Raw genomic sequence first — 126,194 nt, forward strand, 5'->3', positions numbered from 1 at the left:
GGAACCCAGGCCATCTTAAGGAACCCCCCCCCTCCAAAGCCCTTCTGCTGCTGGGCGAAAGCCCTGATTGCATTCAAGCAGGAGGCATCTTTTCTCTTCCCTTGGCATTGCTGCGGTCTTTCCATTTCCAAGGCCAGCCTGCCATCCATTGAGGACCTGTACACTGCACGAGTCAAAAAGAGGGCCATGAAAAGATTTACAGACCCTTCGCATCCTGGACATAAATTGTTTCAACTCCTATCCTCAAAAAGACGCTATAGAGCACTGCACACGAAGACAACTCACTCTGCTAAACAAATAATTCCTTCATCACTGTCAAGCTATTTACTAAGGTTGCATTTCTATTATCGTGTTTCCCCGAAAATAAGACAGGGTTTTATTTTCTTTTGATCCCTGAAATAAGCACTTGGCTTTATTTTCGGGGAGGTCTTATTATTTTTGAGGTGCAGGAGGCAGCAAGCGTGGTCACCTCATGGCTGCTGCTGTTGCAATATTTTCAGGGAGACCTTATTTTCGGGGGAGGACTTATTTTAGCGCATGCGCTCAAAAGCCCGATTGGGCTTATTATCTGAAGATCTTATTTTTGGGGAAACAGGGTACTATTAGTCTTCTCATCATTTCTTTTTTCTTTTTCTTTTTTTTTGAGTCTCCTATTGCAATTTATTTGATGAATTTCAGGTATATTTTTCACAGTATTGAAATATAGAAGAATATGAAACAAATCTCAAATACATAGAATAATTACATTGGCAAAATTATTTGTATACAGTAACTTAGTACAGATATAATCAACAACAATCCCATCTTCAACAAATTTAAGTGATATTGTCTGAAGTTTCCCCACAACAATTTCTGAGTGATAACATTTCTACAAATGAATATTGATAGAATGCAAACACTGCATCCAGTCTTCATAGCCCCCAACATAGCAAAAGAGCCGTGAGCACAGGAAGACTCTTAGTCTTCTCATCATTTCTATCACCCATCTTCTCCCACTTATGACCGCAGGACTGTAACTTTGTTGCTTGTATCCTTATGATTTATATTGATATTATTTCCTGATTACTTATTTGTACCCTGTGACTATCATTAAGTGTTGTACCTTAGGATTCATGATGAATGTATCTTGTCTTTTTATGTACACTGAGAGCTCATGAACCAAAGATAAATTCCTTATATGTTCCATCACACTTGGCCAATTAGAAATTCTATTCTATATTCTATTCTATTCTAATTTCATTTATTTCATTTCTATTCTATTCTTTTACTCTTCTCTATTCCTAATCCTAACCCTATTCTATTCTATGAAATCTCTTGCACTTTTCCCAAAGGGAGCTCTTCTCAATCCAGGCACACAGACAGATGCCTCAACAAAGGACGACCGCCTTCCTCCCCTCCAATCGGGGGTGCCAAAGCAGCCGCCCAGAAGAGGCAGCCCATCCCCGCCAGCAACCCACCCACCCGCTCCTTCCTTTCCCGTGGCAGGGACGAAGCCAGACAGGCGCCCATCCAGCATCCCGGAGTTGGCTGGCCACATTCAAGAGCCGAAGATCCTCCCGGCTCGGGAGCTTTGCAGCAGCCCAGCCCCGTCCCGCCTCCCCCGAGGCTGCGGGGACCCCTCATAAAACCCGTCCCGACGGCCCCGGTGCGGCAGCCACCATCGCCCGGCTCGAGTCCCGCAGGCTGCAAGCCAGCGCCTTGGCCCGCCCCTCCTGGAGCGCGCGCCCCCGCGCGCGGGGCGTGGCCGGCCTGGCGAGCTGGGGGGGCGTGGCCGGCCAAGGGAGCCGCGCGCGCGGGGCGTAGCCAGCGGCCTGAGGCGTCGCGGGCCGCCGGTCACGTGACGCGCCGCCATTTTGTCTGGCGCGGGCGCGGGCCTCTGAGGTGAGGAGGCAGCGGCGGCGCCGCCGACAGGCCGGACGGGGCGGAGGTCTGGCCGGCCGGGAGCCGCGTCGACGTCGTTGCCCGCGAGAGAAAAGCGAGAGAGAAGGCGAGAGGAGGCCGGAGGGAAGCGGACAGGACCGCTCCTGGGCTCAGCCTGGGCTGCACGGCAGCTGGGCCGGGCTTGGCGGCGCTCCGCCCCGCGGCCTGCCTGCCGCCGCCGCTCCTCCTCCTGCTGCTGCCGCCGCTGCCCTGCGCCGTCGGGGAAAGTCCGCCGCCGCTGAGGGGCCGCCGGAGCCGAGCTGGGAAGGGAACGCTGCCGCCGTCATGTCGGGCCAATCGATCACCGACCGGATCACGGCGGCGCAGCACAGCGTCACCGGCTCGGCCATCGCCAAGGCCGTCTGCAAGGCCACCACCCACGAAGTCATGGGCCCCAAGAAGAAGCACCTCGACTGTGAGTGTGGGGGAGCGGCGGGCGTGAGAGGGATAGTGGCTGCCGAACACGCGTGTGCATTCCCCACGTTCCTCTACCCCGTGTCAGGGGCCCAGTGTGGGGTTCCAATAGCCGCACTCTCCGATTGTCCCCAAGGTTGGGTGTCGGCTCGTCCTGACCGGACTTAACCAGGGCTTGAGTCAGGCCCAGCGGCCGGAGTTCTGCATTTTGGGCCCCTGACCAGAACAAGGGGTGGGGGCTTGGACAGGGGGCTGTTTCTGGAAAAGCTGTGGTTGGGCAGCCCCCCACCCCTAGCCCTCCATGGGCCAAGTGGATAAAATGGATGAATTGAATTGAATAGAGTTCTTCATTGGCCAAGTGTGATTGGACACACAAGGAATTTGTCTTTGGTGTAGATGCTCTCTGTACATAAAAAGACAAGATACATTCGTCAAGAATCATAAGGTACAACACAATGATAGTCACAGGCTACAAATAAGCAATAAGGAAACAATATCAATAGTAAGGATATCAACAATAAAGTTACAGTCCTGAGTCATAAGTGGGAGGAGATGGGTTATAGGAACGATGAGAAGAGTAATAGTAATGCAGCCTTAGTGAATAGTTTGACTGTGGTGGGGGAATTATTTGTTTAGCAGAGTGATGGCGGGGGGGGGGGGGGGAAACTGTCCTTGTGTCTAGTTGTTTTGGTGTGCAATGCTCTATAGTGTTGCTGTGAGGGTAGGAGTCGAAACAATTTATGTCCAGGATGTGAGGGATCTGTAAATATTTTCACGGCCCTCTTTTTGAGTCATGCAGTGTACAGGTCCTCAGTGGAAGGCAGGTTGGTAGTAATTGTTTTTTCTTCAGTTCTGATTATCCTCTGAAGTCTAGGTCTGTCTTGTTGGGTTGCAGAAGCAAACTGTGGCTGGGCTGCATAGACTGTCAGAACAGCTTAGATGAGGGATTGAACCCAATTTTGCAGGAAGTGTTCAGATTGAGTGTGTGACAGAGATTTTATTTTCCTCTTTTTCCTCAGCCCTGGAAGAGTTAATCTCTTCTCCTTTGGTCAGATGGTGAGGGTTCCCCCTGATGTAATGACCTGCCGGCATCTGTAACCTGGCTTGTTGGCATCTTGGGTTATGGTGCTTTGTTGGCATCCCTTCCTTGGGCTGCATTGTCGATTGAGGGATATGATCTCTATTCTAGCAGTTGTCAAAATAGTATCTGGGTATGGAGCTATGCACCGTGGACGCAGTGGCTCAGTGGCTAAGACACTGAGCTTGTTGGTCAGAAAAGTCGGCGGTTCAAATCCCTAGTGCCATGTAATGGAGTGAGCTCCCGTTAATTGTCCCAGCTTCTGCCAACGTAGCAGTTCGAAAGCATGTAAAAATGCAAGTAGAAAAATAGGAACCACCTTTGGTGGGAAGGTAACAGCGTTCGGTGCATCTTTGGCATTTAGTCATGCTGGCACATGACTATGGAAATGTCTTCAGACAGCGCTGGCTCTTTGGCTTTGAAACAGATGAGCACCATCCCCTAGAGTTGGGAACAACTAGCACATATGTGCTAGGGGAACCTTTACCTTTATAGAGCTGTGCACGCTACTAGACCATCTTTTCAGATCCAAATCACAATATGTCACATTAACTTCTTTTGGCGCTACCTCTACTTACCAACTTGGGAAGTAGTGTATGTGTTTGGCAGAAGGTTTTGTTTTAATTGTCAGCTAAAGAAAAGGGTGGAAGGAAGGAAGCATCAGGTGATAAAGACTGCCTGGAGTCCTGAAGAGCTGATACCAGTTATTGAGGATCAGATAGAGCTCTGGGTTAAATGGAAAAATCAATATGTTTGGGTTAATCAGGTGGCTTCCAGTCCTTATCTTTTTGGATGAGCAGGTGCAAAGGTGATCAGCAACGCTGGCTGCTTCACAGTTGGGGACAACAAAAGTGCAGTTTGCCAGGCAAGGTCGATTAAATTTGCTGAAGCCACTTTTGGTATAAAACTCTGAGGAAGCATGATTAAACAAATGAGTTGTCACCACTTTGATGAGTCCTGACCAGTCATTAGAGAAGGTTAAAGAGGAGGTGTGAATCAAGTTAAATGTTTCTGTCTTACGGAATCAGTAATATTCTGCCATATAGAAGAAAGATTATGTGTGTTAGGTTAATGGGGTGGGGAATTGCTGTTTTAACTTTGTTTAAAAAAGCAAACACCAAAATATATAAAACACAGCAACAGTTTTATTTCCTGAGTTTCTTCGTTTCCTCCCGTCTCTGTGCTACAAATAAGTATGCCTCTTCCAAGTAATTCAGATTTAAAATATGTCTTCTTTAAGTTTGAGTTACTTGGAAGAGGCATGTTTATTTGTACCACAAAGATACAAATAAACACGCCTCTTCCAAGTAACTCAAATTTAAAATATGTCTTCTGTAAGAGATCTTAGAGAAGCAGGTCAAGTAACTCTTCATAATACAACTGCCTCCAAATAAAGGAAATTCTTGACCTAATGATCTGAGGTCTAAAGCCTTCTATTAACATGTCAACCAGATAAGATAAGGAAGGCTGGTTCTGGGCTTTCAGGGTTCATCAGTATAAATTCAGTTGTTCAGCCTTGCTTTACATATAGTGGTTAAAATGGTCTTCTTGGAAGAAGGTTTTTATTTTATGCTAGAAGGTTGCAGGAGAAAATGAAGTTTCTTGGAATCAATATGGAACTACTAAACCTAATGGCATTATTTATAAGATGGACAGTCAGTCAACTGTTTTGGCTGGATATTATGTTTTTCTCCAGGACCCAGTGTGGTAGACAGCTATTGTTGCTTAATAATAATAAAGCTTATATCACAAGATGTAGATTATTCCAAATAAATCTGCCATTGGCAATTTTGATGGTGATTTTGTGAATGCTGATGGCATTCAAGTGGTGTTCCAGTTGGTACTTTCTTTGCTTTGCCATAGTCCTCTATTTTGATCTGCAGGGGTGGGTATTTTGGGATTTTTCTCCAGTTTTTTTCTTCTGCGGTTTTCAGGTACTGCCACATTCAGTATCCAGACTATTTTTGTCTTAGCAATTGTTAAGTCTGTCATGTGGCATATGCTTATCTGTCCCAAGGCTCTTTGGCTTTTTCATTTTCTACGACTTCTTCTACTTTGTGTTCTTACCAGTTCTTGCAGGCCAGTAGTATTTTTGGCAGATATTCCAATGCCCCATTGTTGTTATCTTTCTTATTCCATTCTTTGTAACAAATCTTAGCAATGATCTTGCATTATTTTATTATGGTTGGTTGCAATCAGCCACATATTTATACTGAATTTGGCATTTTTATCCAGCTATCACTATTATTATTTTTTAAAAGCTTCATTCTAGCTGCCTCTATGCAGTTATTTTGACAGCATTAAGAAAGTGGCTTAACCTTGCTTTAATCCAGAATGTTTTTGTTTATTTCCAAATGTAGCCAACAGCCTGGGATTCCCTGGTTAGCCCCATTCAAATGCTAACTGGGGCCAACTCTGCTTAGCTTCTATGATTAAGCAGGGACAACTAATAAGCCAAAGATCTGAGCCCAATAATATTACTTTACAATTTAGTAAGCAACATAGATAATAAATTATTGATTAATCAGGAATCTTCTAGTTGCTCTTTGGAATTTTGCTGATATTAAATATAGTTCCATGGCATGTACTTTTATTGAAGCTTTCACTTTTTGTATTTTCTTTCTGTATTTTCCTGTTATAATGGAGCAAAAGTTATAATGCAGCATTAAATTTGCATCACTTTGACTTTCTAAAGAAGTGCTTATTTCATACTACGAAACAGATTCTCATGTTTTGTTCTGCAAAAAGACACATTGGTAAGAAATATCTGCTTTTTCTCTGATGTTGCACATAGAAATATGTACACTTTTATTTGTATTTATTTAAAGCTTACATTTCTTTTGAGACAATACTACCTGTTCTATACTCTCCTAGCAACAAGTTTACTTTGATACTAAAGCATGCATGCATCATCTGCAGTCACAATTAGCAGTGCTAATATGAGATTGTCATTTCCTAACCTTTCAGCTTGCCTAACTGTTGCTGACTATCCAGTTGTGATTGTTGTAATAGAAGATGCTAGCCTGGAAAAAACTACTTGACATATAGGTGCATTATTTACTCTGTATATCTATTTAAGCCGTACATGCTAATGTTTATTTACTTTCAGAAAGGTAACAGATATCAGTTGTTTAATTCTAGAAGAATAATTGTTGTAGGAGCAGCAAAAATCTTATGGCACCTAAAAACTTATTGTTTCTTCAAATTCTTAAACTTGCTTGAACATTTCATCACTACTAACCACAATCCGAAGATATTTTTAATTTATAGTTTGTCGAGATTTTGTATGTCTTCTGGTTTTTACTTCCTGTTCAGATGTCAGCTTAAAATCAGTAAACTCAATTGTATAAGGAAGTTAGGAAGTGAACAACATGATAGAGTTGTTCAATAACATTGAAAATAGTGATATTTTTAAAAAGATAATAGATTTAATCTATTGCAGCACACAGAGTTGTTCCAGTGAGTTCCACTACATTCATTTAAGCATTATGTCTATGCCATAGTGCAAAGAAAGAATTAAATTCAAGAAGGCATGTGAAATGCTTATTTGATTTTTGTTCAGCATGGTAGGAAAAATCTATACAATGCTGCTAAATTCACCCTGTTTCTTTTGTTTGGAAAATGTCTTATTTAATGGTGAAAATGTAAGGTAAGCTAATGTGATGTTGAATGACATCATTGGATGTACATAATACAAAAAGGTTAACAAATGCTGCCATTCCCCCCTTCTCTGTGTTTCTGTACATAATAGTAGCTACGATTTATGAACATTCTTCATTTTTTACAGCAATAAAAATGATTAAAATAGCATCCTGGAGGATAAGTGAAAAGTAATATAATTTAAGAGCAGAAAGTAGGTTTTGGTCAGAAGACAAACAAAATTCAGAATGCTCCCATTCAATTTACTTCAGGTCATAGATTTTCAGATCATATACTAGCTGTCGTGCACATTAAGTATTGCTTCTGCATATTACATGTGCATTGATTTAAAGCTAGGGATTTATTATTTATAGCAGGGGCAAAAGTCTGATTAAACTGAGTATAATGTCCCAATATTTACTGTTGCATTTCCTAGTCGGTGTTCATACTAGTTGCTTTAAATTATATTTTGTTTCATTCTTGCATCTTTGTTGCATTGTTTACATTTCAAGCTATCACTTTTCCCTAGGATTAGTATCCTAGCATTAATTAGGAAAATATAGAAGTCAGTAGTGCAAGCATGTATTTATTAAACAAATTGTGTTATGATTCAGTATGTGATAAATCACAGTGGCTCCATTCGCATATTGTATTAGGCCAAACCAAATTAATTATGTTATGTCTTTCATGATATATATAAATCCATCCATTAGGTGGGTTTACGTGTCTTACTAATGCATAATGTGGTTTCTTAGCATTTCAATTGTGCAAACCCTGACATTATCATTTGGCACAATATAGGAGTTTAATCACTGTGGTTCAACTGATGGTGGCCCAAAGAACAAAATAACAATACCACAGTGTGCTTTATATGGCAAAGTGTCTGCTACCTCTTAATTTGAGTGATTTAGAGAATTTATGTTTATATATGATACATATACAAACACATGCTCAAACTAGTGTTGAGTGCTTGCTTTTAGGATCATTGCTCAGGCATGCCAATTTTTCCTTCCTAGCCACTCTTTAGAACTTAAAAAAAATTCAGCTACTCTTATAGCTACTCTTATAACTGCCACTTGTAAAACTTTTATTGCAACATAGAAAACTATTGTAAACCATAATCCCAGCCACAGCTCCATCTTTTCAGTGGATAACAATGACTGCACATTTTTAAAGGTTAAAAATGCACGTGCATGACTATCTAGGTTTGTTACAAAGTTGTGTTATTCTTAGAATAAGGGCATTTTAGTACCCCGTCATAGCTTCCTGAGTTTCTGTATTTCTCCATATTGTCAGAAGTTCTTGATTTAATTCCTGACAAGATCAGAAAGGAGTATTTATTAGGATCTCTAAAATTTATCTAGATATTAAAATTAAAGTGATCTATTGTGACCTCTCTTTAAATATGATGTAAATGTTTAGAGAAGTCTTGGAATCTCACAGAACTGTTCTTTTCATTTTTAATCAATACCTATTTTATGGATATTAATTATTGCTCATTAAACTATGGTTTGTATTCACCTGCCTTTCCACGATATTTCAATATGGCATGGCAGTTAAAATGCTTACTAGAGTCAAATCATCAAATCCCCTTACTTTGCTGTGGGTGGCAATGACATTTCTACTTGGATATTAAATAGAATTTTTTTTTTTGCATGTTTCAGAAAAAATGATGCACCTTGAATCTACTCTGGTCTGTTTCCAATAATGCATGGGATGTGTGTGTGAAGAAGGAGGACACATAATTATTAAACTTGCCTTTTCTGCAGATGCATAGAGTGACCTACATATTTTTTTTCCTTCGACACAACCTTGTGAGATAGATTTGACCAAGAGATAGTGGCTATGTTTGATCTGAGGTATGGTTTGCTAATTAACATTTCTGGATTTGCATGCACAATGACCCAGAAATTAAATACCAGTCAGGATTCACACAATATTCACACAAAAGAGCCGAGGTGGCGCAGTGGTTAAATGCAGCACTGCAGGCTACTTCAGCTGACTGCAGTTCGGCTGTTCAAATCTCACCGGCTCAGGGTTGACTCAGCCTTCCATCCTTCCGAGGTGGGTAAAATGAGGACCCGGATTGTTGTTGGGGGCAATATGCTGACTCTGTAAACCGCTTAGAGAGGGCTGAAAGCCCTATGAAGCGGTATATAAGTCTAACTGCTATTGCTATTGCTATTGCTAATATGCTAGGCTAAAAGCCTGGCTGACCAGTCAGTAATTCAGGTAGTAATGAAAACACAGCCAATGAGTGGCCCATAATGGCACAGTGAACGTGTCCAGTTGAAGGTTCCAAATCATACGGCAGCAGAGATGGGATTCAGCTTTTTTTTAAAAAAATAACTCAGATTTATTGCTTGATAAAACTGTTCAGAAATCATGTCACCCAGGAATGTAGTTCAGGCTAGTTATCATGTTCTAGATAGGCATTTTTCACAGTTTCCTTTCTGCTAGATGTGATGTTCACTAATCAATAATGGATTTTCAGTACAGAAGGTTTTGTTGTTTTACTATTGTGATTGTGAATATTGGGCAGTTATGTTGATTTATTATAACAGCATTCTTGCTGGCTGGCAATCTTCACTTGCCAATATTGGCTTTTGCTACACAACACAAGTTTTTAAACTGTTTTTAAATAATAGTAATTGATAGTTCTCATTTTGCAGATTGCTTTACGCTCAAGAATAAAGCTTCAAATTGATTCAATATCAATCTAGCCTGCTTCATTCTAAGGCAGGCAGTGCAAACCAGCATATTCTAAGTGGAACAAGACTACAGAATAGCTTAATATTATGAGCCAGCTGCTGGACAACAATGTCATACACCAGCAATGCTGTATCTGGGGATATAGTTACCACTTTTCCCACGCAGTGGGAGTGGTAGACTTGTCACTTCTTGTGATGTTTTGCTTCTATTCTACATGTTTTAGGTTTTGCAAGCCAAGTGGTAATACCTAAACATTAGTTATACCTCGGGATTATCAGTAACACAGAAAAGTCTGCAGATTTATAGCTTGCATTTGATAATAGAGGAAATCAGAATTGGATCATATCTTTAGTTACTCATAGGCAGGCTGGACAGGGAAATAACTGGATTCTTTTTGAAGAATAAGAGTATCTCTAATGTGATACTCAAAGGAGTCACTACTCCTTTGTGACGTAGAGGGAGTGGCCGAATTAGATTGCCCAATTTTGCATTTCAGAGTGCTTGAATCTTGTTCCTTCTTGAAAACACATCATAATTGATGAATTGGGATTCAGACTCCATATTTTCTACCATCATTTTATGGTTCTATGCCTATTAACCTTTAATATAAGCCTCAATTCTTACTTAATTGCTTCATTGATTCCCCCCTCCCCTAGGTTTAGCTTCAGTCTATTCTATTGTGTAGATAACTATTATTAAAAGTCCATTGAAGCAACAGATATAAAATGTATAATAATGGACAGTCTTTGTGAAAAAGACTGAAAACACCCAGTGAATCAAAATCCTGGAAGGAAAAGAGATTCCTTGTTGGTTGCATAAATCTGTTTTCTAGAAAAAATTATCAAGCCTTTTTGAGATTTTAGGTTGAGACTTAAGAGGCAACAATTAATAAAAATGCTATTTTAATGCAGCTTCTTATAATTCACAAAGCAGTACAAAATTATCATTGTAATGCAAACAATTATGATCTGAAATGAATGTAATGAATTATATTGCTTGTTATTGCAGTAGGAATACTCTATTCCCCCGCCCCCTCCTAAAGTCTAGTTTCCATATCTTTGGGCATTTCATCCAGTATCAACTACAAGATATAGTTTCTTGTTCCAGATATATGTATGTGAATGAATTGGACTGAACACTTCAGAAGGATAAACTACGTTTGTACTAGACCATGAGTTGGAAAGAGATGGAAGTATACTACTCTTCCATACTTAATTTGCAAGGGCTTATATATTGATCCCTTAAGAACAGGGGTTAAGAGAAGGAATGGCTGATACTTTGATAGTCTGCAGAAATTCTTTATTTCTCTGTGGCTGTCATGGACTCTCATAGTCTGATTGAAGAACATTTGGAGGGCATCAGTGGGCCTGTACTTTCTCTGAAGGAGAGGAATATTATTGTTCATCTCTGTGATGCAGACTTGCCTGTATATAGTGAAGAATTACTGTACATGATATGAGTCAGGTTGATAAACTAGCTGTAGAACATGGACAAAGATTAAGTTCATTTGCATCTACATTTTGGGCAGGACCATTTGCAGAAATGAAGTATTTAATTATTGTATCAACCAATTCCTATGTTGGCAAGCCATTCCTTTGTAATTTCCCAGGAACAGCAATATCAAGAAAATGGAAGTAGGAAATGATTTCCTACTCTTTATTTTATACAGGAAAATAAAGAGTAGGAAATTTCTAGGAAAATTGCCTGAGCAAACTGGGAATATTTGAGCTTGGTCATATAAGCAGAAGATGAAAGTTGAATAATATGAAAAGAAATAAAATCAGGGTGATGTTTATTGTTTCAGAGGAACGCAAAATTTGAATGCTTGCATATCCTGCTTGTTCATAGTGACAAAAATTCCAGGTGAGGAAAAGTGAAACAATATATTGTATTACAACCCCATTACAATTCCATTTTTGAAGAAAATGGAGAATATAGGATAGCAAGGGAAGATGGGAGATTTTATAATGTTATTCATGCCTTCTCAGGTTCCAGTAAAAATGCTAACTGAATCTTAGCTTGACTGCAGGACTGTTAGATCATTGAACGGAACGCCAGTGCTATTAAAGATTTGCTCTGCTGTCCAATTGCCTGTCTGTTTGTTCCCTCTTGAGCTTTTTAAGTTTCCTGTCTATGCTACCAGGAAAAAAATCTTAGCTGTGAATCTTTGGACAACCTCATCCTATGTTCATTTTCTGTTCATATTTCTCAGCTGGTTTATCAGGTTACTGTATGCCAAACCTTTTTTGGCTGGGGTGCCGAAAGTGCACATGCATGTGGTTGTGTGTGTGTGTGTGTGCCCACACCCATAATTCAGTCCCCCCCTCTACCCCCTGTGCATGTGCATACGACACCCCTGCTGCCCCCCCCCCCCCGGTGCATGCACGCTCGACCCACCTCCTCCTGAAGCCTGGGGAGGGTGAAACCTGCTTCCCCTGGAGACCCTCTGGAAATGTACCATTTCTGAACTTCTGGTAGGCCCGTTTTTTGCCCTCCCCATGTGTCAGAAATGGCTTTCCCCAGCCCTCCGGAGGCCGTTTGAAGGCTGAAAATCAGCTGGCCAGCGCACACATGCATGCTGCAGCTGACCTGGGGCAATGCCTCATGTGGCCTCAGAGGTGGCTCCGCATACCACAGGTTCACCATCATGGCTATATGCTTTCTCTATTCATCCTTTGTTAGGAATATAATCTAACAGTTGGGTTGGCAATATATAAATCATGTAACAATGCTATACCTATTTCTTTAAATCATACTGTAAAATGTGATTGGTTGCTGTTTTCCTCAATCGGCCATAAGAGGGAGCCAGAATGACTGTTAGCTCTCTGTTGTTAGATGCTGGGCTGATCTGATCTGAGTGTTTTAGAAGCTGGCTGTTAGAAAGTGCCGTGAGCTATTGTAAGTTTTGCAACTGCTAGCAAACTTTGAGTACCGGACTGTTTGTATGATTATGGACTATGTTATTTGGATTATCCCTTAACTGAAAGACGTTGATGACTAAATGTCTTATCAGTGCATGACTTGGACTGTTTGATGGACTCTGATACCTCTATTTCCACGAAAGTAAACGCCTATTTAAACTGCAGTGTCTCTGTATGCTGGTTTGTGTATTCTCCAACACAACTCTCACAACGCTTCCCTAAACGCACTTGCTCTCCCAATGGGGAGCTTACCTAACACTGGTTATGGGCCCAGAGTGTACCAGACGTAGCTAAAGGAGAGTTGGTGTTGATACGCAATACTGTATACAGACAGCTGTTTATTGTAGTGATTGTTACTATCCTGGAGAAGATGTCTTTCATTTAAGAAGTAATATAGTTCTCCTTATTTTTGCTATAAAATAGTCTTCTAGGCCAATTTTATATTATTCCAAGGTAAGATCTCTATATAAACTAATAAATATTTATTAAGGAATTGGTTTTTTAAGCACATTAGAAATATAATGCTATAATTAGTTTGAATTTAAGGAATCTGATTAGGCTGCTATTTATATGTGAAATGATTGTAGGCAATCCAGCACTATTTGTATTTTCTCACTGCTTGTATAATCAGTGTGCTATTTCTCTGCACATATTTTTCAAACCTGACCAATTGCTTCCCATAACATATTAATCTATTTTTTGCCACGTTCAAAAATGTTGGTGAATAAGAATCCAAGAGTCTTGAAGTACTGGAAGGGACTCCAGGCTCTGTCCCGCCCTCCAGTTTTGGCTACATACATTATTTTAAGCTTTCTTCTATGTGTCAGCAAGGATATTCTCTATTTCTAATCCTGTCATGCTCTAAACACAATTTGCCACTTCTGATTTGGTAAAACTTTTATTTTAGATGTATACATCAGCTCCTGTTTGTAAAGGATGGATAGATGTGTCTGCTTGATTCAGCAAGCTTCATTTTTACCAGAGAACCAAAATGATGCTGCAAAAGAAAGTTGTTTGATTCTAAAGATGTAGAGTCATAATGAAACATTTAGAAAGTGTTTAATGTAATTTCATATACAAGAAACTTTCCCCAGTTAATTTGTGAAAAGTGAAGAACACAAGTAGTCCTTGTTTAGCCATCACAATCGGTGTAGGCAATTTGATCGTTAAGCAAAGCAGTCACTGAGTGAAACTACAACTACCTTTGATGTTGCTTCAGCTTTCCTTTGCTTTACAGACCTGGAAAGGTCATAACTACGAGGAATAATCTTAAAGTTATGTTTTTCATCACTGTTGTAACTGCTAAATGAGGACTACTAGTCGGTTGACTATGAGAGTAAAGTTTAGGATTCCAGAATACTCTTGAACATAGAGCCGAGGTGGCGCAGTGGTTAAATGCAGCACTGCAGGCTACTTCAGCTGACTGACTGGATTGTTGTTGGGGGCAATATGCTGACTCTGTAAACCGCTTAGAGAGGGCTAAAAGCCCTATGAAGCGGTATATAAGTCTAACTGCTATTGCTATTGCTATCCCCTTTTTTAGTGTTTGTTGGTATAAAAAAAATCACCTTGTGAAACTGGCGGCAAAGTTTATAAATGTATAAAAATATTCATTAAAACAACTTGTTTTTGAATTTCAGATTTAATTCAGTGCACAAATGAGATGAATGTGAATATTCCACAATTAGCAGATACGCTTTTTGAGAGGACGGCAAACAGTAGCTGGGTAGTAGTGTTCAAAGCTCTAATTACAACGCACCACCTCATGATGTATGGAAATGAGGTAAGAAAGCAGCATTTTGCAGTACAGTTTTATTTCAAAATAGGAGGGGTTTTCAGAATAAATGCCTGGTGAATTTCCAAAAGACAAGTGTAGTAGAGACATCAAGAACCTCAGGAGGAATTGCATAACTAGCTTCTTATTAGAAAGCAAATACTGGCATATAAAGTTACATTATTAGTTTCTTCTCCCCCTCCCCCCCCCCAATTATTGAGTGACTAATGTGTTAAATGAAATACTTACACAAGTGCTGGTATAGTTTCTAAATCCTATGTTCTCATGAGATTCTGGCCTGGCAGGTTTTAGTTTTGCCCTTAAAAGTTCAAGAGTTCTATTGATTTAACACCATTGTGCCTGTTAGCATTTGACTGTTTCAGACTTCTTGGGGAGTCTGAACGAGAATGAGTTGGAATATACACCCCAAGCTCACTTTGTGGTGAAACTGAACAATGCACTCTCCATTGTTGTTTGGTTACAAGTCCTTTAGCCCCAAAGGGTGTTTATGCTATTTTTAGAAGGCATGTTTGTCATAATATCTAGCAGTTCAACTCTTACCATGCAAAAATGTCTTCCCTTGATTTGAAAAACAGAGTGATATTTGCTTTACTAGTTTTTACAGGATCAAGACAATCCTGCCTCAGATAAATATGGCATATTTTCCTGAAGGGGTTTATAGTTTTCAGATGAAGGAAGCGATCATGTTTCCCTGAAAATAAGACAGGGTCTTATTTTCTTTTGACCCCCGAAATAAACGCTTGGTCTTATTTTCGGGGAAGTCTTATTATTTTTGAGGTGCAGGAGACAGTGAGCGTGGTCACTTCATGGCTGCTGCTGTGTTGCAATATTTTCAGGGAGGACTTATTTTAGCGCATGTGTTCAAAAGCCCCATTGGGCTTATTATTCGGGGAGGTCTTATTTTCAGGGAAATGGGGTAATAGAATGGAAACTAAAGCTAAAAGAAAAATCCCATATCTTACAATTGGAAGAATCCCAAAGGACAATGAGATAATAACTTGTTAGTTGTGTCACCTTGCAGCAATTAAAGCATTAAGAGTAGAAAGTCTTTGCCTTCTACTAGCTCTGTTTGTCTATTAGATGTAAATCTTGCTTAGTTGTCAAGAGAATAATTTCAGAATAGTATGTATGTCTTCTTTATAAGCATGATATGTGAGATGCGTACAGAATGAGCTATGTGCAGTTGAATTTTGCTTCCCTTTTCCATGGAATTATTTGTAAACTAGAGTTGCTATGAAATGCATTGGATATCAGTTTATCTTACTTCATTCTGCTCCACTTTTGCCTCTCTGGTTAGTGATTGCAAAATTGTAACTATTAATAGATATAATTGGTTTGCCTTAGTAAAAGCAATAACTTGTTTAGATGATTGAGGAACTACGTGTAGTTCTCAATTTACAGCAGTTCACAGTGATTGTTCAAAGTTACAACAGCACTGAAAAAAGTGACTTATGACGGTTACAATCTTTGCAGCATCCCCATGATCATGTGATCAAAATTCAGATACTTGGCAACTCTTTCATACTTACGACTGTAGCAGTGTCCCAGGATTATCTGATCACTTTTTTGCAACCTTCTGACAAGCAAAGTCAATGGGGAAGCCAGATTCACTTAACCAAGTTACTTATATATCAATTGCAGTGATTCACTGAACAACTGTGGCAAGAAATGTAAAATGGGGCAAAATTCACTTAACAAATTCTCAATTGATAACATAAATTTTGGGCTTAATAGTGATCGTAAGTGTATCACCTACAGACTTGCTTAGAAATTAGCAATATAAAATATTTCTATAGAAAGATAATCTGCAGAAGGATAATAAAGATAATCTGAATTCTGGTTCATTTGTTCACAGCGCTTTATTCAATACTTGGCATCTCGAAATACATTATTTAATCTCAACAATTATCTGGATAAAAGTGCCATGCAGGGTAAGGATTCTTTTTCTTTAAAAAAATAAGTTTGTATTTATATTCTGTATTTAAATTGAATCATATTTGATTAGCCTGTTATGTTTCTTTATCTTGGTGAGATTTTTGTTATTGATAATGAAAACAGTGATTCCTCAGATGATTGATGCTTTAAAGGTGAGCATCGAATTTGCAGCAGTCAAATGTTCTAACTTGAGGAAAGGAATTTTTTAGGGCCAGGCACAGCATCCTTCCATCATTGCTATTACCTGGCACTTATGCCAACATTCTCCTTACCTTGGGAAATTGGGACAATTCAACAATGTTGTTACAGTAGCTTTTATAAGGATCTTCAAAAGGACATGATAATCCCTCTTTTACTACTTATGTGCACCTGGGGAACAGACCATTTATATGCTCACTTTTTATTTTACAGTCTCAATCTGTGAAACCACCTACGCACTAGACAAAATTTATTGTAGTAGCAGTTCAATTGAGGCAAAAATTAACATGAACATGTCCTTTACTTTTTAACTGATGGATTTTATTTGCTTGTATATTGCTGATCTCTATAAATAAAGAATTTGTTTTGAAATTGTAAGCAACTTGTCAGAGTGTCAATTACTAAAATACCAGCTTATTGATGATTTACAAGCTGAATAATGAGGACATAAATTGTTCTAAAACAACTCCTTAAAGTGTTGTTGGCTTTTATTTAACGAGGTAATACTGCCATTCATAGGGACTACATCAATTAGCTAGTACCAAGAGCTTTGGAAGTTGAAGCAATTGGAAGATGGATATTCCAAGGAACTGGAATTAATTTGGATCCCAATACATCCAGAAGAATTGTTATCAGAAGGCTTTTGAAGGGATTTGAAAAGACTGTGAAAGGGAAGTGAACGTACATGCCAGAGACCAAGAAACAGATGAATACATATGTTCCTTGGAACCTTTAAAGATAAAGAGAGGACAGAATATCTCCCACATGTCCTCTGGGTGGCTACTTCATGTCAGGAAACTGTAGGACAGTAGCTTCTTGTGAGTTTGAGCATCAGGAGACAATGGTGTTGGCCATCTTGCTTGCAACTGCAGTGGAGATTTTAAAGGATCCTTAGTTATCAAATCTCACTTTCTAATCAATTTCAGAACTATTAAAGATTTTTAAAATGACAATATCATTCTAAATGACAATACCTTTAATTTTGAATAAAATAACATTTTAATCATAATCTTAAGAACTTAAAGAATCTGAAAGAAATAGCAAAAAGCTAAATAAGATTTCAATCTTAAAAAGTTATCAACAGACTAAGAGAACAGATAAATTTGGAATATTGGAAGTTTTTATAAGAAGATTTCGGAATTAATAATAAAGAACACAAACCTGGAAAACAAATCCTATAATATATTTCATGATTTCAAAAACTGGACGCTAGAATGAATTAAAGATTTGGGCTATAGGAAAGATATGTAGGTTTTCAAGATGGTGGAAAACATAATAAAATTGAAATATTGAAGGAGACTCTTGAAGAATGGAATCGGAAAATAGTAGCCATAATATCAACATTGAATTATGTTTGCTTCTATGGGTAGACTATAGCATAGTAAAAGATGTTACTGAAGCAATGTCAGATATAGAATAAATTTTATTTGGTAAGACAGAAATGGTTTCAAAAATTAATTTAGACTGACAGGTGAAGAGAACAATTTAGGAAAGAATGTTTCACTGGATCTACAAAAGAAATTGGCTCAGGCTTTAAATTTAAAAGGGAAGGACAAATGACAAGAGAGTGACCTGAATAGAATTCTCCTGTTGGATTTACAGAAGAGGCTTCTTAAAGATTTGAAGTACCCCATGTAGTGTGACGAAGAAGAAATGAAGAGTAATGACAATATTTGAATGAACTAAAGATTAGAAGTGAAAAAATTAATATAAAGTTCATTGATTTGATTAAGGTTAAAATACAATACTTTGTAACTTGTGGCCATCTTTTATGAATTTTATGCTTCCACCAGGAAGATTATGCTTTATATATTTGTTTATAGTTAAGATATAGGATGAAGAAATAAATGTAACTTTAGAAAGGATGAAGAGTTATTTTTTTAATACTCGTGATGAAGTTGTAAAGCAACTTTTTTATATGTTTCTTTTTCTTTATTCTGACTTATCTATTTTCCTTTTTTACTCCCAATTTCTCTTCTTTCTTTTAGTTTGTATTATATCTGGCTATTATAGTAAAAAAAAAACCACTCTGAATTATTTTTAATACAGAAAAAACTAATAAGAATGTAAAAATAAAAGAAAAATGTCTAACTAAAAATTTCTTTATTTTCAGGCTATGATATGTCTACCTTCATCAGACGATATAGCAGATACTTGAATGAAAAAGCACTTTCTTATAGACTTGTAGCCGTTGATTTCACCAAAATGAAAAGAGGGTAAGGGTCACTTTGATTGTCCTGCTGTTGTATTTGGCAGTCAGATGTTTAGTGGAACCAGCTTAAAGGAAATACTTTACCTAGAATATAAAAAAATATTCAAATTCCTACATCAGTTTAAAGTAATTACTGTTTTCAGTTAACCTTTTCTGAATTTTGAACACAGGTATAACATTAATAGGAAATATTCCTTAAAGAGATTCGATAATGTGATTTGAAAAATGAAAAAAATCCCTTTCTTTGCCTATTTTTCTACTTATTTCGGAAGTCATACTCATGTACATATGCTGAAAGGAGCAGTTTTAGTAGATTGCATAGGGTGCAATTTTGTGGTGCTGCACGCATTATTCTGATAAACCTCTCAAATATATTTCCCATTATGTCTTTGAAGGATTGATGGTGTGATGAGGACAATGAATACTGAAAAACTTTTGAAAACCCTGCCAATTATTCAGAATCAGCTGGATGCACTTCTTGATTTTGATGTAAGTCTAGGAATTGCTCTTTACTGCTATAAATCTTATTCAAGGGAATGAGGGAATGTTTTTTATTCCACATTTTAACTCTTCATTTTCCCTGTTTTCTGTGCAGGCAAACCCAAATGAACTAACCAATGGAGTAATCAATGCTGCCTTCATGCTCCTCTTTAAAGATTCCATTAGGCTTTTTGCAGCCTATAATGAGGGGATCATTAACCTATTAGGTATGTGAAATAAAAATAATTTTAAAATGGAGACATGTAAATATACGTATGTGGTTTTCTAAATATTTTCCATCACTCCTTTATATTCTATTTTGTTGGTTTAGTTTGTCTTATTTTTCAATTTGTTTCTCTCTCACACATATGTGTCTTGGCCAACATATAATACCTTTGCTGATGAGCTTCTCTGCTGCATTCTTTTCCAATATCCGCATACAGCTTCCTCTGCCTTATATTTGTAATATGTTAGAAATTGCTTATTTTTTTAAAAAAAAACCCACTACTAATTATACAGCTTTGACCAGCTGGGATGTTAAAATATTCCATAACACTTCAACTGCTTAACTAGTTCTCAAGGAACGTACACTTCACTTACCAAAATAAACAGCTACAGAAGTTTCTAGAGTTGCAATTTGTACTGTTTGTTATTTCCTGGTATTAAATTAATCTGAATTTTTGAAGTGGGAGAGGGAGAGGGGATAAATTGACAAAAGTGTAAGCAACATGGTAAAGCAAACCACGTGTGAACCAACTAATTACATTTAATGAAATTAAGACTGAAATTATGCATATACCACACATGGTTTGGAGGAGATAGGAACTTGATTCTTGGTATATTCATGCAGACCAAATTCTTAAAGTATTCTGAATAGAGATACAATTTCTTGGGACTATCCTAATCTTCATAGTAATGATAAAATTGTGGAAATTTGCATTAATCCATAACTATGAAAAAGGGCTTGTGTGGCTCAGAAGATGCTGAAGAATTAGTAAAAATTCTCATTAAACATCACTAAAGGCTCCTGGGGAATAAATTGATTGACATTTCTTTTTGTTGTTTAAAATTTACAATAAAGTTAAAAAATGGAAAGTAGAATAATAGTATTAAATTATGGATGAGAATTCTATTAATCTAAATTCTCACCCACAATTGAATTTAGAATCCATCTGCTGTTTTTTTTAATAACGATTGAATTCCACAGGTTAAAAATGTTTTTAAGAATTTGAATATGTATCTCGAAGTTTCTCAGCTTGCATAATTACTGTTGTAGTAGCCTGACTGTAATCTCCTGGAGTTGCAATGCAAAAGCTTTTTCTAATATTGCAATTATTAATTTGTTGTCTGATAGATAAAAGCCTTTTCTAAAGCTTTTCATTTACAGGCGGTTTTTATTTGTCCTTAATAATAAAATGCGAGAGCTTATAACCTCATAGTAAAAAAAAAAAACCAGATTCTTATATGTTAATCAAGCTCTTGGTTAGGATGTATTTTATTTTCTCAGATTATTAAAACCCTAATAAAATACATATGTTTGGAGCCTTTTTATTTACAATAACTTTTCTTTGAATTTTATGCTTCAGAAAAATATTTTGATATGAAGAAGAACCAGTGCAAAGAAGGTCTGGATATTTACAAAAAGTTTTTAGCCAGAATGACCAAACTATCAGAATTCCTCAAAGTGGCAGAGGTAAATAAATCCAGTCACATCAGCAGTATTTCATTTAGCTTTTCTGTACTGGTACAGTAATAAGTGCATGATTGTAGTTCTTGCCTCATAATTTCCTGCAAACGTAGGTTTTATGTGGTTGTTGAATGTAAATGTCAGTGAAACCATTTCCATTTTAAAAGGGTATTTTGATCGTCTGATTTCTATTAATTGTAATTAAGAGATGTCTGTGCTGAGGTATTTACTGAAGTTGTTTTTCCAAGTGGTGTCAAAAATTCTCACAAACTATTTTTTCTGTTTCCGGTATTTGAAATGGATCAACACTTAATATTAAAATTTATGGTGGAATTTAGTGGCATTTAGAATTGTACCAGTTCAGAAAGCAGTCCGTGTCCTCCCTGGTCCCTTAGCTTTATGTAGACATTCAGGTCCACAGTTCTTTCTTTTCATTGCCACTGCATGTAGTAATGTACATTTTTTCCCTTTTTTGTGAACCCAGCAAGTTGGAATTGATCAGGGTGACATTCCAGATCTTACTCAGGTCAGTGTACATTTCATATTAATTTAATCCCAATCCTTTGTGCATTTGTGCTTTAACAGTGAGTGTTCCATTCTGTACATTCTGAGAATTCATTTTCTTCCATATATATTATATATGGAAATAAGTGTCATTTTTTTACTTGTAACCTGTGTGTGTTTGATCAGTAACAAGTTTTTTAAGTATTTTCATGAGCTCTCTGTAGATCTTGTTACCAAAGATTGAGGGATATATATATACATACATATTGCCATATACTGTACATTACAACCAGACTGTTTTGCTGAAATCCATACTGTGGATTAACCATCTTCTTTATTAACCTTGTTCTCCAATTTCATCAGCTTGAGGACAGTGCCTTAACGGTCCCCTGCTTAACAATGAGGGAGATGTGGTAGTTCAGTGGTTAGCCCATACAGTGGAGGTGCAGAGGTTCATAGCTTCAGTTATCTCTTTTAAGAAGTGCTCATGGGAAACATTTCCATCCTTGATAACTGATGCTGAATGGACTGTATAATGTAGTCTGTATGTTGCTGTGTCTTCCAGGTATATGATAGATCTAAGATTTCTTAGTGTTCCTTCTGTGATGCTATTGGTATTAATACATTGGGCTGAAGAAACTTCTTGGATGAGAGGCGAAACAGTCCCATTGCCTTTTGAAAAGCACCTTAGGGATGATTCTACTCTGAAGGTTCCAGTACTGGGACCTGTTTTAGTTTTCTGAGAGAGAACAGGCTTAAAATGAACTCCCTGACAAGACATAGTGGCTGTGGGAGAGTGGTTGCTCAGATGTCAGAGATTCTCCATCTTTGGTTATGAATAGGGTGTCACTTTCCATCCAAGACAGGTGCACAATTTGGGAGTCCTCGTGGACTCAAAATTCCTGCTCAATGAGCACATGGTAGCTGTAGCCAGAAGAGCTATTGCACCGATTCATCTGGTGTAGCAATCGCGCCCTTTCTTGGACATGTCCCTTGTTGCAGTTGCTCGTCTTCCGCTGTGACCTCATGTGGCTACCCTCGTAGACTACTCAGAAACTACAGATGGTCCAGAATGGAGCAGCACCAGCCATACTGGAAGCACCTTGGTATGCCTGTGCAATACCTCTGCTATGAAAGCTGCACTAGTTATCATCCAGCTTCTGAGTGTAGTTCAAAGTGCTGATGATCACCTATTTTGTGGCTTAGGGGATCTGTCTATCTCAGGCAACCTCTCTCCCATCAGTTCTGTGTACTGCATAGAGTCTGAGAAAGTGAGTTTATTTCATGTCTCATCTGTTAAGTAACCTTATCTGATGTATTGAAGCCCCAACTTCTCTGCCACAGTGTCAACCTCTGGAATAACACCCACCAGACAGTGGCACTGTCCTCACCTTGCAAGCCTTTAACAAGAGTTTCCCCAGCATTGGAAATGGAAGATGTGTATGAACTTCAACTCCCAGTATAGCTGACTAGGGAATTCTGGGAGCTGATGCACACATTTTCAAGTTGCCATGGTTAGGAAACCCTGCTTTAAACAATACCTGAAAAATATACACACCCTCCCTCCAATTTTAGCATAGGTAAGATGTACCCATCATGTTCGTTTCATTTGGGCGTGTCTGTGTTCTCTCCATTATACTTACGTTTAGTTTTAGTTTTGGTTTTGGTTTTAGATGTCATATCTGTTTTTACAAATCTGTACAATGCCCAGAGTCAGTGTTGGGTTGGGTAGTCTTATAAATCAAAGTGACTAAAAGCAGAATAACAACTTTATCTTTACTTGAAGAAAAGGTTAAGATTTAGTGCCCCAAATATCCTGATAGTATTAAGTGGACAAGGCAGGATCTTGATTTTACATTTTGGAGGGCATTTTCTTTCATTGTGATAATACAGCGCTAGACAGATGAGCCAACAGTCTAATTGTGTCTAAGATTGCATGAGATGCTTGTGTGAAAGGTTGTACAGAATTAGCAGAACAGAGTGACTAGGGATCTTCAAACTTGCCACAACTTTAAGACTTGTGGACTCCAACTCCCATGCTAGCTAGGGAACTCTGGGAGTTGAAGTCCACAGGTTTTAAAGTTGCCAAGTTTGGAGACCCCTGCTATATGGACAGTGTGAGAAATTCCTACTAGCCAACTTGTAACTTTGATCATTCAGATGCAGTAAGTAGTTATACAGTTCCATCAAATGCTTATGTTGATTCCTATCATGTGAGCCCATCTGTCACTGTGCTGACACAGTGCTTTAGTTTTTTCTGACTCTTTGCCTATGCCATGCACCCCATCTTACCCCTCTTCCTTCCTATTTGCACAGTTGCTATTTAGCTCTTTTTTTATTACTTTGCTGTCCAGTTTATCCAAGAATCATTTGGCCTGCATTATCTGCAGATTGCTGTGTCAGCAATTTGGTGCTTTTTATCTGTGTTAAACACTGGGAGAGGGAAGTTGTGGCTCTACATGGCTCCTTTCTGAAAATGTTTGCTAGCACAATATTCAGGGAAAGCTGAGACTTTTTAAAAATTACAGTTCTCATCTGTTTGTGATGTGTGTAGTTTTATATGATAAAAAAGGGAAACGGGTGTAGTTAATGCCTTAATAGAGCCCTTTTTGAATTATGGGGGTAAGGAAAATAAAATTTCTAGCTTTGGGGACACTTCATTGGATAAATTGCTTTTAGATTACTTTAAAATATATAGAAATAAGGTCAGTAAATACAAAATAGAATAGATTATTTATCCCAGTGGTGTCAAACTTGTGTCGTCATGGCAGCGTCAAGTGACGTATCGTGACGTTTCCCCACTTTGCTCAACTGTGGGCGTGGCCAGCACGTGATGCATCTGGCCTGTGGGCCGCGAGTTTGACAGTTCTGGTTTATCCAATGCTTTGTGTCTGAAACTCACACAGCCTGAAGTTTTTAGTTAGTTTGATTGATCAGAACGCCCATTAATAAGAATTTCATTCTCCCATAGCATCCTTCTCTGAGTTTACTATTTGTAAATGATCTGTAAATGATCTTTTTCTCTTATCCCTTAATTCTTACTAAATTGTTTCCTGATAGATAAGTGTAACTGAGATTTCTTTCAGACCAGACCAGACCATTTTTCAAACAGAAAATACACTTGCAGGAAGTGACACTAAATTGCTGAAAAATAGCAAGTGCCTGTAATAAAGGAAATAGACTGTAGGATCAAATAGTGTGAACACGCAATCCAGACTAGCATACCCTGAAAAGAGAGACATAACCGTAATACTTTGGCGAGGGGGTCCAGTTAAAACCAGTTAAAACTTTCTATAACTATACAGCAAGGGAAGTTCAGCAACAGAAAATATTGTATTAACAATACAGGTCGTGCTCGACTTATGATCCCAGTGGAGCCCAAAACTTCTGTTGTGACATTTGTTAAGTGGGCTTTGCCTCATTTTACAACCTTTCTTGCCACAGTTGTTAAGTGAATCACTGCATTTGTTAATTTAGTAATCCAGTTGTTTTCCCCACTGACTTTGCTTGTCAGAAGATCATAAAAGGTGACCACATGATCTTGGGACCCAGCAACAGTTATAAATATGAATCAGCTGCCAAGCATCTGAATTTCGATCACATGACGATGGGGATGCTGCAAAGCTTGTAACTGTGAAAAACAGTCATAAGTCACTTTTTTCAGCATCATTGTAACATTGGAAGATCACTAAAGGAACTGTTATATGTCAAGGACTACCTGTATTGTATTTGGGAACTCCAGCTTTCTCCACAAAAGCCCAAACTCTTTCCTGGACCAGTGGTTCTCAACTGTGGCAACTTTTAAGAAATTGGCTAGGGAATTCCGGCAGGTGAAGTCCACTCATTTTCATATTGCCAAGGTTGAGAAACATTGATCTAGAAGACAACATAAATGATCAAGGCTTCCCTAGACTGAGAAGAATAGTCTTCAAGAATCTTATAGAAGATTCTAAGTTTTAACACCTTGCTGATCTGGCTAAAAGTAGTGCGGGAAATCCCCTGGCATCTTGGAAAGCTGCTGCCATTCAGAATAAATGATTTTTGGCTAGATGACCTATAGCCTGACCTATGGTCTATTAAAGCTTCTGAGTTCTTAGTAATTATTTGCATCCTGTTATATAGAAGACCATGTTTGGATTATTTTCTCTGTCAGGTGTAAGCAAGAGAAGTGGCTAAATTGGAGTATATACTAGAAATGGAGGTGCTCGTCCCATTAGTCTATTCTTTATAAGCATTTTGCCATGATGTCTTAAGAGTAGAATTTAACTCTGTAGTATTCAGAACAGAAAATGCAAGTTAAATACAATGAATTTTAGAATCCAATATATAGATTTTTAACTTTAGGCTCCCAGCAGTCTGCTCGAAGCCCTGGAGCAACATCTGGCTTCTTTGGAAGGAAAGAAGACCAAGGAAGTTTCAGCTGCCAGCAGGTAATTGCCCGAGGCTTGTAATTGTTTGCTACTTGTCATTTTGGATCATTGGCCAATGTCTACTAGGACCTTCCAAGTTTCCTTCATTGTGAGGACAGCTGGCGGATTAATTCTAGTCCTGCCTGTTCTTCAGGGGATAGATTACACTAATACAGTTGGTTAAAATAAAAGTTATGATACCAGGTGGTGGCAATTAAAATGCATGGAAACCTATTGAATGGTTCTTACCACAGTCAAAAAAATTGGGATGCTATCACATGATATATTAAAGGAGGGAAAGGAACGCAAGGCTGTTTATTCCTGACAAAATTGATACAATCCTCAATTTATGAGTACAGTTGGGCCTATTGCTAAGCAAGGCAGTAATTAATTGAATCAGGCTGGCTTTGACAACCTTTTTTGCCATGACTGTTAAGCAAACCATTGCTGTTATTAAGTGAATCACATTCTCATTAAGCCAATCCAACTTCCTACATTGACTGCGCTTGTCAGAAGCTGGCTGGGGAAGTTGCAAATGGAAAGTATGGTGACTTTGGGAAGCTGCAACTGTTGTAAATATATCCAGTTGTCAAGGAACCAAATTTTGATCATGTGACTATGAGTATGATGCAATGTGTGAGGATTGGTCATAAGTCACTTTTTCAGTGCCATTGTAATTTCAAACAGATGAATCATTGTAAGATTACCGGTATCTTAATATTTCCATTTCAGATTACTTATCCATGTAACTCAGGTAGTCATCCCACCTTGGAGATCTCTGCCCATGTTTGCAGATACTCTTAAACATCTTTATTTGTTTGGTTAAGAATGTGAAGATTGCAGTCTGAATACCTTTCCACCTCTTTTTCTCTCTCATTGATTTGAGAATGCTTAATTGTATAACAAGAGGTTCCTTCTCTCCCTGGGTAGCCCCCAAGAAAATAGACTGGTTTTTCTCTAGGCTGATTGTTCAGGCTCAGAGCCGCTAAATCTTTTGTGTCTGTGTGTTTTCTCTAAAATTCAGAGCAAGTACTCTCTCCAGTGCCGTTTCCACCCTGGCCAATACAGGAATGTCCTTCAGTAAAATGGATGAAAGAGAGAAACAGCAGGCTCTGGAGGAGGAGCAAGCTAGACTGCAGGCTCTGAAGGTATTCACTCCTGAGTTGGTAGACATGACAGCCAATAGCATTTAGACTTATATTGCACCGCCCCATGGCGCTTTACAGCACTCTCTGGGTGGTTTAAAATGTCAGCACGTTGCCCCCAACAATCTGGATCCTCATTTTACTGACCTCAGGAGGATGGAAGGTTGAGTCAACCGTGAGCCCCATCTGGATCAAACTCCAGGTTTTGAGCAGAGTTAGCCTCCAATATTGCACTTTAACCGCTGTGCCACCAGGGCTAAGCACCTCTGATATGTAAAGACTGCTTTTGTTGCTGCTGCTGCCACTTATTAAATTTATCTGCCATTTATCTCTGAGCTCTTGCAGTAGCAATCTCTCCTACGTCCCTAAGAAAAGTGTCCTTAATTTTAGCCCTTTAGATCAAGCTTCGCCGAGAAAATGACCACTTTCTTGCTTTTGCCATTTTGTCTGAACAGAAACACCCCTCCCCAAGTTAATGAACATTTGGGAGAGTTGCTGCAGTCATTTATCACATCGCAGTTTATCAAATCCCAGTTTGTCATACAATATGCCTTAACACGGCTTCTATTCACAAGTCAGGCAAAGGCTAAACACATTTGGTTTCCATTGAGCTCAATGCGGGAAGAGTCACATAAAGGCTTGGCCCTTTTTCCATTGAAAAGCGGTCCAGCCAGATCATCAGCTTGTTAAAAATCATATAAATCATGTAAAAAAATTCCATTGCTTCCTGTGGAAAAAGTTGAGCAATCTGTTTTTGTATTTTGCTAGAGAGTCCTGTCACAAGACAGGGTTGTGGGTTAATTTCCGCAAGATAATGAAGTTTCACTTCTGGTGCCTTCAACCTTTTTTGTGCGAGAAGGCTAATTGAGCATCCACTGTCATCTCTTTTTTCTTTTTTGTAGGAACAGCGATTGAGAGAGATTTCTGTGGTTTCCAATTCGACTTCGACTTCTGCTTCTCCAAGCACTTTATCAGGAAAGAGTGTGAACACCAATCCTGCCGTTGACCTCTTTGCAGCCCCCGCCCCAACTACCAATAGGTAGGCGTGGGCTTATATTTTAGCCACGGAAAAGCTCCCCAAAAAATTAACAAGAGAGTGAATGTTCAGGATCTGTTTCTTTATTTTGTTTTGCATTGGGAAATTTACCCAACCTGGGGTGGGGGGTTTCTGGGGACTGAGAAGGGGAGGAGTCAGTCGGTTGCAGTACATGTGGTTGCAGTCAGGACAGGCGATGAAGGATAAGATGAGAGGTCAAGAGCCAGGGTCCCTCCTTCCAGCTCTCAGTCTTCATCCCCAGGGCACCAAAATGTCAAATCTCTAGAACCTTGGGGTTTTCAATGTGGTTGTGAAATGTTAGCTCTCTTTTAATGAGTGAAATTGACTTCATTCGTGATTAGTTGTGAGTGACGGGGAGGCTTGGCTTGCATCACTCAAACCCGTGTGAGGGAGAATGGGGATGTTCTCCCTTGTGGGTTTTGGGTTTGGCATCAGCTGCAGTAGTAGGGTGGGGGCATCTGTTTCCATCCTTGAGATTCTGCTGGCATCTAGAAGGGCTGCTCCACAGATAAAGAGATGTGAGACCTTGTTCATGTGGCTGGACATGAAGGATCACTCTACTCCCTCTGTTGCTCAGCAACACTCCTTTTCATCCCCTCTCAGGGGTGGAATTGAGGCTTCCATAGTGCTTGTGTCGGAGATTCCAATCTGCCTTCTTTCTGCAAGGAGGTCTGAAGCTATGCAAGATGACGCCATGACAGTCATGGACCTGATTCATCTTACAGTTGCATATTATATTTCTCCTTCTTTCTCTTTTGGGTGTCTTGGACAGGATACAACATGACCTGAAAATGTGTGTGGGGTGGGGAGGACTGATCTTCACTCCTGGTCATGGACAGATTACTGTGGAGGTTTTATGAGTAAACCCCTTTCTACAGTGAGAAAATACCTATTAAATCTATCTATCCGAAGTGCCTAAAGGATCTTGAAGATTTTCAGAAGGTGCTTGGGGAGTTTCCCCAAGGATCTGATGGGCAAGAAAGACTCAGTTATTCTTGATACTCAAAATGAATGGGGTTGAATGGGGTTGAAATGGAATTGATTCTTCCTAAGATTTAAATATTTTATTGCAGTAAATAAAGTCTCTTGAACTATTCAGTAAACAAATATTCTGTTGTGGAGCTTAAGATGCTTGTTAGGTTTCTTATTCAGTTTCCACTGTTCTGGAGGATTGAAGTTTCAGCTTTCAGCTCCCTCAGAAGCACAGATAATAAGTTTGATTTTTTGGGTAACTGGTATTCTTCTTGAAACTTCCAGCATGCCCAACCTTTCTACCGATCTCTTTGATCTTCAACCTGCATTTGTTCCTACGGTACAAAGTACTCCAGCCATAGCAACGTCAGCAAGCAGTGCCTGGGGAGGTAAGCAGCTTTTGTGGCTAAAGAGAACAGTGATGTTACTTGGAATTCTTTCCTCTGTCAATTTACCTTGAACACCTGAGCACACAACTAAGCCTCTGTTGCTATGCAAGTCAGGTATCTCTTGCTTCCACTAGCAGCTTCAGCAGAGAAGTACTAGCTAATGATCTCCAAGAGAGCTGCTTCTGCATAGAATATATAAAATTAACTTTGCTGTCTTTCTTTCTTGGACTTTTTACACACAGTGGTATTTTGTTATACTGTTATTTCCTTCTGGGTGGCTTGATTTGAACATAAACTTGAGTGAACTGAGGAGGCCTAAGAAGTTTGTTCTTCAGAATTTGAAGTGTAATTGGATCTAATTGAGACAAGGTGTTTTAGTCTAAGAAAGATTTCTATTGATATTTCATTTTAATTAAATCAGGCTAGTATGGAATAGTAGTTTAAAATTATAGATTTGAACTGGGAGATTCTGGTTTAGGTCCCTGTTTGAGCACAGAGCTAACTGGTGATTTTGGACCAGTCACTTCCTCTCAACCTAACTCACCCCACTGGATTGCTGTTGGACAAAATTAAATGAAACTGCTATGTAGGCTATCTTGAGCTCCCAGAAAAAAGATAGGATGTACGTTGAATAAGTCAGTACATTATGATTTGAATGTTTCGTGTTACTAGCAATCTGATAGTGCTAAAAAGGGTTCGTGCACCTATTTCTATGTACATTGCCATTTCTGAGTTGCCTACGCAGAAACAAATTCAAGTGGTATTCTGCCAGAAAAGTTGAATTTCTGTTTGCCAGTCTGAATTGCTTCAAATGCAAAGTGCAGGTAAAATTTTCAACTCCCCCCCCCCTTCTCTCTTGGCATCACACATTCTGTGGCAAATTTGGACTCTTTTTACACATCAGACTAAATCATAATGTAATTGCTTGACTTAGTGCCTTGTATGAACCTAGCCATTGTGATACATAAACCATGTTTTGCAGTTTAGCATGAACCCCTGGTGTCCCAAGATTTTCAAGAGGCTGGTGGTTAAGATGTACTTATAATTAAGTACCACACAGGGTTTCCTTTCTTCCTGCCACGCTCCCTCTTTTTCTTTAATTCAGTCCATAATTTAAATTTGCTGAGGCAGCAGCAGCAGCGCGTTTAACTCAGATGCTTCACCCTGATTCTCCAGATACATAAAAGTAATAGTCCCGATAAAGATCCCGTTGTTTTTCTACTGCATAATTTTCCAGCTTGTGCATTCGCTTTTATATGTGGATAAGACAGGATCTTCCCAATCTTCCATCACTTAAAGCAAAGAGCAAGAGAATAACAACCATCATTTTCAACATTGGCACCATAATATAAAATGATCTAACTCTTTGAGGAAAGTGGCAGCCTAGAGTCGCCTTGTAAGAGAGATGAGCAGCATAAAAAATAAATAAATAAAAATAAAATATAGTAGGATGAAGTTGGTGGCTCCCAAATCAGCTAACTATGTTAAAAGCCTAAACGATAAATGATCTAAGGATTCTGTTGTCAATCTCTGGAGAACAACAGCAAGAAAACAGAAAGGAATGGAATAAAATAGAATAGATTAGATTAGAATTCTTTATTGACCAAGTGTGATTGGACACACAAGTAATGTGTTCTTGGTGCATATGCTCTCAGTATACATAAAAAGACAAGAAACTGGTATGAGTTGCAAATCAATTTAAGTCAGCTGAGATCAGGTATTTCTTTAAAAAAAAACACCAAACAAATTACAACTTTATTTTTATGTATTATCCTTTCATAATCTGGTAACTTCTAGATGTATTAGTTTGCAACTCCAAGAAAATCAACTAATGTGTTGGAACACATCTGGAGGGCATCCATTTGAGGGGAAATGTCTGACACCTGTGAACTCTGCACACTGTGACTATGCTTTCTCTCCTGAATACCACTTGTCTTCTGGTTTTTCTTCTTTCCCTTTCTTGTTATCTAACGCTGTCACCTGAAAGGACATTTCTCATCCACAAATGGTTGTGTTGGGTCTCCACCCCATCTGGATGTCTTTGATATGAAACCGGTTGAAGAAGCTGTAAAAAGTTCAACTCCTTTTGTGAGCTCCACCTTTGGCTCCAAACAAACAGTGGAACTATTTAGTGGTAAAAAAATATTCTCTAATTCTTTCCTACCAATAGAAATTGTAATTCTGGTTCTTATATATGTATATCAGTTGAAATTCAGTCTCTGCCTACGTTTCCACTCAATATATTGCCATTTCTATTTAATTCAATGAATAATTATGGTGATTTTCATTTGGACCGCAAGTGGCATAATTCTATGAAAAGTGCATGTTTTATATTTGATGTAGTTTTAGAATCATAGTAAAATGCATTGTGTTTGCCTTAAATTTTCTTCTACATTCTGCCTGCCCTTGCTTCAGTTCATCCTTTGCAATCTGCCTATCTGCCGAGATGTATGTAATAGTTAAGCTCCTTCATTTTCTCCTCTGGTTTTGGGGTGAATACAATAGTTTTTGTTGTTCTTTTAGGCTGCAAGGCTGTTTTATTCTCTCAATCTGACCATTGTTTTGCTAGGCTACCCTCTTCATTCTGCATCGCAGAAAACAACCTCTTCAACAATCAATGTGGACTTCGATGCTGTATTTGGTGGAAAATCGACTATAAATGATTTTGGAACTACAGCAGGTAAAGCTCTTTTTTTTCTCGTGTTTAGCTTTTAGCTTTATGCTTCTCTAAGGTAATTTAAAATTTACGGGGAGGCAGTGGCTCAGCAACTAAGATGCTGAGCTTGTTGATTAGAAAGGTCGGCAGTTCGGATCACTAGCACCGTGTAACGGAGTGAGCTCCCGTTAGTTGTCCCAGTTTCTGCCAACCTAGCAGTTAAAAAGCATGCAAAAGTGCAAGTAGAAAAACAGGGACCACTTTGGTGGGAAGATAACAGAATTCCATGCGCCTTCGGCATTTAGTCATGCCGGCTACATGGCCACAGAGACATCTTTGGACAGTGCTGGCTCTTCGGCTTTGAAACAGATATGTGCACTGCCCCCTAGAGTCGGGAACGACTAGGACATATGTGCGTGGGGAGCCTTTACCTTTAACTAAGGTAATTTATTAAAAAGCCTTGCTGGAAAAGTCACCTAGTCATCAGCAAGAGATAAACTTGGCATTCACCCACCATTTATTGCTTAAGACGAGAGGTTTATAATATCTAAACAGTTTCTCCCTTGACTAATACTATCTAAAACTTGTACTTTGACCATGATTCCCTTTTGTATGAAAATATAAACACTTAATAGCTTACAGGACTGTTTTGGAATTTAAAAGCAGTGCTAGTATACTCCTGTCGTGGCTTGTTAAGCTGAGTTGTGACTGAATCTCGTCTGCTTTCACATGGCCATTTCATGTCAGTTCAAGTTACTATTAGCCGTTTAAATCACGGTGTCATCTCCTGCCTTTGTAAGCCATAAACTAGCTTCAGATGTAACACAAATGGTGTTTAACTTTATTTTGGGGACTAGTGCCCTTACTTCAGTGACGTGTGGTGAGCTTTATGGCTGGTGAGGCAAAACCCTGGCGCGGCTTTCCAAAAGCCCCATTGAAGCCCCGCCGCTGTGTCCGCCATACAGGCAGGATGCGTCCCGCTCTATAGGTGCTGGGGCTTCGGCGGGGCTTTTGGAAATGGCAGCACTCCGAACACGGCATAAGCCGCAGCCAGGGCAGAGGGTTAAGCGGCAGCAGCGGAGGAAGCAGCAGCGGCGGCTGATGAAGTTCTCGCGATGCAAAGTGCCCGGCGGGGCTCTTTGCATCGCGGGAGCTGCCAAGACCCGGGTCTGCAGCAAAGGCGCTTGGCGGCTCCCGCGATGCAAAGTGCCCCACCGGACAATTATTTGGAATACATTCTAACATCTTATCATTTTCCATAGTCATAGCTGTATGAATACTTTGAGAATCATTCTCTGCAAATATTAATTTAAACTAAAATAGATATTGATATATAAAAAAACTTGTAAAACAAATATTTCAGTACAAATTTAAATGTATATTAAATGTTAGCTAGTTAAAGATATTGCAGGTTAATGGGGAAATAAGAGACCTCTAAGTCTTCTGATGGTTCTGCTCTTGGCGGCTCCCGCGATGCAAAGGGAAGAGTTGAACTTGCTCATACAGGCACGTTTTACAAGCAAGGCTCCTGCTGCTAGATTGCGCAGTCGCTCAAGTGCAAGGCATGATTCGCTGCTCCCAGATCAGGAGGCGGGAGAATCAGTGTCTCCTTTGCATACGAAATTTTTCACTTTTTAACCCTTGCTTAACTTTTAAAAGGCGAAAAATTCCTTATGCAAAGGAGGCCCCTAGTTCTCTCGCCTCCTCCTATAGTTAACACTAAGCAGACTCCAAGCCACTGTGACTTGGAGTCTGGTAGCAACTACCTTGGCTTTAATTATTTAAAAAAAAAAATCTTTAAAATTCTTTCCTTTTCCTGAGGAGACTGGTGAGGCCCCGCCTCCCCTGCCTCTAGTGACTGCACGTCCCTGCCTTACTTGTAAAAAGAAAAGATTGAAAATTCTACTATGAAAGAATGAGATCGATCACATTGAAACACTGGAAAGAGTGCAGAGAAGAGCAGCAAGGATGATGAGGGACTGGAGGCTAAAACCTAGGAAGAATGATTGCAGAAATTTGGTTTGTCTACTCTAGTGAAAAGAAGGACTAGGGAGATATAATAGCAGTGTTCTAATATTTGAGGGGCTGCCAAAAAGAGGAGGGAGTCAACATATTCCAAAGCACCAAAAGGCAAGACAAGGAACAGTGGATGGAATTTAACCAAGGAGAGAAGCAACCTAGAACTAAGGAGAAATTTCCTAAAGGTGAGAACAATCAGGCAGTGGAACAGAAGTTGCCTTCAGAAGTTGTGGGTGTCGTATTACTGGAGGGTTTTAAGCAGAGACTAGACAGCCATTTGTCTGAAATAGGTCTCCTGCTCGAGCAAGGGGTTGGACTGGAAGACTTCTAGGATCCATTCCAATTCTGTTCTATGTATCTTATATTTTTAGGAGGCCAAGATAAAATTGCCTGTGCGTGATTTAATTCTTAATGAATTACCCTTAATTTTCAGATGATGTATTACAACCAACAGTAGCTGCACAAAATCAGAGAGGAAATGTAATTGGGCAACAAAGTGGTAGGATTTTGGCCAATGACCTTGACTCATCACTTGCTAATCTAGTAGGAAGTAAGTACAAAGCTTTAAAAAAAATGTATTTCCACATTTGTTATTTAAAGCAATCCTCCTTTTTTTGAAAATTAAATTATTTTGATGGGTTTTCTTGCAGATCTTGGATTTGGAGGGACACCACCCAAAAAGTGAGAACACATACATATTTTTATCTCAAAATAATTGCTTATATATTGATAAACAGTTTTTAAATTTAAATTGATATTTTTAATCCGGCTTTCCACAATCTGATCATTGCAGCAGAATAATTATAGGAAGCCAGCAGTTGAAAAAGATTGCTACATTATGTTGAAACAAATATTGTAACATTTCATGTTTAGCCAAAGTAATGCCTAAGTGAACATACTTGAACATTTACAGCCAGTTAAAAGCACATAGTCAACTGCTTGCTAGTAGGTTTCTGTTCTAGTTGATCAAACAGAGATCTCATAATCAGAAAATTACCCACTTGAATAGCATCATTTGAACAGTGAAAATGAAAAGTTTGTGAATTTGGGGGGGTATTCAACCAATTCCTTTTAACCTTGAGGGGGAAAAATACATGCAAGCATTAACAGACCAAAGGCCTCAATGTGTAATGCTTTTCCATTTAGCAAACTTCAAATGCAGCAGAAAAATACCTGTCCACGCACTACATATTTCTACTCATGTGCAAACTTCCATTTTATGCATGCATAGGATATACAAAGTATGTTAAATATGTATGCTTAACGGATGTTTTCTTTTAACAATCCCCCACCCCCCTGTAGTCAGTTAAACAAACGGGTTTTCTGTATATATATTATACATTATGCTGTATATACAGGTATTCAGAATGTGGTAGTATTTTTCTAGCACCAACAGTTTGTATGTAAATAGCAAACTACAAATAAGGCCATGCCACATTTTTCTGGTGGGCAAAAATATAAGCCCTCCCCCGCAAATAAGCCCCCTGCACAATCCCCCACCTCACCAACCTAGAGGTATTCCGAAGGCCTCAATGTGTAATGCCGAGCCGTGGGAACCAGGAGGGAGGCAAAGGTGATTGCGTTACTTAGCGCTTTCGGGATACCGCTAGGTTGGTGAGCGGCTCTGTGCCCAGCTGAAGAGGGGGGTTGCTGGGTGGCTGCTCTCTTGCGAGCGGGCTCCCAAAGAACCGGGCACAGCCTCATGGGCTGCTCTACTGGCAGCTGGCCCACAACCATAGAGCATACGCCCAGAGCGGCCACTGCTGGAAAACTCAGTTTGGAAGCCGCAGTAAAAGCCTTGCGGCGGCGGCAGTAACATCAATGGAGGTGCCCAGGCTCTGCGGAGAGAGCTCGGCCAGGACATCTTGAGGCTGGGAGTCATGCAAGCGAGAGCGGAAAGCCACTCGCGCAACCCCCTCCTCTCTAGCCGTGCGAAGCGCCACTCACTGCCATTTTGAAGGCGCCAAGCCGTGGGAGCCGGGTGGTGGCAAACAGGCGCTCACACGGCTTGGCGATACCCCTAGGTCAGTTAATGGCGCTGTGCCCGGCTGGAAAGGGGGTTTGCCGGGTGGCTGCTCATGAGTGTGGTCGTTTCATGGTTGCTGTGTTGCGCTGCTGCAACAGCGCAACACAGCCATTTGTTCCTGAGGCTGTGCCCGGCTCTTTGGGAGCCCACTCGCAAGAGAGCAGCCGCCCAGCTACCCCAAAACAATAAACCTCCCCTTAATAATAAGGCCCAAGCCATATTTTGTGGATAAAAAGAAAATAAGACCCTGTCTTATTTTCAGGGAAACACGGTGAGGAGTTCCAACTTTAGTGAAAACTGTAACTATACCCATCTCCAAAATGTTCAGATGGTTGAGCTGATTATGAGCAACAACTGGATCTCTGAAATTCATAATAAATTTTTGGCTTCCTATTTTGCCTGGCTTGCAGAAATTTGGGGCATGAGATGTGATCAAAATGGCCGTGAAAAGAAGCCTAGGCATTAATATGGGGATGGACAAATTTTGAATGCCATTTATTTACTTACTTACTTACTTACTTACTTACTTACTTACTTATTTATTTTCTCTTGGTCCAGCCCACAATTTGATGCATAGTGGTAGGAGAGGCTCTGAGGTAAATTAAATGATAACCAAAATGCCCTCCATCCAGTTCCTTTCCAAGCAAAAATGTGTATTAAAACAAAACGACACCACTTTTTCATACCTATTTTTACCAAAAATAAAGTTTGACGTGGTGGTTAAGGTGCTAGCTTAGAAACCAGGAGAATGAATTCCAGTCCAATCAAGTAATTAAATCTTTTTTATGGACACAGACCAACTTAAGAAGGATAGAATACAAACAATAATTTTAAAAGCTAAAAAAAGAAAGAAATACGCAAACATTTTAAATAGCTGAAACATTATTATTAAAAAAAAATTATTTCAACTCTTCTTATGCTAGTCTGTGTCTGTAGTAAAGATTTGATTGATTGAGTTCTAGTCCAGCCTTAGGTATGAAAGCTTGCTGGGTGACTTTGGACCAGTCCTGTTCTTTCAATCCAACCCAACTTGCAGGGCTTTGTGGAGGAAGCAGAGGTATTTGGCACCTTGAGTTATAAAGGTGGAATGAGAATCAAATCAACGAATCTGAGGAATGGAAGCATTTGTTCAGAGGTTTTTCTGACTTGCTCCTAATTGTAATGATGAGAATGTGGCAGAAGCCTTGCTGGGTTGCTGAATAAAACTGCTTTTCTTGTACAAATTCCCTTTAGATCTGATATGCAGTGGAATCAGCCTACAGAGAAGAAACTGACTGGGGGTAACAACTGGCAAGCAAAAACAAGCACCTCAACTACGTGGAATACTGTTCCTGTACCTCCTGCTCCACAGATGGTATGTGCTTACATTTTATTATTATTTTTTTAAAAAAAAATTCAATTCAAGGCAGTATTTATGTATTTATTTATTTTAATTTTTTGGCTTTTAAAATGTGAACTTTACGTATAGCGTATAGAAGAAAAGTCTCTCCATATTTGCAGTACGCTTAATGTTGGCCAGAATGCAAAGAAGCTGATTGATTTTAGCAAAACTACCCTGAAAATTCTTTTGACACTTTTTCCTATTTTCAACTTGCAGAACTGTAAATGGTAACTTGCTATTAAATGAGTGAGCCTTGGCCGTATCTCTTTTCCTTCCCCATTTCTGTGCTATGATCCAGGGTTTTTTTTTCTTCAACCAGACTTATTAAAATATGTCTTTCAAGTAGCTTGTTTGGCATTTCAAAAAAGGCAATAGTTAAATGTTACATGCAGATTCTTTTTATTCTTCCATCAAAGGTACCTGCTCCAGTAACCTACCCAGTAAATACACCTCAAGTGCCTGTGTATGGAATGGTAAGTTATTCAGGGTTGATAGGTTTATCTTTATATGGTAGAGATACCCCCTCCATCCACCCCCAGATTTAATGTCTGATTTTCTAAAGTTATGTAGAGAAGGAGTGACAGAATGCGGAGGCAGAGTTAAAAAAGGAATCATCTTAGAATCTCTATGTAGCCTCAAACGGACTAAGTCCAACCCACTTTAAATTCCTTTAACTTTTTAAAGTGCCAAAACAGTGCTAAACATTAGTTGAGTAGATTCCTGTGCACAGGCAAGAGTAATAAATGTTTAATTGCAACTTCACATGTGGTCCTTTTGCACCTGACGGCTTAACATGTTCTGCATTGGGTAGCATCTGCTTACTCAGGAAGTTTATGCAAGATTCATGATCTTTATATTAAGCACCAGACATATTTGAACAGTAAAACTGCAGAATGGAAAACTAACATCTTCTCTGTGCTAGGATTTTTTTATAAATCCTAAATAAGAAACAAAGATTAAATATTGCCTGACTATCCCATAATGATCAAAACAAAACTAATGAGTAAATATGCCACAGACGTTTCGGTGTATAAATATTTGGATGAGATTGAATATTGTTGAGCCATGTTGATCATTCAATCTTGACTGAACCCCAGATATATATAATTATTTGTTTATTGGTGCAGAAAGCTATCTCAAGAAGTGATTTTTAAAACAATGTTTTAAAACATTTTTAAAAAACCATTGCAGATACAAAGATGTTAGGCCAAACAGAAGATCAGAACCTTCACACATTTGGGGGGCCTTGTCAGATGGGTTGGAGCCATCCTAATACCTGGAGGAGAAATGGTCCATAGGGCAAGTGCTAAGACACAAAAGGCACACCTTGCCAACCAGCATTCCTTATTAACCAACTCGGAGCATCCTTGTTCTACTAGACTGATGGTGGAAACAACTGGAAAAAGATGATCCCTCAAGTAACCCAAGCTATGACAGTCAAGCATCTTGAATTGCACCCAGAAGCATACTGGCAACCTGTGCAGCTCTCGGCTTAATGATGGTTCACGTGTTGAGTAACCAGCACCATTTATTATCTGTGCAGCTCCATCCTGTGCTAATTGAAGCTTCTGAATGCCATTCAAGGGCATTATGAATACAACTAACACAGCTAAATAATTCTGGGTACAGTACAAAGGTTCAGGACTGATAGGTGGTCATCATGACTATATGTTGGAAATATGAGTATACCTTCCCCCCCTTTTAATTTTTCAAACAAAGTTACTAAAATACAATTTGGTTCTACTTAGACTAGAAAAGACAATGAAGGTGACGGTTGCTAAAGTTTTCACTATCCTTGAACAACTAGTAAGAAGAGCTGCTATCTTTTTCTTGTGCAGTGGTGGCCTGCTAAAGGGTGTCACCTTTAGTGAATGCACATGCAGCAGCTGTTCCAGGAGTTGTGCAAAGATGGTCCTTTGGAAAATCCTCATGGTGTCTCCTGAATGGAAGATTATGCTGTAGAGCAGAGATGTCCAAACTTGGCAACTTTAAGACCTGTGGACTTCAACTCCCAGAATTCCCCAGACAGCATGACCCCTGGCTGGGAAAGATCTGGAGATCCCTGCTGTATACCATTGTTTAGCTCACATTTGTGACTTTACATTGAATTACATCGTGATTTTTCAAGCTGAGAGGGCAACAAATGACTTCATTCATTCTTCTATCTTCAGGTACCTACTCAGATTGGAACTGCCCCTATTATGACTCCTCAGCCCATGATTTATACCCAGACTGGTCTAAGGCCAAACAATCCTTTTGCACCTATCTCTGGAACACAGGTTAGTGGTGGTTTCCCCCCCCCCCCCTAAGGGAGAATGTGAATGTTAAAATGTTTTGCTATTGGCATTTTGCCACAACCCCTTTAGTGGTTTGTTGATGGGTCCTTAGCTCATTCAAATTTTTTTGAAAGATTTTAAATAAGAGTTGGTTAGCAGTTCACAGTGAGATTATGAGTGGATTAAAAGCAGTACATAGAAGAGGAAAAAGAAACAATAGAATCCTAAAATCCCAGGAGAACCCAGGCAGAGAAAGAGAGGGAAAACAATAACAAATTAAAAACCTGCCTTTCACAAGTTGAGACATCAAACAAACGATAGCAAGAAATTAGATTCTGACTGGTTTGCAGATTGTGGAGAGTTGGGTGAGGAGCTGAGGGAAAACAAATGGAAATAGTGGAAATGAACAAAACACTTGCAATGGCTTTGAGACAAAAATTGAAAGGGAAACACATAATCAGTAATAAGAGTAGCATTGCAACGGAGGCTAGATGTGAAAAACAGAAAGTGCCATTAGAACGTGAAGTTGGCCTTCAGGATTGTTTTTCAGGATTTGGCAAGTGAATGTCTAGTTTGGCAAATAAGTCTAGTTGCTTTTTGAAAAGCACCTTTGGCAGGTGAATGCTTCCTTCATCTCTACCTCCCTTTGAACCAAACAGTCTTATGAAAGTGATATATTTAAAAAAAATTTAAAATGCTATGGCCTTTCTCAGCAGTGACTCTTATCATTATCTGGTGGTGCTAAAAACCATTGCAAGGGCAAAACACGTTAATGTTTTGCAACTCTCATTTAACTCAATTTTTCTGATTTTTTGGAAACTCCTGAATAATTTGAGTCCATTTGTTAATAGTTTTAATTTGGCTTTGTTTCTTCTGTTACAGATTCAGTTTATGTAGACCTGCCAAAACAACAAGACTCTTTTGACAAGCAAATTGGTACAGAGAAGATGAAACTTTCAGACTGCAGCCTTTGCCAGAGCTCATACTTGCTCCGCGTATACTATAAAATTACTTTTAATTGCTGTGCTTTAGAGATTCTTTTTATAACAGTCCCTATGGTCTGAAATCATGTGTGGGTTTGGATGGGGTTAAGACTGTTTTCCACGATACATTTAAGTGTTTTGAAGCTAAAGGTCATCCAGGTTCAAAAAGAATATCCTACTTTTTTGTTGCTTTTAAAAACAAGCTTACTTAGGAATCCTTGGAAGGATTTGTTTTTTTAATTTTGAGCCTGTAGTAAGCAAGTGGACAGCCTCAAACTTCTATTTATTTTCTCCCTGAAACTCGGTGGCTGATGTAATCATGGGCACTGTAGAGCAAAGTTGAGCAATAAGCTTTTTAGATACTCTGAAGGACTACCCAAAACAGTAACTACTCGGACAGGAGTAAATCCTGCATTGTGAAAAAAGCTGGTTATCTTAGGAAACCAAGCTGTTTTTCTTCATACTAGGCTGGCTTCTTCTGATTCATAGGTTTTATACTGTGAGTTTTCCGATGCTGTGAATCAATTTTAATTAAACGGGCCATTAGCATTAATTGAATTGGCCATGAATGGAAAACAAATTAATTGGCATCCAAGCAGAGGGATTGTTTAGCCCAGCTGTAGGGCTACACTTGGGCCAGGGGTGCCGGGGTAGCATATTACTGAGCAATGTGTGAGGTTCTGGTGTGAATGGCAACAGCTGCAATACTTTATACGAGTAGCATTGTTTCTGACTCTGGTGAGAGTTGATTTCTATCCTGGCTTTAAAAAAAAAATAACACCCAGTAAATGGTCAGCCAGAAGTTGTAAATCTGAGGGGTTGCTTGTCCCAAAAAGGGGCATCACACATTTTTCATTGTGCTTCATCACGTTCCGTGGTGCACTTTAAGAACTGTAAAGGTGGATTTCTGAATGGTCCATCCATGGCATAGCCTAGTTTTTGTCAACAAGGGAGACAAGGAAAAGATGCCCGTAAGATAACGTTTTTTAAGAGGAAAGAATTGTAAATAATGTGTAAACCTTTAAGGACGGAATTTCTCCAGAATTGCAGGATTTTTTTTGTCGTTGTTTATCTTTGTAACATTCAAAATATGAATATTTACCGCTTAAAGATATACAGCTCCAAATTTCTTTGGTATTGAGAAGCTCAAACTATTGTTCCTGAAAATATGTGAGATGTTACTGCGGTTTAGGAGAGCGTATATAATGTGATGATACAGCTTGATGGTCCATAATTTTCAACTCTCCTCCAAAACTGGTGGTGATGATGATGGTGACGATAACAATAATGATTAACTACCATGGGAATTGACCCAGCTTGTTCAGCATGTATTACCAGGGGGAATTACAAGAAATTTGAATTTAAAATCCCTTTTTAAAATCAAAGAAGAGTTCTAATTAATGGAAGAGTTGATTCCTTTATATCACTGCCAGGCTTCTGGTGTTAGGCCCGTTACCACAGCAATAACAGGACAAAAGATATCAAATGATACTAGTGTGGTTCTTCTTTCATAGAATTTTCCCCTAGATTTTGGCCACATATTCTTAAGATACGGCAATCGAACTTGCTTTTTCAAGCATTTGCCAAATTGTGGGTTTTGTTCCTAGGCAAAAGGGATTGACAGCAACTACAAAGAAAAAAAACATTTTTTGCAGATTAGAATGTTCAAACTCAGAAAACCATTTTTTTTCTCTATACGTGTCTTTTGTGTTTGTTAATATTGTGCCAAGAATGTAAAAAAAAAGCCTGCTTCAAAAAGGATATACTTGTTTTGTCAAGCTAAACATGATTTTTTAAAGGAAAGAATCATTTTTTACATATGTGTTTGCAATTTGTAACCACTAACTTTGTATGGATTAAATGTGCAAGTGGAAAAAATGTTTTAGACCAAATCTTCAACATGTACTGACAAAGACGTAAACTGGATGCATGTAATTAAATGTGGAAAGTGAATTTTCAAGGGCTTTTGACTTTAATGTATTCTCCAGATTTGCCCCAAACCAGTATTTATTTTGACCCTGTATAAGCTGGAGCAATTTATTTGTGGGATTTGTTTGAATTGATATTTTCAAGCATTAATTTAACTAATCCTCATATAAGATTGTATAAACTCGCCTTCCCATCGATTTTCACTCTTTCAATCCAGTTTAGACCAGTACATGTGTTTTAAATAACATGGGTTTTATAATTAGAAATATTTTATCACAGACATTGTGATCATGTGAACCATAATATAAGCAGCAAGCTTTTTAACTCCCTGAGATGATTGTCTAATCATGGAATTTTAATGATGTTTAATTTATTAAATTTACTGGCTGCAATTTTACAGCAAGGAACATCTTGCAATATCCATGTCATCAGTGAGAGAAAGAGAGCAACTCTCCAGATGAAAGTATGTTATCTTATTGCTTGATATAATATTATGTGTACTTACTGATTTTATTGTAATTATAATAATTCAAAATAATAACCACAATGTTCCCATTGCAACATATTGATGTATAAAATTTCTGATATTTACAAATTCTTCCTTCTATTTCATGTCCAGCACAGTTCATAAAAATAGACTTTAATTTCTCTGTAGCTTAAGGTACTTGCAGCTCAGCCACGCTGAATATGCACAACCTCCTGTGCCTGCAAAACCTTTAACCAGTTCACACACAACCAGTAACAACCTCTTTCTCAGAAGGTACGCAAAAGATTGTATTCTCCTTACACCTCTCCACAGTGATCTTCTAAATAAACATGGTGTCCAGTTGGCCCTGTGAATAGCACCGTCCGTGAGCTGCAGTTGATAACATGGTGATGTGTTTTTTTTACGCCTTTGAACTGTGCGATTTCTATCAGGATTTCATCCCATCTTTAACAGGTTTAATTTGAGGCTTCTATTTTTATCATATCCAAGTCCTGGATATGATTATATTTTAGCTGATTTTAGACAGTATAAGCAATTTTGCTTTTCTTCTGTCAAGCAGTGGTTTTCGAACCACATCTGTCCCTCGTTGTGTATCAGCTGTAAATATTAGCTTTGAAATGGGAAGTAATCTTTAGTATGTAGTTCTCTGGGTGATGTTTAAATAATATTGCTTAGCTACCAGACCTTTAATTAGACAAGGTGGGAGTTGTCTGTTATCTCCTGACCAGCCACTGTGTCCTGGAACTGCCTCCTCCCATTAAACTGACACAAGAGAGGGGAGTGGGAAAATTGGCATTAGAGCACCACGGCCTGGGTGGTAGTGCTTATGACTGCACTGAAGAGCTGACTCTCCAGGACAGGAATTGCGCTCAAAAAACAGTTTGGCAGAAGTACCCCTGCATTGAAAAATTGGAATCTTCCTGTCTTCCTCATGGTAGGTGCAGCGTTACAATTCCTTGCTGCAAGATTGCAAGATCTTTACAAAACAAAACAAAACAGTAGACCTGGGTAAGTGGTCAGTGTTAATTTTATTGCAAGTGTTTTTGCACCTGCCGCAGTTGGAATTTTCTGTCTTCATGCCAGAAATTACCATTGTACAGGCAACTGTACCATTTTCAACTTCCAGTTGGCTAAAGGTTGTTTACAGTGATTTTAGTGTTGTTATATTTGAATGGTCTTGACACGTTGGACAGTAAGTGTATATGTTGTGCATACTTAAAAACAGCCCCCTCTTCCTGATTTTATATATTTATTTATAGATCAAGGTGAACTTCCTAGAATGTTATCCATCAACTGTATCCCAGCTAAATCCAGGAACACTCCAATCTGAGATTTAAGCACATGAACTAAGACCGCAACACACCTGATTTCAAATGCCTTAGGTTATCATTAGGGCTGTACAGATTTTCAGGAATAAATCCCAATAGGTGCTTCGGTGCACAAATGCAACACCTGGCTGCAACACTTGAGTTTGCAGGATTGTGTGGTGGCTCTTGCTCATGGCCTCAGGAAAACACACTGCTGCTTTAAAGAGGGACCAGGAAGTTCCATCTTTGTGTTCCTGTGTGCTCCACAGCAATGAAGTATATAAAAATAATAAAATTTAAGGAGAAAAATCATGTTCAAAATTGGCATTTGCCTATCCAGTATTGAACACATACTTGTAAACATACTGGTGATGCTAAAGAAGATTAATGTAATGAATGTAATGTTTCACTCATTAACATTTTTATTGCAAATGTTTCTAGTTCTCAAATGTTTGCTATAAGAGAGGGGATGCTTCCTGTTACAATGTTCTTTTTAGACCAGTGGTGAATTTAAGGTTTTTATTTAAAGAAAAAGGAAAAACCAACCCAAATTAAGACAAATGTGCCTGTTTTATGCCGCCCATTATTATTTACTGGGAAATCAGTTAAGTCCAGCAGGACGTATTTGCAAGTAATCTCAGTCTGAAATTGGGACATCCTGGGTTTAGTTGTCAATACTGCTTTTATGATTTGCCAAAATGAAGACAGTAGAACAAAATGAACTCCTGCAGATATCCAAAGATTATGTTTATCAAAAGAAAAGGAGGTATCTGTTGCACATACATACATTAATAAGGCTTTGTATGTCAATGTCATTTCCTGTTTCCCCTCTTACAATACTAACAGAACATTGGGTTTTGAGTTTTTTCCCAAAAGAAGCAGGATGGATCTGAAGATGGCCAGATGCTTGGGTGGGACCTTTGCACAGCCACAGCTCCATGTTAAGCTGTTAGGCAGAGCTGGGGATTGTTGTGCTGCTCTCTGGCTTTTAGGAAGTTGAGTGTGATTCTAGAAAATGCTGTTGGGCACCCTAGTGTGTTATTTCAGCACCATGCTCGGTGACAACATCTCTCATAGGCTGGTGGGCATGTATGTGGTCATAGTCTATCTTAAAATGACATCCAGAAATGAAGTGACCGAAGCCGCTCTCTTTTGCCTTCCCTCCCGTCTCCCTGGGCCATCTTCTAAATACCTTCGCCCCCTCCCCAACAGTTGTTCCCTTTGGCATGTTGGCATTCCAGTCAGACTGTCCTTCTCATCCCATTGCTAGCCCTAAGCTGGGGGAAAAGCTAGATTTTGTCATACTTGAAAAAGTCTGTTCTGAATTGAAGGTTCCTCTTTTTAAATAACACATTTTACAAAGAACAATACATATTTTTAGTCCTCTGTATATAGTAAGGATAAGTACCATTTTTTAAGGCAAGACTATGGGGGAGGGTGTTGAAATGTTATCTTTAAAATTGAATACAGGGTGTACAGAATCTGGTTTTATTTTGCTTTTTTGGTTTGTTTTGCTCTTTTTTCAGGTGTGGTTTGAGAATTTGTTGGGATATCAGCTTTTGAGTAGAATGCACTGTGGATCAGTGCTTTTTATTTGTAATGAAAGAGAATCCTTTTCTCCTCAAGTAGTCTACATTTTGAGGATAATGCTGAAATGCTTTGTGTACTGCTCACTTATTTCCATTCTAAAGATTATATTTTTGAGTTAGAGAAACTACATGTTTTCACTGCAGTTTCTAGAAAATGTTTAGAAATAGAAAGGTTGCTTCTGATTCTGGTGTACTCTGACGTCTTGATTGTCAGGTACCAATTGAAAAACGTATTGTGTCACTCAATTTTCTCTACGGCTGTCTGCCACTCATTTTAAATATTGTAATAACTGGTGCAGTCTCTCTTCTCCTTTTGTCCCAGTCTTTCACAGGGGTTTCTGTAGTATTCTCCAAAACTGGTAAATCTTTGGATGTATTTGTATTCGTGTATCCAATGGTTGTAGGATTTAGAGCAGGAGGTGGGGATCTATGGCCCCTTGATGACCTATGGACTTCAACTCCCAGAATTCCTGAGCCAGTCATGCAGCAGTTTTGTTACTCTGATTTATCCTTCCCCCCAAGTGTTTTGCTATAAAAGCCGTAGGAAGCTTGTGGTTTAGCTAAGCTTTAAAGCAGATTTTAGGTCATGGGTAGAATTGGACTCAGACTGTAGTAATGGCATTTGAATCCTGCTGAAAAAGATTGTGATGTGATTCCCATTTAAACAGGTAAGAGTGAAGTGAAAATAGCTCAGCCTTGATCTAACTCTCCAGGCTGAATTAGTGGAGCACACACACCCATCAGCAAGCTTGCAGTGAGGAGCTTTTGAATAGTCTTCCAAGATGATGCTACAGCATCCTTTACTATTACTCAGATTGATGGGGGCTCCTGTTGAGCAAGATCTGGAGATCCCCCATCTCAGGTGCTCTGTTCACTTGGGAAGGCAGGGGCAAGTTCGGCATTTGTCGTGTATCTGGCAGTTGACCTCTGTTTGAGCTTCTCTATCTAGGTCAATGTTTCTCAACCGTAGCAAATTCTGGGAGGATTTCAGCTCCCAGAATTTTCTAGCCAGAGAACTACCTGGGGAGTTCTGGGAGTTGCAGTCCAGACATCTTAAAGATTGCCATGGTTGAGAAACACTGATGTAGATGTTTAATTGGCAGAGTTGGAAGGGCAAATGAAATAATAAAGGTCAGGTTTCTTACTTTCATTTTTAAACAGTTGTCAGGTAGAAGAGGGTGTGGATCAAAATACTGATAGGCTATGAGGAGGGAAAGACCTGCCCCACAGGCACTGCTCAAAAGAAGAAAAATATACCAAAAGGTAAAGATCCCTTGAGTCACTCTTAACTCCTGAAGATTAAATAGACGTTTTGGGATAGCTTTGTGGAAGTGGCAGCCTAATTTGGATGTGTTGTATGTGTAGCTTCCTATCTAATGTACAACCTGATGACTTTTAATTCTAATTTCTAATTAGTACATCCAAGGACTGACCCTAAGGATTTTTTTTAGTTCAGCTAAGCTTGGCTAGGTACTGATTCTGTTGTGAAACCCCCAAGTTTGCCAAAAGCTTCAAAGTTCCCTGTACAAATAGCAGTATTTAGGAAAGCAGCTCTGCCCCTTAAACTCCCCCCCTTTCCCCCCTTTAGAAGCACATAAAATGCAACTCACATTTCTCATGGTGTCTAGTTTGTAGGGCCTTTTTTTGTTGAAGAGCCAGGAAAAATGAGCTAAGCCAACCCCACAACTACAGCTGGTGGAGAACCCCTCCTGTGCTTGTCTCGGTGCCAGACAGCCTCCTTGCAAAAGTAGATTGGCACAGCCAAGGAGAGAGAATGTTGCCTGTCCGTTCTGTCGGTGAACTTGGTGAGCCAATGACCCACATCCAATATTGGTGGAAGCAGGATAAATTGTGGCGGAATGTCCGTCTTGTAATTCTAGCTAACCTGTGAGCCATTGTTGTTCTTTTTACAACATACGTATCTGCACTACCAGTACAATTACTTTGGTTGCTACAAACCTGTTCTGGAAATAAAGGTAAAGATACATTATAAGTAAATCCTGCAGTTTGAGGTCTCCTTGCTATCCTACAGCTCTTGCCTATAGGAAGCCAATGATAATCAGAAAAAAATGCCCAACTGTTGAATACAAAGGCAGTAAGTGGAAAACCTTATAAGATTTTTGCTTTGGTTCTCCAAAATGCATATTTTTAGAACACAAAGACCAGCAGTAGTTGCCATATTACTTGGGTGACAGATGATAAAGTTATTGAATGTTGTCTGAGTATCTGTAGCCAAATAACAAAATGTTCAATTAGAATAAAATAGAAATGTGCGGTTATTCACACCGATTTCTCTCATTCAGTAACTGAAATTATTGTGAACTTCATACAGTAGTTCTAGTGAAAACCACTTGAATCATTTAGTTGTAAATTGCAATTTACCAGGATTGATACTTGTATGTAGATCTTATTTGAAGTAATTGTAAGCCTAAAATCCAAGTACAATTAAAATTCCAAGATGTTTTTTGTGTCTGTAAGGCACTATTGAAGGAATGTAACCTTTGTTTTGAAAATGCTTAATGAATTTCTGCAAAAGTGTTTGTATTTTTTCATATTTGAAATGTTTTTCTAAGTTGACATTTTTGTTCAACATTGAAATATAATTAAGTATATTGTAATTTTCTGTTTGAACTTCTCAAAGTATTTATTTTGCCCAGCTCATGTTAGATTACAAAAGTGTTGGAGAACACATCTAGCCATCAAAACCTTTTTCAGTTTAAGCAAACACCTCCCCCATTATTTTTCTGAAATATTTTGTTTGCCATGTTAACACTTCAAAGATTCTGGCGCTAATGGGCTTGACAGCATATAAAACAAGGAAGTGGTTGAGACTATTGTATAGACTCCATTTTTGTTAATGAAACAGGTTTTGGAAAATAAACTTTGGCACAAAGTGTTTTGGCTCTGTTTTGTATTCAATTTGATAATTTTTAATTTTGCACAATTGAAACAATAGCTAGTCAGCTGCTGAGTTCCTATGGTGCTATAGAACAGGAAACCTTTTTCAAAAACAAAACAAAATCTGCCTTTCTTTAGAAGATTCAGTCATGTTAATCTAATATACTGTAAATCTTTAGCAGAAGACATTGTGCCTAATAATCCTTCAGGGGTGTCAGCAAAGAGCAACCAATTTGGGGCTTGAAGTAGTTTTCAAAAAGTAATCTTTGAGCAATTCTAGCATCAGTCTTTGCTAAATTAGATGGCCTGCAGTTTGTCTCATATTTCATCTTATGCGATGTGAGTTGTAGTCCAACCCTTCTAGATGATGCCTTATTAAGTTTACTTCAAAGGGCCTGGAAAGCAAAGCAGATTCTGCTTTCCATTATTGCTGCATTGCATCCAGGTGCTTTAAGGACTTTCTGGATTACAATTCTAAAATTGGTCCATTCTATGCCATCAAGTCATTTTCAACTCCTAGCAATTTTCTCCACAGTGATCTATCCCTATTTTGAATACAGAATACAGAGTTGGAAGGGACCTTGGAGGACTTCTAATCCACCCCTTTGCTCAAGCAGGAGACCCTATACCATTTTAGAAAAATTGAATTGAATTGAATTTTATTATTTGTATGCCACCCTTCTCCGGGAGGGACTCAGGGCAGCGAACAACTCAAAAGGGGAAAAGGGGAACATAGAACAGAATACAAGTAATTAAAATAGCCAAGAATCACACAACCACACAAGTCGAGAGGGGAGGGGAACTCATCAACCCCAGGCCTGCCGGCAAAGCCAGGTTTTGACGGCTTTTCGGAAGGCCTGGAGAGAGGTGAGGGTCCGAATCCCTGCGGGGAGTTCGTTCCAGAGGGCCGGAGCTGCCACAGAGAAGGCCCTCCCCCAGGTAGTAGCCAGGTGGCATTGGCTGGTAGACGGAACCCGGAGGAGGCCAGCCCTGTGTGATCTAATGGGTCTTTGGGAGGTAATTGGCAGCAGGCGGTCTCTCAAATGATTGTCTGTTCCCTTAAAAGCTTGCAGTGTGGAGGACTCATAAATTCTGGAGGCAAGCCGTTCCACTGGTTGATTGTTCTCACTATCAGGAAATTTCTCCTGGGTTCTAGGTTGCTTCTCTGTTCAGTTTCCATCCATGACTTCTTGTCCTGCCTTCAGGAGCTTTGGAACCCTTTCAAGTCCACCAACCACTGTTCCCTCAATGCCACTGCAACGCTGTAACTGAGTCCTTCCACCTTGCTGCTGGCGTTATCTTTCCTTCCACCTTTCCCAGCTTTAGAAGGCTTTTCCAGAGAGCTGGGTCTTCAAAATTAGAAAATAGGAAACAGTCTAATAAAGAAATAAATATACAAGGAGAATAGAGGAAGCAAGGGTTAAAATAGAACCAAGTTTTTTTAATTGTGTGTGTGTGTAAAAGGCGTGCTTTGGTAATCAACACTGGGTTGACAAAGGATGGTGCAAACTGAAATCATATGCCTTTAAGCAGCAGAATAATTTTTTCCTTGAAGTTTTTTGGGGTGTGTGTGCAATGGTTAATACTTTTGAGACTACCTGTGTTTTTCTGTCTCCCACTACAAAGTATTTGCAAATTTGTTTTGGGAAAATTTTGGCCCCTGTACTTTGGACTACAAAAATCCCTGGATTGCAGCAGGCATAAATGAATGAAAGGCTCCGTACAATCTGGAGCTTAATAAAAATGAAATCACAGTGATGCAGGCAAGTGGAGTCCATAGATTGTCCGCACCATTCTAACCGCGATTGGCGTTTTTAAAACTTCCCAAAATTCTTACGGATAAAGATACCCTTTGTGTCCGGAAAACAAGCACCCCACACTGAGCAAACGCCTATCTGAAGGACAGGGCATACATGGGTGGAGAATGCAAAGAGGATGTCGGGTCACCCTGCATTGCCCCAACACAAGAAAGAAGGTGGAAAATGCTAAAGGTCCATTTTTTGCAGCTACGAATCTGAAATAGGAAGAGAAGAGGAGAGAATATTGGCCAAGTGTGAGTGGACATACAACGAACTTGTCTGCAGTGCATAAACTCTAAATATAGATAGAATAGAGTAGAATTCTTTATTGGCCAAATGTGTTTGGACACACAAGGAATTTGTCTTCGGTGCAGATGCTCTCTGTGTACATAAAAGACAAGATACATTCATCAAGAATCATAAGGTACAACACTTAATGATAGTCATAGGGTACAAATAAGCAATCAGGAAATAATATCAATAGTAAGGATACAAGCAACAAAGTTACAGTCCTGCAGTCATAAATGGGAGGAGATGGGTGATAGGAAGGATGAGAAGACTAAGAGTAATAGTAATGCAGCCTTAGTGATTAGTTTGACAGTGGTGAGGGAATTATTTGTTTAGCAGGGTGATGGCGGGGAAAAACTCATTGCATTTAGTTGTCTTGGTGTACAGTGCTCTATAGCGTTGTTTTGAGGATAGAAGTTGAAACAATGTCCTGGATGCTAGGGGTCTGTAAATATTTTCAATGTCCTCTTTTTGACTCATGCAGTGTACAGGTCCTGAATGGAGGGCAGGTTGGCAGTAATAGTTTTTTCTGCAGTTCTGATTCTTCTCTGAAGTCTGCGTCTGTCTTTATGGATTGCAGAGACAAACTAGACAGTTCTGGAGGTGCAGACGACAGACTCAATAATTCCTCTGTAGAACTGAATCGGCAGCTCCTTGGGCACTTTGAGTTGGCGCAGAAAGAACATTCTTTATTGTGTTTTTATGATGACATTTTTGATGTTAGGTGTCCATTTTAGGTCCTGAGATACAGGTGAAACTCGAAAAATTAGAATATTGTGCAAAAGTTCATTAATTTCAGTAATGCAATTTAAAAGGTAAAACTAATATATGAGATAGACTCATTACATGCAAAGCAAGATAGTTCAAGCCGTGATGTGTCATAATTGTGATGATTATGGCTTACAGCTCATGAAAACCCCAAATCCACCATCTAAGAAAATTAGAATATTACATGCAATCAATAAAACAAGGATTGTACATAGAACAATATCGGACCTCTGAAAAGTATAAGCATGCATATGCACTCAGTACTTGGTTTGGGCCCCTTTTGCAGCAATTACTGCCTCAATGCAGCGTGGCATGGAAGCTATCAGCCTGTGGCATTGCTGAGGTGTTATGGAAGACCAGGATGCTTCAATAACGGCCTTCAGCTCTTCTGCATTGTTCGGGCTCATGTCTCTCATCTTTCTCTTGGCAATGTCCCATAGATTTTCTATGGCAGTGATGGGCAACCTTTTTGGCGTGGTGTGTCAAAAATCGGCAAAAAATCGAGCATAACTCGCGTTGTGTGTCACTTCGACAAAAACATAAGACTCTCTGTGCCGGCCTGACTGGAGAGAGGCGCGCACTGTTCCCGGGCTCCTCTCCTGCGGGTCCTCCCTCGCCGCGCTGATGACTTGTGTGCGCACGGCACGCACGCCTTACCAGCAGCCCCTGCGCTCAGAAAGGGGCGGCGGCGATACAGTAAGTGAGTGTGGGCGGGGGAGATCACACGTCCCCCCCCCATTCCTCCAGCACAGATTCTTTCATCCTCGGCGGCCGTGCAGGAGCCGAGGATGAATCGCATGAAATCCTGTGCGTGTCACCCCAAATGGCTATGCGTGTCAGCACTGACACGCGTGTCATAGGTTCGCCATCACTGTTCTATGGGGTTCAGGTCAGGCGAGTTTGCTGGCCAATCAAGCACAGTAATCCCACAGTCATTGAACCAGGTTTTGGTGCTTTTGGCAGTGTGGGCAGGTGCCAAGTCCTGCTGGAAAATGAAGTCAGCATCCCCATAAAGCTCGTCTGCGGAAGGAAGCATGAAGTGCTCTAAAATCTCCTGGTCGATGGCTACGTTGACCTTGGACTTGATGAAGCACAGTGGACCAACACCAGCAGATGACATGGCTCCCCAAACCAACACAGACTGTGGAAACTTCACACTGGACTTCAAGCATCTTGCAGTGTGTGCCTCTCCATTCTTCCTCCATATTCTGGGTCCTTGGTTTCCAAATGAGATGCAAAAGTTGCTTTCATTAGAAAAGAGGACTTTGGACCACTGAGCAACAGACCAGGTCTGTTTTTCTTTAGCCCAGGTAAGATGTTTCTGACGTTTGTTGTTCAGGAGCAGCTTGACGAGGAATACGACATTTGAAGTCCATGTCCAGGATCCGTCTGTGTGTGGTGGCTCTTGATGCACTGACTCCAGCCTCAGTCCACTCCTTGTGAAAGACCCCAACACATTTGAATGGCCTTTTCCTGACAATTCTCTCCAGGCTGCGGTCATCCCTGCTGCTTGTGCACCTTTTTCTTCCACACTTTTCCCTTCCACACAACTTTCTATTAATGTGCTTTGATACAGCACTTTGGGAACATCCAGCTTCTTTTGCAATTACCTTTTGAGGCTTTCCCTCCTTATGGAGGGTGTCAATGATGGTTTTCTGCACATCTATCAGGTCAGCAGTCTTTCCCATGATTGTGATTCCTACTGAACCAGACTGAGAGACCATTTAAATGCTCAGGAACCTTTTGCAGGTGTTATGGCTTAATTAGCTAATTAGAGTGGGACACTTTGAGCCTAGAATATTGCATCTTTTCACAATATTCTAATTTTCTGAGATTGTGGATTTGGGGTTTTCATGAGCTGTAAGCCATAATCATCACAATTATGACAAATCACAGCTTGAACTATCTTGCTTTGCATGTAATGAGTATCTCATATATTACTGAAATAAATGAACTTTTGCACGATATTCTAATTTTTCGAGTTTCACCTGTATGATAGAACCTAGACATTTGAAGATCTCTACTGTTGATACAGACAAGGAATTTGTCTGCGGTGCATAAAGTCTCAGTATTTGCACTGAACTGAGATTGCAAAACGAAGGGATGAATTGCAACCTGCTCTTGTCCTTCCGATGCATTTCAGCCTTAACCAGCTCTGCAACGTCTCCCATCAATCAGTCCATTACGGCTTCGTTCAAGAAGCCACCATTCTTGAAAGCAAACCAGCCTGGGCATCCTTAGTCGGGGAATGCCTCCCTCCCTCCCGCCTCCAGCGACGTCTTCCCGGAGGGAGAGGGCGGGCAAGCGCGCGCCTCTTCAGCCAATAGGAGCGCTAGGACCCGCCTCGATTGTGACACCTGGTAACGCCCCCTCTTCTGCACGCCTTTCGCCTCCACAGCGCATGCGGGCGCGGGCGTGACGGCGCGCGCCAGCCGCGGTCGCCTTCCCTCCCCAAGATGGCGGCGGCCACCGGCGGCGAGGCGGTTTGTGGCGACGGCCCGGCAAGCGGCACCGGCGACATCGGCAAGAGGGGTCACCTGGGCATCCCCGAGGCCATTTTCGTCGTAAGCGAGGGAGCGGGGCGAAAGGCTTGGCGAAGCGGGCCGGGACGCGGGGGGTTGGGGGGAAACGCGACGGCAACGTTCCAACCGCCCGCTTTCTCTTGCGCATGCGCGCTCCGTTTCTGTCAGGGGCGGTTAGGGCCCGCGCGGCCGGGCGTTGGAAGATACTCTGCCTGTCTCCATGGAGGCTCCTCTCCATGGGGCTGGGTCGGCCAGGCTACTCGGTGCTTGTCCCTGGATGGGAAGGGCCGAAGCGGCGATCTTTCCCGAGCGCGGTACGGGTGCTTTGGCTCCCGCAGCTTTGGCTGGGGATTCTGGGCTCTGTAGTCCGTAGGAACTGCTCAAGGGCACCTAATGGGGAAAGATCCTGTTTCTTGGAAAAGAAGAGATTTGGGTGTGTGTGTTCTGCTGCCTAATTTAACCGGTATACTGCCCTTGAAGGTAGGGGGTCTCTCACGTTCAAAGACCGCCTTGAGCCAACCCACCTCACAGGGTTGTTAGATAAATAGGAGAAGGAGTCTTAGGTATGCTTGACACTATATTGGTTTGTTACATTTATTTGCCAGCTATCTTGCTCTGGGGCTACTCTAGGCAGCTTGAATTATTTGTAGTAGTAAAATAATAATCAGTAAATCAGTGGTTCCCACCCTTTTTTTGGCCTTGCCCCACCTACGTATCTTTAAAATCCTGATGCCCCCCCCCCCACATATCTAATTCTTACTTTACTCAAAAAGTGAACTCTACTCAAGCGGAGGAAGCCTAAAAGGCCATTAACTTGGTTTAAACAAGGTTCAAATTGCCCCCCATTAAAAATCAAATTGCCCCCCTTGTGGGGCATGGGCCCCACGTTGGGAACCACTGATATAAATGAAATAAATAAGCAGTTTCCTATAAATGAGCTAGTCCAGGTTCACTTCTATAGTTCCACTGCAGCAGGCGTCTTGAAGCATCCACAGCAGGTTAGCGTAGTTTTCCTGCATGATTTTGGTACTCTGTGTAAGTGGTTTTAAAAGGAGATTGGGGAAGTTTATGGAAGGTGAGGCAGTCAAGAGCTAGTTTAGCTCAAGAGTCAAGAAAGCAGGCTGGAGACCAGTTGGGTACCTCTTGGCCAATCATCATGGACTTTGAGTTCTATTCTTGCCTTAGACATAAAAGCTAACTGGCACTGCTTGGCCAATCAGGAGAGTCTGAGTTCTAGTCCTACCTTAGGCATAAAAGCCAGTTGGGTACCTCTTGGCTGATCATCAAGGACTTTGAGTTCTAGTCTTGCCTTAGGCATAAAAGCCAGATGGGTGATTTTGGGCCAATTAAAAGGAGATGGTGATTTTGGGCCACTCATTCTGCCTCATCTCCAAGAAGGGGGCATTGGCAAAACACTTCCAAAAAGGTTGCCCAAAAGAGCCCCTGCAAGGATTCATCTAGGCAGTCACCCAGAGTCAAGACTGACTTAAAGGCAAAGACAGTCAGTTTGGCATTGAGATTGAAGGCACTAGACTAGGAACTGAGAGACTTGAGTTCCAATGCTGCCTAAGTAATGAAGATAATTGGAGGAGCTTGGGGCAATCCCTCTCTCATAGCCTTATGAAGAAAGTAGTGTGACAAGCAAGCACAAACCACTTTCAATAGAGAGCCATTTGGGGGTCATGACTAAGGCACCAGACTAGACATCAGGAGCCCTATCCAACAGTAGACACAAAGCTATCTGTGGTACCAGTCATTCTCAACCCAGGAAGAAGGCAGTGCAAAACACACTGCAGGACTCATCCAGGAAGCTATCAGAGGTCAAGACAGGTTCAAAGGCACAAAAAACAAAACAACAAAACCCGCAAAAGCAGGTTTCTTGTCAATATTTGTCTTGTCAGATGCTGAAGGAGCCAAGCTGAATGGAGCTATTGCATTCCTGGTTTTAAGCTCCTGTATCACAAACCTAATTGGCAGAGCAAGTTTTGGATCTTTCTCTTTTAATACAGAAAATACTTGGTTTTATCATACTCATCTGCCATCTTTCCTAGAATGTAGCATGCAGGATCTTTTCCATTGACTGCTGATTTTTCATTTACCTAGTTCTTTTTTTTAAAAAAAAATCCTTCATGAAATATGTTAAGCAGAGGGATAATTCTTAAATCTTAAATCCCAAGATTTCCCAACCAATTTTGAAACCAAAAGAGAGAGAGAGAGAGTTAAATCTAGGCTGTTACTCTATTGTTAAGATGTAATATTTTGGTTTGGACCAATCTGGGAGACAGAAAACTTTCTGGAAGAAGCATATTGTGTAGTTGCCTAGGAAAAAACATGAACAGGTCTATACATTTTCTAGTTTAGTTCAGTCCTTTGTTTTTGTTTCTCCTCCACCAGTGTTTGCTTCGCAGCTAACCAGAGAGACTTAAGTGAACCAGTAGTGGAAATGATTTTGAGGAGCAGACCTAAAAGCATTTCATTGATGGGCCAGTTATCCAGTTCTGCCAATCATTCTTTCCAAGATGTCAAAAAAAAAGCAAAGGAACAAGCTATTGGCTCATCAGCCTGATGTTGTGTTTTTGGAATTAACCATATATGTGTATTCTTACTTTAAGGAAGATGTAGATTCTTTCATGAAACAGCCAGGAAATGAAACAGCAGATGTAGTGCTCAAGAAGCTGGATGAACAGTATCAAAAATATAAGTTTATGGAACTTAACCTTGCCCAGAAGAAAAGAAGGTGGGCATGTTTATGATACTTTTACTGGTACAAGGGCTGTTCTAAAATTTGGACACTTCTCTTGCCAAGCATAATATGGTGTAAATTATTTCATTAAACTTTTCAGACATTTCTTTCCTATGTACATATCGTTATAAGCAACTGAAATATGTAAGTTATATACATAATAAATATAAAAATACATAACCTGTTCCCTCTACAGGAAGTTTCTAATCATCATATTCATCTTGGTGATGGTATTTATAACTAACTTTGTGCTTACTAATTTTCAAATGTTCATAAGGGCACATCTATATGTTGTATATCCTGAAATACATTTGAGGCTGTTGGAAGAAATTTCATAAAATGCACTGAAATAGAGTAAAACAATTATTCTGCCATAAGTAGAGCTTTTGATGCTCATTCCCCATTCAGTAATGGGGAACACTGAAAGGGTTTTTTTTAAATGCTGTATCAGAGGCGGTAGGTCCTGGTTCTTACATTTATATCTGAAGAAAATGCTTTTCTTTTTATGTATTGTGTGAGGGGTCATCATGCATGGTCACAATGGTATGTGCAAGTAACTTCTTTGTGACTCAGTTTTTTCCTTCCTAAGAAAAAGTTTAATATCCACTGTCTCACTTATTGCCAGCCCAGCTGGTTGGACCATCCAGGAAACCAATTCTATAGAAGGCTTAAAACAAAACTACTTTTTATTAAGATTGGCTATAATATCACAGTCTTGCAAGTCAGATTGTGCTGTACTTCTATCCCCTTTTACTCCAGTGAATCAGGAAAGTGTCTGCCTGAATGTTCTGAATGTTATCTCATCTTTCAGGACTTAAAAAATGCTTCACCTCTTTTTGCCTAGGTAACAGTTCCTGTATATTTCTTTTTTTTTCCCAAATACTTTTTTATTTTCCATTTTCATAACATACAATCACATGTATACTATTACATAGCCAGTATCCTATTGTATTAAGTAGTAATTACATCAGTTCCTGTATATTTCTGTTAAGGTCATCTTCCTCACTTTCTACAGTTTTAGTATGAATCAAAACGTTGGGTGTTTTTTTCCAGATGAAGAATGATAAAAATAATAATTTAAATGTTTTATTTTACAGATTAAAAAGTCAAATTCCTGAAATTAAACAGACATTAGAGATCCTAAAACACATGCAAAAGAAAAAGGTAAGTACAGCTAGTCCTTGACTTATAAACCACAATTGGGCCCATAATTTCCGTAGGTAAGCTAGGTTCTTAGGTGAGTCATGCCCAATTTTATGGCTAACCCTAACCATTGTTGAGTCATAACATTTATCTGAATGAATTCCTTTGGAAATACAGCATCTATTTTCCATGTCTAATTGAAAAATGAAATAATGCATTCTCTCTAAGCAGTATACGTATTCCTAGACAAATTCAGTGAAATATCCTATCTTGTGCACATCGCTACGTCATTGGTTATAACAAACAGGTTAGCTTTAGATCTTAAGTATTTTCATCATGAGAAAATTAAAAGTACTCTATAGACCATTGCTTTGATTATGTTGATTTGTCCTTTCCAAAGGAATCTACAGATCTCATGGAAACCAGATTCTTATTGGCAGATAATGTCTACTGTAAAGCATCAGTTCCTCCTACAGATAAAGTTTGTCTCTGGTTAGGGGTAAGTAAGTAGAAAGTGAAGCACCTCTTCCAGTGCTGAATGTATTGTAGTTCTAAATATGGTTGTAACATATTGGGAATTTTCTAGTAAAAATGTACTGTAACGTATTTGCTTACGTGGTAGGAATCTGTCTTTTAAGGCAGGACTAGTTTTTTTTTTAATCACAAGAATATCTAAGCCACTTTCAAAGGGAGCCCAGTGATGTTATTTTAGCAAACTTATTTTATATGCTGACACCAAAGTTTGCTTTGATATTTGAGACTAAACTATGAAACTCTTCCTTTTTTATGATTTTCTGTTTATTATATCTGACATGGCAAACTATAATGTGTAATTCTCTTCCATGGCTTACTTGTAAAACATAGTTTGCCAGCTTGGAAAACTTTGCTAAAGGAAGACTTATATCCTGAAACAATGTATGAACTAAGGATTAAAGTTGCTGGTCAGTAATGGGATTCTCATCTTCGTGGCACAGTTTGGAGATTAGCTTCATCCATTATTTTGTGCAGTTTTCAAGATTCAGTAATCTGTTAGGTCAGGTTTCTGGTTCCACGGGCATTTGCTGATAACTGGCATTAAGTTCAGGACAACCAATTGCGAGGAATGGGCAAGTTCGCTGTCCTTGGTCCCAATTACATGCCTCTACTGATGCCTAGAGCTGGTATGAATGGAAGGTCAGCATCTTCCAGATGGCAAAAGCTGAGCGTCAACTCTACCTTGATTTCAAGGAATCATAAAAATAAGTTTTCATTTAAATGCTGCCCTTAGGCCAATGTTATGCTGGAATATGATATTGACGAAGCCCAGGCACTGCTAGAAAAAAATCTTAGCACAGCTACAAAAAACCTCGAGTCCCTAGAAGAAGATTTGGATTTCCTTAGAGATCAATTTACAACTACGGAAGTCAGTATCCTTTTTGCGGTTCAAATGTTAGGTTGGAATGGTCTTGTTGGGCATACCTCTACTTGTGAATTGCATTTGCACGAAGTGACTTCAAGACAATGTCAAAGAATTGCAGTTCCAAGACTTGTATTTCTATTGTGTTTTTCAGCCAGAGTGAACTCTCAGAGCCAGGTACCATCAAATCCACTTAAAGACAGTGGATGCATAAGCAATGAAGGGTCTGTGAGAAAAAAAGATCCCTATTATCTCGATCCTTGATAACATAGCTCCTCTGTCTTGCATAAACTTAAGCCTTTAGGTTATTACTTTTTCTTTTTCCTTTTTTTTGGGGGGGGGGGGATAATGTGCAGATTCAGTCTGGACTTTAAGCTCTTTCCTCTATAAGCAGCGGTTCCCAACCTTTGCAGCTTGGGGGGAGGGCGGCGGGGGCGGGGGAATGGGGCCGTGTAAACATCAGGCCAGCATGCAAGCACAGCACAAGTTGAGCTGTGCTGGTCTGTCACTTGCACAAGTTGAGCTGCATGCATGAATGGGCACACTGGGCCGATGCTATTGGCCCTGTTGCAAATTGGCCACGGCCTAGAGTTTGGGGACCTTGCTCTGCAGAAAAAGCAAATAGATCCTCCAGGTACTTCATTCAAATATTTAATTAATTAATTAAAATAAAACAAGCAGGGGATCCAGGATGTACTAAAAGGGGAACTTTAAAGGGGGTAGTGAAAAAGCTGCCTTGAAATTTGTTCCCAGCATTCCTTGGTATGTCTCTGTTGGCTATGGAAGTTTCAAATCCATATGGAAGGCATTGTCTTGGGAAAATCATTTTTTCTATTCCCTAAGCACCATTGAGGAGCCCTTTATAGTCATAAATAAACCTGCCTTAGTGTCAGCGAAGCAGGAAAATGCAAGGAATTGTGTCTGCTTTTGAACCATACCTTCCTTAACCTCTGTCTGCAGATATGGCCAGAGTTTATAATTGGGATGTAAAGCGAAGAAACAAGGATGACCCTCCTAAGAACATGGCTTAGTTCTACTAGTTTTAAATACGGTTTTGTTTTTTCTTATTTTTAAACTACCGTTCGGTTCAGCCTTTGATGGACTGTGTTTTAATTTAATCTTTTTGGTTGTTGACATAATGGCGAGCACCTTTTGTTTTTATATTTTTTAAAAGGGGCAACTCTTATTTGGTTCCATGCATGCTTCATGCGATTGGCCTGTTGGAAAAGGAGCCACAACAGTTTGTAGTGAAGAAGCCCCTCATCAATCTGGGATTTGAGTCAAGGGAATTAGAGAGGGTCATTTTTTAAGTCACAGATACTCTTTGATGCTGAAGATTTATTAAAGAGGTCCACAGAATATATCATGGGGACAAATGTACCGCTGATGTGACAGAGTGAATACATCTTTGTGTTTTTGGCAAATGACCCCTTTAATCTCACCCTCCAGACGTTCTCTGTTTAATTCTGTTCCGGAGAATGGCTCATCTTGGTACTTCAAAAGATCACATTTGGCCTTTGAAGGGTTAAATAATAAAACACTGAATCCTGTTTGTGGTCTTAGTTGGTTCTTGTATACGTAAATATCAATTCCTCCCAATGTTTCAAACGGGCAGCCAAAATTTTCAATACTTTGCTCCATTATACTGGCATACTGGTCATTCTTCTTGGTTTGATCCAGATGTCTCAACACTTGCAAAGATGCTTGCTGCAACTTCTGGGACATAAATGGTGTATTGCAGCTCAGCTGTGTTGTCAGGTTGAATGTTATTCCCATGTTGCTTATTAAGGAAGCCTTGCAAAAATGTTGCCTTGACACCTTTTCTTTGAAGCACACCTGATGGCCAAATTAGCAGTGTAACTATAGTAACTGCTCAGGTTTCACCTCACCATTCAGTGCAAATGTTAACTGGCTTCTAGTTTCATTTAATAAACAATATCTGTAAAGTTTTGTACTATTATTTCATTTATATTAAAACAGTGAAACTTAAAATGTTTTTAACATTTCCAAAATGTTTCTTGTTAAAAGAGTGAAGAGAGAAATAGAACAAAACAGCAGCATTAGGCATGTACAATGCCTTGAGTTGAGAAAAAATAAAGACAGGATAAGTAAATAAAGAACATACAGATACATTAAGGAATGGAGCCTCAAGATGTTACATCCTTAAGATTCCAAATTGTATATTTGTGTTTTACCAAAAAGGAAGGATACTTTGTTTAGCTCAGTTGCAGCAGGAACAAAAGAAGCTGCAATTCATTATGAAAAAGTCAGCTGTTAACATGCTTATATTGCCAAAAATCTATTTTGTTGAATAAACCTGCAACTTCGCAGTTGCTTTGTTATTTTAAAAAATCCAAATATTTCTTTGCAGTACTCCCAAAGGGAATATATAATTTGATTAAAATTATCAACAGTTCCTTAAAACCATTGTTTATTATTACTGTTAAAAATAACTGTATAATACTTCAAAAACATTTAAAATCAATATTGGCTTCTGCACCACGATGAACTCAATAGTGCCTGTGAACTGTGAAGACTTTTGGTCCTTTTTTCCCAATAAAAATGGACTCAAGACTGAAATGATCTGGATATAGGCAGCTATTAAAGCAAAATTCTGGGAATTAAGTCTCAATCTATTATTCTACTGGAGCAGTGTTGCAATTTTTTCCATCTTTCCTGTCCTATTCTTTTCCATTTCTTCAATCCTATCTTTTTTTTATCTTCCAAGATTGATAGGAAAAATGTTTTTCTCCCAATGATATTGATGTTCAGAAAATTTGCAGGATAACAAACTAAAGAAAGCTAATCCAGACTTCCATATTCCAGTTGACCTCCAAATGTGTTCAGTCAATCTCCTGGGAAACTTAACTAAAGATCAGTGCTTCCTATCAAGACACCAAGGTGAAAAAAGGGCGAAATGTAAAGAACTAACTGTCAGTAATCGAAGTATCTGTTGGGCTCTGATCATCTTCCTATTTCATTGAAAGCCATATAATTTAACTTTCAACCTAGCTCTTGGTAACTTGATAACTTTAGCAGAGCTAGACCGATTGAGGAATTCTTTTATAAGGTCAACCAAAAAGTCTAGTCCTTGAAGAACTAACAGATTCTGGCCAAAATGCCATCCAGTCTGTCTCTCCTTTTGCAACAATGAGCTTGGATACCTGGCTGTGCTATGAGTCTAACAACTGGTTACATTTCTCTCAGGATCCCAGTAGAGAGTTACTCTAGGGGTCGGCAACCTTAAATACCAAAGAGCTACAAAGGTTCCTAACCAGAAGCCCCCCGTTCAATTCTGAAGCCGACCGGAAGTCCGGTTTCCCCACCATAAAGTCTCCTCCCAGCGTGGCATCCTTTTTCCTCCACTTGTGCTAACCGAAAGCCCTATCAATTGTGCAGCTGACTGGAAAACCTGCCCCTTGCCATAGAGTCTCATATTGGTGTTCCCTCCCCTCCCCCCCAACCAGAAGCTCCTCTCAAGACTGGTGCTGTCCAGCAACAGGAAGCCGCAGCAGAGGAATGAAAAAGCCACATGCAGCTCCAGAGCCATGGGTTGCTGACTCCTGCTTCAATGTCTTCTTCCTTGAACTGCCAAAATGTCCATGAAAGATCCAGGGCCAGAGGTCAGCAGAGGCTGCTGTCATTGGAATTGGAAACATCTTCACTTGACGCCTGGAGTTGTAACATCTCAGAATGTTTATCCGCAATGCAAACCTGTTTGGATGCATTTCAGTGATGTCGTAGCTACACATGATACCAATAAGCCAATAGCGCAATGGGTTACCTTGGTAGTAATCCAGTTGGAATATTATCCCGTTTACATTGCTTAGAATCTTTTCATCTTGGTTGTGCTTAATGACAGACACTTCTAAAATACTTCAAATGATGGCACTTGCCTACAAGTTTTTTTAAAAAACGATTCCATGGCAAACAGTGGGTGGTGTTTTTATTTTTAACCTAATCTGTGGGGGAAGGGGGGAATTTCCCACCACAGTTCATGTACACAGAGTTACTCGAGGTTTCATGAAAAATGCCGGAAAATAAAAAAAGGAATCTACATGTATTGCATGTCACATATTCACATTAACGGCTTTGCTAAGCGCGAGCATAATTTTCATCCACACACAGCTAAATACAACATATTGCGTCACATTTCATTACAGTCATATAACAGAAAGCTAGCGAAAATGTACAGTATAATTATATATCTGGAGGGTCTGGATTTTTCTTTAAATCCAGCATGCAGACTAAGGTGAATTTGAAACTAATAAACTGGGTTTGTTTCTATTTTTGCTGGATTTTGCCAGATAGTATCAGAAAGAAAACAGCTTCCTATTGCCTCGTTAGCCCTTTCTCTTGTACTAATCAGAAATTGATTCAAATCGGTTCAAAAAATCAGGTTTACAAAATCAAGCCCCTTCCTTTTTTTAAAAAAAAAAAGACAGGAATACTTTTTTTTCTGTCCCACCTTTGGTACACTGCTACTTGTATAGAGGGCTTACAAATTTAAATCATTAGAAAAAGACCGACAGGTTTTTATCAAGATTATTAGGCCTTCCATTTCATTTAAATATATTTTCTGTGTGTCTTTGTCATCCTAATTCATGATAATACAAATCAAAGATGTTTATTCTTAATTTAAATATTAACCCAGAAAAAAACTTTTTCAAAAGCATTTGCTACTATGCTCGATTTTGATTTTGATTGGTGCTGGATCCAGACTCCTTTTTTTAAATGATAGAACAATTTTTTCTTTTGATTTTGCAATTACTTGGAAAATTTACTGAAGGTGTATTTAAAAAAAGCTTTTGTCCCATAAATTTGACAGAATCAAAAACTCCCTGGGTGTAGTGGGGGTAGTGAGAGTTCACAATTGACTTTTACATGTAGAAAGCCCTTCATTCACTTCATAACCCATTCAGTAAAGGCTGATTGAGTAGGTATTCTTGATTTGGGACTTCATATTAGACCTACTTGGATTTGCACATGTTAAATTTTGTCTTAACATCAGGTAGTGCCGTTGGCTGGATTCTTATAACATGCTGAGCCACAAAAAGCACTAACCAAGTTTTTAAAACTACTATGGTGCTGTAAGAATACCACCAAACTGGGCCTGAATGCAGTCTCAAATCCAGAGGAAGTGTGTTGTGTCACTGAAAAGTATATAACAATAACAGAATTGGAAGGGACCTTGGAGATCTTCTAGTCCATCCTCCTGCAGGAAATCCTATACAATTTCAGACACATGTTGTCCAATCTCTTCTTAAAAATTTCCAGGGTTGGAGTACCCACAAATTTTGGAGGCAAGCCATTGCACTCATTAATTGTTCTCACTGTCGGGAAATTTAGTTCTGGAGAACCGACTTAATTAGTTAGTTAAACTTAGTTTTAGGTTGCTTCTCTTCATTGCCTTTGGAGAATAGGTTGATTCCCCTCCTTTTTGTGGCAATCCCACAGCTATTTGAAACACTGCTATCATGTCATCCCCTAGTCCTTTTTTTCCCATTAAACTAGATATACTCAATTCCTGCAATCATTCTTTGTATGTTTTAGCCTCCAATCCCCAAATCATCTTTGTTCCTCTTCTCTATCTCCCATTAACATCTCTACAACAGCTGTGTGCCCGTATGCACAAAGTACATTTATATGAAATATTCTCTAGAGAATTGAACAGCACATAGAAGAGTATACTGTATAAGGTTCATATTTATAAAATCATTTCTGAATTAATTATTTTGCTTTAATGGCTCAACTATTCCAAGTCCAGATGAAATATATATAACTGTAACCTAAGGTACTTAAGCATATCTTTCAACACTTGGTAAACAGGCATTTAAAAAGTAGTTTACATATTGCCTTAATTTGATCACAGAAATTATCTGAAGTCACCGGTGAATCATGCAGAAACAGAAAACTATAGAAAAAAACTCAGAATGAAACAAAAGTTCCAACATGAATGTACTGACAGTTGTCAAAAGTATTGTGTGGATTTATCATCACTCCCTCCCACCGTTTATTCTGCTATCTATCTGAAAAAGCTAGCTTTTAAAGATGCTCCAACATTTCATCAGCTGGTTAGATTGATTCTAATTAATCAATTTGATTAATTGACTTAAAACTGCTAACAACCCCTCCCTTCCTGGAGAAATAGACCTATTTTGTTTTTTTTTAAAAAGCATATTCAATGCAAGCACATACCAGATCATAAGCAGCAATCCTTTATGTGTGAGAAGCTGGAATTTTTCTACAATAGTAATGTTCTGTTTGTCACACCCACACAGATACTATCTAAAAAGAACCCAACCTCTTTGTTTCATAGAAATGTTTTCCCTCCCCCATATGTAGGTTTAAGTAATTATTCAGCAGAAATTCAGATTATTGACTAAAACGTCTTTAATTAGTTATTTAGGCAGAAGCGTTTGCCTTTCTATCTTTATTTCCTTATATAAAGCTACAATTTGAGCCAGAGCATGCAAAATATAACCAATCCTACAAATCTATTTTACTTCTGGGTTCAATGCTAGCAACATTCTTGAAATCAGTCTAAATCTGACACTGATAAAAAGAAATGGTCTTGAGTATATGTGGGCTTCCTCCCTTATTCTATTGCATTACTATAAAAAATGTTTCCTTAACAAATGGGATGTGTATATTTGCTTGTGTCTTCTTCTGATTATTATGTGATTATCGTCACCTCCCAAAAGGAAAAGTAAACACCCTGGATGTATGTAGGTCATTAAAAACAGTATAGCCCTTTTCTGCCTCAATGCAAACTTATTTTGTTAAAAGAAAGCAACGCTCCAATTAATATTGTTTCTTTTAACATTGGCTTTGTCCTAAACATTCTTCAGGAATGTTTACAAGGCTCTCAAGGCATCCAACCCTCCTTTTCTTCCTTTCTGCCTTCAGATTCTCAAAAAAGCCCAGCTCCAGATGCAAAGTGATCAACAAGGGGGGAAAAAAGTGGAACTAGTGCTGAAAATGCAGATCTTGGTTTTAAAAGCTGTTTCCCATCCTTCAGCATCTCCCAAATGACACGTGTCACTTGCAAGTCGCTGGTTTCTTCCCTCTGCTCACATCAAAACCCTCTGCGCACATCCATCTTTTGACAACCAAGAGTTCCTTTTTATTTTGAAAACACTGATTTTCCTCTAAGAATTCCAGGTTGTGTCATAAGTGCCCTTGCTTAACTAATCTAGCTTGCTTTCTTAAAGCAACGCTTAAATCAGAGATCTTCAAACTTGGCAACTTTAAGACTTGTGGACTTCAACTCCCAGAATTCAGAGCTGGCTGGAGAATTCTGAGAGTTGAATTCCACGAATCTTAAAGTTGCCAAGTTTAAGGATCCCTGGCTTAAATGATTGATATGTTCAGAAGGGAAAGAAAGGCCTTTAAAACTACAACGCTTGCAAGTTAACTGACTTGCAAAAACAATGGTTGCTTTGCATCCCTTCTGCCTCGCGTATCTTACCATGCATCCTCTTCCTTCTCAGCTGGGACTTGCAGGAAATGCCACGTGCAAAGAGCAGGAAGCATGGTTTCAATGCTACTTCAAACTTTAATCAATCTTGGCTTTTTCCAGAGGAAAATTAGAACATCCTGGATTAAATTGTACCCTCTCCCCTCTCACACACACACATCATCCCCCCCCCTCTTCCTATCGCTTATTATAGGAATGCAACTTTCCAAGTGGTCCAAGCAACCTTCAACATTTCATTAAGCAATGTGGTGGATAATGAACTGGACTTAGATCAGGGTGATCTAATGAGGTGATCATGGGGTGATCAGCGTCTCGCTGTGAGACTTTGGGCCAGTTAACTTCCTAGCACCAATCTACTTCAAAGGTTTGAGCCATGGTGGTGCAGTGGTTAGAGTGCAGTACTGCAGGCTACTTCTGCTGACTGCCAGCTGCCTGCAATTTGGCAGTTCGAATCTCACCAGGCTCAAGGTTGACTCAGCCTTCCAAGGTGGGTAAAATAAGGACCCAGATTGTTGAGGGCAAGAGGCTGACTCTGTAAACCGCTTAGAAAGGGCTGTAAAACACTGAAGCGGTATATAAGTGTATTGCTATTGCTAATTATGCAAAAAGATTCTTCAGTTTGAATCAGCATCAGTTGCACTCACAATAATTTGCCAGAGAAGGGTACACACAGTGCAGTGTATAAGTCTAAGTGCTATTGCTAAGTGCTATTGCTATTTGTGGTATTGGGAAAGAGAGCCCACATAAGTGTACTGGGACTCCCCGAGAAAAGATAGAATATAAATGCAATCATGTATTTTAATAACCATTATTAGTAATAAATCAATAGGGTTACCTCTTCTTGCAGAAATCTAACAACTGAGATGCCAATTCCTTCAGATCTTGGATGAAAGACCCAGCAAGAACTGAAAGATTTCTTCAAACTGGACATGGTTTAAGTGACAGGAAGAGGGAATCATTAAATACATAGGTTATACTCATCACTGTGTAATTCTAACATTAATTTAAATGGAAAGCATTGCACACCTGACTCGTAGAACTCAGTTAGAAAGTCTCTTGGGAATCCTTTCAGGATTGAGAATCAGGATGGGTACTGTAATGGTTGAAGTGCTGGGCTAGGACTGGGGACACCCAGGGTCTTTCAGGTGCCCCTCAACCATGGATGACTTTGACCAGTCATCAACTTCCTTTCTGGGGCTGCTTTTCTGGAGAAAAATAGGGGGAAGGGAAGCACGGTGTACCCTTAGGCTTTTGAAGAAAGAACCAATAAATATTAAGCTTACCCATTCAACTGGTGAGTTCTTTCCAGATTAATGGTGGAACCTGAACTATCAAATTCCCGGAAGCTTTTGAAACATCAACATTGGAAGTAATAAAGTAAGGGTCATCTTCTGGCTTCAATTTTAGTGGCTCCGCAATGTTTTAACTTGTTTAATTTCTATTGCAGCAAGCCTTTTATTATTATCATTATTCTTTCAGCCATGGTGATCATTAAAAGGTAGCAAGCAGATGATTTCTGGAGAAGCCATGATTTCTCTCTCTTTCCCTTGTTCCTGTTCTAAACACGCTTCCTAATTGTAGGCGACTTGGACTATGGCTTCAAAAGAAAAAGAAAAGAAGAAAAAAGAAGAAAAGCAAAAAGCAATGAGAGATGAATCTATTTAAACCAGGGTACATAAAACCCATTGATGGTGACTATCCCTACCCCGTTTTTCCAGACTCCTCTGGCCTTATCTCTACCACATTAACATGCATCTGGATTGATTCGTACATGGTGGGGGTTTATAGTCTCCTCGTGGCTTTTGTCCTCCAGCAGTCCAAGCGCCGGTGCTTTGCCTCGGGAACTGCACCTTCTCTGCCTTCCCACCAAGTTTGTGGAGTAGAATGGAACCGGTTGGGGCTACTCAAGAGTCAGCCTCCTTCCTCCTCGCGTTGGGGGGGGGGGAGGAACTTCCCGGTTAGCACAGGCACCTCCTATCTGACTTCACCACTTCTTCCGAAGAATGCACCACGTTGGGCACAAAGCCGCTCTTGACCCCTTCCCAGCCCTCCTGGATGCTTATCTCCCCCCTTTTCACGAGTTCATAGATGTCTCGAGTCAGGTCAGTGAAGGCCTTCTCCACGTTAATGGCATCCCGTGCCGAGGTCTCAATGTACTTCATGTCGTAGGCGAGGGCCAGTTTCTCGGCCTCGTGTCGGGTGACTTGCCGCTGCGTGTCCAGGTCGCACTTGTGGCCCACTAAAACAAAGACAATCTGATAAGGCTGGACATGGGCCTTGGTCTCCTCCAGCCACTCATGGACATTCTGGAAGGACCTCCGGTTGGTAATGTCAAAGAGGAGCAGGCCACCGACGGAATTTCTATAGTAGGCTCGCGTAATGGATCTGGAAGAGAGCAAAGACCCAAGAGAGGAGGAAAGGTCATCCAAGGGAATTAAAATGCAAGCACCAAATCATAGCTATTTCTCACCTCGTGGGTATAGATACAAATCGATCCAAAAGATGGCTTCCTGTATGAATAGAATCCAAGCCAGATTCCTCTGGGCTTAGCGTGAGGTTCGGGCCCAGCCACTATGGCAATAAAATGATTTGTGGTTTATATTGTGTATAGAGATCAACCGTGGCTTGTTCAACAAGCTGGTTATACAAGCCCTGGTTTACTATGCTGAGTAAACTCAGCCATTCCAATTTATATAAATTGCATGCATGGTTTAGCACTGTGATGGCGTTGTGTGGAAACATCACTCGTGCTCATCAGGGCCACACTCCAGGAAAGCCAAACCTCTGAGTTCTGGGGTGCATGTGCACCTGACAATCAGCTGGCCAGGGTGCATGCACAGACCGGTTTTCGGCACTGCCAGGTGGGCAAAGGATAGCTGATCATTGCACATGCCTGCGCCCCAGAAATCCGAAAGACAGGCAAGGCTGTGCGTGATGGGCAACATGGCTTCACGTGCCACTTTGGGCACACGTGCCATAGGTTCACCATCATGGGTTTAGCATGTTGCACAAATCCAACCAGTTGGTGCTCATTTAATTGATTAATGCTGCATTTCAAACACTATCGCAGAGAGAATGCACTGTTTTGAAGAACAGTTTCTACAAGGGCATTATAGGTTAGTCCTCGACTTACAACCTTTATTAAGCTTTCAAAGTTATCATGACACTGAAAAAATGTGACTTACCAGCAGTCCTATACTTGCAACCAACATAGCTCCACAGTCACGACCCCAATTTGGTTGCTTGGCATCAGGCATGTATTTACAATGGTTGCAACAGTGGTGGGATTCAAAAATGTTTACTACCGGTTCTGTGGGTGTGGCTTGATTTGATGGGCGTGGCTTGGTTGGCATGGTAGGGGAAGGTTACTGGAAAATCCCCATTCCCTCCCCAGTCCAGGGGAAGGATACTGCAAAATTCCCATTGCCTTCCCACTCCAGGGGAAGGATACTGCAAAATCCCCATTTCCTGCTGATCAGCTGGGACTCGGGAGGCAGAGAATAGATGGGGCAGGGCCAGCCAGAAGTGGGATTTACCACTTCTCTGAACTACTCAAAAGTTCCGCTATGGGTTCTCCAGAACTGGTCAGAACCTGCTGAATGCGACCTCTGGGTTGCAACATCCTGGGATCATATGATCACCACTTATGACCTCCTCAGCTGGCTTCCAAGCAAAGTCAAAGGGAAAAGCTGGATGTGCTTGATAACTGCAATGACTGAATGGCAAAGAGGCTGTAAAATTGGGCATGACTCAACAACCACCTTGCTTAACAACAGAAATCAATAAATTCTGGTCTCCATTGTGGTCATAAGTCAAGGACTACCTTGCCACCCATTCATGACAAGTTTCACACACTGTGATAAACACAATCTGTTTTCAGAGCACAGTGTCTAAATCAAGTTATTGTGGTCAGCAAAACAAGGTTCCTGATTGGACATGATCCTACCAGAATAAGGTAAAAGTAAAGGTTCCCCTCACACATGCATGCTAGTCATTCCCGACTCTAGGGGGTGGTGCTCATTTCTGTTTGAAAGCCCAAGAGCCAGCGCTGTCCGCAGACGTCTCCGTGGTCATGTGACTGGCATGACTAAATGCCGAAGGTGTACAGAATGCTGTTACTTTCCCCTACCAAAGGTGTTTCCTCTTTTTCTACTTGAAAAAGCACCATTGGGACCAAGCTGCCAATACTCTTCCTGTCTTGTACCCTCAAAGTCTAACTTTTGCTTCCGTGGAATGGCTTGCATGATTCTGATGTTTGTAAGTATAGACACACAGGTAAAGATAAAGGAGCCCCTCGCACATATGTGCTGGTCATTCCCAACACTAGTGGACAGTGCTCATCTCCGTTTCAATGCCAAAGAGCCAGCACTGTCTGAAAACGTCTCTGTGGCCATGTGGCCAGCATGACTAAATGCCGAAGACGCATAGAACGCTGTTACTTTCCCCTACCAAAGGTGGTTTCTCTTTTTCTACTTGCTTTTTTATGTGCTTTCGAACTGCTAGGTTGGCAGAAGCTGGGACAAGTATTGGGAGCTCACACCATTATCTGGTGCTAGGGATTCAAACTGCCAAACTTCTCATCGACAAGCTCAACAGCTTAGCCACTGAGCCACCGCGACCCAGTCAGAATACGTTAAGAGAACACAATATTAGTAGGTATTGGCTGCTATATGTAATACTTTGCTTGAGAGCATGGAACATTTTGAATTAACCACCCAGCAGAATTCACACATGCTAGGCAACATGTAGTTGATTTGCCTGCTGTTCAGTCTGATCTTAATACAGCCAGTTTTACTTAAGCCATTGTGTAGCCACAATGGCTGGGGTCCCAGAACACGATGAGCACATTGTGGCTTAGAATGTTGAACCCCTCTGTAACTGGGTTCATGCATCACAGTGAATCATAATTGTAATAAATCCATGACATGGCTGAATCTTTTAGCAGGCTATATTTATAGCTAATCTTTTAGCTATAAATCAAAACAGTTGGACTCAAAACAACTTAAATCAGAAACAAAAAAAGAATGCCCACATTTTGACCTAGGTTGATGTGAATCCAGTTATCAAAATAGACTAGGATTAGTCAGGCACAAATTCGTATCCTCCATTCTGCAACATAGCTCTTTCATAACATTCATGTTGTGGATGTCAAACAAGGAAACCTTGAATTCTTTCCTTCCAAGATTGTAAAAGTTAAATCCGTATTTCCTTCCTTTCTTCTCAAGTTTGCAAATTTTCTTTGCTTTCGATATTACTTCCCAACTCTATACATCAAATTGTTCTCATGAGAGGTTCATGGAAGGTCCTATTGCTGTGCAGCAGTTCTACCACCATTCTTGGTTGAACTGAAAAGTTTAGCTGATAAGAAAGGTATAAAGTAGGTTAGATTTCCTAGGTAGGGTAAATGGCACCATGTCCCAAAGGTGCTTTTTCAAAAAGGCAACTGGACATTGTATTTCCTAAGAACTTTGTTCCTTAGGAGTTTGTTTTTAGGACTTAGGACTTAGTCCTTTCCTAAGGATTTTGTTTTTCCTAACAAAGTTCAGGACTTTATTGAAAAGGTACCTTTGGGATAACCATGACCTGAATGGCTGAGAACCTCCATAGACAATGGCACCAGGTGTTCAGATTGTGTTTGTGGAGGCAAATATGTCTCTGAACATGAATAGCTCTGTCCAGGTGATTGCTCTACAAAAGACCATTAATGGGACTTCAAATGTCATGCCTATTGCTGTAGTCCAGCCAACCACCAACCAAGCATCCTTTTGCCAATGGATTTCTTGCTGGACGTCTGGACGAGAGTGTTCCCTGGGCTTCCTGCTGAGGATGGAGCCTATAATAACTCATCTCTTTAGGTTTCCTGTTCTGTAGACAGGCTACCAACCCTCTGTCTTCTTCAGGTGAAGGATTTTCTTTGGATCTTGCAGACATTAACATGCTTCTGATTCACTCTGGCCGATATGCGAAGATACCATCTCCTCTATTTGGTGGCATCTTGAACTGACCAGGGGTAGAAGGTCCATTCTTAGCACCATTCTGTCTTCATGGAATACACACAAACCCTTTGTTGCCTCTCCTCAATCCTCCTAGACAGATTCAGGACTGCCGTACTGTTTTGTAGGTTAGCATGTTATTGGGAGTGGGGCTGTTAAGTCGAAAGGGAGCAGTCATGAAAACCCTAAGAACCAATGATAAGTCCCAGGAGGAGAAACTGTTGCAGCCTGCCAGTGGCCAGCACATCTGGCAGCAGAGTTTGGACAGTGGGGAGGTTGGTGAGGAACATGGGCCAGTCCTGGGGTTGAGGAAAGCTCATACAAGGCTCTGCATCAGAGGCAGAGAGGGAGCTGGACAGCAGCAAGGCAGAAGAACAGCTGGAGCCTGTTCCCAGTGTGCGCATGCGCAGAGCTGCCAGAAGATGAGAACAACTAAGAAAGCAGGGTTGACTTGGGAGTAAAGCCACACCTTGGAGGTGATTGGCCCCTCCCATAGGGAACAAAAGAGGAGCGAATAGGGAGTGGGCTTTTGCACCAAGCAATTCATTCCTTCAGTCGTTTCAAGAGTGGAAAGTTCTGTTTGTGACTATAAGAGACTCTGTGCCAAGTGTTGCCTTGCCTTGCGTTTGGAAACTGGTTATCTGGCAGCTCTGCAAGCAAGATAAGGTTCATGTGGAAAAATATTCCTCTGAAAGACTGTTTGCTAAGCCTTGCTGACTGTGAATGAAAGGAATTCACAGTCGTGTAAGTAAAAGAGGTTTTGCCAGGACCAAGACTTTGCTTCTTGTTTTGTAAGGAAGCCTGGATCAGAACAGAAACTGGATTGCGTCATGTAGCTCAGGTAAATATCCCTCTCTTGTGTAGGATGTCAGCTGCTGCGGGACAGGATGTCTGAATTTCAGCCTCCTTGCTCATCCATTCAAGTGTTCTCCAGGGCCAGAATAAAGCAATGAATATCACCCATGCCTCAAGCATCTTCATCTTGTGACCTCTTTTCGATAGCATTGAAACTGAAGAGAAAGCACAGGTCAGTTTTTCTGATAAATGGGCCACCATGACATAGATCCATGGGGCTATCTCTTATCTTGCTGGCTTCTGAAAGAGATAGGAGTCGTCTGTACCAGTTCTTCAGAATTTAAGGCAGAGGTCTTCAAACTTAGCAACTTTTAAGACTTGTGGACTTCAACTCCCAGAATTCTCCAGCCAGCAGAGCTGTAAAGAGTCCTACAGTAGTCTGCCAAAGTCCTTCGAGATAAGGCTGATAAGCACCCACCTTTATCTTCCTTGAAACATTGCCAAAGATTTAATTGCCAATTAGCTTGCAGAGCCCTCGTCCAAGTCTTCCCCAGACTCCATGTTCCTCCTCAACCTCCTCGCTGTCCGACTCTGCTGCCAGTTCCGCAGGCCACGGAAGCAGTCGGCGTGAGCTAAAATGGACTCCAGAGGATGGTAGAGGACAGGAAGGCCTGAAGGAATGTTGTCCACGGGGTTGCGATGTGTCGGACACAACTTTGCAATTAACAACAACAACATGAGCCTTCTGCCAGACAAGTAAATTTCTCAATTGCACGTCAAATGCCTAGAGAGCCAAATTTGAAGTCATATCTTGAATGAAGGCTGGCACTTTCCTCCACCTTTCTTCTCTGCTTTTTGGTTTTCAAGATGGAGCCAAGAGAAGGCAGCATGTCCTCCCTAGAAGATAGGGCTAAAAACAGAAGAGTTTTCTCCATGGGAGAAAATATCGCTAGAAGAGGCGGCATCCATCATTTCCCTTCTGGTATCTCTAGCTTTGTGACCCAAGAATATTAAGCATTACCTGTCTGGCACAAAAACAACGACAAGGCTTTGGGCATGGAGCTCTTGATGGAGGAATCATGGCACCTTCACCTTGGGAAGATTTAGTTTGAATTTGTGCATTTACTTTCCACTTTTCCCCCCTGTTTTTAGAATTCAGGGCAGAGGAATGTGGTGGCTCAGTGGCTAAGACTTGTCGATCAGAAGGTCAGCAGTTTGGCGATTCAAATCCCTAATGCTGACATCTGAATCTTTCCTCCTTTATCTGTTTACATTTCTGTTTACATTTTTCTATCCACATATTTTTGGTCGAGTCCAATCAATATGACCGTCTTGCTCTTTGTTTGAAAATATATATACATATATATTTACAACTGGTAACCCCAACATGGTAGAACATCAGTAAAAGCAAAAAATACAGCTTGATGTTAAAAATGTGCATTTCAGCTATTATCTAAAAATACACAGCTGTTTTAGTAGCTGGTAGCAGCTGGTTGATATTGTCTGGGTTCTGAAGTTAAATAGAATTCAGTCTGATTAGTACATGGTAGAGATTCCCACAGGAAATTCCAGGTTTTAGGCTGGATTGGGACACAGTGGATAGGACGCTGAGCTTGTCGATCAGAAAGGCCAGCAGTTCGGCGGTTCAAATCCCTAGCACCGCGTTATGGAGTGAGCTCCTGTTACTTGTCCCAGCTTCTGCCAACTTAGCAGTTCGAAAGCACGTAAAAATGCAAGTAGAAAAATAGGAACCACCTTTGGTGGGAAGGTAACAGCGTTCTGTGTGCCTTCGGCATTTAGTCATGCTGGCCACATGGCCATGGAGACGTCTTTGGACAGCGTTGGCTCTTCGGCTTTGAAACAGAGATGAGCGCTTCCCCCTAGAGTCAGGAAGGACTAGCACAGATGTGCGAGGGGAACCTTTCTTTACCTAGAATTCAGGGCAGGTTTCTCTTTTTCATTCACACAACTTTTCTGGAAGGTAGGTTAGGCTGAGAGAAAACGACTGGCCCTGAGATCACCCAAAGAGTTTCCAGGACTGAGGCTGGATCTGAACCTGGGTCTGCCCAGTTCTAATGCAACCTTTTAACCATGGCCTCTGTAATGAAGTCCATGGTGGCTAGAACTTGGATTCCCAAACTGTTGATGAGGCCCCCCAATCAAGAAGGTGAAGACAAGGGACAGGAACAAGCTTGTCTTGAGAATTAGCTGCATCAAAACCTTCAGAAAAGAGGGACGCAGTTTGGACCCCCCCCCCTCTCCAGGTCTGGAGACCCTTTTCTACATGGTGGGAGAGACTCCTTTCTTGGAAAACAGGTAAGATTGCGGAGGTGGTGCAGTGGTTAGAATGCAGTACTGCAAGCTGCTTCTGCTGACTTTGGCAGTTCAAATCTCACTGGCTCAAGGTTGACTCAGCCTTCCATTCTTCGGAGATGGGTAAAATGAGAACCCGGATTGTTGGGGAAAACAGGCTGACTTTGTAAACTGCTTAGAGAGGGGTGGAACGCGGTATATAAATCTAAGTGCAATTGCTAATGCCCTTCCTTCCTTCCTTCCTTCCTTCCTTCCTTCCTTCCTTCCTTCCTTCCTTCCTTCCTTCCCAGCTGTTCAAATGCAGTATTGCAGGCTTATTCTGCCTATTGTCAGCAGTTCGATCCTGACTGGCTCAAGGTTGTGACTCAGACTTCCATCCTTTCGAGGTGGGTAAAATGAGGATCCAGGTTGTTGGGGGAAACAGGCTGACTCTAAATCTCTTAGAGAGGGCTGTAAAAGCATTGTGAAGCCGTATATTGCTGCTTCCTGCCACAGATTTTGTCTTGGAGGGGGGGGGAGATTAAATCTGATCAAAAAGCATCCAACTCCCCACCGACTCAATAAAGATGCCCCTCCCCCAGGGGAAGACCCGGCCCAGTGGGGTCTTCCCTCCTTCCCTCGGCCTCTCCCTCCAAGCCATGGGAACCCTCCCCCAGCACCCCCCCCAAGGGCCGACCCTGGACCAAGGCCGCCATGCCTCCCATCCCTGCTCACCTGAACCTCTCCTGGCCGGCGGTGTCCCAGATCTGCAGCTTGATCCGTTTGCCGGGCTCGATCTCCACCAGGCGCGAGAAGAAATCCACGCCCACGGTGGGGTCGGAGACCTGGGCGAAGCGGCCTTCGGTGAAGCGGCGGATGAGGCAGGACTTGCCCACCGTCGAGTCCCCAATGACGATCAGGCGGAACTGGTAGAGCCAAATGGCCTCCATCGTCCCTCGGAGGCGGGCGGGGGGCGAGCCTTCGCGGCTGCCGCTCCTGCAGGGGCGGCTCGGGGGGCGGCCGGCGCAGAGGAGCCAAGCGGGGGCGATCAGACCCGGGCCCAACCCGGGAGGCTGCTAGTGCTCTGGGCGGCCTTCCTTCGCCTGGGGGTGGGGGGCGCCTGTTTCTCCCAGATTCTCGCGGGGGAAGGACGGGGTCTTGGGCGCTCCAAGCGGGCGAGCTTCGAGGGGAAGCCCGGCCGAGAGAGTGGGGGGGCTGGCTGCCCCAGGGATGCTGTCCTCCCCTCTGCCTGGAGGGGGAGTGGGGGTTCCCACGTTTAGCCCCGCAGCCCTTCCCGCGAAGCTGCTGCCCACTCGCAAACCGCGCGGGAGGTGGGGGGAGCCAAGGCGCTCTCAGCAAGGCTGCCCGGCCGGCCGGAGCCTCGGCGAGACGCCGCTGAGCCGCTGTCGCCGAGTCCCGGGCCGCGACGCGCGTCGGAAGGCGGTCCGGGGGGCGGGAAGCATGCTCCGCCGGAGGCGCTGAGCGAGGACCGCTGCCTTTTTTTGCGCGTCAAGGTCTTCGGGCCCGCGAGCGGGGCGGCCCGGTTGGGGAGCGGCGGGCCAGGCGGCTCTCGGGGCTGCTTCCCACGACCCCCTTCCCCGCGTCAAGCGAGTCAACGGGCACCTTTGCCGCCACCGGCCTCCCGAAGATGCTCTAAAGATGCTCTAAAGATGGAGATGCAGGCGAGGGGATGATGGCAGCAGCGAACCGTCTGACTCATCACTGCTGGCAGCCGCGGCAGCCGCCGCCGTACCGTAGAGCCCCGAAGAGAAGCGCCTCCGCCTCTGACCACCATCGCTACCGTCTGCTTTGGAAAAGATCTGGCAGCAGAAATCAGGCGCTCTGCCCTACCGGCCCAGTCCCCATCCCCGTCCTCATTTTCAATTATGGCCCAAACTGAGACACCTGTCTCTTCCCACGCAAATGCCCCACCAAATGAGTTTGATACCCAGGCCTCCTCCTGGAAAGGATGGGAGGGGGAAAATCTGTACTGTTTGTACGCTTTGGGTCAGTCTTCCCTTTGATTTGTATTTATTTAGTTTGTCAAACATGTACGACATAGCAGGAATAAGTATAAAAATGGAAATGAACAAAGGAAATGAGTACAAATAGATGGGGACAGAAGGACAGGGATGGTAGGCACACTGGTGCATTTACAGTATGCAGGCCCTCTTTATGGATCTCTTAGGAATGGGGTGAGGTCCATGGTAGACAGTTTGAGATTGAAGCTGTGGGGGTTTGAGGCTGTAATAGTGGAGTCGGGTAGAGCATTCCAGGTGTTGACCACTCTGTTGCTGAAGTTGTTTTTTCTGCAATTGAGTTTGGAGCAGTTTACCTTGAGTTTGTATCAATTGTTTGCCTGTGTATTATTGTGGTTGAAGCTGGAGTAGTCGTTGACAGGTAGGACGTTGTAGCAGATAATTTTGTGTACTATGCTTAAGTCAGACCTTAGTCGACGTAGTTCTAGGTTGTCCAAACCCAACATTTCGAGCCTGGTGGCATAAGGGGTTCTGTTATGAGTAGAGGAGTGGAGGACTCTTCTCGTGAAATACCTCTGGACTTGCTTGATTGTATTCATGTCTGATAAACAGTGTGGATTCCATTGTTGTGATGATTCTGGGATAGCCAATAATTTCAAAGCCTTGACTAAAACTCCAAGAAAACCAGTTGAGCAGCTTGAAAACTTTACAATAGAATGAGTTCTATTCCCACCCTAATTTTACTTTACTCTCTAGCTCAAAGTTTCCTGTCTTGCAAACCCCCCTTTCTGGTCACAAGACATCATGTGAAATTCTAACCTGGTCTCAGCTGTGTCAGTTCAGAAGGGTGGCTTGTTAATCTTGGGTTAAGGTTACCTGAATAGCAGAAGCTACCTTCTCCCAAACCGGCTGATGGATCCATTTCCTACAGGATTATGGACAGCAACTGACATACTCTGGACTGATCCTGAGTAAGCAGTTTTCCCTGGGTGGCCATGCTGTCTGGGAAGAAATATCCATCTGGTTCAGCTCCAAACCGGGAAAAAGGCACTGGAGGCAAAATAGAGGCTGATTGGAAAGATGGTTTAATGATGAAGCAGAACCACATGGAGTTGAGAGTGAGGTTTTTTTTTTTAATACAATAGAATAGCAGAGTTGGAAGGGACCTTGAAGGTCTTCTAGTCCAACCCCCTGCCTAGGCAGGAAACCTTATACCATTTCAAACAAATGGCTATCCAACATCTTCTTAAAGAATTCCAGTGTTGGGGCATTCACAACTTCTAGAGGCAAACTGTTCCATTGATTAATTGTTCTCACTGTCAGGAAATTTCTCCTCAGTTCTAAATTGCTTCTCTCCTTGATTAGTTTCCACCCATTGCTTCTTGTTCTACCCTCAGGTACCTTGGAGAATAGTTTGACTCCCTCTTCTTTGTGGCAACCCCTGAGATATTGGAACACTGCTATCATGTCTCCCCTAGTCCTTCTTTTGGGCTTTGTACTTGAGCTTCCTATTCCTGTGCAAGAACATATATTCTATTGGCTGTTGTCAGACTCCCATCAGGCCATATTGGAGATGTAGGGGTCATAGCTGGCTCTATAGGCAAAGTAGAAATCGTAGTCCATGATGGCAAACTTATGGCACACAGTATCCTCTCTGTGGGCATACGAGATGTCACCCCAGTTCAGCTCTGCACATGCGCCTCCCACCGACTGTGCATGGGAAACGGGGTGCATGCACACATGTGCAGGTGTGGGGCATGTGCAGGGGTGCATTTGGGAACCCACCCATGTGGGGGGGCAGGGCTCATGCGCAAGGGTTTAGGATTAGAGTTAGGGAGAAGAGTATGTGCAGGGGCTGTACGCACATTGCATTATGGGGCTTCAGGGGGCGCACATGCACTCATGCACACACGCACACTTTTGGGCACTCAGTCTGGGAAAGGTTAGCCATCACCTAAGGGTTTGTTTGAGCTCCCCAGGTTTGATTGCTATTTCTGAGGGTGATGCAATGAAGGCCCTTGTGTCCTGAAAGGGTGTTGGGTAATTCCTATTGTGGCTGAGGGTTAATCCTCCCTTTGTTCAGACTTTGCTGCAGGGAATTTCAAAATACCCTGTCTTGAGGGGGGATTCTGCCTGAGGTGTTTGCTTTGCCTGTGAATAGAGCTACCTATCTCTTTATCTCTTAAGTGCTGATAATTGCTCAAGGCCATTAAGAAAAGGTGTGGGCTGCTTTCTCCCTCTTAAAAAAACATGATTCTCCATTTCTCATCCAGGGAAATATAATATTCTGCCTTTCTAATATTTCTCAAAATATTTCATCCTTCTAGGAGGGGGGTGGGTGCTAACTTCCTACTGTTGCAATTGAACATAGAACCTTCTACAGAGCAAATAAGTTCTCTGTCACTGATCTAGAGTCTTCTCAGTCTTAGGAAGCTATTTTGCTCCTCTCTTTCTGCATTTTCAAGCCAGTGTTGACTCCTGGTAACAACCTAGGCATCTGATCCCTGCAGTTTTCTTGGCAAGATTCCAGAAAGGACTTGTCAGAGCTTTCTTCCAAGGGCTGAGGGACTGACTGGCCCAAAGTCACCCCACTGGCTTTGTGCCTAAGATGAGACTCAAACTCAGGATCCCCTGGCTTCTAAGCTGGTGCCTTAACCATCACACCAAACTGGCTCTGCACTTTGGTTCTAAGGTGGAGGGAAACAATAACTCTTCTCCCAACTTGTGTGGGACTAAGTCTACTCCTGCCTGGGAGCTCAGGCTGATGCAAAGTGAATTCAGTGCTCTGTTTTTATATGATGCCACGCTGTAAGACAAAGTAGAATTAATTTGTTTATTTACTTACTGGGCATAGATGCAGCTCCAAGCATAAATGGCCTCTTTAGTGATCTGCATTCAACATTGCCTGGCTGGCCTGAAAACCAGGAATGGTCTGCTCAGAATCTCATACTCTTGAGAGGTACAGTTCAAGGCAGTGATGGGTAAACTTTTACAGACAGTGCCCAAAGCGTGCATGCCTGAATCCCCAAAATGAAATGTGCATGCGGCCCCCATGCATGCGTCCTGTCCCCGTGCATGCACGCTTCCACATGCACCCACCTCTGCACATGCGCCCCACATGCCCCTCCCCACACATATATGGGTGCCCCCATGCACCCTGCCTCCCATGCATGTGTCCCTCTCCCCTCGCATGCATGTCCCTGCCCGTACACACTCCTGCACAGGTGCATACACCCCATGCATGTGTGCCCCCATGCACGCACATGCTACCCACGCACAACACCTATGCATGCGTGGCAGAGACCCGAAGACCAGCTGACTGGTGGGAGGTGCACACCGATGCATAGCAGAGCTGAACTAGGGCAACAGCTTGTGTGCCCACAGAGGGAGGGTTTGTATCAAACCAGCTGGCCTTTCCAGCCACAGCCCCCATCCTCTGCTACTTTGGTTTAGTGGTTAAGGCACCGGGCTAGAAATTGGGAGTTCTAGTTCCGTCTTAGGCATGGAAGCCAGCTGGGTAACTTCGGGTTAATCGCCAAGAGATTTTAAGTTCTAGTCCTGCCTTACGCACAAAAGTCAGCTAGATGACTTTGGGCCAAGACACTAGGAGACTGGGAGTTCTAGTCCTGCCTTAGCCATGAAAGCCAACTGGGTAACTTCAGGTTAATCACCAGGTGACTTTGAGCTCTAGTTCTGCCTTAGGCACAAAAGTCAGATTGTGTTGATGCTACGTATTACCATATATGGTGGACTTGTAAAAAGGTTAAAGCATTCTGGATAAAAATATGGTGGATTATGCAAAATATTCTTAAAAAGAGGATAAAGTTTATTCCTCAGTTATTCCTGTTAGGTATAACTACAGACTGTACAGTTATAGAGACTAATATGATTCTGAACCTTACAACGGCAGCAAGATTATTGGTGGCGCAGTATTGGAAGAAGGAGGAATTACCTACTATTCAAGAATGGACACTAAAAGTAACAAACTTAGCAGAGATGGCTAAAATATCAGCATATCTTAAGGACTATTCAGATGAGAAATACAAGCTGGAATGGAGAAGATGGATTGATTATATTCAGAATAAACCAGGGGTGGGTTTCAACCGGTTCACGGCGGTCCCTGCGATCCGGTTGGTTGCCGAACCCGGAAGTAAGTAACTTCCGGGAACGGCGAAGGGCCCCCCCTGTGCCCGCGCGCCTGCGCGCGCCCGCACCCACTCCTTACCCGGTTTTGCCGAATTCTGCGCTTCCACGCATGCGCAGGACGCATACAGCGCCTGCGCGATCCTCCAGGAGCAGCTGGAGCATCGCACAGATGCTAGTACGCATGCGCACAGCACGCGTGTGCACGTGCGCACCACGCGCATGCGCGAGGACGCCGCCGGCCTCGTTCCAACCGAACCGGTTGGAACGGGGCGAGAAACCCACCCCTGGAATAAACATGGGACTAAGAAACTCCAGATAGCTTATGAATGAATGAGCAAACAAGGATACAATTTGCTTAAAGTTAGCTTTACAAAAGGGGAGTTAAAGTACAAGTGAGGGATGATGCTAAAGTCTGTTAGCTTACTTTAGAATATAGATGTTAATGTTTGTACCCTGTATTTGCTCTGGGAGGCTGGGGGTGGGGTGGGGAGTTGGGTTTGTGGGGGGGAGGGGAGGTATATATTTGTAAAATATAAAATTTTCAATAAAAAAAAGTCAGCTGGATAACTTTGGGCCAATACACTAGGAGACTGGGAGTTCTAGTCCTGCCTTAGCCATGAAAGCCAGCTGGGTGACCTTGGGCCAGTTACTCTCTCTCTCTCTCTCCTCTTATAATGTTTTATTCATTTTCATTTTCAATTTTGTACATTCACTTATATACTGGATATTGGTAATAATAATATTATAATCGTAAGAAAAACAAAAAACAAACAAACAAACAAAAAAAAAAAACACCCCCAACCGAAACACAACTCATAAACCCCACCTATCACTTTCACACATCCCTTCTTCTCCCCCTCCAACTTTCCTTTCTCCCTCCAACAATCACCCCTCCTACTTCCCTTTCCCCTCCTATCTTCCTTTCTCGCCTTTCTCACCCTCCTTCCCCTCTCATCCTCCTTACATTCCCCTCTTCCTCCCTCCTTACTTTTCCCTCTTCTTTTCCTCTACTTCTCACTATGGTGCATTTCTCTATTCCTTACACCCAGAAAAAAAAAAAGGAAAGAAAAAAGCAATAAGAAAAAAAAGAGAAAAATAAAAAGAAAAGATAAGGAACAGCAGTATACAAGTGTATTCTTCTATATATTGAAGCTATATCTCCACCCACCCACCCACCCCCAATGAATCCCCCTCCCTAACCCCCTCCGACTTCCCAGGTCACACGCCCGGCACAGTTCAGTACCATTCACCTTCAAAGTATCTTATTAACAATAATAATGAAGATAAAATAAAAAGAACACTCCGAAAAAGAAAACAAAAACAAAAAAGTAAATAAAGTAAAATTAAAAACTCTTTTGCATTATGCTCAGCCTCCCATCATTCTTCAAATTTTAAACAGTATAAATCATTCCATTTATATTTTGTCCTCGTCCCTTAGTTCTTTGATATTTACCCCCATCTTCCTGTAGAATCTCCAGATAGTCTTTCTTAAGCTTATATTCAAATATTAGTTTATACAAAAATCAATTTGTCTTCATATTTTCGCTGCTCATCTTCCTATCCTTCGTTTCACGTCTCCATTCCTCCCAAGCCCAGATTGCATAAGATTAGGATCTCGCTCTTCACTTTAAAATCCTGAGCTTTTTATATTATACTTCAGACTTGTAGATTCATAAAACATATGCCCAAAATTCCTGCCAGTTCGTTCAATCCCAAGATTCCTTCATCAATATCCCACTCCACCTTCCTTTCTGCTCCACACTCCATTCACCCCAAACCGCAATTCAAATAAATCTTAGTCCCCGCTTTCCTCACAGAAAACACTTCGTGCGCAGTTCGGATTTAAACTCAAATAAATCTTGTAAAAGTCCCGTATCAATACACAGCTTTACCATTTTTCATACCAAACAGAAATCCTAAAGTTTTAATCAGTCCAAAAGCTTAGAAAGTATTTTAGAAACATCGCTGGGTCTGTATTCTTTACTCTTCTGTCCTTCCGGAAAGAAAAGGCAACCCTCTGCCTTATAACCACGTGTCCCGCTGCTTTGAAGATATAACTGAATCCTCAGTTTCCGCTCTTCTGCCTCTCCAGTAGGGGGAGAGCAACTCCCTCCTTCTTGTAGTCAAATGAGTTGCTGCTTGTCTTTCCTTCACCTTGTCCTTCCGCATTTCCGGGTGAGTCAGGAAGCCCCGCCTTCAGAGTTTTATAATAAAAGTCCCGAGCTTCCGAAACAGAATTAATACGAAATCTTTGATTTTCAAATGTAACTGTAATTCCAACTGGAGCCTCCCATTTATACTTTATTTGACGATTTCTGAGTTCTTGGGTTAAAAAAGTATAACTTCTCCTTGCGTGGAGCATCTGAAGCGGAATATCTTTAAAGACGAACAGATCGTGGTTCTCAATTCGGAGCCTGCTTTTATAAAACTTTTGTAAAATCGCATTTCTGGATTCTCTTGTGAAAAAATATATAATTATGTCTCTTGGAAGCTGTCGTTGCTCCGCCACGTGCGAATTCTGGCGATAGATTTTTCGAATATTCCAATCAAAATTAAGTCCTGGGCCTCCCACCAGTTGGCTGAAAGCTGCTACAAAAGTCTGTTTCAAACTCTCTCCTTTCCTTTCAGGCAATCCTCGAACTCGTATTGCAAACGCCTTTGTATTGTAATTTATCATTGTAAGTTGTGTTTGGTTATTAATAATCTCTTGTTGTAAAGCTTGAATATTAGAAGACAAATCAAGATTAGCCCTCTCCAAAGATTCCAATTTCGTCTCCATTTCTTCAATATAATCTGTTAAAGTAGACGCGACTTCAAACACATTCGCATTCATCTGGGCAATTTTGGCATGTATTTTATCGCATAAATCCAACACAAATTCTTGAATTTCTTTTCTAAAGTCATTAATTATTTGGGAGAGAAGCTCCTGTGTCAAGAAATCTCCAGTAGATGGCGTAGGAGACAAAGGCAGCGATTTGGTAGCAAGTTCTTTAGGCACAAGGGGAGAGGGTTTTTTTGCCTGTTTAGACTTGGGAGGCATTATAGATAAAATCTGAGAATAGACAGATAAACAGTGTCTTCAGCTGGCCAGTTCTCAATAAATTATTTGTGGACTTTGCTCATTAATGAGTAGCGATCTCCGGGGAAATAAAGCCAGTTAATTACGTCATCAATCACCAACACAGTAAAAACGCCATTTTGTGTCCCAATTGCGCAGAGAAGTTCAAAGGAGAAACAAGGCTGGTGTTTAGATAGTTAAAAAAAACAACACACACATCACAGAGGTGTGACCCGCTCGTATTATCTTAAAAGCAATTTGTCATTGTCCTGAGTGCGGGGGAGGCTGTCTAGGGCTGCAAAAAGGCAGCTGTAAAGAAATGGCTGGAGATGAAAGCTCAGCTACGTTGGATCCATTCTCTGTTCGCAGCCCAAAAAAAAAAAGAAGAGGGCTGTGAACTACGAATAAATCCTAACACCTGAGCTTCTGCCTGTCCCTTTCTGCCAGAAAGGGATGATATCTATTGATCTTAATTAGATATACAAACCAGATCTTTAAGAGGGGCTTCGTTGAGCTCCTCGGCGACAGGCTCCTCCCACAGGAAGCCCCACTCTCTCTCTCTCTCTCAACTCAACTCAACTCAGGGCTAATGTTGTGGGGAAATTGTGTTGATATGAAAGGTGTGGAGGAAGGTGTGTTGATACGTTTGCCACCTTGAGTTACTTCTAAAAATAATAAAGGTGAGATACAAACAAATAAATTACACCTGTGTGATACACATAAAAGGAATGGAGGGCTTTGATTTCAGTCTCAGTCACTATCTTTCCTTTTTCTGACCCCCCCTCTCTCTCCAGACACCCCCCCCCCCGCTCAGATATGCCCTTTTGACCTTGGTTGGTAGCTGATGAGCTTTAGGTTGGTCCCTGTTTGGGTTTACGGGACATGATATGTTTCATTTGGTCTCATCTCCCTTTGTTCATCCAGGATCCTGTTTGCATTCTTTATCCCTTGCGTCGCTTGCTATTTTAACCGGGCATAAGTCTTACTAAACTGAATGGGCTTTGCTTTCGAACAGGAATGCACAGAATTTCATTCTTAACGTCCACACAGTGAAGATTTTATGCGTAGCTCTCTGATGAACAATGGAGGATGTGCGCCACGACCTGGCAGGCGATCAAAATTGCAACAATAATAAAAGGAAGGAATTATTTTCGCACTGCAGGGTCATGTAGGAAGTTAGGACCCACCCCTCTCCTGGAAGAATGAAATACTCTAGGAAATATTAAAAAGGCAGAATATTATGTTTCCCTGGATGAGAAAAGGAGAAACATGTTTTAAAGACAAAGCAGCTCGCAAGGCTCAACCAAGCCTGGGACTCAGGACAGCCTACAGAGTTGCCCCCACATGGGACTCTGACAACCAATCAGAATAAAAGCTCAAATTCAAAAGCCCAGAGAGGGTATAAAACTCAGGAAATCTCAGCATCTCTTCCCTTTTCTTCCAGGACCTCAAATCATGTGGTCCTGTCCATCATCAATAAACTTCTTTCCAAGTAACTTCCATGAATCCAGTGTCTTTTCCCCCACTTGGAACTGAACCCAGATGGACATTTCTTCCAATAGAACAGTCAAAGCATTACAAGACTCTTTGTTACATCGGAAGTTGAAATGTCTAAATTGAAGTCCACGCATCTTCAAACTGCTAAGGTCGAGAAACATTTCTCCAGGGTCCACCATGAAAGGCACAGTTAGCTTATCTGTCCCATTTACAACAAGGCATTCTGGGTAAGGAAAACCAGCGTTAGCATAGGAAGATTAGAAATAACAGAATAACAGAGTTGAAAGGGACTTTGGAGGTCTTCTAGTCCAACCTCATGCTCAACCAGGAGACCCTTACCATTTCAGACAACTACCTGTCCAGTCTCCTTTTAAAAACCTCCAGTGATGGAGAACTCACAATTTATGGAGGCAAGCTATTCCATTGGTTTATTGGTCACACCGTTAGTTGAGATTTCTCCTTAGTTCTAGATGGCTTCTGTCCTTGGTTAGTTTCAATCAATTGCTTGTTATCCTGTTTTCAGATTTTTTTTGGAGAATAGGTTGCACCCTTTTTTTGTGTGACAACCTCTAAAATATTGGAACACCGCTATCATGTCACTTCTGTCCTCTTCACTATATCCAATTCCTGTATCTGTTCTTCATATGTTTTAGTCTTCAGACCCCTAATCCTCTTTGTTGCTCTTCTCTACACTCTTTCTAGAGTCTCAACATCTTTTTTACATCGTGGTGACCAGAACTGGATGCAGTATTGCAAGTGTGGTCTTACTAAGGCTTTGTAAAGTGCTACTAGTGGCACCATGTTCAACTATTCTGCTTGTATTCTCAAGATGTATTTCCTATTGGCAATGTTGATGGGGAAATTATGGGGACGAAAACCCAATGTACCTGGAAGGCATATATTGCATTATTTAAGGTTAATATTCTTTTTAACTTGGAACAATGGAATATCCCTATTAAATATTGATGCTATTCAGATTGCACATTAATATTAAATTATAGCATCACCCATTGATCTATTGCATTCTGCAAAATTTAATTTCAATTAAGTCAATTTAAATGAAGCAAAACATCGACTAAGAATATACAGATGGTCAGGAGAAAAACCCACAATCCAACTTTTAGGGATATAAGGATATAAGTTCTCAGAAAGATGGCCAACCTACTAAGTTGCAGCAAAATTCACCAAGACCCTTGTGTCAAAAGATCGTCAAAGAATGGAGGCCTTTGAACTATGGTACTGGAGAAGACTCCTGCGAGTCCCTTGGACTGCAAAGCGATCAAACCGGTCAGTCTTAAAGGAGATCAACCCTGACTGTTCTTTAGAAGGCCAAATCCTGAATATGAAATTCAAATACTTTGGCCGCCTAATGAGAAGGAAGGACTCACTGGAGAAGAGCCTAATGCTGGGAAAGATTGAGGGCAAAAGAAGAAGGGGACGACAGAGAATGAGGTGGCTGGATGGAGTCACCGAAGCAGTAGGCATGAGCTTAAATGGACTCCAAAGGATGGTAGAGGACAGGAAGGCCTGGAGGAACGTTGTCCATGGGGTCGCTATGGGTTGGACTCGACTTCACTACTAACAATAATGACAAAGATTAAGAAAGATTGGTCTAGTCGCCCTGAATCAACCATTTAACACTTTTGGCCTGGATGATTGAATCTTCATTGACATACCTCAAGACACTTTTGTCATCTTAAACACTAAGACATTTATTATGGCATGACATTGTATGGACTGCAGTCCATTTCATCAAGATACATAAAGTATTATCCCAAGAACAGTCTTTTTAGATAACCACAGTTCATAAGGTGGGGTTGTAGGAGAGAGAGGAATAGTAAACAGAGAGCATGAAGTGTTTTTTTTTAAGTGTGCTTTAAAATAATGGCCAGCAGAGGTTGACCAGCCATTCATTAAAAAGAGTTTCCAGCTCACAATGAGCAGTTTTATCAAAGCCAATGCATTAAAAAAAAAACCAGCCTGATAAAGTGCTACCTTTAGCTTTGAAATCATCCTGAAAAGGAATGTTTTGATTTAAATTGCAAGTGGAAAGTTAAAATCCTCTTAAATAAAACTGAAGAGTCTACAAGTTCTCTTTTCCTCTCCAAGGTCCTCGGTCACATACATCATGTTATCCCTTCACTCACTTATCAAAAAGCAAATGCCCACCCATTGCCAGAAGCTCTGACAGATGACTGGCTTGTTCTCGCGGGTTCCAAAGAGTTAGATGTGAAATCATAGGAGACAGATTCTGGACTGAATTTCAGAACACGTTTCATAACAGTAAAGAGCAGCAGAAAGAATGACCAAGAGGCCTCACCATCGCTGGAGCTGTCCAAGGTGAGGCTGGACAGACATCTGTCAGGAACACTTTAATCTTGGTTCCTCCAATGAACAGGGTTGACCGAGAAGACCTTAAAGAGTTTGTGAAAGTCCATGATTCCATCCAGGCGCTTGAGAGCATCACCTAGACATGGTCTCCTTCTTTAGCTTGGAATAAAGTCATTCATCTCCAACAGTTTTATCCCAGTAGAGAGTTTTCAAGTGGTGCACAGTGAGTTTGTTGGTGGAGGCTTCTGCTACCCACGATTTCAGTTCATTTTCTCATGTGCAGAAAAGCAAAAAGTGTTTGCATGAGTAATTTAACTCCCCCATCCCCTGTTTCCACCTCTTCAGCCCTGCCTACTGGCTCTTAAGTCACAGAACATCCGTACCACGGAAGTATGGTGTAGCTCTTCCATTCCTTAGGAGTTAAAGCGAGGTGTGATGCTAGCACCTTTCCTGTTGAGATCTTTCTTTGGCTCAGTGGCATCCATAACTTTGGCTCCCTTGAAGTCGCTTTTGCATTCTTATGTACCTGACAACAAACCAAAGCTGGCATCAGTGTGTTCTCCCTGCCACGTAGCTGAACCGCCGAAGAAGTGTCACTTCAAGTTGCTTCTCCCAACCAAGGAGCGCAAGAGGAGTGAGCCTTCGATCCATTCATTGGGCGTTGACATCATTTCCTGCCAGAATGCTACTTCCTCTTGTGTAGAATCCATCCAATCAACAGCAATTCCATAGCTGAAACCTGGCCCCAAACAAGAAGCAATAAAACACTTTAGAAATGGTGGTCTAGCAGCACACGAATCCAACTCCCAAGCATTCTCCTTTGTAGGTCCAAATTAGGCAAGGCCCCACTTGTGTTCTGAGTCATGGATGGATTTTGTAAAATAAACAAATTGCCATGGGCGTTGCAAAAGGGGCAGAGGGTGGCTGTCTTAAATCCCTGACTCCACTTTCGCTAAGCTGCCTTAGTGTTCTATTTGCATTGGAAAAACCTCCAGCACTCCAGACGTGCCAAATCACTACTCAACTAACCTACCCTGACTTGCCTCCCCATCTCTTAACCAGCTTCTCTTCCTCCCCACCCTTAAAAGAGACTTGCCTCCCCATCTCCAGACCTGCCCTAAATCTAAGTCATTTCAAAATTTGTGTAACTCATAGAAACAAATTTAGTTGAAATGTATTGGTTTGGATTGGATTGGATTGGTTTGGTTTGGTTTGGTTTGGATTGGTTTAGGCGTGGCACGACAAAACCGCGCTCGTCAAAATCGCGGTGATAAAATCGCGGCGCTAAAGCCGCGATGTCATCACCGCACGTCATCACCGCCGCGACAACAGCGCGGCAACAGAAGGGCGCATTAAAACGGCGCCGCGGCAGAAAGCCGACTTCAATTAAGGTAAGCGTTAGGATTAGGTTTAGGGGTTTGTTTTAGGGTTAGGTTTAGGGTTAGGTTTAGGGTACTGAGTGCTTGGGAATGCGCGAATTTGCCCTCCGCGATTATGTCTTCGCGGTAGGGTCGCGTTTTTCCTTAGCGCTTAGAATGGCGCGAATTAGTCTTCGTGCTTATGTCTCCACAGATAAGGGCTTCGCGGATTTGTGGTGGAACCTGGTTTAGGTTGGATTGGTTTGGTTTGGTTTGGTTTGGTTTAGATTGGATTGGATTGGATTGGTTTGGTTTAGATTTTCCACTAGTGCTTCCTCCAGCTTTTGTCTCTTGAGTTTTGGGAACTCCGTTCTCCAGCATGATACAGAGTGCAAGTGTGGTGCAGTGGTTAATGCATTGGACAAGGAAAGGGAAATCCCAGGTTCTGACCCATCCTTAGCCACAAGAGCTCACTGGATGACTCTGGACCACTTATTCCATTGTGAGGCTAAAATGGACAGAGATTCCTGTGCAACTGCTTTCAGTTTCTGGAGAAAAAGTAGACTATAAACCCAACAGTAATCAAATAGAACTAACTTCCGCCTTCCATCTGAAAGGAATTCTATGCTCTTTTGCTAAGTGTTTGTGCTTCTTAGTGTTTTCTATCACCACTGCCTGTGTAACTCCACATCCCTACATAGCTTCTCCCTGCAGTAGTTTAGCCTGTTGCCATTGCAAAATTGTATTTCTGGAGAGGTGACCTTCTTCTGTCCTTGATTAATTTCCATCCATTGTGTGGGGGGGGGTTGTCTTGCCTTCTAATGCTTTGGAAAATAGATTGACCCCCTCTTCTTTGTGGCAGCCCATGTCAACCCATGTCCTTCTTTTCACTAGACTAGACAAACCCAGTTCCTGCAACCGTTGTTCATATGCGTGACCCAACAAATGCGCGAACGTCAAAAGCGCGCCGACAAAACCGCGGGGCTAAAACCGCGATGTCAAAAGCATGCCGACAAAAGCGCACCGACAGAAGTGCGATTTAAGTTAAGGTTTAGGGTTAGGTTTAGGGTTAGGTTTAGGGTTAGGTTTAGGGTTAGGTTTAGGGTTAGGTTTAGGGTTAGGGTTAGGGTTTGGTTTAGGGTTAGGGTTACAGCGCGCTTCTGTCGGCGCGCTGTTGTCGGCGCGCTTCAGCGCTCATTTGTTGGCGCGGTTTTGTTGGCGCGGTTTAGTCAGGCGCGCTTTTGTCGTTCGCGCATTTGTGGTGGAACCGTTCATATGTTTTAGCCTCCTTTTCTGCATTCTTTTCCAGAGTATCTACATCTTTTTTATAGTAGGGTGACCAAAACAGATGCAGTATTCTAAGTGTGGTCTTACTAAGATTTTATAAGGTAAAGGTAAAGATTTCCCTCGCACATCTGTGCTAGTCCTTCCCGATTCTAGGGGGCGGTGCTCATCTCCATTTCAAAGCTGAAGAGCCGGCGCTGTCCAAAGAGGTCTCGTGGTCATGTGGCCAGCATGAGTAAACGGCAAAGGCGCATGGAACGCTGCTACCTTCCCACCAAAGATGGATCCTATTTTTCTATTTGCATTTTTACGTGCTTTCAAACTGCTAGGTTGGCAGAAGCTGGGACAAGTAATGTTCCGTTACGCAGCGCTAGGGATTCGAACTGCCGACAAACTCAGCATCTTAGTCCCTGAGCCACCCGTTCCCTTAAGATTTTATAAAGCGGTGCTAATCCTTCACGGGATCTTGATCCCAAGCCTGTTAAGGCAACTATCACAGGAGAATGAAAGGAAACAAAATAGACTCAGACAGCATCACCTACCTGTGCCGAGTCCTAGTCGGATCCCTCCGAGAAAGTGATTGGTCAATTTTTCATGATCCCAGACTGTCAGCTCCACGCAGGCATCCTTCAGATCTTCCGTGTGAAACCCATCGTACACAATGGTATGGTTGAAGACGGGGTTGGAGTCTCTCTTGACAATTCGGGTTTTTTGATAACTTTTCTTGCTGGTGTCCGGAAGCACGTAGCTTAAAAAGAGGAAGACCGGCATTTTGGCTCTGGTGGAATGTCCACCCTTTTCAAGGGCTTCCTGATCGTCAACATTTCCTTTCCTGTTTTCAAAGTGCTAGAGTGCCTCTTTTGCTTTAAGAGTCCAGCAAAATAATCATTAGCCCCACATGGGATAAATAGGGTGACTACTCTAATGGAGAGGTACTTGGCTAAGGCTGGGTTCATAGCCATAACAAAATCCAATACTATAGAGCAGTGATTGGGAAGCTATGGCATGTGTGCCACAGGTGGCACACAGAGCCCTCTGTGTGGGCACATGAGCCGGCGCCCCAGCTAAGTTCCACCGTGCATGAGTGGATTTTCGGGTCTCTGTCGTGTATGTGGCCAGTTGATTTTTGGGTCTCTGCCATGCACGTGGGAGACACACGCACATGCCCAGGGATTGTGGCATGCCCCCCATGCCCTGATTTTGCTCCCAGGAGGCTTCAGGGAGGCCTGCTATGCTCAAAACTGGGTGCAGGGGGATGTGGGGTCCCCCACAGTCTGTTTTTGGTCCTAGGAGGCTTCAGGGAGACCTGCTAGCTGCAAAAGGATGTGTGGGCTGTGTGTCATGCGCACATGTGCAAGGGAAGGCGCAGAGGGCGCACGTGCATGTGGAGGGGAAGGGGCAGTGCAGGGGGGCACATGCACATTCACGCAGGAGGGGTGTCGCACGTGCATTGCATTATTGGTGCGGTCGCACGTCTGTGCTTTTGGCACACAAAAACAAAAAAGGTTAGCCACCACTGCTATAGAGATTTCCTGGTTTGGTAGGTACGGGTCTCCCTTGATTTACGACCTTTCATTTAGTGACCGTTTGACATTACAACAGTACTGAAAAAAGCGACATATGACCGTTTTTCGCACTTAGGACTGTTGCCTAGTCATGCAATCCAAATTCAGATGCTTGGCAAACTGACTCATATTTATGATGGTTGTGATGTCCTTGCGGGTTTGTGATTACCTTTTGCGATGTTCTGACAAAGTCAACGCGGAAGCCAGCTTCACTTAACAGCCATGTTACTAACTTAACAACTGCACTGCTTAACTTAATAACTGTGGCAAGAAAGGTCATAAAATGGGGGGAAACTGACTTAACTGATGTCTCACTTAGCACCAGAAATTTTGGGCTCAGTTGTGATTGTAAGTTGAGGACTACCTGTATAGCAATCTGTTAAAATATTCATGACCAGAAGAGACATGGGAACAAGGTCAGCCAATGAATAGGCATAGTAACTAAGTCAGCCAATGGGAGCTTAAACAGATCTGAGTCTGTGCAGAGAATTGAAACAGAAACTTAAGCAGTCTGCTGCTCTGAGAAGTAAACTAGCAGTCTATCTGTGCTTGTCTGCTGAAATAAAGCTAACTGCTTGTGTTTGCCTGTAACTCTCCTGCCTTGTGTTTACTTGGAAGAACCACCTGTTGGTATTGTTCATTTATTCATCTATTCTTATATATATATAAAGAAGTTAATGAATCCAGCTGCATTAATTATCTGTGTGTACTTTCTGGATTTGAATTTATGCATCAAACTGACACAATCCTTCAACCAAAGCCATTAGATTATTTTTGCAATCTTTCTCATGTCAGAATTGGACATATTTCCTTACCTCGATGCCCTCTGAGTCTACAACCCCTAGGATCTCTGACCCCCTCAGGATTTGCATTGTCTCATCCAGCAAACCTTGGATTTTTTTTTTCAAACACAGTTGCTCAAAACAGGAACTTCAATCAGGCACCAATCAGAGGAAAGTTCAGAACCCCACCAATGGCACACCTACCATTTCACAAAGGAATCCACTCCCGAAGGACGTAACTGTGGGAGATCTTTGGTATCCTTCACCCAGATATGAACCTCTCCAGATGGGGGATTTTTGCGGCCTGCTGTGATGTATCATGAACATTGGAAAGCAAATAAGAAATATAGGAATATCCATAATTTTAAGAATATTACAATACAGATAATTGAATCTAGCCCATTCCCCTCCCCCCCAGTCGACTTCCCTCCAGACTTGGAGGCATTTCAGTCCCTTGAATTTCCAGTCCATATGGCTATTGTTTGGGTGGAGTGGTGCAGTGGCCTAGAGGTGGAGCTTTCGCCTCCCAATCAGAAGGCTGAGAGTTCGATCCTAGATAGAGGCAGCTATTTCTCTCTCTGGGCAGAATGGGAATGTATCTGCCGAACAAAACTCCACATTGGTGACAGAAAAAGCATCCAGTCAGTAAACACTCAGCTCCATTCTGTTGCCCAGACTCCACCCCGCAAGGGATTATGGTGCCATTAAAAGAAAGAAGATGACAGGTATATCATCTTGGGTATAATGGGTCTCCCTGTGTTCTCTATTAATTTTGACACAGAACATATCTGAGAGTATCTCCTCCGATTACTTGTTCTCAGATAGAATCCAGAAGCTCCAGCTTTTTTACTCTTCTTGTTTTGGGTTCACCTAGTAAAATTGTGGACACTCCCCCAATCTTACTCAATGGAGTGAGGGGCTTAAATCATCACCGAATGTCTATAGAGCCCCCATTGATTAGAAGACGAAGTGGCACAAACAATTTCCTGCTGCTTTCTGTCCACCACAACCACCTGAGGTAACTTCTCCAAGGCAGTTGTGGATACCTCCAAATTGTTCGTACATTTTTAAAAAATAATTTGTAAAGAATGTCTGTGGGTTCTTGATAGGTCACAGAAGCATTTCTGGAAACAAAAATGCAGCTTCCCATACAGCATATCATTTTCCATTTATTTATTTTCCTCTTTGAATAAAATAATGATTGAAGAAGGACCTCAGTTTGCTATGCAGTATCACAAGCTCAGTGGTGGGATTCAAATTTTTTTATTACTGATTCTGTGGGCATGGCTTGGTGGGCATGGCAGGGGAAAGTTACGGCAAAATCCCCATTCCCTCCCCACTCCAGGGAAAGGATACTGCAAAATTCCCATTTCCTCCACACTCCAGGGAAAGGATACTGCAAAATCCCCATTCCCTCCCCAGTCCAGGGGAAGGATACTGCAAAATCCCTATTCTCTCCCCAGTCCAGGGGAAGGATACTGCAAAATCCCCATTTCCTCCACACTCCAGGGGAAGGATACTGCAAAATCCCCATTCCCTCCCCAGTCCAGGGGAAGGATACTGCAAAATTCCCATTCCCTTCCCACTCCAGGGGAAGGATACTGTAAAATTCCCATTCCCTCCCAACTCCAGGGGAAGGATACTGTAAAATCCCCATTCCCTCCCCACTCAAGGGGAAAGATACTGCAAAATCCCCCTTTCTTCCTGATCACCTGGGACTTGGGAGGTAGAGAATAGATGGGGGCGCGGCCAGGCGGAGGTGGTATTTACTGGTTCTCCGAACTACTCAAAATTTCTGCTACTGGTTCTCCACTTCTGCATGAGCTCTATATTGTCTATCTCTGTTCTGATACTATCCACTGAATTTCTGAAAACAACTGAGCTGAAGGTGGTTGTTTTTACCTAGACTTCCTGGTGGCACATATTTGATGGAAAGATTCATCACCCCTCGATGGTCAACACCGTTGATGGCAGAGAGGCTCTGGAAAAGAAAAGGCCACAATAGACAAAAAATCAGGAATGGCCAAAGATTGCTCAGTCACCAGACACATCAACCTCTAAAGCAGAATATCAGCTGAGCTGTGCTTACCCGTGGTTTGAGCATGTACCAGTTTAATTTATTGTTTCTCCAGTCCCAGCTGGCCAAGTCAATTTCCATCTCGCCCAAGAAACTGTTCCTTCCCAAGGGATCGTTGTGCCACACAGACAGGTTCAACTTTTGAATCAGCAAAACCATTTTCTGTATTTTATACTGGGGAGATGTTGAAAGAGAAATGGATACACTTAAAGTCACCTGTAGCTTTATTTGGGGAAACACCTTAGAATTAAGCCCTAACACCCATGAATTGGGTATGGCTAGTTCAATGAAAAGAAGGACTGGAGTGACACGATAACCATATTCCAGTATTTGAGGGGCTGCCACATAAAAGAGGGAGTCAACCTATTCTCCAAAGCACCTGAAGGTAAGACGAGAAGCAAACGATGGAAACTAATCAAGGAGAGAAGCAACTTGGAATTAAGGAGAAACTTCCTAACAAGTGAGGACAATTAACCAGTGGAACAGCTTGCCTCCAGAAATTGTGGATGCCCCAATAACTGGAAGTTTCAAAGAAGAGATTAAACAGCCATTTGTCCAGAGTGGTATAGGGTGGGGGGAAGGGGACCAGAAGACCTCCAAGATCCCTTCCAACTCTGCTATTCTGTTATTTTTAATCTTCTTAAGACAAGCCTGGTTTTCCTTACCCGCAACACCTCGTTGTAAACGGGGCTGGTCGTTCTTTTCTTCACCGATGTCTTTCTCTTGCCCATCCTTGCCTTATCTGGAAGCAGGTATGTTTTCACGTACCTGGAAAGAGATGTTCACTAAGTGAAAAATTCAACAGACCAGTTCTTGGATATCAACCAGAGATGATCCAGCTTCTGCTGGTTTTGATGATTTGATGGACTTGGGAACAACCCAGGACAAAAGCTATGCTCGCCTATTTTTCTAATCTGAACATTTCTGCTAGGGTCATCCAAAGTGTAAGAGGGCCAGGTATGTTGGTGAAAACACAGTGCTTGCCTCTAACTTGTTGATGCTATTGTGTCCTCTGGAAGATGTTTCCTGCCAGATAATCCTTGCATGAGTTTGCTCACCAAATCTATTAATTTCACAAGGAGTCCCAACAGAGTCTAGGGCAGTTAATACCACTTTATAAGGCCTTGGTAAGGCCACACTTGGAATACTGCATTCCGTTTTGGTCACCACGATGTAAAAAAGATGTGGAGACTCTAGAAAGAGTACAGAAAGAGTACAGAGCAACAAAGATGATTAGGGGACTGGAGGCTAAAACATATGAAGAACAGTTGCAGGAACTGGGTATGTCTAGTTTAATGAAAAGAAGGACTAGGTGAGACATGATAGCAGTGTTCCAAGGGAGTTAAACTATTCTCCAAAGCACCCGAAGGCAGGACAAGAAGCAATGGGTGGAAACTAATCAAGGAGAGAAGCAACTTAGAACTGAGGAGAAATTTCCAGACAGTGAGAACAATCAGTGGAACAACTTGCCTCCAGAAGTTGTGAATGCCCCAACACTGGAAGTCTTTAAGAAGATGTTGGATAGCCATTTGTCTGAAGTGGTGTAGGGTTTCCTGCCTAAGCAGGGGGCTGGACTAGAAGACCTCCAAGGTTCCTTCCAACTCTGTTATTGTATTGTACAGTGATGGCTAACCTTTTGTTGTCATGTGCCAAAAATGCGCACCCACCCACATCCATAATCCAATGTGTGTGCGACACTCCCTGCATGCCCCACCCCCTGTGCATGCGCACCTGACTCCCCTGCCCTCCCCCACCCCCATGCATGCATGCATGGACTCCCCACCCCCATGCCCTGTTTTGGGCTTAGTAAGCCTCCCTGCACCCTTCTGGGCCAAAAAATGGGCTGCGGGGGGAGGGGTGCGCGGCTCCCCCATGCTCCCCTCCCCTTGCATATGCACGCATGACTCCCCCACATGCACACATAACCCTCCCCCATGCATGCGCACGCATCTCTCGCATGCACCCTGCCTCCCCCCCATGCATGTGTGGCAGAGACCCAAAAATCAGCTAGCCAGTGGGAGGCGCACGTACATGCATGGTGTAGCTGAGCTGGGATGACGGCTCTCATGCCCGCAGAGAGGGCCCTTGCATGCCACCTGTGGCATGTATGCCAAGGAGCCGAGGTGGCACAGTGGTTAAATGCAGCACTACAGGCTACTTCAGCTGACTGCAGTTCTGCAGTTCGGCTGTTCAAATCTCACCGGCTCAGGGTTGACTCAGCCTTCCATTCTTCCGAGGTGGGTAAAATGAGGACTTGTTTTGTTGTTGGGGGCAATATGCTGACTCTGTAAACCACTTAGAGAGGGCTGAAAGCCCTATGAAGCGGTATATAAGTCTAACTGCTATTGCTATTGCTATTGCCGTAGGTTTGCCCTCATGGGTCTAGGATAATTCAGTGTGGGACATTTCAATATGGGACAATTCGAGAGAGGGAAAAGTGGCTTGCAGAGGGCCTTGTCTTGTGTTAGGTTCAAGGTGCAAGTTGGCCAGGATAAGTTGGCAGGGATGAAACGACTGGGGCAAGTGGGTCAGAGCAAGTTGGCTGTGGCGAGTTGCCCACTTCTGTCCAGCAGAACTGAGATGGAAGTAAAATTCTTGGAGGATTCTCCGGCTTCAGGATATTTCACATCAAATTCCACACAAGCAAGCGACTAACAAAAAAATTAGGACAGTAGATATTGCTAAGACTTTTTTTTTTAAAACCAACTTTACTTACGGGTCTGTCCTTCCTTTCTTTTCCTCCACAATTGCCAAGTCTTTGCACTGGGAAACAAAAATTTGGAATTCTTGGTTCTTCTCATCATAATCCAAAGCAAACTGGACCAGCCCCTGAGCATCGACACTCCCAAAATCACCACTGTACACACTCAGGACACTGCCACTCACCTGGATGGAGGAGAAGACCATAAGGATGTCTTTGAGCACAACAGAGAAAGTTCACCAGATGTTTAGCAAGCTTCCATCATTTAAGCATACCATCTTGCTTCAAGCAGAAGAGAAATGTTATATCGGAGACTTAGATCTTGAATACATCTTGGACAGAATTAGGTAAAAATCTTCTAAATTTTCTCAAATTCAAATTCAACTCTAACCTCTGAAAACTATGAGCCACTGCCATTTGTGAAGTGAAGAGCGAACTAATACAGCCGCCGCGGCGCAGGGGTTAGAGTGCAATAATGCAGGCTACTTCTGCTGACTGCCGGCTGCCTGCAATTTGGCAGATCGAATCTCACCAGGTTCAAGGTTGACTCAACCTTCCATCCTTCCAAGGTGGGTCAAATGAGGACCCAAATTATTGGGGGGCAATAGGCTGACTCTGTAAACCGCTTAGAGAGGGCTCTAAAATACCGTGAAGCAGTATATAAGTCTATTGCTATTGCTAATTATGCAGAAAGATTCTTCAGTTTGAATCAGCATCAGTTATACTCACAATAATTTGCCAGAGAAGGAAACACACAGGGCATACATTTTAATGAACTTGCTTTCTCTTACTTAGACATAATTTAAGGTAAACTGAACTTGGCTTGGATAGCAATAGGACTTATATACCACTTCATAGAGCCTCTTGCCCCCAACAATTTGGGTCCTCATTTTACTCACCTCGGAAGGATGGAAGGCTGAGTCAACCTTGAGCCTGGTGGGAATTGAACTGCCAAATTGCAGTCAGCCGGCAGTCAGCAGAAGTAGCCTGCAGTACTGCATTCTAACCATTGCACCACTGCAGATCAACCCAGTCAGGTCAACTGAACCTAGAGCTCATGAACTATGGCGCAGATTGTGCTCCAGAGATCTACAAGTAGAATCATGGAATTTAAGGGTTAGTAGTAGTATTCTCACAGATCATCTGGTCTAGCCCAATAATAATCAGAAGATGTTCCATCTCTTCAGGGGTGGGTTTCAACCAGTTCGCGGCGGTCCCTGCGAACCGGTTGGTCGCCGAACCCGGAAGTAAGTAACTTCCGGGAACGGCGAAGGGCGCGCCCGCCCGCCCACGGTCCTTACCCGGTTTTGACGAGTTCTGCGCTTCCACGCATGTGCAGGACGCATACAGCGCCTGCGCGATCATCCAGGAGCAGCTGGAGCATCGCGCAGACGCTAGTACGCATGCGCGCACCGCGTGCGTGCACAAGGACGCCGCCGCCCCCGTTCCAACCGAACCGGTTGGAACGGGGCGAGAAACCCACCCCTGCATCTCTTGTAGTTAAGACTTCGGGCACAAAGAAAGAACATTACATACAATTCTAATCTGAAAATCAGAAACTAGTAAATCAGTAATTCCTAATGCAACTAACTGGTACTCCTTAACTGACAATCCCAATCGAGCCCAAAATTTTATGTTGTGAAGTGAGAAATTTGTTAAGTGAGTTTTGACATTTAAGACTATGACCTTTCACCAATGTCTCAGAGAGGATATCAGGAACCTTTTAAATAATCAGGGTGGTGAGAAGAGGATGGAAAAGGATTAGAATAATTTTGGAGGAGTTAAGATAGGTTCTCCCCCCCCCCCCAAACTGTCTTGCAGAAGCAATATTTCAAGAACCTACCGAAGAAACAGACGCCATGTCAGAGGAATGGCTGCCCAAGCTTGATGTCTTTTTGTGTCTGTTGAACTGGAAGCTGATTTCCGAAGCTGTGTCTGATTCTGTCTGCAAAGCATATCGAAAAAGACTTTAAATCTGGCACCATATGAAACTTACAACCATATAAGGGTGGATCCCCAACAGAACTGCAAGGTGATGTTGGTCTTGGGCCACATCAGCGTTTCAAAAACCGAACTGTCCCATTAGCAGAACTTCCTGATTAATGAACCGGTCACTGTTTCTCCTCACAAGGATTTCGTTATCATATTATTTCAGATGTTCTGGATCATCTGAGCCCTGATGGGTGGGCAGATTAAAAGTTGGAAGGGACCTTGTAGGTCATCTTGTCCAACCCCCTGCTCAAGCAGGAGACCTTACACCATTTCTGACAAATGGCAGCCCAGTCTCTTCTTGAAAGCCTCCAGTGATGAAGCTCCCATAATGTCCAAAGGCAACTTCTGTTCCATGGGTTGATTGTTCTCATTGTCAGAAAGTTCCTCCTTATTTCCAGGTTGAATCTCTCCTTGGTCAGTTTCCATCCATTATTCCTTGTCTGGCCTTCAGGTGCTTTGGAAAATAGCTTGACCCCCTCCTCTCTGTGGCAGCCCCTCAAATATTGGAAGACTGCTATCATGTCTCCCCTGGTCCTTCTCTTCACTAGACTAGCCATGCCCAGTTCCTGCAACCGTTCATCATATGCTTTAGCCTCCAGTCCCCTAATTATCCTGGTTGCTGCTTTTAAGAAGCACCCAAAGATCTCACCTCAATCCAGAAAATCAACATGAGGCAACTGTTTATGAAACTGACTGGGAAAAAGGAGTCTGAGCAGGGGTGAAATTCAGGTTCTGACAGGTTCTGGAGAAGTGGTAGCGGAAATTTTGAGTAGTTCAGAGAACTGGCAAATGCCACCTGTGGCTGGCCCCAGAGTGGGGAGGGAATGGAGATTTTGAAATATCCTTCCCCTGCCACACACACCAGTCCACGCCCACCAGGCCATGCCCACAGAACTGGTAGTAAAACAATTTGAATTTCACCACTGAGCCTGAGGTTTAAATCCACCTTCAGACATATCTTCAGTCTAATCCCTCAATTCACCTACCTCACAAGTTGCCGTCTGAGGATTAAAATTGAGATTCAGGAGGAAAGATACATTATTGGTGGTGGTGATGATGATGATGATGATGATGATGATAAAAACATCTACTAGAACAACAGTGAAAGTAATCAAATATCAACCTACCTCAGAGAGGAGGAAAGGCGAGGATCTGCTCAGCTCTTTGGCTCTTTCAGGCTCAAGATACTGATGGCTCAGCACCTGAGGCTTGGTGTAAGCTAGGAACAAAAATAGACATGCTTTTAATGTTCTCCTTCGCGAAGTTGCAAGGTTAATAAGACATTGCTTGCGAGAAGCCTCGCTCCAGAAATGACAAAAATATCATAATTCCCCAAAGGCCAAAATCACTGGACGGTTGGGGGAGAAATATCTTGGCTGAGAATGCTGGGAGTTGTAGTCTTTCACCCCTCCCCGGGGCAGGCACTTTTCAAGTTTGCAAAAATCCCATTCAGGCCCAATACCAAGGCACTGCAATCAATGACACAGCCTTTTGAACAGACGGCAGCTGTTTAATTTTGTGAATTGTTTCCCACCCCCCTCAACCGTGAGAGAGTTTAGGGCACGTCTTAAAAGCATAAGGGGGCGAGGAGGGACGAGCAAGGAATAAATAGCTATTTATTGCATCTTTCTCTTTAGATTTGTCTCCCTCCAGTGGTCAAGTCCACACTTTTCCCCCCTCTCCTAGATTGGGGCACTGTTACTTACTTTCAGTGGTTGTGTAAAGGTTGACCATGCTTTTTGCAAGGTTGCAGCCATTGGTGCGTCTTATTTTCTTGAAAACGGGGGCAGGAGGAACCTTTCCTTCTGGAACACATGAAAAAAGAAGTGGCACACCAAGGAGGTTAGCGGGACTCTCAAAATATACATCAAAAGGACTTCTTCCTTCAGGAAGTCAGAGCCCTTTTCCTATCTTTTCAGCCTTCTTCCTTAGGTAAGAAAGTGACCACGTTCCAAGAAGAAGAGGATGGAGACTAGGAAGGAAGGAAGTATAGAAGGAAGAGAGGGAGAAAGGAAAAGAAAGAGAAAACAAGGTGGTGTCTTGGCAGGTGCGAAGGATGGTAAACAAAGCATTCTAAACTATACCTTATAACCTTCCAAATGGGATAATAATAATATAAGAATGGCAAAGAAAAAGAATAATTATGTGAATGTATATCTATAATCTGTATGTAAGAGAACAAATGATAGTAAAAATATTTAGCATAATATAGGTAAATAATATCTGGTCATAAGCAGATGTCCTTACTCTAATGTACTCAATACATAACAACAACCAAAAGCAAAACAGAAAAGTGGTTGTGTATTGATGTGTTTCCAGAGCCAAAGTCTGGTGGATATTGCTGGTGGATATCACCCGGAGAACAACAGCGATCCATGAAAATTATATATACAAACCCTAATTGCTTTATGATGGCTACTAATGCAATTTCAACCATTAACGAGACTTCAAAGCTACTCCAGGGAGTTCTGTATTCAGATACACATTTTACTGCAAACTGTAACTGAGCACAAAGTGGTTTTTGAAAGACATCTTAACTTCTGGACAGAGAGCTTGGGAGGTTGCTTTCTAAAAATTCACCACTCATTTCTCACTAACAGGAGTCTTTCTTGGTGGGGATAGTTATGGGGAAAGGTCCACTGCTGATGCATTAGAGACGTAGCGAGAGGATTGTTAAGATATTGAGACAATTCTTGGCCATCCTATAATACTTTCTATGACATTCCCACATATCCTCTTCCCCCCACCCCCCCGACATGTGATTGTCCCTTGGAAGCATTTCTAAAAACAAGGCTTTCCTTCCTCATATTTAATTAGGGCTGGCAGGGGAAAAATGAGAAGAATTTCTCTATTCTGGTGGAATGCAATCAAAGTTAATGACTTTATCCACTGTGGCTGCTAGGAAAATGATTAGGCTGCTTTGGAGAGGCAACTGGAGCAGCACGCATTTTCTTTAGTTGAATTCACCCTCAAATTTTCAGACAAAATGACGTCAGTTTTTGCCTGTTGCAACCAAATGATATTAGCATTTTCTGGATGGCTAGAGATGTGTACCGTGTTTCCCCGAAAATAAGACAGGATCTTATTTTCTTTTGACCCCCAAAATAAGGTGCTTGGGCTTATTTTCGGGGAGGTCTTATTATTTTTAAGGTGCAGGAGGCAGCGAGCGTGGTCACCTTATGACTGCTGCTGTATTGCAATATTTTTGGGGAGGGCTTATTTTCAGGGGAGGGCTTATTTTTAGCACATGCGCTCAAAAGCCCAATTGGGCTTATTATCCATGGAGGTCTTATTTTCAGGGAAACAGGGTAGTAGTTATTAATAGCCTAGATATTTTGTTAATACCTACAAATATTAAATAAAAGTTTATATTAAAAACAATGTCTGTTATTCCACATTACTTATTAAAATTAACAGCGGGAGGAGGAGGAGATGAAGGAGAAGAGAAGAGAGGCAAGAGGAGGAGGAGGAAAAGGAAATGAAAGAGAATGAGAAAAGGAAGCAGAAGAAGCAGAAGCAGAAGGAGGAGGAAGAGGAGGAGGGAACACTGAGTATTTTTAATAGTTTGTATTTGTGTGTCTTATAAACCATCCTGAATTCTTATTTGTGTGCACGATTATGCTTGAATTTTAATTGGTGTACCAGATTGATATTCTCAAATGGAATTGGAAATTGGGTGGGGGGAATAAACCAGGGTGAAAAATAATTTTGATTTGATTTATATTTCTTTGGAATAGAATTGAATTGAACAGAAAGAGCAGAACAGAATTCCTTATTGGCCAAGTGTGATTGAACACACAAGGAATTCAATGTATTCAATATACAATAATTGTTACCATTCTTTTCCAGTCATATAGTTAACAATTTTCCTTTCTGCCATATTAAAAGCATTGCAATTTGGTAAACATTTTTTTGGAATTGTAAGGGGTTGACTCCAAATAAAGAGGGAATGCATAAAGCCCTGTTTTTCAAATGGTTTAAACAAGGAAAAACATGTTATTGAGTAGATAATTAATTGCATAATGTATGAATCGCTCTATGTATGTGTAGATGTGTGGATAGCTTTGTGTACTTCTATATCTTTGTGTGTGTCTATAAATCTACTAGCCAATGCAACTATTTTATTTAACGAGGAAATATCAGTACCTGAAGGCACGTAATATTCCACTTCTTGACTATCTTGATTTTCATCCTCCACTTCATTTTCTGGAAGGTCCTCCATAAAACTACCGAATTCAGCTTCAGGCAGGATCTCCTTCGTTTCTAGATGGTCCAAATCAGGACGTCTTCCTACAACATCAACCCCTGGATCCATCTCCTCTGATGGTACGGACTCGATCAAGATTTGAACCCTTCCTGCCAAGGAATCCACCTTGCGTTTGCTTTCTTCGATCATGACAAACTCATCAGCGGGAATCTCTGGCTCATAAATGATCCCCGTCTGTCCTTTGATGGGCGTGTCTATTTTGACCGAAGGTACGCAAACAGGTATTTTTGACCTCTTGGTGGAACGCTGGACTTTCCTTTCTTCTTCTGCTGAAGACTGCTTCCCATTACCCTCACTTAGATGGCTCCGACTTCCCATTGAGCCTTTGCGTCTGCCATAAGACGATCTGGGGATGCAGGAGCCTGATCCTTTCCTTGGTGGGCTGGTATAAACGGGCTCATCTTCACTGGAAGACCAGGTCATGGATCTGTTGTAGACGGTTCTGATTTTAGTGTGCATGTTGGAACTAAGCTTGTCATCACCGGTCTGGCCTTGATTGGACTGGGATGAGACAGATCGGTTGAGTCTGGATGGCCTCCCATTGACCTCTATGGGGTTGGCTTTTTCCACTGCATCGTTAGCCAAGAGAGGCTCACCTCCTTTCTCCCAAAAGTTTTTCAAGTTCTTGAAGTGTGCATGGTCAACCACAATTTCATCGTCCTTGGTATTGACTGATGAAATGATAATGCGATTGGCATCCATTTTCAGTTCACTGTTTTCCTCTCCGACAGGTGGAAATTTGAAACTCTTCAAGACGTGTGTCTTTTCTAAACCCAGGCCAGATTTTTTAGCTCCGTCACCGTTGGTGAAGTTGGGAGAGAATAATGGTTTGCTTGATCTCCTGTTAACTGGTATTCTGCTAGGTGGGTTGACTTCTCTTTGCAGAGCTGGTTGAAATCCTCCAAGTTCTTTAACACCATCAGGGATATCTTCCACAACTTTAGGAACATAATCTCCCACTGAGTAAAAGAACTCATCAGGAAGCTTGGTGGAGCCACCTGGTGAGAGTTCAAACCCTACCGGGGGGGGGGAGGGGGAGGCAAAAGAAAGAAAATGAATGAATCTCCGGAACTGTAGTGAAAGATCTGAGTTCACACACCCTTTAGTTCAGATATGGGTCCTCCACATGCATTGGACTATTCATCACTTCTGTTCTGACCTAGGCTTCCTGAGAAAGCATAGATCACAATCTTAGTCCCAAAAACCCTATCTTATTTATATGGCTGTGAATTATGGTCATTCATAGTCCGCAGGGCTTCACAAACAGTCTGTGAAGTTTCCGACAGATGTCTGCTCGAGTTGCCACAGTCTTTCAGGGGAATGTTGATAAACACCCACCTTATCTCCCTTGAAACGCTGCCAGAGACCTAATTGCCAAATGCAGAGCAAGGCCAAACTCAGCACAGAGTCAAACAGAACTTTTCAAAGCTTGAACCGACCAGATGAACTAATTGCTTCCTGCAAAAGCTCACGTTCTGTTTGCTCCTCTTTTATGTCTTATGGGAGGGGCCAATCATCTCCAAGCCTTGCTCCCGAGTCAACCCTGTTTTCTTAATTGTTCTTGCCTTCTGGCAGCTCTGTGCATGTGCACACTGGGAACAGGCTCCTGCTGTTCTCCTGCCTCGCTGATATCAGGTTCCAGAGGCAGCACGTAATTACCAAAAGACCTTGGCCCCTTCACTGCCTCTGACACACAGCCCTTGTCCAAGCTTTCCCCAGACTCTAGGACTGGCCCGTGTTTCCCTCCCAATCTCCTCACTGTCCAACTCTGCTGCCAGCTTTGCAGGCCACCGGCAGAACACAAGTCCTAGATGTTCTCCAGTTATAAGTGTTCAGAAAACATGGTACCCATCGACCTAAAATGAATTATTGCTTATATCACCAAAGGATACATAGTACTAAGGCTGGAACCACATTCGGTATTTTCATATACCAAATATTCATTTTGGCAAGGACTTATCACATCCAGATAACTCTGCCAGGTTGTCACAATGGAATGGATACATCTCAAAGATCTGACTGGATAACCATTGTAGTCTGCAGTTAGATAGCAAATCATAGTTTCCCAGTTGAAGTGGGAGAGGAAACCATGGTTTAACAAAGCCAAAAATGCATTCTGTTCAAACAAAAGGGAAGAAAAACCTTGAAAATACAAGATTTGTTAGTGGACTAATCGCTGATCTAGGTTATGGTTTCACTCATTGGCTAAAATCTTGCTCAGTTTGAAACTTGCTGAAAAATGCAGGTCTGCTTAATCTGCAATAGAACGGAAAGAAGACAGAAGGAAACAATATAGGGTAGGTCTCAATTTCAAACCACCATCATCGTTCTTAAAATATTCAGCTGATCAGAAACATGAAGTTTATCCTGTTCATTCTTCACTAATAGCAGTAGGCAACACATCTGTTGACTGCATATTGTCTCTTAGATCCGATTTGGGTGTCAGCCTCCCATCTTTCCTCTGAGATGAAAGGAGACTAGTATAGATCTATTTCAAGCTATTTGGCTCTCATCAGCTAGCCATACCCTTGCTGGGATTCAAACTCAGGCTGTTTTTACATATTAGGCAGTTGTATTAACCTCTAAGCCACAAACTCTCCTCCCTTACCAGCTGAGCCAGGGGAATGAATAAGTATTTTAGAGGTTAGAGATTAATACAACTGCCTAATATGTAAAAACAGCCCAAGTTCGAATCCGAGCAAGGGTATGGCTAACTAAATAGCTTGAAATACATCTATACTAGTCTCCCTTCATTTATTTATCAGCATATATACATATATACATATGCATACATACATACATACATACATACACACACACACACACACACACATACATATATATACACACACACACTCACACACACTCACACACACATACACACACAGATCTATATCTATATCTATATCTATATCATCTATATCTATATCTATATATCTATATCTATATCTATATCTATATCTATATCTATATCTATATCTATATCTATATCTATATCTATATCTATATCTATATCTATATCTATATCTATATCTATATCTATATCTATATCTATATCTATATCTATATCTATATCTATATCTATATCTATATCTATATCTATATCTATCTATCTATCTATCTATCTATCTATCTATCTATCTATCTATCTATCTATCTATATTCACGCATGCACACACATACATACATATATTCCAGCTCTCTCCCCCCACCCATCCGCACCACGCTTGCCCTGCCCGCCACTCACTGATTGGCTGGCTCACCAATCGCCACGCCTGCCTCTAAAAATCCTATCTAAACCTTAAAGTCTTAAAGCTGTCAAGTTTGAACATCCCTGGTTTTTTTCCCCTAAAGGGTTAAAGGTGCAAGGGTTTTGTAACTTGACAGCTTTAAGACTTGCGTGCTTCAAATGCCAGAGTTTCTGAGCCAACATTTTGGTTGCTAAGCAAGAGCGTTGTTAAGTGAGTTTCACCACATTTTACAAGTTGGCCATGCCCACCCAGTCACATGACTGCCAAGCCACTCCCACTCAGTCATATGGTTGCCAAGCCACTCCTACCCGGTCACATGGCCAGCAAGCCATTCCCACAAAGCAGGCCACACCTACAGAAGAGGTTCTAAAAAATTTTGAAACCCACCATACATACATACATACATACATACATACATACATACATACATACATACATACCAGAAAACTCTAAACTTGCAAGAAACTATAACAGTGTCCTTATTTATTTGAGCAATAATACTTGTGCCCTATTCTTCTGAGGTTTCCAACCATTAAAAATAAGCTTTAAAGGGGGCAAGGGGGGGGGGGGGGGGCTTGCCCTGAAATTGTCTCCCTGTGAGAATGTGTTGCATCATACTTTATGAAAAGCCTTGTTCCTTGCTTTTCAAACATGATTTGTAGGCCATGCTTGGTTTCCTTACCAACTTCTGAGTTTTCCCTTGTAGCCACAAATGGACTGACCACAACCCCACTGTCTGCTGGAGATACATCTTCTACACTGGATTTCTGAAGGAAATGAAAAAAAAAAAAGAAGGAAAGATTAGATGGAGGACATGCCTAAAAAGACCTTCATTTGTTGAGACCAAGTTCCATGCTACTGCTGGAAGTTAGCACCCAACCCTCTCCTAGGAGAATGAAATACTCTAGGAAATATTAAAAAGGCAAAATATTATGTTTCCCTGGATGAGAAAAGGAGAAACGTGTTTTAAAGACAAAGCATCTCCTTGCAGCTCCTGTGCGATGGGATTAAGACATGGCCCTCAGGACACGACAGGATTAGCCCTCTACCCATCTCACCACATGGCACCTGGGAAGACTGCATCACCCAGCAAGGCTCAACCAAATCTGGGACTCAGGGCAGTCTACAGAGTTACCCCCGCATGGCCCTATGGGAGTCTGACAACCAATCAGAATACAAGCTCAAATTCAAAAGCCCAGAGAGGGTATAAAACTCAGGAAATCTCAGCATCTCTCCCCCTTTTTTTCTTCACCCAACATCTTCAAGGCATGTGATCCTGTCCACCATTAAAACCATCTTTCCAAACAGCCTCCATGTTTCCAGTGTCCTTTTCCTCACTTGGAAGTGAACTCAGATGGACATTTCTTCCAACACTACTTCCTTGAGTTCTACTACCTTTTCTAAAGACGAGGGCCTGGCCGACAATTTCACTCTTGGCTTTGACTTGAGTAGCCGCCCTTCTGCTGAGCCAGGTTCACACAACCTGCAGAGACAAAATGGCACTTTATCAGAAGGCTGAAAACCTGAAACAAGAGAAAGGATGTTGCTTCTGGACTCATGTTGCTACATCTCATGGTTTCTCCCACTGTTCTTTCAGATAAGCAAGAGCTCTGTAATTTCTAAAGTGGAAAAAGGCTATTTTATATCATTGCAACCCCACATTTTTCTCCCACATCTGCTTGCTCATACAATGATGGCTGTTAGATTTAACTTACGTCTGCTGTACAGACTTGCTTTAGTGATGTATGTATGGGGGCCGGGGTGGCTCACGTGGTAAGATACTGAGCCTGTGTTCCGCTAAGGTCGGCAGATCGGTGGTTCAATTCCCATGAGTGAATAAACCATCTAGGGCCAGGAAAGAAGCCTTCCACGATTGCCTCCTGGCTTTCAGGCGTCCCGTGGGCAAGATAACACTGCCTGAAAACATTCCTTTCACAGAGGCAGTCAGCCACTTTGGTGATCCCTGGCTACATGGGATATATGCTTTAAAAAAAAGTGGTGTATTGACCATGAAGAAATGGACGTAATGAGATATTTTATTTTCCTGGACTCCAAGATCACCACAGATGGGGCTGCTAGACAAGAAATTAAAGACGCTTGCTCCTGGGGAGGAAAGCGATGGGAAATCTAGACAGCCTACTAAAAAGCAGAGATATCACCCTGCCAACAAAAGTGTGTATAGCCAAGGCTATGGTTTTCCCAGTTGCAATGGATGGTTGTGAAAGTTGGAACATAAGAAAGGCTGAGCGCCAAAGAATGGAGGCCTTTGAACTCTGGTGCTGGAGAAGACTCCTGTGAGTCCCTTGGACTGCAAGGTGATCAAACCGGTCAGTCCTAGAGGAGATCGACCCTGACTGCTCTTTAGAAGGTGAGATCCTGAAGAGGAAACTCAAGTACTTTGGCCACCTAATGAGAAGGAAGGACTCACTGGAGAAGAGCCTGATGCTGGGAAAGATTGAGGGCAAAAGAAGAAGGGGGCGACAGAGAATGAGGTGGCTGGATGGAGTCACTGAAGCAGTCGGCGTGAGCTTAAATGGACTCTAGAGGATGGTAGAGGACAGGAAGGCCTGGAGGAACATGGTCCATGGGGTCTTGATGGGGTAGACACAACTTTGCAACTAACAACAACAAGAAGAAGAACACCATGATGCATAGCTGGCGGAGGATTTAATGCTGGTTTATTAAAACAGTTCTAGTGAAGCAAAGTAAGGTTGGAATTGTAAACCCAGCTGCAAGATGCAAACATCTTAAGAAGGTTTCCTGTATAATAAGTGGGAAATCTAATTTAATATTGAAGATATTGGAGAATCCAAGTGCTCCAGACTTCAAAACCAGAGTCTGATCCAAAAATAAATCTATATGTTTAATGTATTGAATTGCAAAATGCTCAGTTTTTCCCCCCATCTAGTTTCTTGGCAAATGAACTGCTTTGAAGCAGAAAGCTCTTCTGGTCCTAGATAAATAATCCAGCAAATTGTATTAAAGTGCTCCAGCATTTTAACTGGAAAGGGTCACGATTAACCTTTCTCTTTGCTTTTGGCTTTGCAAGCTGTCTTTTACAGTCAACAAAACCACTCCTGGAATTGACAGCTGGGGTTTAACCTGCCAGTTTAAAGAACAAATAGTGCCTGTTCTCGCAATGAGCCTTTAACAGGGCAGGTTTTACTTCTTGCCCAGTCTCTAGATTTCAAATTTGGTTGTGCAACAGGAGTTCAACGATCTCACTGGGAAAAGTCCGGAAGAGAGGCACAATTAAAAATTAAAATACAAAAGGAACCCATTTCCACTGGTGGTTAAAATGCAAAAAAAAAAATCTCCTTTCTTGATAGCCTAAGACTAACAATGCCAAAACAGCCTCTCCCGCCTTCCACTTTGAAAGCAGCAAAGAAAACAAAAGCCTTTTGCTGAATCACATTTGGGGAAGGAACAAAACAAAAACAAACACGGCTTGATATGGCTTGATACATTGCCAAGCTTTAACAGGATAAACATATCTAGGCAATTCCCGCAAAAGGTTTTTAAAATAACTCTGCTTTAGTATAAATAGACAAACAACTGCATTCCTGCAGCACAATGAGCTGGGATGGGGAAGGACTGGATTTTCTGGATTTGCTCGATACGGGGAACTGAACGTTAACCAGACCAAGGTTAAAGTCAATCACTGTGTAATGCGGTCTCTAAGTTTGCAACTGAGCTGCTTAGAGCCCCTGAATCGCATAAACTGAGCATGTTCCTCCTTCACTCCCCATGCTGAGTCTGCATTCCTCACTGCAAAAGCTTTGCTCACACTACTGAAAGTTCATGATGATCTTCCCTTAGTTTCCTATTCTTCTCTTGCCCTCAAACTATTTTCCTGACTTAGTCTGAAGCAGTGGTGAAACTCATTTTTTTTCACTACCAATTCTGTGGGCGTGGCTTTGTGGGCATGGCAGGGGAAGGATGCTGCAAAATCTCCATTCCCTCACCACTCTGTGGTCAGCCAGAGGTGCTATTTACCGGTTCTCCGAACTACTCAAAATTTCTGCTACCGGTTCTCCAGAATTTGTCAGAACCTGCTGAATTTCACCCCTGGTTTGAAGGTCTCTTTGTGCCTAACACAATTCTGCAGTTTTCCCCATGCTGCCTCATATCCGAAGAATGCTCCCAAGATGGATGGATGGATGGATGGATGGATGGATGGATGGACGGACGGATGAAGGACATCAATATAACCACCCATCTTAGCCAAGATAGTTCTTGGTGTTGGGAAATCAAAAAAGGAAGCTGTTCCCTAATGAAACATCTGCAAGAAAACAAGCAAGTTCAGAGAGCACCAAGGACCCCTCATGTCTACCCTGAGCTACAAATATTTTCCTTTATAGGATGCATGTTGCACTTGAATGACAGTGGGAAACAGAAAAAAATAAAAGCGCAGTGAAAGCAACAATGGAGGAAAAACCAGTCAAGACAACTCTAAACATTTCCCAACACCTTCAAACCAAGAAGTCTTCAACAGCAGAAAGAAAATATACTCACAGGCCAGGTTCCATTAACATCTCTGTCCCAAAGCTTGGGGAAAAAACAAGGCCTTCTAGAACACCAGTAGAGTCTGAGTTGTCCAAGTTTTGATAGGAAAGGTTGTTCCACAACAAATACCATTATGCTGTCACACTTCTTTTGCTTCCTAAGCCCACTGACCCATCCTAACTCCAATGACTTTTCCTTGGATTCATCAAGTTTTTGCCCTCAAATTCTACCTGAAGCTCCTCTATTTTGCCTATGCTCATCCTGAAAACAAAGAGAAAAAGCAGGATATACCGTATTTTTTGGAGTGTAAGACAGACCTTTTTCTCCCTTAAAAGAGGGTGAAAATTTGGGGTGCGTCTTATACACTGAATGTAGCCCCCCACACACATCGGCCCCCATCCTTTGGCCTCTGCCCTCCTAGCAATTTACCTCCTTGCAGCAAAAGGGAAACAGGAGGCCCCTGCTGAAACTGAAAGTGAAACTTACTGTTTGCTGCAAGGAGGCAAATTGCTGGGGGGCAAAGGCAGATTTTTTTTCCTTTTTCTAATCAGGCTAAACTGAAACAGGGTGTTGGCTGTTTGCTGCAAGGAGGCAAGTCAATAACTATAAATGCCTATAGAATGTTCAAATTATGAGACTTATTTTTTAAAGACTGCTTTATTGTTGTTCTAGACAGCTTAACAAAATGAAGAAGCTTTTTAAAATAAATGCTTGATCTGAAGAGGCCCAGTGCTATTGTACCTTCTTTTAAATAGTAGAGAATAACATATACTTCCAGAAAGCCACATCAATTTTAACAGCATCTGTGCAAGTATAGTCTGAAATGTAACACCACAAACAGTGTATATCATCTGTACTGTTTGCTGTTTGCTGCAAGGAGGCAAATAGCTGGGAGACAGAGGCAGACTTTTCCTCCCTTGTTTTCCTTCCCAAAAGTTAGGTGCGTCTTATACTTTGGAGTGTCATACTCCAAAAAATAAGGGTAAATGTCATCTATTAATGGGTTTGTGCTTTCTACTTTCATTTAAGAATTACCTTCCTTCTTCTGAGAAAGACGAAGACAAAACAGCTACATCTGTTGGCAACACCGCCTGTCCATTTTCGGCATTTTGGGGGATGAGTTCATTATCTGTACCTGTTAAGAAAAACCAATCATATTTCATCTGTTTTCTAAAAATGCTAAATTTGAAGATCCCTCCCTAGAATAGGACAAGGTGCAATTATTAATGGCAATCAATCAGTCATGCCAAGGTAATTGACCAGGATTGAAAAAGATTCTTGAATTGGCAGTGATTGGAATAGTGTTTTTTTTTCTTTTTCTTGTAGGAAATGAGTCTCATTGTGCCAGAAAACAGAATGGAGCTGAACCAGTGGTGAAATTCAAATTTCTTTACTACCGGTTCTGTGGCGTGGCTTGGTGGGCATGGCAGGGGAAGGATACGCAAAATGCCCATTTCCTCCCCACTCCTGGGGCCAGCCAGATGTGGTATTTGCCGGTTCTCCGAACTACTCAAAATTTCCGCTACAGGTTCTCTAGAACTGGTCACAACCTGCTGAATTTCACCTTGGGCTGAACTCATGGGTGAGAGATGGGTGTGCAAATGACAACAGGGGTGCGTATCACCAGGATGCAATTACACAATGCTAGCATACCATTTCCAGTTTATTTTTGCTTTTTATTTTGCCTTTTCGTCCCAAAGCTTCAGATAATATACACTGTGGTTCCTTTTTGCCTTGCAAGGTCAATCCTATGAGATAGGCCAATGATGATGATAGCAATAGCAATAGCAGTTAGACTTATATACCGCTTCATAGGGCTTTCAGCCCTCTCTAAGCGGTTTACAGAGTCAGCATATTGCCCCCAGCAACAATCTGGGTCCTCATTTTACCCACCTCGGAAGGATGGAAGGCTGAGTCAACCTTGAGCCGGTGAGATTTGAACAGCTGAACTGCAGAACTGCAGTCAGCTGAAGTAGCCTGCAGTGCTGCATTTATCCACTGCGCCACCTCGGATGATGATGATGATGAGGGGATGGGGAGAATGATCAGCCTTCGGCCTCTGTTCCTACTCTGCCACCTTCAGCACTACACCATGCTGGACCTTGAGATGAGAGGGAGAGATTGGCCCAAAGTCCCCCAAGCAGCTACTGTAGTGGAGGAATACTAGAAAACTCACTCTCCTTTCATCATTCATATTCTTTTGACATCATATCATCCTCCTCCTTCTCTTTCTCCTTCTCTTCTCCTTCTCTGTCTCCTTCTCCTTCTTCCTCCTCCTCCTGCTCATCATCATGATATTATCATCACCATCATAACTCCATCACCATGTTATTATCATCATCATCATATTATCACCATCACACCATCATCATATCATCATCATCTCTTCATTGTCATAATATCATCATCATCATTGCTGGAAAAATTCCCCTTCAAGTTATTTCAACAAGCCACCAGGCTTTGACCTCAAGGCTGGATTACGTTCCAGTTGAAATTGCACCCAAATGAATTGAAATCTTCCAAAACGGAACTGCCAATGTTGCAGGTCATTGGGTACCTATCAACAGCTTTGGGGGTGACGCCTCACTGAAAGTTTTCCAAGAACTGAGCAAAGTACTCTTTCAGAATGAATCACTCTGTTGGTTTATTGTCCACACTGCCTAATAGCAAATGCAAATTATATTTGCATCCATCCATCTACCTATGCATAAAGTGATGCAAAGAAGAATTTGTAGCCAGGCTAAGCTGTTAGTAGACAGGCCTTGTACCACAAAACACTAGAACAGTAAAGCATTCTTGCTTTGATGAAGCTGTTTTGGATGAAATGCTGACCTGACAAAAGAAGAAACTCTGTAAACTTCAACAATAATTCCTTAAATCAGGGGTTTCCAACTTTGGCTATTTTAAGTTCTGGACTTCAAGTCTCAGTATTCCACAGCCAACTATGCCCAAGTTGGACCCCCTTTTCTTAATCCATCATCATAATAGTTATTTTTGAATGGTTTTCCTAAAACGTAACAACTATATGAAAGCAATCTTTGACAAAAAAGATTGAATGAAGATTAAATGGATGTTTAAATGTTTATTTTTGTAGGATGTTTATATGCATAGATGTAGGCATAGTCCCAAAGTTTCTTTTCCTTGAAATGTTTTTTGCCAATTTTGCAAGTTTTTCTGTTCTATTCTGACTCTTTTTATTTAAAAAATCCCCAGAATTCAGGTTGCAGAAATTCAACAAGCAGAAAAAAACACGGGGGTTAAAATCTAACACTCTGTGTTTGTTTGGTTGCTCTGCACTGAATGAACAAAACTTTAAATATATTTATTAACTTCCCATACTTGGAAATTCTCCCCCGTCCCCACAAATGCTGGTTATGTTTGGCTATTTAAAGCTAGCCAGAGTTAAGTCAGGGCCATAGCAACATGTGAGAACTTTAGCACATGCAGCGCAAGAGAAAATGGGCAAGGGGTAGGAGGCTGACAACAAACAAACTCTTATCAAAACTCAACACCTCTTTACGGTAAGCCCTACCTGGGGATCCAGTTTGGCTTTTTCTTCCTCAAGGCCAACTGACCAACCCCAGATCAAAGCTAAACAAGGCAGAAATGTGTCAACAGGAGAGCAGGATATGAAGCCAGGAACTTCCTGTTTGCAACCCAAATCATTTGAACTTGGCAAACAGAGGACGTGGCTGAGTAAAGGCTCATAAAAGGAGATGGCCTGTGCTTGTTTGCCCTGGCAAAGAAAAACACAATCATTTTTATTTTATTTTTTTTGCTCTGCTAGTCAAAAGGAAAATAATGCAGGCCGGGTAAATTGTGCAGTGAGCATGCAAAGAATGAAACTGCTTGGATGGGGGTAAACGAAACCTTAAGAGTTTCAAACTCATCTGTTAGGACTGAACTGCCAAGGGAAGCTTCATTTCAATTATCACATGGGTAGGTGGACTTCAGTGGTAGGTTCTGGATTCCGTTCCAACCGCTACACTTGGAACGCCCCCAGTGTCACCCACATGGATGCGTGCAGCGTGTGTGCGGTCTCACACGGCACACGCTTGCGTTGTACTTGCCTGTGATGCTCCGTTAACACTTAGCTTGGCAGAGCGTCGTGCAGGCGCTGTATGTGCCATGCGCTTGCGTGGAAGCGCCAAAGGCTTAAAGGCCAGGTAAGTAGCTCGAGCGGGCGGATGGGCCCTCCGGAGCACCATACCGGAACTGTACCCGGTGCTCCGGGCAGGCTCCGGTACATCCATACCGGGGCGTACCGCTTGCAACCCACAACTGGTGGACTTACAAAGAGAGTATGTCTTAACAAGAAGCTGACGGAACATGTAAAGATCCAGGTCTACAGAGCCTGTGTCCTGAGCACTCTTTTGTACTGCAGTGAGTCTTTGACCCTTTATGGCAGGAGAGAAAACGGAACACCTTTCATATGCGCTGTCTCCGACGTATCCTTGGCATCACCTGGCATGATAAAGTTCCAAATAGCACAGTCTTGGAATGTGCTGGAACTTCTAGCATGTATACTCCATTGAAACAGCAACATCTAGGCTGGCTTGGGCATGTTGTGAGAATGGCCAATGGTCGGACTCCAAAAGATCTCCTGTATGGAGAATTAGTGCAGGGAAAGCACCCCAGAGGGAGACCACAGCTGCAATATAAGGATATCTGCAAAAGGGATCTAAAGGCCTTGGGAATGGACATCAACATCTGGGAAACCTTCACCTCTGATTGTTCAACTTGGAGGCTAAAGACGCAGCATAGCCTTCTCCAATCCGAACAGACACTTGTTTGGCAGGCCGAAGCAAAGAGGCAGTCCCAGAACCTGGAAATCTGGGGGCTGGGCAGGGGACAGAATGGATCTGCCCTCAGTGTGGAAGGGACTGCGACTCCCCAATTGGCCTTTTTAGCCACACCAGATGCTGCTTTAGGACCTTTTTCCAGAGCATGATACCATCGTCTTTTGAGACTGAAGGATGCCAATCTAGGTGGCAAGATAGGGTGCAATGGAAGATGGAGCAACATGGTTGGAGGCACCTTGGAGATCTTCTAGTCCGGTGATGGTTAACCTTTTCGGCACCAAGTGCTGAAACTGGAGCGCATGTTCACATGCACTCTCGCTGGAGTGCCGGAACCCGGAAGAGAGCAGCTGGTTGGTGCACATGCGTGTGGTGGCCAGGTGCTCTTTCAGGTTCCATCACACTTATGGTGCCAGCCAGCTCGTCTTCATGCAAAGACCTGCTTTCTTCCAAGTTCCGGGGAGCGCATGCGCTCTGGCCAGCTGATCTTCATGTGAAGACCTGCTGTCTGGCATGCATGTGTGCACTGGAACCAAGAGAGCAGCTGACCAGCGCGCATGCATGCAACAGAATCTGGAAGAGCAGCTGGCAATGGCACGCGTGCCCACAGAGAGGGCTCTGCATGACACCTCTGGCATGCATGCCATAGGTTCGCCATCATGGTTCTAGTCCAAACCCCTATTTGAGCAGAAGACACTATACCCGTGATGGCGAGGCTATGGCACATGTGCCAGAGGTGGCACACAGAGCCCTGTCAGTGGGCACATGTGTCATCGCCAGCTGCTTTTCCAGATTCCGGCACATGCATGCACACCAGCCCGCTGCTCTCTTCCAGGTTTCGTTGTGCACATGCGCAGCAGCCAATTGCTCTCTTCTGGATTTTGGTGCTCTGATGTGAGTGCATGCCAGTTTTGGCACTCGGGGCCAAAAAGATTAGCTGTTACTGCACTATACCATCTCAGTCAGTTTTCTTGAAAACCTACAGTGATGGAGCATCAACAACCTCCGAAGGCAAACTGTTCTACTGATAGTTCTCAACATTAGGAAATTTCTCCTTAGTTCAGCTTAAAAGATGCCGATGTTGAGAAACACTGATCTCTGATCAAGATCCTCCCCATTCTTGGGCAGTCTGGAAAGACTACCCACCCACCTTAACTAGGAAGAGACCCCTGCAGGCATCTTTCCTTTGTAAATTTAAGAGAAAAGACCAAGAACAAGAGTAACTTGTCTAAACCTGTTCTTGCCATTCAATTCCTAGCAATTCATAACAATCCATCTTTACTGCAATTGTTCTCCTAAAGGAATACAGTATTTCAAAGCAAAAATTCCTGCATCTCATCTAATCATCTTAAAACATTCAAGCAATTCATTTTAGGGGTTTCTCTTTACTGGAAGTTGTCTTGTCTGAATTATATGAAAAGCTGTTCTTGAGCCTCAACAAAATCTAAAAGGTGGTTTTCAACGAAAGCCTAAGAAAACAATGACTCGGAAGGCGAAACTTTGGTGTTCATAGAAATAACATTCTGAACTCAACAGTTGTCCAACCTGTTTCTCTGGCTGGGTTCTTTCTTTGGTTAAAGGTCCACTTTTTTAAAAGGTATAATCTCTTCACCAACTTACTATCTGGTTGAAAACAGAAGCCTGATAAACACAAGAGTTTATGTGAGCTCAAATGAATTCAGTTTGATATGGCATTTTATTTTCTATTCAAATGCCAGGTCAAAATTAGGGCTTCAGTCTCAAATGCAAAAGTTGAATGTGTCAATTGAGTTCTAACCCAGATATCACCAATAAAACGGAGCCAGCCAACCAACCAACCAGCAAAAAGTGATGGTTATTTGCAATATATTATTTAATACATGAAATGAACTTAGACAAAATGTATACATTTCTCAACAAAGCTCAAATGTGCACCAGATCTACATATGGTTGTAAACTGAAGATCAGCTACCCAGGACAGAGTTAAAATTGGTCCAGCAGTTACAATAGCTCTATCTGCTGTTTTAATTTCATATTAACTGATTTTTGTTTATCTATCAAACCACTGTGTTGCCAACTTAATTTTATATTTCACTTAAAACCTTTTATCAAGTCTTTGCTTCAGGGAATTCTAGAACCAGAGAAGGCTTCATGCTATTTTCAGAGGTGAGCCAGATCTCAACCGTCCACAAATTTAAAAGGAACACCAAGATTGATATTAGTAAAATTATCAGAGTTAAGTGGCATCAAAATTGAATACACGCCATCCTTGACTTACAACCACAATGGAGTCCAACATTTTTGTTGCTAAAAGAAACAGTTGTTAAGTGAATTTTGCCCCTAGATTTTCAGAACATATAAAGTTGGACCATAAGGAAGGCTGAGTGCCAAAGAATTGAGGCCTTTGAACTCTGGTGCTGGAGAAGACTCCCGTGAGTCCCTTGGACTGCAAGGCGATCCAACAGGTCAGTCCTAGAGGAGATCAACCCTGGCTGCTCTTTAGAAGGCCAGATCCTGAAGATGAAACTCAAATACTTTGGCCATCTAATGAGAAGAAAGACTCACTGGAGAAGAGCCTCATGCTGGGAATGAGGGCAAAAGAAGAAGGGGACAACAGAGAATGAGGTGGCTGGATGGAGTCACTGAAGCAGCTGGCATGAGGTTAAATGGACTTCAGAGGATGGTAGAGGACAGGAAGGCGTGGAGGAATGTTGTCCATGGGGTCACGATGGGTCAGACATGACTTTGCAACTAACAACAATGGTGTTTATGGCTTAGGCCAGTGGTTCCCAAACTTGGCAACTTTAAGACTTGTGGACTTCAACTCCCAGAATTCTCCAGCCAGCAGAGCTGGCTGGAGAATTCTGGGAGTTGAAGTCCACAAGTCTTAAAGTTGCCAAGTTTGGGAACCACTGGCTCAGGCTTAAGTGCTGTGTGAATTTAGCTGGTTGTTTTTTTAGTCAAGGCCAATTTATGATCAATTCAATCTGTATCTTTCAGCACTTGGTTAAGGTTGTTGGAAAGATATTCCAGACAAAGGGAGAAAAATTGTGAGTCCCTTGGTGGAATAAGGTCAAAGAAACTGAAAAACAATTTCTGTTTCTCTGGAAAGCATATAGAAAGTTTCACAGAAAGTGAAGAAATTTCTTCTCGCTAATCTTTAGACCCCTTCAATGATGGCCACTTTCCATCTTCAAATCACGTCTGCTGCCTTTCCCTAAAAACAGGCTGCTCAACATTGCATTTGGGGCAAGACTTAATCAGGTTCCTTAACCTGATCACGGCAAGCAACTCCCCTAGTAACCCAGAGCCAAATTCTTGCTGGCAAGAGATATAACCAAGGGCTTTGTAAAACTGCCCAGCTGGATTTATTCTGCCATGCTTGAATGTAAATGTTTTTTTTGGAAGGAGGGCAAACCTTCGCTGGCGTTATTTCCTCTTACAAGGCGTACAATCTGTACAGTTTCAGCAGAAAGCATACACCTTAGGAAGAGAAGAAAGAAAGAAAGAAAGGAAGGAAAGGAAGAAAGGAAGGAAGGAAGGAAAAAAGAAAGAAGGAAAGGACTTTCCCTGAGTTGTTTTCTTTTGGTACAGCTGCAGGGAGTGTTGTGATTTCAAACACGGTGGGTAATGTTTTTGCACTGCATCTCAAAAACAATATGGATGTCTCCAGTCCTTTGCTCTGAGTCACGCCTAATGGAATTCCTTCTTTCATAGGCACCCTCCTTGCTTTGTGCTTTTTTCCTCTGAAATTAAACTGCCCCAAGCATTGTTAAAGCTTATGAATCTATACAGCCATTAACATCTTAGATTAGTGGTTCTCAACCTTTCCCAGCCCCCAATGGACTTCCTTTAAATTCCTTTTGTGGCCACGGACCACAGCCATGGACTCCCAAGACTTAAGATTTAAATCATAAGATGTCTTCAAGCCTTTGTGGGCCTCTTGTGATGACATCGTGACCCCCCCTCTCCCAGGGTCCACAGATCACAAATTAAAACAAGTGTCTTAGGTCTTATAATCTCATAATAAATTTGTAATGCTGGAGAAGACTCCTGCGAGTCCCTTGGACTGCAAGGCGATCAAACTGGTCAGTCCTAGAGGAGATCAACCCTGACTGCTCTTTAGAAGGCCAGAACCTAAAGATGAAACTCAAAGACTAATGAGAAGGAAGGACTCCCTGAAGAAGAACCTCATGCTGGGAAAGGATGGAGTCACTGAAGCAATCAGCTTGAGCTTGAATGGACTCCAGAGGATGGTAGAGTGTGATTTGAATGTTAACCTAGCCATCATAAGGCTTCTGTGCTCACCGTCAGAATTGCTGTTTTTTTTCCTAATTGAAGCTCGCAGGAGATCGGAGCCTTCCAAATCTTCTCGGAAACGCTGGGCCTTCGCTTCGTGGAACCATTCGCCTGTCACAAACTTCTTCTTTTTTTCATCCTTCAGCGAACCCTGCAACCGCCTAAGCAGAAGGGGAGAGAAAAAAAAACAGGGAAAGGAAAAGCATGTACCCCGGCTTGGCATTGAATGAACATATGGATGAACATTGGATCTCTTAAGCATCTTTCATTGAAAATGTGCCAAAGACACAAATTGCAAAACTTTACCTTATAGAAAGAACTGTAAGCCCGAAATCATGGCTGGTTGGGGAATTCTGGGAGTTGGACTCCATCCATCTCAAAGTTGACAAATACTAATCTAGGGCCGGAGTCCCCAAACCTTTCGGATCTCAGAGACCACTAAATTCATAATTTTAAATCCCACAGACCACTAACGTGATCTGCCTAATGACAGGCTGGTTGGGCGTGGCTAGCTGGTCATGTGACTAGATGGGCATGGCCAACTCCGAGTCACTCACATCAAGAGGAGCCTTGCTGACCTCTACTTGCACCTCCCCTCCCAGCCACTCCTCACCTGCCCGCCTGGGCTCCTTAGGGCCCCAATAGGAAGCAGTTGTTGGAGCTAAGCAGCCACCATGAGAAAGAGTTGGCAAAATAGTTTGCTCAGTTCAAATTGGATCTGGCCAAGAAGGAGGCTCAGCAGAAGCATCTCATGAGGATTGTGAGCATAGGCTTTCCAAGCAGAGAGAAGACCTGCGGGAGTGCAAGGCCAGGTACCCACGCCTGGAAGCTCAGTGGGCTGAGATGGTCAGCCAGTTCCAGGCCATGATACAGTCCCAGTGGAACAAGGCCCTCTCACTTGGGGGAGGGCCTTCTCGGAGGCTGCTCCAGCCCTATGGAACGATCTCCCCGTGGAGATCCGGATTCTCACTACCCTTCCGGCCTTTTGCAAAGCAACTAAGACCTGGCTGTTCCGGCAGGCCTGGGGCTGTTGAATTATCCAGCCCCACTCGAGGTACGACTGTTGTTGAATTTTAAATTGCTGTTTTTTATTTTTATTTTTTTTGTATCCCCTTCCCTTTTTATTGTTAGCCGCCCTGAGTCTCTCAGGAATAGGGCGGCATACAAACCAAATAAATGAATAAAATGAATGAATGAATGCCACCAGCAGCACTTCCCTCCAGCCTTCGACCAAAACCCCACACCAGGCGGCTGAAGCAGAGACCACAATTCAGAATTTCTGCCCCCCTCCGACCTACACAAAAAGACCCTGAAGGGGGAGACTCTCTGCAGCAACACAAATGTTTATTGCACATATCAAACCCAGAGGCCATAGTTTGAGGACCCCTGATTTAGTGCAATATAAAAAAATGCAAATAATTTTCTCCAAAATGTTCCCATGGACCACCAGTTGGTGACTGCTGGTCTAGTGGGAAGAAGAAATTCTCTGGTTTCTCAAAAGCAGACATCACTCTTCTGCTACCATCCGGGACACAGAATCTTGTACTATCTCTGGACACATGAATAGTTTGATCACTGCCAGGAAGTTCCTCCTACCTGATCCGATCACTGTCCTTTTTCTTGAGCTCTGCATCCCTCTGCAGCACTTTCAGCAGCTTGCTGTACTCTTCCTCGGTCAGAAAACTGAGGTCCAGCATCTTCTTCTCCTCAATGTCCCACAACTCAAGTCCAAAGGCCGGCACTTCAGGCGTACACCTAGAACAGTGAGCTGGTCATCAACACTGAAGCTGTCTGAAGGGCCAAGGAGGGCCAAGGATCCTGGCCAGGCTGCCTGGCAGAAGGACCTTTTGGTGGGTCCGGTTGGTGCTGCGAAGCATGAATCTGACCAGGCCCAACTGGACACTCTTAGAGCTGGTTGGTGGAACGATGAAGATGCTTCTCCACAAAAGTCTTCCTACTCCTTTCGGTCTGGGTAGAAGGGGGAAGGGGGAAAGTATGAGCCATTTGCATGAGTGGTCCAAATGGCTCGCTCAATGGTGAGCTTTAATGCTTTGCAGTAGCACATTGGAGAACATTCTGGTATCAGTTGCCTTTGGTCAAAGAAGTCTGCCGGTCCAGTTTTCTCATGCCTGCAGAAGATGGGAAGGGGGGAAGAAAGAAGAAGGAAGGAAGGAGGGGGGGAGGAAGAAAAGAAGGAAGGAAGGAAAAATTAAAAGAAGGGGAGGAAGGAAGAAGAATAGAGAAAAGGAAGGAAGGAAGGAAGATAAAGAGAGAGGGAGAAAAATGAATGTACTTGAGATAATCTTTTATATAAAGACAACATATGGCAATCACCTGTGTAAACTGGGAATATTTACCTGTGCCTGAACTCAAGCAAGCAATATTCTGTGTGCTCACTAATCATAAATGAAAGATCTCTTCATGGAAGAGCAGAGATATCACTTCCTAGGGAGTGGAGACCTGTCATTGAATTCCGCAGATGTGGACTTCCTGCAGAAAAAGAAGCTTCTGCATGCTAGAAAACAGGATGCTGACCACCTACAGCCTCTGGTCTCCTTGCCTGACAGTTGCGAAAACTCTCTGAAGTTTTCTTCTCTGGGTTAAAGAAGAGAAAGTTGCCGTTTCTGTTCATTCCCCCACCAAACTGAACAAGAATGGTTAAGAAAAAAAGGGGAGGGGGCAGAAGATGTTTTTAGCAAAGGGTTTAATGTCATCTTCCCCAAGTCTTTACACCACCCGGGTTCGGCTCAGGATCCCGGACAGCACCCCGAAGGTTGGGGTAGCTGGTGAAGTTTTTTAATGGAGATTCAGGTAAATGTCAGAGTCAGCATCCAAAAGTAAATCAGAGTCCAAGGCAGAGGATTCCTCAAAGTTCCAATTTATTAAGAGAGCCATGTTGGCACACCTGGGAAAACCTGAATCAGAAAGCTTCCCGGTTTTCCCAACCCAGTTGAAAGTTCAAAATCCTGCCCCCACACCCATAAGTCCGTCACATGGTTCAATCTTCCACTGCCATGCTGGCAGTTTCACCCATCCAGATCCGATCAGGTGCAGAGGTGCAAAGACAAAGGATGACCTTGGTTTTCTAGAAAGAATTGTGTTATGGCTACATAGCATCTAACTCCGTACAATCCCCTCTCTCATTTTCCCACAATAGAAAATGCCTAGTAGAATAATAGAAAATGTGGCAGGCCAAAGATCCAAAAGAAAAGATGACTGCAACCCTGACATTTACACTGTCTTAATATAATTAAGGAGGGATGCGGTGGCTCAGTGGCTAAGACGCTGAGCTTGTCAATCAAAAGGTCAGCAGTTTGGCGGTTCAAATCCCTAGCACAGCATAATGGAGTGAGCTCCCATTACTAGTTCCAGCTTCTGCCAACCTAGCAGTTCGAAAGAATGTAAAAATGTAAGTAGAAAAATAAGGACCACCTTTGGTGGGAAGGTAATAGTGTTCCATGTGCCTTTGGTGTTTAGTCATGCCGGCCACATGACCATGGAGACATCTACAGACAATGGTGGCTCTTCAGCTTTGAAACAGAGATGAGCACCACCTCCTAGTGTCAGGAACGACTAGTACATATGTATCTATACTTACAAACATTAGAATCACGCAAGCTATTCTACGGAAGCAAAAGTTAGACTTTGAGGGTACAGGACAGGAAGAGTATTGGCAGCTTGGTCCCAAAGGTGCTTTTTCAAAAGGCAAATTCTGGTAGGCAGAATTCCACCCCCCCTATTTTCCTCCCCAAAAACTAAGGTGTGTCTTATACTCCAAAAATACGCTACTTTATTTAGATCCCAGCCTCCTTCAAAGATCTAAAAAGAAGCTTTGTATAGTTCTTCTGATTTTATCCTGGGAGTGATAGATTATGTGGAAAGATCATGACTGTCGAATTCAGATTAATTCTCTGAATTTTTACTAACCTACAGTACTTAGATACCAAATCCCATTGAGAGAGCCTCAAATGACATTATTCAGGATTGTAGAATAGAATCATCTTATAAACAGGAGCACTTCCTGATATGCCAGACTGACTGAACATAAGGCCACTTCAATGATTTTATGTTAGGAAGTCAGGATAA

The 126,194-nt window shown here is 41.9% G+C and overlaps 4 protein-coding genes across 7 annotated transcripts in view; 2 read left to right on the top strand and 2 right to left on the bottom strand.

Moving 5' to 3' along the window:
- The first annotated feature begins 1,868 nt into the window (after positions 1-1,868).
- LOC106548345 (phosphatidylinositol-binding clathrin assembly protein) lies at positions 1,869-49,016 on the top strand. 3 transcript variants are annotated; one of them, XM_087727183.1, is made up of 20 exons: positions 1,869-2,335; positions 14,325-14,467; positions 16,335-16,410; positions 18,726-18,828; positions 19,220-19,313; positions 19,420-19,531; positions 20,891-20,997; positions 21,476-21,517; positions 25,840-25,925; positions 26,929-27,052; positions 27,952-28,088; positions 29,364-29,467; positions 31,455-31,601; positions 32,037-32,147; positions 34,576-34,692; positions 34,793-34,823; positions 37,402-37,522; positions 37,966-38,022; positions 39,721-39,828; positions 40,708-49,016. In XM_087727183.1, exons 1-20 carry the CDS (start codon positions 2,206-2,208, stop codon positions 40,720-40,722), a joined length of 1,965 nt encoding a protein of 654 aa, XP_087583309.1. In that variant the 5' UTR covers positions 1,869-2,205; the 3' UTR covers positions 40,723-49,016. The 3 variants fall into 3 exon arrangements, with proteins under 3 accessions (XP_087583309.1, XP_087583308.1, XP_087583310.1); XM_087727182.1 differs by lacking the exon at positions 31,455-31,601 and having other exon boundaries at positions 2,078-2,335; XM_087727184.1 differs by lacking the exons at positions 37,402-37,522; positions 37,966-38,022; positions 39,721-39,828; positions 40,708-49,016 and having other exon boundaries at positions 2,078-2,335; positions 34,793-34,827.
- A 5,262-nt stretch (positions 49,017-54,278) lies between these two features.
- Positions 54,279-61,227, top strand: VBP1 (VHL binding protein 1). Its single transcript, XM_014061202.2, has 6 exons — positions 54,279-54,437; positions 57,008-57,132; positions 58,236-58,302; positions 58,682-58,780; positions 59,549-59,687; positions 60,638-61,227. Exons 1-6 carry the CDS (start codon positions 54,330-54,332, stop codon positions 60,706-60,708), a joined length of 609 nt encoding a protein of 202 aa, XP_013916677.1. The 5' UTR covers positions 54,279-54,329; the 3' UTR covers positions 60,709-61,227.
- A 2,884-nt stretch (positions 61,228-64,111) lies between these two features.
- Positions 64,112-77,360, bottom strand: RAB39B (RAB39B, member RAS oncogene family). The gene is made up of 2 exons (XM_014061195.2): positions 76,973-77,360; positions 64,112-69,542 (listed from the first exon to the last, which is right to left on the bottom strand). The coding sequence occupies exons 1-2, from the start codon at positions 77,185-77,187 to the stop codon at positions 69,116-69,118; spliced, it is 642 nt and encodes a 213-aa protein (XP_013916670.1). The 5' UTR covers positions 77,188-77,360; the 3' UTR covers positions 64,112-69,115.
- Positions 77,361-88,603: 11,243 nt separating this feature from the next.
- Positions 88,604-126,194, bottom strand: part of LOC106544809 (synaptotagmin-like protein 2) — a 59,473-nt gene continuing 21,882 nt past the window's right edge. Inside the window, exons 2-17 of one of the 2 annotated variants that reach the window (XM_087727695.1) lie at positions 123,705-124,237; positions 122,118-122,269; positions 114,067-114,166; positions 109,921-110,008; positions 109,208-109,292; positions 105,154-106,290; positions 102,714-102,812; positions 102,135-102,226; positions 100,859-100,960; positions 99,031-99,200; positions 96,980-97,082; positions 96,327-96,488; positions 96,140-96,218; positions 94,442-94,541; positions 92,433-92,638; positions 88,604-89,987 (exon numbers count right to left, since the gene is read on the bottom strand). In XM_087727695.1, coding sequence (XP_087583821.1) covers positions 89,842-89,987; positions 92,433-92,638; positions 94,442-94,541; positions 96,140-96,218; positions 96,327-96,488; positions 96,980-97,082; positions 99,031-99,200; positions 100,859-100,960; positions 102,135-102,226; positions 102,714-102,812; positions 105,154-106,290; positions 109,208-109,292; positions 109,921-110,008; positions 114,067-114,166; positions 122,118-122,269; positions 123,705-123,805 — 2,922 coding nt within the window. In that variant the 5' untranslated portion in view covers positions 123,806-124,237 and the 3' untranslated portion in view covers positions 88,604-89,841. Of the gene's footprint in view, positions 89,988-92,432; positions 92,639-94,441; positions 94,545-96,139; positions 96,219-96,326; positions 96,489-96,979; positions 97,083-99,030; positions 99,201-100,858; positions 100,961-102,134; positions 102,227-102,713; positions 102,813-105,153; positions 106,291-109,207; positions 109,293-109,920; positions 110,009-114,066; positions 114,167-122,117; positions 122,270-123,704; positions 124,238-126,194 lie in introns of both variants that reach the window. The other variant, XM_087727694.1, reaches the window with a different exon arrangement.

The sequence above is a fragment of the Thamnophis sirtalis genome, unplaced genomic scaffold (assembly GCF_051295495.1).
Source record: "Thamnophis sirtalis isolate CommonGarterSnake01/CBP01778 unplaced genomic scaffold, rThaSir2_p1.2 scaffold_13, whole genome shotgun sequence".
NCBI classification, from domain to species: domain Eukaryota; kingdom Metazoa; phylum Chordata; class Lepidosauria; order Squamata; family Natricidae; genus Thamnophis; species Thamnophis sirtalis.

Coding starts and splice junctions, on each gene's coding strand:
- RAB39B (XM_014061195.2), bottom strand. CDS start 77,187: ATGGAGGCCATTTGGCTCTACCAGTTCCGCCTGATCGTCATTGGGGAC. Junction 69,543..76,972: donor GCCGGCCAGGAGAGGTTCAG/GTGAGCAGGGAT, acceptor GCTCTCTTCCAG/ATCCATTACGCGAGCCTACT.
- VBP1 (XM_014061202.2), top strand. CDS start 54,330: ATGGCGGCGGCCACCGGCGGCGAGGCGGTTTGTGGCGACGGCCCGGCA. Junction 58,781..59,548: donor AAGTTTGTCTCTGGTTAGGG/GTAAGTAAGTAG, acceptor TGCTGCCCTTAG/GCCAATGTTATGCTGGAATA. Junction 59,688..60,637: donor ATTTACAACTACGGAAGTCA/GTATCCTTTTTG, acceptor CTCTGTCTGCAG/ATATGGCCAGAGTTTATAAT.
- LOC106548345 (XM_087727183.1), top strand. CDS start 2,206: ATGTCGGGCCAATCGATCACCGACCGGATCACGGCGGCGCAGCACAGC. Junction 28,089..29,363: donor CCCGCCCCAACTACCAATAG/GTAGGCGTGGGC, acceptor TGAAACTTCCAG/CATGCCCAACCTTTCTACCG. Junction 29,468..31,454: donor AGCAAGCAGTGCCTGGGGAG/GTAAGCAGCTTT, acceptor GTCACCTGAAAG/GACATTTCTCATCCACAAAT.